We start from the raw sequence: 121,548 nt of genomic DNA on the forward strand, positions 1-121,548 counted from the left end.
AGCAAATGGTTGAGCCACCATGTCCCCAAGCACTCGGAATCCAAGGACCCCGAGCACTGTACACAGGCAGCTGTGAATTCAGAGCCAGCACCACAGCTGGCATTGTGTGCTACTTAGGAATGGTCCTCAAGGCTCAGCTGTCCACCTGTGGGCGGGCTCCCTCCTGCAGGGGAACCAGGCACTAGCATCTTCCCAGCTCATACCTGGACAGGCACCTGCTCAGCAGGCCAGGACCCTAACCTGCGAGAGCTGGAAAAAGCAGCACCCTTGTCCATCCACACGAGAGAAAGTGGGAGGGTATGCTGAGCAACTGGACCCTGCAGAGGGGAAGGGAGGCCCCTGGGCAGCGGACCATCCTGGATGCCCCCTGAGCAGGGACTCTTCCCCCAGCCCTCTGCCCTATAGCAGGTGCACCCAAGCTCCGAGAGGACAGTTTGATGCCTGACAGCCGCTGGGTGGCATGGGAGGCCCAGGGTAGGGGAGGTGCACTGGCTGTGACCTCTCCCCTATGAACCTCCTGGTTTATAGGATGGGTCTTCAGCTCAGGCCCATCTGGAAGGGGTCAGAAGCTTGGAGAGGGGCAGATCTGTGGGCTGAAGCTTGGAGGGGTCAGAAGCTTGGACAGGGTAGCAAGGGCTCTCCCTGGCTGGGCCCCATCTCCCCGTGTCCCTTCTGCCCTCAAGGCACCCACCTGAGCCATCCTCCCCACCCGTCTGTTCCCCAGTGACCCTCTCCTCTGAGAAGGCAGAGGGCCGAGAGGGCCCAGGGCAGCCCCTCGGCGTGGACGATGGCAGAAGGCCAGCAAACTGCGAGGGCCCACGGGAACCGGGCAAGAAGTGCCTCAATATTGACGTAGGTCTTTCCCTCACCTGGTGTGGGTGGCCAAAGGGCGGTGACCCTGAGCTTGTGGCCTGGAGGTTTCTGGTAGTTTTGCTGGTCGAGGCCTGAAAGCAAAGCTTTCCGTGCTGCTCAACAGGGTGCCTCTGTGAGCTGGTGCGGCACAGAACGGTCTGAGACGCCCAAGACGGCGTGCCGGCCCACTGCCGGGACAGGTGACCTCACCACAGATGGCCCGCCGGCCCCATACACAGAGCCGCTTGCCACAGCAGGGTCCAGCTTCCTGCCTGCAGGCCTGGGAGGAGCTGGTGGTCCTGGGTTTCAAGTCGAGATTCTGGGCGCTGGCAATGCCTGGTGCCCTGGCCTGTTCACTATGGGTGCTGTGAGCCCTTGCATGAGCAGGGACACAGTGCAGTGGGGAAAGTGAGGCCAGGCCGGGGCAGGTCCATGCCAGGAGGGGAGGAGAGGGTCAAGGACAGTCCGAAGGTTCCAGGCTGCTGCTTGGGCTCCCCTTTCCTGGCCGCAGGCTGGCAGCCAGGAAGACCCCTAGCTGTGTGCAGAGGAGCGCTCAGAAAGGTCCCTTGGGGTCACGGGCCCCCTGGTGTGACGTGGCTGTTAAAGGCCTGGCGGTCCCAGTCCCAGTGCTGAGCGCATCCTGTCCCCACCCTGTGCCCGCAGGCCCTCCAGTGTGACGTCTCGGTGGAGGACGATAACCGCCAAGAGTGGACGTTCACACTCTATGACTTTGACAACAGTGGGAAGGTCACCAGGGAGGTAAGTGCCTGTCCACCCATCCCCAGGAAGAGGCTCGGGCGTGGCCTCCACATCTGGAGGCCGACTGCTCCAGGACACTGATGGGCAGACAGGCACTGCCCTGGTGGCCCCGGTGGCAGCTTCTGAGGCGGGAGGAGAGGCTGGGGCTCCTGGGCCTGGAGGAGCGAGGGAGAGGAGCGCACCACAAGGCCGTCACCGGCTGGAGTCAGCGTCTCTCCCGTTTCGTGTCTGACCTGGTGTGGCCTGTTTCTGCCACTGCAGTGTCACCTTGGCCAAGCCCAGGCCAAGAGCCCCTCGCAGGGCAGCCGGGTACCCGCAGTTTCCCTGGCCTGGCCTGACTTTTGAGTCCAGGGTGGCAAAGGGGCCCCAGGAAGGAGCTGCTGCTCAGGACATGGGACGTTAGCTCGCTGGAGTAAGTGTGTTCAGGTGAAAAGTGAACCTGGTCCTTTACCTGACCACAGGCCTTTGGAATTCAGCTCCAAAATGTAAAAAGTCAGAGATGCCTTACACAATGGTACATACCTGTAATCCCAGGACTTGGGATCCTGAGACAGGAGGATTGCAGATTTGAGGCCAGCCTCAGTAACTTAGCAAGGCCCTCAGCAACTTAGCGAAACCCTGTTTCAAAATAATAAAAAAAATTGGGCTGAGGGTGTAACTCAGAAGTTGATTGCTCCTCTCTTCAATCCTCAGTACCACGGGCAGGGAGGGTGGACAGGAGGACAGAGAGGTAAAGGACAAAAGGGCCTTCAGGCCTCTCCCAAGCCTCAGGCTAACCTGGGGAGCAGAAAGACTGCTGCGTGAGACAGCCACACTCCAGCCTGGGCTTGGGGTGAATGAGGGGGAGTGCCATGCAGCCAGGTGGGGTGTGCAAGGTGGTCAGCATCTCCTGAGGCCTGCCGTGTCCACCCAGGACATGTCCAGCCTGATGCACACCATCTACGAGGTTGTCGACGCCTCCATCAACCACTCTTCAGGCAGTAGCAAGACCCTGCGTGTGAAGCTGACTGTCAGCCCTGAGCCCTCCAGCAGGAGGAAGGAGTGTCCTCCCTCCAGCCAGGGTGAGAGGCCTAGCCCCTGAGCTTCCCTGCTCAGATGGTGCTGTCGCCACGAGCACTGCCTTGGAGATCTGTTGGCAAGGGCAGCCCCCACCTGCTGCATCCCACCCTGCAGGCTTACAGGGGCAGCCCCCTCCCCAGTTCCCACCCGCTGCATCCCACTCTGTGCATCGAGCCCCTGGCCCTCACCGTACGCCTACCCACCTCATGCTTGCAGGGGCACTCACCCCAGCCCCACCCCGCTGCCCACCTTGCTTATGTTCCCTGGGCTCCCTTCTCTTCACCCTGCCCAGGGTGGGCTCAGCTGTGTTCACTCTTCACATGCCCTTTCCTGCCCCCAGGGCCAATTCCCTGCCTCTTGTTTCCTCAATGTCCCAAGCAGGGCTGGGCATCGTCAGGGCGCAACCATTTTGTTCAGTGAGTGGGTGGGTGGATGGGTGGGTGGGTGGGTGAGATGGATGGATGAGTGGATGGATGGATGGATGGATGAGTGGGTGGGTGGATGGATGAATGGGTGGATGGATGAGTGGATGGATGGATAGATGAGTGGGTGGGTGAGATGGATGGATGAGTGGATGGATGGATGAGTGGGTGGGTAGATGGATGAGTGGGTGGATGGATGGATGAGTGGGTGGGTGGGTGGGTGGTTGGATGAGTGGGTGGATGGATGGATGAGTGGGTGGGTGGATGGATGAGTGTATGGATGGATGGATGAGTGGGTGGATGGATGGGTGGGTGGGTGGTTAGATGGATGGATGGATGAGTGGATTGATGGATGGATGAGTGAGTGGGTGGATGAGTGGATGAGTGGATGGATGGATGGATGGATGGATGAGTGGGTGGGTGGTTAGATGGATGGGTGGGTGGTTAGATGGATGGATGGATGGATGAGTGGGTGGATGGATGGATGAGTGGGTGGGTGGATGGGTGAGATGGATGGATGGATGGATGGATGAGTGGGTTGATGGGTGGATGGATGAGTGGATGGATGGATGGATGGGTGGATGAGTGGTGGGTGGATGGGTGAGATGGATGGATGGATCAGTGGGTGTGTGGATGGATGAGTGGGTGGATGAATGGATGGATGGGTGAGTGGTGGGTGGATGGATGGATGAGTGGGTGGATGGGTGGATGGATGAGTGGATGGATGGGTGGATGGATGGATGGATGGATGGGTGAGTGGTGAGTGGATGGGTGAGATGGATGGATGGATCAGTGGGTGTGTGGATGGATGAGTGGGTGGATGGGTGGGTGGATGGGTGGGTGCATTAACAGACACGCAAGTAGTGACTGTGTGAATGAATACAGAAGTGAATGAATGTCTGGGCGAAGAATGAATGAATGAATGATGAGTGGGAGTCTGATGAAGCGTGAGGGCATGCCACTGTATTTCAGACCGGGAGCCCATGCGCGGCAAGGTGGAGAGCGAGCTGGCGGAGGACCCCCGGGGGGCTGACCGGAGGCTGTCCACTCACGCCAGGTGAGGGGTAGGCGCCAGGCAGGCTTCCTACAGGCCACAGGAAGGCCCTGGACATGGGAGGCTGAGCGCAGGGCAAGGCACCCAAGCCAGGCCAAGTTCTCAGGTCTGTCAGAGGTGGGATGGCTTGGCAGGGCAGCGTGGGGTCGGCCTGACACCCTCATCCTGGGCCACCATGGTGCCTGGGGTTCCATCGCCAGCTTCCAAGACAGGAACAGTGACCTCTGTGGCCCCAGAAGGTGCCCAGAGAGCATCTTGGGGTGCCCTCCTGGCCTTGGAGGTCATGGAAGGTGATGCAGCCTGGTCCTGGCTTGATCCTGGGACCTTGATCTGCCATGGACCTCTGTGACTGCATCCTTCCTGCTGCCCCTGGGCAGTGCCCCAGGACCCTCGCCACCTCTCCAGGCATCCCCGTCATTCGAGGAGCATGGGTCTGGCGTGGGCAGTGCTCAGGCCCCTCCTCTGCTTCTCCCAGGAGGCCCAATACCGAGCCCCAGCCCTGTGCCATGCGGGGGCCCTACTGTGTGGACGAGAACACTGAGCGTAGAAACCACTACCTAGATCTTGCCGGAATTGAGAACTACACGTCTAAATTTGGTCCTGGTAGGTTGGGAGCGGGATGGTTGCCCTGCCCTTGTCCCCTCACCCCAGTCCCCAGTGCCCTTCCTGGGTGTGGTGCCTCCCTGAAGGCTTGGCTTGGAGGGCTCTGGAGTCCCCACAGTGTGGAGTCCACGGGTGCCCCAGCCCGGGCACCCTGTCCTTCCTCTCACACACACAGCACGTGGGCATCTGACTGCTGACCTGCTGTCTGGCCACCTCTTCTGGGAACCTTTCTGTGCCCTTGGTCATGGGTCCCATGGAGAGGAGATGCCACCTGACCCAGGCTTCAGACTGAGCCCATGCTCCGCCCCCATGCACAGGGCCACTGGAGCAGGGGAGGCAGGAGCAGCAGGGCAGGGCCGCGCACCTTCAGAGCCGGTCCCACTCCCAGGAGCCAGACATTCACGCCGTGCACCACCGCCGGTCCCAGGTGCTGGCCGACCAGGTCGTGCCGGCTGCCGACCCTGTGGCCCGGGCCCTGGACACGCAGCCCCGGCTGAAGGGGCAGGAGAAGCAGTTCCTCCGGTCTCCCAAGGGCCCCGGGAAGCCGCCTGGGATGCCCTGCAGCAGCAAGTCCGGGAAAGTCCTGGGCTACTACCTGCCGGCCACCCCGCTGCCCCAGGCTGCGCCCGACAGCCACCACCTCCCGCAGCCCCCGCCCCAGCCCTACGGCTACAAGCGGTACCGGCAGAAGGGCAGGGAGGGCCACTCACCACTCAAGGCCCCGCATGGCCAGCCAGCCCTGGTGGAGCACGAGGTGGTGCGGGACCTGCCGCCTGTGCTGGGGGCCGAGGGCTTCGCGGTCCCCGTGATCCAGCGGCACGAACACCACCACCACCACGAGCACCACCACCACCACCACCACCACCACTTCCACCCGTCCTAGCACCCGCACTGGGGTTGCACACCAGGACCACGTGCACATACTGTGCACACGCCAATGCACCCAGGACACCCTGGCACACCCATGGCACGCACAGCAGCACACCAAAGACTTCACACGCCCATGTTACGTACACAGGCACACAACCACACGCCCATGCTGTATACAAGCCCGGGACACCCTTGCCACATGCGCCCCGCACACCAAGGCCACAGGTGAGCAGCAGGTGGGGCGTCCAGTTTGGCCCAGCACCCAGCCTCAGATGTGGGGGGCACTTGGGGACTGAAGCCCTCCTCCATGTCCCCTTCTCAGTGTGCATGGACTGAGCATGCTCGGCACCGCTGGGGCCGTTATGAGCTACTCTGTGTGACCCATAAAACCATCCGCAAGCATGGAAAGTGTGCTGTATTTGCTTTCGTGGTGCGGGGCATCTGCCTGGCAGCTCTTGGCATGTTCTCCTCGTGGCACTTTGACCTGGGGTGTTGGGTGGCTCCTGGCCCAGGGCGGATGGAGGGGTCAGCGCCTCTCATGCAGTGTGCCTGTTGTCAAGGGGGTGGGCTGGGGGAGTGGCCTTCCTCAGCTCAGGCAGCACCAGGCACAGATCAGTGGCAGAGGGAGGTGGGAAGGGCGGGCAGCTTCCCAGAGCCAGGAGCCTTGGCCTGCAGGGGGTGCTGTGGTTCCACCGAGGCAGGACACCATGGCAAGTGGCCCTTCCTAAAGTTTGTGAGTTCCTGCGAGGATTCTGCATTTCTTTTGCATTGCTTTTTAAGATAAAGCAAATTGACAGCCAACTGGCCACTCACATTCTCTTCCAGGCATGATAAAAATATGTGCACTTTGTAATATGGTGTACCTGGTATTAAAAGAAACTTCCTAAAGAGCTGCGGCCAGTCCAACTACACCGAGTGGCCACAGGTGTGGACAGCAGGCAGCCATCCTGCGGGTGCCTTTAGGAAGAACAGGTCAGTCTCAGTTCACACGGAGAGGACGTTACACACGTGGGTGCTTACAACTCCACACTGGTGGCTTAGTGCCTTCCCCACGATAAAGCTCTAAGAAAACCCCAAACCAAAACTCCAAACCCAAAGCTGGGCTCACGGTAAGGGAACACTAGGCATGCAGTCTTGGCAGTGTGGGCCTTGGCTTTCAGAAAAGTTGGGCTCCTTGTGAGTGTGATACACCAGAAGCCAACACAGCCGTTGCTGCCACGGCCTCTGCCAGACATCCCACTGTGGTGGGAATCCCTCTGGGCTCGTGACGGGGTCTCCCATGATCCTGTGCACAGGTTTCCGGGCACTCCACGCGGTGGGGCCGGTCATGTCTGCGCCTCTCCCTGAGCACAGCAGGTCTGTGCCGCTGCAGTCTTCCTGCCTTTGATGGCCACACTTCCGCCACTTGGAGCCTGGGTCACGCACAGCTGCTAGGAATGCCAGTGAGCAGGTGTGTGCCTGCTCCCTCTGGGCACGCTCCCGGAGTGCGGCTGCTGGGACACAGGGACCTGGCCGTCTTGGGACTCACAGAAGTGCCACACCCACCTGCCCACCCTTTCTGGGTGACAGTCCCACTGGGATGGTGGCAGGGCATGGTGGCTGTCCAACACCAGCTCCCACCCTTCCAGGTTGGGACAGAGTACAGACACCTAGCTGAGAGACAGGATGGCTGTCCTGGCCCAGGCATATGCCCAGACCACTAAGTTGGGTCCAGCTGATCCGCCCTGCAACAGGCTCCAGGAGGGAAAAATGAGCACGTTTCTCCAGCTGTCAGCTTTATGCTAAATGAGACGCACGGGACCCTTCAAATACTCAGCTACTGTAGGTCTTTATTCTTCTACTAACAAAATCATACAAAGACAAGGAACCTATAAAAGGAAAACACGGAATCGATTTCAAGTGGCCACAGGTAAGGGACACAGAGCTCACAGTGGACAGGCAGGCGAGGCCAGGCACCCACCTTGCTCGCTAGGCACTGCTGTGGAGGAGCCGCAGGGGAGAGGCGCCCTGACCCAAGGCCAGTCTCCCCGCCACTGGCCAGCCCTTGCTGCTCTGCTTTGGGGCAGGCCATCGGCACCAGTGGGTTTGGCTGCTTGATTCAGTGTTGAGCTCAATGTGGCAGGGTCACAGAGAGCCCAGGCCCTGCCGTGCTACCTGGGACACCCTGGGCAGCAGTCACCACGGTGAGGTAACCCTCCATGCACCCTGCAGAGCTCGGGAAGTACAGGTGACGCTCACCTCTGCTCCGACCACAACGGTGGGCAGGGCAGCTCTCGGGAGCCCTGGAAGCCAGCCAGCCGCAGCCCCAGGTGTGGGGTCTATCAAAGCAAGCGCTTTATGGGCAACGTAATGATCACAAACTCCCCCAGAGTGTTTAAATAAATAAATAAGCCATATAGACAGTGAGGCCTACAGCTTGCGACCGTGACCTATAAAGCAGAAAGCTCGAAGGTAAAGTGCAAATCATTGTTGGGTCCTCGAGGGTGCTGAGGGTTGGCAAGGCTCGTGCCCCACACGTGGCAGAGGACACGGGCGCCCAGCCAGGCAGAGCTGATGCCGCGGACGAGGCTGCAGTCTCCTTCCCAGAGGGCGAGGGGTGGAGACAGCACCTGGAGCTGTGTGGCTCGCGGTCCTGGAAGGCTCTCTGTCCCCGGCACGGGGACAGTACGGGGAGCTCTCAGCTTTTATGCTCTCTGCCTGCATCACCTGGGCATCAGGACATTCACCTGCATGAGGTTCCCCAAACCCCAGCTACCCTTGCTGGGACTCCATCAGTGCTTACAAGGCGGGGCTGGACTGGCCACAAACAGCCTTGGCTAGCAGAACTAGGGTTTCTTCCAGGAGCTCCTTGGGCACAAACCCAGACTGAAAGAGCTGGCCAGCACCCACACGCCCCACCGGGGACCCACCGGTGCTCCTGAAACACCAGGTCCCTTGCCCCGGTGGCCTGGGCAGCTCTATGCTCCTGCCTGGGAAGTGTGGACGGAGTGGGTGCACTGAGCTGGCGGTGTGGGTGAACAGTCCTCAGTGCTCTGCCCAACACAAGAGAACAGGAGACTGAGTCCCAGCTGGTGGTTCTAGAAACTTCTGTAGGAAGCCAGGTGCGACAGCTTGGGCTGGCCTGTCTAAGTTGTCTGGGCTGTCCCGGTCTGGCCTCAGTCTCCTGTGTCGGGTTAGGAGTAGATGGTGATGACCTCGCGGCCACCTCCCCTGACCAGGAGGACCCTGTTCAGCCCCTCGGTCAGGACTTCGAGAAACTCCATGTCTGCAGGGCAGAGTTAAGGCCAAGGCGGACCTCACCTGGGTTGCTGTAGGGACAAAGGCTACACTTACCATACAGATCCCGTCTAAGAGGGCTCACAGCCAGCCCGAAGGGCTGATGGGGTAGGGACGTGGCTGGGGACCTGGGGGCCTACGCAAAGGAAAGAAGAAGCTGTCTCTGGCCAGGGAGCCAGCAGTGCCAGTGCCTTCAGCAGCCAGCCCCACCAACTTGAGTCAAGCCTCGGCCCAGCGCTCCGAGCCCAGGGGTCCTCACGCATACTGGCAGCCTGGCCAGGACACCTAGAGCTGTCCCCACAAGGCTCTGGGCACAGACCCCACAGGAAGGTCAGGCCCTCTGCAGGCCTCCGGAGCCCCAGGCCAACTCCTGAGCCTGAGGCTGGCTCTGGCCTCCTGCCCCCGACCAGGGGCTGAGCTGAACCCCTGAGGACAGATGCACCTGGGGATCCGCCCCATCCTGCCTGGGGACCCTCCCTGCTGGGCAGGCTGACTGAGGGACAGGGGCTCCCCACCCCATATGGGCAGAGCTGGGGTGGACGCCATCTCTGCCGCGTGTCAGGCAGTCTGCTCCTGTTCACCCTACTCGTACCTTGGGGAGGCCCCACGTGGATGGGCCGCTGGCCATTCTCAGGTGTCCACCCTGCCTCCTGAAGCCCCCAGCACTGACTCCCAAAGCAAATCAAGAGCACGCTGCTGGAAGTGGCTCCAGCCCCCAGCGACTCAGCTGCAGTACCCTTCCTCCCAATGCTAGGGGGAGCCACCCAGCCACCCCAGCCTGCTCTCGGGCCAGGCCCCTCTGCAGCTGTCCCTGCCTTCCCAGGGCCCAGGGCAGCCAGGGGCAGTGCAGACAATGTGGTCAGCACAGTGGCCCCAGGGGCCATTCCCGGTTCAGCCTCCAAGTGAACAAGGAGTAAGGGGCCAGCTACAGCACCTGCTGTCCTGACTAGGGAAACTGCGCATCAGCACCCTGCTCACACCGCCTGCAGCCAGCGTGGCAGGAAAGGATACAGTTCTCATCACCCTGCCGGTTCCTGGGGGGCCCTGGCATATTGAGCAGGACCAGCTGGGCATCCTGGGACTTGCTGAGGACGACACCATTGAGCTTGACGGCCGTGTGCATTCTCCGGACGTTGGACTGGTCGCTGTGGGAGAGGGCAGCGGGCGGTGAGGCCTCCAGCCCGCGCTGATCCGCTCCCCAACCCCCAGCTGCGCGTGCTAGGAAGGGCAGAGGCCTGTGGATTCTGGACCCTGAAGAGTCCAGAGGAGGCAGTTCCAACAAGAATTTTCCAGTGACGGACCACGGGGTGACTTGTTAGCAACGAAAAGCATCTTTTCCCATTCTAGGACCAAGCACCACTAAAGCTGCCAAGCTTCTAAGGACTGCAAAGTCAGGCTGGGTAGACTAGGAAACAGCTGGTAAACTACATTTGCAAAGCAGCCATTTGCACAAGCAGCTCGTGGGTCTATGGCCCCGACGCCTCAGGGCTCGAGGCGTCCCTGCTGGGATCCCTGGTAGCACTCCCAACACTGTGTCAGGCACAGCTGGGCAGCAAATCGCCAGGCTGAGTGCACTTGGCATGGGCCTGGGTCCAGGAAGGATGAGCCCGGAGCACCCTCCACCCGCCTGCACCGTCACCCCTGGCCTGGCACCCTCAGGTCCTGTGGCGTGGACAGGACACAGTGGAGAGTCCACGGCCTCCAGTCTGGGTCCCCCAGCTCCACCCTTGGCCCCTGGACATGATGCTACACCAAGGGCCAAGAGGCCCCAGCGCGTGGCCACGTGGGCCTCGCCTCAGTCCACAGAGCTGACCGGGCTCTGTGCTGCGCTCTGATGCTGCCAGGCTCGGCTGCATTTCTCAGGTCCCTGGAGGCCCAGGCCTAGGAGTAGCCGTGGAAGGGTCCTGGCCATGTTAACTTGGTTGCTCACCGGCACACAGGCCTGGCCACTGTTTACCTCACATGCCCTGCCCAGAGTCACGGTCCCTCTGCAGGGAGCCTGGCCACCACATGCAGAGCCGGTGCTGTAGGAAGCCACTCCGGGAAACGCTGCCCCAGCCACAGGGACAGGCAGACAGAGGTGCCTCGTATGGTTGGGGAGGGCCCCAGGGTGTCCTGGCTCACAGCCTTGGATCAACTCAAGCCCTAACCAAGTAAGTTGGCTTCACAGCACCGACTACCAGAAGAAAAACAGAGTACAGCACCTTTATCTTCTCTCTTCAATTTAGTTGGATAAAATTATAGGAGGGTCTGTCTATGGCAATACCATTATGAGATGGTGGCCTCCATTACAAGGAGCCCGAGTTCACTGCCCTGAGAGGCCAGGTATTGTGTCTGGGCAACTGTGGTTCTAGAACTGTGTGTGTGTGCCATTAAAGGGTCTGCACAGGCTGTAAATCAGGGGACCTAGCACAGGCCCAGCTGGGCTGGGTTCCAGGACGACATGCCCAGAGGCCGGAGGGGCCCCGGGACTGGGAAGCCAGCAGAATCTGTCTGCCCCAGCCTGGCTCTGAACCCATCCACAATGAAAATAAGAAAATGCTCCATACAGGCAGCTCAGCCTGGTGACAAGAGCTTGCTAGATGGGTGTCCAGGGCAGAAACCGGAGCAGCTGTGTTCGGCAGCCCCCAGGGAGCAGGGGTGGGTTACAGGTACACGCCCACTACCAGGGGGCATCCCACACCCAGAGACAAGAAAGAACACCCATGCAGACATGCACATAATATGCCTATGGGTTCTCACGGACACACACACACACACACACACACACACACACACACACACACACATACACCCAATACACACAAACATACACGTGAACACATGCACGCGGACGTACACAGACGTGCACATGAGCATGCGGACACCTGAAGTGCGCTCCAGGGGATTCCGTGAGAAGTCTCACGGCTCACTTCTGGGCTGACCGGAAAGGGCGCCTGACCTGACCTTCACCAAGTGAGACAGGCCCAGGACTGAAGGATGCACAGGCCTCGTGTGTGCACGTGTGTGTACATGTGTGTGAAAGGATAGTCAGCTCCCTTACTGCATCTACCTTTGCTTTTTAATTAAACTATCGGGCCACTGTTAGATTTATAGAATGGGGCACTCCGAGGGTTCCCTGGGCATCTGCGAGTCCTAGCTCCCCAGCGGGCCAAGCTTTTCAGGGTTCCCTCACAGCCCAGGAGGTGCTGGGGACAGAGGCAAGATGGACGAAGGCAGTGTTGGGCCTGGCAGCATGGACTCAGAGTGGATTCCTGCCCCCAGCACCTGGCTGACCACACGGGGAACTGGCCCACACCCTGCTTCCCCGGAGAAGGCCGCTTCCCCTGAGAGCCGTCTACACCTGGAGACGCAGGTGCAGTCCTCATCACCCCGGGAAGCGTCGCCTGCCCCCAGTCAGTGGCTCAGGGCCAGCCTGCCCCGCCAACTGTGGCAACACTTAGAGCAGCATCTGGGCGTGTGCCTGAGCCACTGCAGGGAGGAGGGACACTGCGCACACGGCCGTGCACACACAGGCATGCAAGCAACCGGGCTACGAGGCAGCTAGCAAAGCGGGTACACTTACAGGTTTCCCCATTCTCTACGTGGAGGAAAAAACAAAGAACGGTTATTCCAGGAAAACTCGAGGCAGGTTCAAAATGTGCACTGGACGCCCGGCTGCACACTGGCCGGACAGCAGGCTAACCAGCGGCACTCTCGGGCGTCCACACACGCACCCCACCCCTCCCCAGAACCAGGACTTGAGAGCTGACTCCATCATGAGACGCAGCTGGGAAGCGGCTCTGGCCCTCTCGCTGGGATCAGGGGCGCGTCTATGGGACAGGCCAGAGATCAGCCCCACCGCACCCCCACAGCCCTGGGGCTCTTGGCACAAGGCCGGGGGAACCCAGGCAGGGAGGGCGAAACAGGGCAAGAGCCAGCATTCCGAGTGGGTCTGGCTGCCCCGACACACTGGGCTCCACAGCTCAGTACCTGTCGCCGGAGGAAAGGGCAAGCCCTGCCCCAGACCCTTTGCTACCCAGTCACAGGTGCCGGTACAGGCAGCCTTGGGCCGGCTCCACTGACCAGTAGCCTGGCCCCTCCCTCTATGTGGACAGGGAAGCCTGGCCTGGCTGCAGGCGGCAGTATGGCCCATGAGGCCGCGCGCAAACACTCACGGCTTGAGGCTGAAGAGGTCCTTGAAGCCCGCGGCGCTGGTGTCCCTGTTCCTGTGCTTTTCTGCAATCAGCTTCTCCTTCGTCCAGGTCATCTGCACCTTGTCGGGTGTCGGTGGGGCTTGGGCCCTGGTGGCCACCGCGGTGTGTGCTGCGGTGTTCCTGTCATGTATTAGCTGGGCCTGGAGGGCGGCAGGACTTAGCACAGCCAGCTGCCCTCAGGCCATCAGGCGGAAGGGCCCAGGTACCAGCGGGCCACAGACCCAGGCTGCCCCAAGAAGCCCACCCTTGACCCTGGATCTGACGCCACCCGCCGCCGCCCAGGGCCCGGCACTGCCACACCCCTGCAGAGCCCCGTATCCTGGAGCTGCGGACCAACTCTCAGCTCCCTTCCCACCTTTCTGTCCCGACCCTGAGCGTGCAGAGGAAAGAGACTGCAAGTCCACGTCGCGGGAGCAGACATTAGTGCTTCACAGGGCTCCAGACCACGCCCACATCAGCCCAACCAGCACCGCGCCTCGGCCCTCTCCAGTGGCCCTCGCCGCAGGACACAGCCTCACAGGCAGGCCATCTGCCAGCCGTCCACACCCCCTCTCTCGCTCATTCTTAGTCTGTGCTCTAGGCCGTCCACAGCCCTCTCTCCGCTCATTCTTAGTCTGTGCTCTAGGCCGTCCACAGCCCTCTCTCTGCTCATTCTTAGTCTGTGCTCTAGGTCTCCCACATCCCCCTCTCTCCGCTCATTCTTTGTCTGTGCTCTAGGCCGTCCACAGCCCCTCTCTCTGCTCATTCTTAGAGTCTGTGCTCTAGGCCATCCATACCCCCTCTCTCCGCTCATTCTTTGTCTGTGCTCTAGGCTGTCCACACCACCCTCTCTCCGCTCATTCTTAGTCTGTGCTCTAGGCCGTCCACAGCCCTCTCTCCCCTCATTCTTAGAGTCTGTGCTCTAGGCCGTCCACATCCCCCTCTCTCCGCTCATTCTTTGTCTGTGCTCTAGGCCGTCCACACCCCCCCTCTCTGCTCATTCTTAGTCTGTGCTCTAGGTCTCCCACATCCCCCTCTCTCCGCTCATTCTTTGTCTGTGCTCTAGGCTGTCCACACCACCCTCTCTCCGCTCATTCTTAGTCTGTGCTCTAGGCCGTCCACAGCCCTCTCTCCCCTCATTTTTAGAGTCTGTGCTCTAGGCCGTCCACACCCCCTCTCTCCGCTCATTCTTTGTCTGTGCTCTAGGCCGTCCACAGCCCTCTCTCCGCTCATTCTTAGTCTGTGCTCTAGGCCGTCCACACCACCCTCTCTCCGCTCATTCTTAGTCTGTGCTCTAGGCCGTCCACAGCCCTCTCTCCGCTCATTCTTAGTCTGTGCTCTAGGCCGTCCACAGCCCTCTCTCCCCTCATTCTTAGAGTCTGTGCTCTAGGCCGTCCACATCCCTCTCTCTCCGCTCATTCTTTGTCTGTGCTCTAGGCCGTCCACACCCCCTCTCTCTGCTCATTCTTAGTCTGTGCTCTAGGTCTCCCACATCCCTCTCTCTCCGCTCATTCTTTGCCTGTGCTCTAGGCCGCCCACACACCTCTCTCTCCCGCTCGTTCTTGGAGAGCTGCATCTGCTTCAGCATCTGCGATCTCTGCTCCATCATCAGTGTCTTTTCGTAGGTGAAGGCGGAAATGTCATTTTCAACCTAGAAATTCCCAAGGCACAAGAGTGAGTGGTGTTCGTGAGAAGGGGCGGGGTCATCAGTGGACACTGCTGGCCCTGCATACTCCCGCAGGCCTGGGCAGGTGAGCAGCTGCCCACCCTGCGCCCACAGAGTCCTCCTCGGAGCGGCAGGCCTGGCCGAGGGCGCCTGAGAAGGGTGTGCCCAGCCGTCACAGCTAGACACGTTCTGCCACCACCACGGCCACTAATGCACACCGAGAAGACCACGGGTTCGGGGTCCTGGACAGGGCCTCCTGCTGGCGCTGAGGGCCTGGCCTCGCTTTCAAATAAAGGTGTGCTGGCCACCCAGAGGGGGGATTTCTAGAAAACGTGCAGAAGACACCAGGAGCACCCTTCAGTGCTGGTGGCCGGACCCCTGGTCTCACTTTCCGCTCCCAAGCAGCCTGCCCATTACTTTAAATGCTGAAGCTGCATGTCGGCCTCAGCCACAGCTGTCAAAGGACCCACTCCAACTGGCTGACGGCGTCACCGGAGCAGGCCAATGGCCCGGGGAGGTGGGTGGGCACACCCACACAAGTTCACCAGGACAGGCTCGTCTCTGCACAAGGTGGCTTCTGGAGTTTATGACTAGCAACAGTGTTATCTGTACAACTATTCAGACCCACGTACCCAGGGGCAGGGCCACAGAGCCCTCACCCCGTCAATGCCCCCAGAAGCAAAGTCCAACACCAAGGCCTCGTCCAAACGTGGAGGTGCAAGCCAGACAGCAAGCCCGGTGTAAAAGATGCTCGGTGTGCCCTCTGAACCCGGGAAGCTTAGAGATCAGGATGAAGACGTGACCCTGTAGGACTGAGTGGGCCTGACAAAGTGAAGCACAGGAGCCAGAGTCCAAGAGATGACCAGCCTCATCTGTGAGCGGCAAAGCGCAGGCACATGAGGCTGGGGACTGCCGGCCACAGGGGGACTTCCGAGTCCCCCGCTGGGGCCTGCCAGTCACGGCCAGGGACAGTGTCCACTCCACGTCCCACCCGTCAGCAGCTCTACTGAACAGGCCAGTCAACAGCTCACCCAGAGCCAGGCAGGGCCGTGCCCAGTGGGCACCATTCGTGACCCTGAAAACAGGCGATATTTATGCAGATGGCAAGACGCGGCAAGGGGCAGAACCAGAGGCAGCTAACCAGGGAGGGCGCCCACAGCACTGCCGTGCGTGGTCCTGCTCAGAGTGGGGACTCGGGCCCAGGGCTGCAGCCGGGATGGGCAGCCCGGCAGCAGCCTCGCGCTTGGACACGGGGATGCAACAGATTCTGTAGTCAGTCTCTGCTCGGCGGCCCAGTCTGACCTGGCTGACCCAGCGTGGCCCTACACACCCTTAGGTATGGTGGTCATTTGCGGCTGAGGGGCTGAGTCCATCTGGGCATGAACACTGGAAGTTTCTAGTGCCCAGAATCCCCCCCTCGCCCAGCTCCTTCTGGATCAGATGTGTGCTAACGCAGGGGAAGATGTCCACACGAACTGGCACCCAAGCAGCCTGGTGGCAAGGGACAGCGGGGTGCTCAGTGGTGAAGGCAAACCGAGGCCAAGCCGTTAGCCAGAAGGGCCTCCACTCTGTCCCTGCACAGTCCCCATAGTCCCAGACCTGCAAAGCTACGCCCAGACCCACCACACCTCCGCACACGCACCATCTCCACCACCTCCACCTCGGCGCTGATCCTGAGGTGGTACAGGAACAGCTGCAGGTCCTTCTTCATCTGGATGCTGTTGTCGTCCACCTGCGCCACCGTGAAGATGCGCATCCGGCACTTCCGCCACACCTGCGTGGAGCGGGCGTCACCCGTGAGCCCGCGAGCCTCAGCAAGCCCCACCTGCCCCAGTGGGTGCTGGCCATCCACGTGGCCGCCCATCCGCCTCCCAGACGGAGGCATCCCAGCCCGTGCTGGCCACACACAGCCGCCCCACACGTGGCCCCAGCCCAGGCAGCCACCTTGTGCTGGCGCAGCAGGAAAGGCAGAAGCATGAGCATGCCCCCGTCGTGCACGATCCACCACACGTCGATGTGGCCCTCGCTGAAGCGCTCCTGGTTTTGCGGGAACAAGTCCACGTTTTTGGCCACCAGCAGGGCCTGATGCGCCGCCGTGGTGTCACGGACGGTGTCTGTGGAGAGCAGGCCGTGGTGTCACCCAAGGGTGACTGAACCATGCCACCCTGTGGGGGGCTGGCAAGCGAGACAGCCACAGGTGAGGAGGCAGGCTCCCAGAAGCCCCCACCCCAGGCAGGCATCCTCCTATTAGCAGGCTCCACACCCGCCCACCAGGGCCTGTGTGTCGCGACCCAGGGACCCAAGCCTGGGGCAGGGCCAGGGCTTGGAGGCTTTCAGGTGGCTGTGTGCTTCTCTACAACAGTGTGGGCTACACTTCCGATGGTCTTCCAGGCATACGGTGCCCTCAGCACCACAACAGGGTATGATAGTACATAGGCTTGGGACTTGCCAGAGCCCAGGGCCCACAGCCACCACGCCTGCCCACCAGAGACTCCAGCCACCATGCCCACCCACCAGGGCCTACAGCTACCACGCCCGCCCACCAGGGGCCCCAGCCACCATGCCCGACTACCAGGGGCCCAGAGCCAACTGCACGCCCCCCGGGGCCCACAGCCACCTGCCTGCCCACCAGGCCCCAGGGTCCTGACCACCACACTCACCCACAAAGTTCTTCCAGGAGAAGGGATTGTCCGCCTGCTTCCAGGACTCGGGCCAGGCCATGAGCACTGTGTTGTGCTTCATGCCCCCGAGGCCGGCTGACTGGATCAGGTGTGACGTGCCGTCACGCAGGTTGGAGGACACCACCAGCTGGCAGAAGCCTTTGGTCTTCTCTGCACCCATCAGAGCCCGGATGTTCTGCGGGAGACAGGAGTCGGCACATCGTGAGAGCCACACAGAGACACCGCAGGGCATGAGGCCACCGGCTAGGAGGAGGAGCCATGTGTGTGCAGGAGAGGAGGGCCAGGCACCCGATGCCGCGAGCCGGAGCTGCGCAGGTGTCGAGGAGGCCCATCAGGCTCACAACAGCGGGGATCCTCTAAAGGACCTGCATCATCACCAAACGCCACCAGGTACTCAGGCACCGGGACCACGTGCGATGTGCTGGGCGTGCTGGACACTGAGCCAGAATGGGTCAGCCTCGTGACTCTCCTGAGAAGGGCTGCGTTTCGTGGAGTCCAGAAGCAGACTCCAGGTGAGTCACAAGTAACAGCGGCCATGCGGCCTGTGTGTCTTTAAAGTCCCAGTGTCTGCCAGGGCAACGCCTCCCCTGGCAGCCGGACTTCAAGGGGAGGCCAGACAGGCGCAAGCCAGGCCGTGCCATTGCTAAAGCAATTCCCTGAGGATGCTGGGCCCCAGGCTGCCGCAGGTGAGGTTCCACTAGGTAATGCTCTTGGCTCAGGTGCCTGGAGGAGCTGCCCCCCGGGATGCCACACTTCCGTGGGACGGGTGCCCCTCGTGCTGATTTTCCTGATCTCTCCCTTTTGGAATGGGAATGGCCGCTGGGCACACGGATGCCTGTTTCATGTCACATGGAGGCCCTGCCCAGATTCTCGCGGTCGCCTGACCTGGATGATGCAGTGCAGGGACAGATGGGCACTGGGGCTGAGTGTGGAGGCTGCAGCAGCCGAGACGTTTAGAGACGCTACGGTGGGATGGACGTAGTTTGCTTGTGAGGCCAATGTGAATTTGGGGCCCAGAATGTGGGCTGCAGTGAGTTAAATGGTGGCCCCCAAAGCGATGCCCAGTCCTACCCCCAGGATGAGGGGACGTGATCTCATCCAGAAAGTGTCCTTGCAGATGCAGTTGGACTCTGGAGGTGACACAGCCGGTCACCCAGGTGGGCGCTAAGTCCAGGGACACATGTCCCTGTGACAGAGAGAGGGACTTGAGGCAGAGAGGAGTGGGCAGCCACCGCACGCAGAGGCAGCGGGGGATGTGGCCACCAGCCCAGGGAGCTGAACAGACAGCAAGAGGAAGTCTCGGGGGCAGTCCTGCCCACACCCCGGCCCCAGATGCCTCGCTCCAGAATCAGACACATGTCTCCAGTTGCAGGCCACCTGGCTGGGGGCTGCTCTAGTAGCCACAAGACACTCCCATGGAGACTACGGCCATTTCCCTCCCTCCCTAGCACGATTTCAGCTGCCTCCTGCTCAGCCCCGTGGTAATGTCCCTGCATTGCTGCCTTCCCCGGGCCTGCGGCCCCTCCCACACTCCATGGGGCAGGCAAAGCCCGCCTCCCCTGGCCTCCTGCCCATACTCCCTGGTGCCTCTTCCACCCGCCAAACCCCGGCACAGGGTGTGGAGACTTCTGACAGTCTGCTTTCAGAAGTACATCCAAATAAGAAACTGCCTGAGCCAGGTGTGGGGGCATGCTTGTCATCCCAGCACTTGGGAGGCTGGGACCGGAGGATCATGGTTCTCAGACTGCCTCAGCTGCTTAGTAGAGGCCCTCTGCAACTCAGTCAGACCCTGTTTTCAAAATAAAGAATAAAAGGTAGGGCAGAGAATATAGCTCAAATGCCTCTGGGTTCCATCTCCAGACCCGCAAAAAAAAAAAAAAAAAAAAGGAAAGAAGAAAGAAAGAAAGAAAGAGAAAGAAAGAAAGAGAAAGAAAGGAAGGAAGAAAGAAACTGCATGACCCAAAGAGGAGTGGCTGGGGAGGCCAAGAAACACTGGCCAAGGAGACCAGCTGCTCTGGATGGAAAGGGGGACAGCGCCCCTACTGGAGGCTCGGTGAAGGCGCGGCAGGAAGCACCTGGGCTCAGGGGATGAGGCTGCGTCTCCACCTTACACCATCCCCATGGGCTCTCTGTCCCACTCTTCTTTCTAGCGGGGTCAACGCACTAGGGCTCTGGAGGGCTGAGCTGGCGGGGACACCACACCCAGGGGCCCCACACTGCTCCCGCATCCTGGCAAAGCACTGCCCTCCTTGGCTCTCTTCTCAAGGAGCCAGGCTGGGTTGCCATGCTGGGCCTCTCTGAATGGCCAGCAGGCCCAGGCCCCAGCCCGGCGGGGATTCCTGAGGGCAGCCGCAGCCGGAAGTCCTAGCACAAGCAGTCACCTGGTGCAGAGGTCAAAGTGGACCTCTGGAGGGAGGCAAACGACCTACAGGCCATGACAGGTGACTCGGGCGTGGGAGGGCCCTCTACACCCTGGAGCAGCTGGCTAATGCCTGATGGCTAAACAGCCCACAGTTGACACCTCTTATATAACTCTATGATCTAAAGACTTCCCCGAGTCTCTCTCACAGCACTAACTCACAGTCTGATAGGAACACGATTCCAAAAGGAAGTGTGCTTGGTTCCAGACCTGGCCTGGAGGATGGCTGTCCTGCTTCTGCTGATCAATAAAGCAACCACTTCACGGAGGCCATGGCCTTTGACTCAGCACGCAGGGCAGCAAGTGCTCGGCTTCCACTTCAACTGAACATGTGCCTCCCTTCAAAGATGTCTTGGCCGAAAACACTTCGAGATTCAAATGATCCGACAAGGCTGACAATGCAGCCCAAGGGTTAAGTGGTTGCCTAGCATGCACGATACCCTATGTTCAATCCCTAGCACCGCAAAAAATTGATAACCCATTGCTCAGTTAGACTGACGGTGAACACATTAAGGATACTACTCCCCTGGCTTCTGTGGATGAACGGCGGAGCAGGGTCGGTATGCCTCCCGTCAGCCACTCTGCGCAGCACCAACAAAGACGCTCCCATACATGTTAGTGAGACCAGATCATGGTACTCTGCACAAACCCTAGAATCTGCACGTGAGGCAGCCCCAGGTCCTGGGTTTTCCCGAAGATTACCCTGCTCATGTAATCCCAGTAGTGAGGCCCTCAGCAACTTACTGAGACCCTGTTTCAAAATAAAAAGAATAAAAAATAGGGCTGGGATGTAGCTCAGAGGTAGAATGTCCCTGGGATTAATTTCCAGTACTAAAAAAAAAAAAAAAAAAAAAAAAAAAAGACCCTGCTCAGGATGAGACACACAGGAAGAAACACATGTACACCGAGTGGGAACTCTAACCACCCTGACACCCAGGAAGAGGAGCATTGCAGAGAAAGCAGTGCGGCCAGGCCCGGTGGCGCCCGCCCACCACCCCGGCAACCGGGAAAGGCTGAGGCAGAGCGTAGCGCTGAGGCCAGCCTCAGCAACTTGAGACCCAACCTGAAGTTAAAATGGCCTCAAAATGAAACTAGAAAGGGCTGGGGATGGGGCTCAGTGGTAGAGCACTTGCCTAGCATGCATGAGGCCCTGGCTCCAGCCCCAGCACCAAGAGAGAGCAAAGGGGGCTCAGCCAAGACGTGGAGTGAGGCCTGCCCCTGTAACAGGGCCATGCGCCAGGCCAGACACAGGGAGCCATCCGGGATGCCTCTGAGCCCACTGAAGCCCAGGCAGCCCGAGGGTCTGGCCAACCCTAACCCTGAGATCTGAGACTCTCCACCACAGGTTTAAGGGGGACCTCAGAAAGCACCTGGGAACACAATGTCACAGAGCCACTGGTGTGATCAGAGCCACACCAAAGACAGCAGCCGCCCAACGCAGGGACAGCTCACCCCTCCACGGAGCCTGGTACGGGCAGGCGGCACCCAGCCCGGACACCTGCACACTGCTCAGCGCCCGTGACCCTAGACAGCTCTGGACACGCAGAGCTGAGAGGATAGGCTCCAGGAACAGTGCCAGGTCGGCACAGCGCACATCCGGGCCCTCTCCAGGCTCAGCTCCTGCTTGTTTCCGACTCGCAGGCTGCCTTGTTGAACAAATGTCAATGCGACACGCAAAACCCGTGTTTCATAAGGCGTGCTGGCGGCCTCGGGCCCACCAGCTGCCCACCTCCTCGGCCTGCTGCGCCTCCGAGTGCTTGTCCAGGTAGGTGCCCTCCAGCACCGAGCCCACGATGGTGAGGCCCTTGCCGGCCTTCAGCTGCGAGGCGAAGGAGAGCAGGCGGGGGTGCTTCACATGCTGCTCCGGGTCCAGGTTCAGCATGACCAGCACCTGCGGCCTGGGGCGAGACGGTGTGGGGACAACGGTCACCATGATAGTGCACGGCCAGGCGGACAGGCCAGGCTGTGCCCGAGGGGGCCTCCTGTTGTCAGGGCAGCCTCGACGCTGGCCACATACGGGCCAGGCCTTCGTGTTTCAGTGCACCTGCGGGGTGGTAACCTGACCGCCAGCGGCCCAGCGTGAGCAGAGGGCAGGCCACGCCATGCACTGGGTTACGCCCTCCCCAGCCCCAGCACTCCCTGCCCAGGCGGGGCCCCCACCAGGACTGCCCTCCAAGGTGCGGGGCGAGCGCCTCGGGCTGCAGCCGGGTGCTATGGGGAACACTCACCTCCAGTTCTTGGTGTGGGGGGGCCCGTGCTCCACACGCAGCAGGGCATAGCGGGCAGCGTTCAGCGACAGGCCTCTGATGCCATCACCCCACTCCTTCTCAGCCCTGGGAAGGTGGGGGCACTGTCTTAGCACACCTATAGCACTTACCTAGCACGTGGGGTTTTTGCAAACCTCTGGAGGGGCTCCCCAAGGCAGTTAGGGATGTGGGGAGGGATCCTGGGTGGCACGGGAGGTGGAAGCAGTAAGGACCCCCCCACCCCACAAAGCCTGGCCACCAGGGTCACCAGGGACAGAAGAGGGATTGGGGTGAAGGAGGTGGTGTTCTGCGAGACCCAGCCCTCCTGTAGAGTAACCAGGCGGGCTTGGAGGGGCTCCTGTCCTGGGACCCACCTCCCGCTGCAAGGGAGTCAAGCAGGCCAGTTCCCCTGGGAAAGCCCACAGGCCAGGGAATCCATGCCAGAGAAGCTGGACCCAGACCCACTTCAAGGTCAGGGTCCAGAAGAAGGGGGGCACCATGGGCAGGGGTACTGAAGAGGTGCTGCTGGCCGCCTTGGGTGGCCCATGTTGGGCCAGGCTACTCTCAGGACCCTGGACTGGAAGACAGAATGGCCAGTGGGGGCAGGCAGCTATGGGGAGACACAGTGGCCAGTGGGAGATGGGGTGGCCATTGGGACAAGAAATGGCAGTGAATAGGAAGGTCGTGGGGGCATGGGCCTCCCCCAGCACTGAGAAGCTGCAGGTACTCTCCCCTTGGTGACACAGGGACCAGTGGGGACGGGCAGCAGTGGGGGACGGGGCCATCAACTAGGGGCACAGCAACCAGCGGTAGACAGGGCACCCAGGGGTGGCCATAGAGGCAGGGTGGCAGAGGGGCCAGGGCAGCAGTGTGGGACAGAGCTTGGACAGGCAGCTGCTGGGATACACCATCACTGCCTGCTGCTTCTGGGGGCACAGCGCTCTTCAGAAATTCATCACACGTCAGCGCTGCCGCTAATGGAGCAGAGTTCCAGAACACTCACTGACAGTCTCGCGACAAGCTGACTGACAGCCCACAATGCGCTGGGAATAACGTGGAGCCATAGGGCACCCGTAGTGACGGCACCGAGCTCCCGCCTGACACCGAGTCCACGGGGCACCAGCCTGGCCTCACAACTCGAGGGCAGCGGCGGGCCAGGCCGGGAGTGGCTCTGCTGCAGCGTGGACGCAGAGGCGGGCAAAGCCTGCTGTTCTGCCTGCCTGCTGGGGTGTGTGGGGCTCCCGGCTGTGGCCGCCGCTCACTCACCCGCGGTACTCAATGTACTTGTAGATGCAGCCGGCGATGAGCATGGCGAAGAGGGCGTAGTACCAGGAGCAGATGAACATCAGGGCGAGACACAGGCTCATGCCGAGGAAGGACAGGGTCCTGGAGGGACACGGCCGGCCAGCACTGAGCAGCTCTGTGGTCCCTGGGCTTTCCCCAGACACAACCCGGAGCCTGCCGGGGGCCCGCACCCACTTCTCTACAGTCTGAGCAGCTTCTACCACCCATTGGAGCAGAGGCTCTGGGTGGCACTGGGCATCTGCGCCCTCCCAAGGGGAACAGGGAACATAGCCACGCACCACCCACCCACCGAGCACACGCACATGTGCACACCAGAGGGGCCTCAGAAGACCACCCCCCCCCACAGCATGCCCTTGCGCTGGAGCTGGGGAGGCCCAGGCTGACTGCAACGTGGGCCCTGAGGTTCCCAGGAGGGACAGCAGGAAGAGGCTGCCCTAGTGCTCAGAGCAGGGTGGTGGCTCACTCCACAAACAGTGCTGGGGACCAGCCTGGGGTGTGGACCAGGTGGCAGCCAGCGGGCACACACCACGCACCGCGGCCCCGCAGGCTCCCACGGAGGCCTCACCAGTGGTAGAACTTGAAGCGAGGGCGCCAGTTGGGCGTGCGCAGCAGGGTCTGCACAGCACAGGCCAGGTTCACGAACATGTAGCACATGAGGAAGAACCTGTGCAGGGCCACGGGTGCTCAGAGGTGCAGAGGCCGGCCCGCTGCCGCACCTGCGCACATGCCCGCCCCACCCAGGCCAGCCTCCTCAGAACCCTGCTCACCCCCTGCCCTCCCTTCTCAGCCTCTCCTCTCCACGGGGCCTCGGCCACGCCATTCTTCACAGCCCCTCCTCTGTCTCCACGCCGCGGCTGAGGCCTCCTGACACAAGCCAGACCCTAGTGTCCGAGGCTGTCCTGCGTGGACACAGCCAGTCTCCACCACAGCGGCCATCTCCCCACAGCCTTTCTGGCCCTGGTCACTGCTGTGCGCACGGGAGCGCGTGACCATGTCTCCACACCCCCACGGCCCGCGGGCCACTCACATGGACAAGATGGGGGCCACGCTGTCCAGCGAGGCAATGAGAATGCCCGTCTCGCAGATGAGGGCCGTGAGCAGAAGGGCCCACGTGGGCTCCCCGTTGGCCTTCCCATGGCCGAACACCTGCAGGGACGGGCCAGGTGAGTCCCTCCCTCCTGCGTGAGAGCAGGGTACTCCCAGCCAGCCCCACCGGAGTCCTCAGGCTGCAGACAAGAGAGCCTGACTGCCCCAACACACCACCAGCTGCACCCAGGTGGGACTGAACAATGCCTCGAGGGACCAGCCCAGGACACCGACCACCGGCTTCAGCTTCCGAGATTTAGGGGAAATAAATGTGTGCGCATACCTGTGTGTGTGTGTATAACCGAGGAGCTGGGACGGAGCCCAGGTCCCTGCACAAGCCAGGCAAGCGCCTCACTGCAGAGCAGCCCCAGCCCTTTTCTACTCTATTCTGCCAAGTTGCCCAGGGAGAAGCAAACTTCTGCAGCTTGAGCCTGCTTACCGTCAGGGCGGCCCAGCAAGCCTGCCTGGGTGGGGAGGTCAACAACCTCCAGGATGGCTCTGGTAACTTCCTTCCCAGGGAAGGAGGCTGGGTCACGGGAGGCCCACTTCCCACTGACACATCACTGGGCCCGTCCAGAGCGTGGCTTCAGGGGCCTGTGGACAGCGCCCACCAGCCTAGGAGGGGCCTCGGGCCTGGAGGGCGAGGGCTGCTGGGCTCTGCTCACCCATGTGAAGGGCCCCATGGGGTCAGGAGTGGGACCCATCCCGCCAGTGCCCTGGGGCCACGGGGACCTCACCATGCCCAGGACTTCCAGGCCCTTCTCCCCACAGCGGTCAGCACACACACCTGCAGGAAGGGGATGATGCCGTCGCGGGCGATGGCCTGCAGCAGGCGGGGCGCCCCAGTCAGGCTCTGCAGGCCAGCCCCACAGGTGGAAAAGAAGGAGCCGATGACGATGACCCACGGGGACGGCCAGGCCAGCATGCCGATGACCAGGTTCCCCTGCAGGGCCTCCCCGAACCTGCGGGCAGGTAGGCGGCACTCAGCTGGGCTTCCCAACTGAGCTGAGCACACAGAAGGGCCCCGGCCCCCTGGAGGGGTGCCCACGGTGGGTGGGCAGCTCCTCGGAAGAGAGAAAGGGCAGGGCCAGGGACCTCCCTGACTGGACGCCACCAGGCCTGCGCGGCTGGCCGTGCACGCTAAAGGTCCTTGGTTTCGAGGGCACTGCACCCCAGGTGGCTCTTGGTCCACACTGGTACTGGCTGGTCATTTCTGTGCACACAGCACTAGGCCTGGTGACACCACACAGCCTCCCACAGAGCCCTGAGGCTGTGAGGAAGGGACGTGCACACACCAGGCTCCACCAGCCTTGCCAGGGCTGGGGTTAGGGTCCCAGCTCACCTGGCCCCACCCCACACTCAGCACATCTGGGAGCTCTGAGAGGTTCCCCGGGCTCCAGGCCCAAGTGGGTGACGTGCCAACGCCTCAGTCAGACACAGGGCAGCCAACAAGGGCTTTTAACTCCAGGGCTGCGAGGCCCTGGGCGGTGTTAATGTCAAAGCTGAAGTCGTCCTCAGGAAGGACAATACCGACCCCACGAGTCCCTGGCCCCAGTGACCCACAAAACCCACGTACTTATCACGTAGGACCACGCCTTCGATGCAGGCCCCAAAGAGCACTATGCAGGAGAGGTCTGCGGCAGGGTCAAGGAATAGCTGGGCCTGGGTAGAGGGCCACCAGGGTGGACGTGGCGAGCCAGCCCTCCGGCCTGGCCCTCCTGGACCACCCCATAACCCTACCAGGTGTCTCCAGTGGCTAGAATCCCGCCTAACCCCACGGCCCCGTCCCAGCCCTGTGGTCCTCGGGCTCCCTCCTCACAGCTTTGCCTGGCTGCACAGGGCCTCCAGGGGTCTGGCCAAGAGGACACAAACCCAGCGGAGAGGACAGGGCCCCAGCAGCTTCAGCGTTGACCGCACGCCCTCACCCTGGAGCTGTGCACCACCAAAGCGTGTCCTGGGTACTGTGCGGTCGTCACTAAGTTTAACGCTCCACGTCACATCCCACACGAGCCACAGGGAGCCGGTTCCAGGCGCCTTGTGTGTTTCAGGTGTGCTGCCCCATGGGCAGCCCAGCTTCAGGGAAGCCACGAGGCTGTGGGCAGGCCCTGCCTGGCCCTGGGGGGCTGCCATGGGCTGCTGCCACAGCAAGACCGAGCACGGTGGCAGAGGCAGGCCCCGACTCCTGCGTGAGCCCTTCAAGGATACAGATGAAAGATGTGGTCACGATGGCCAAGATGGTCCCGGTCGGGATTGACTTCTGGGCATCCTTGAGGTCTCCCGAGCGATTGGAGCCTGCCATGATACCTGCAGAAACAGGAGGAGCTCAGGCCAGAGAGGCAGGCTTAAGAAGGCCACCTGAGGCCGGCACCTGCCAGAAGCCACGCGTAAGGCCGGCCATGACCGCTGTCGGATGAAGGGTGGCCCCAGGCCACTGTCCCAGAGGACAGAGAGCACGGCCAGACCCGTCACCCCCTCCACAGGCAACAGGCTCCCACTGAAGTTGTCAACACGAAACCAGGCCCACCACACCCCAGGACAACTTGACCTAGGTTTACCCTCCCAGCCACAGGCCAGAAACCCCAGGAGATGGAGCTAGGCGCAGCCACCCAAAGGGCTGCAGGGAAGCGTCCCCAAGACAGCTCCAGGCCTGCCACGGCAGCCCAAGGGCAGCGCTCTTCCTCCAACCCACGGGCCCACTACTCCCGCCCACTGTGAAGGGGCCACAGGACACGGGTGACCCCAGCAGGCTCGACCTGAGGCCGCCACCTGTGTGGACACCGAGCCCCTGCTGCACCGGCCCAGGTTCCCACGGACGGGCTCAGCACAGGTAGAGGCGGAGATGCATCCAGGCGGGCGGGGAGCCTCACCCGTCACGGAGGGGAAGTAGATGCCAACGAGCAGGGTGAAGTAGGTCATGATGTCCGTGCGGACATACGGGAGCCCGCTGGCCCGGCTCTCCTCAGTCACAGGCACCGAAGGCACGCCCTCCTTCTCCACAAACACCCCCTTGTCCAAGTACGTGCTCCACAGGTTGTCTGCAGGAAGACCAGGCAAGGCTTCCTAACGGGATTCTGGAAGCTCTGTTGGCACCCCTGCCGGCCACCCCTGCCCCAGCATGGAGGTTTGCGACCACAGGTGGAGGGCAGGGATTCGCTCTGCCGGGGCTCCAGCTCCAAAGGATGACACCCAGACGTGTCTTGGGAACACCTGAAAGGCCTCCACTGTGAGTCCAGCCGGCAGGAGCTCAGGACCCACAGTGCTCAGCACCCCAGGAGCCTGGGCAGCACCAACACCAGGCCCAGGATCGGGGAGCCCCGGGCCACCCCATGTGGGGGCCTCCTGGGCAGGCCCAGCTGGCCCGAAACCACCACAGGCCCCCACCGCGGCAGGAAGGCTTCTCTGTCACCCCCCAACATCCCTCTCAGTCCCCACAAGGCTCGCCCTCCCCGTGGCCTCCTGGGGTCTCCCCGGCAGGGCCTCGGTAGGACCCCAAGTGCAAGGCCCTTGGGACACCCCCCCCCAACACAGGTGCACATCTAGGAGTCAGCACTAGCTGCTACCCCCCAGAACACCAGGCTCCACTTCTGGGGCACGACAGGAAGCTGGCTTTCTTCATTACAGGAACAGGGCAGAGGGGAAGCTAGTCGCCACCCACGGTTACCTCCCTTACTAACAGTCCCCCCACACACACACTATGACACCATAAGTACACGTCAGACCTTCTGCCAGCCTAACGCCAGGTTCGGCTGCCACAGCTGCAGGAGGGCGCGGGACAGCAGGTGGGAGGGTGGCCGGCCGTGGGCACTCGGCCAGGCAGGAGGGGCCGTGACCCAGGATGGCACCAGAGCCCTCTCCCACTGAGGCCCCACAGGACTCACTCAGGAAGACACCACTGGCCACGCCAGGGATGCCCTGGATCTCAGTGACATTGTTCTGCACAAAGTACTCGTCGCACGTGGCGCTGGGGCTGGAGCCGTTGCAGAAGAGGCCCCGGAGCGCGGTGATCAGCGTGGTGTTGTCAGCCACAAACGTATTGGTGTCGAAGCCGCGTGTGGACAGCGTGCGGTTCCCTAGCAGGTAGACCCTGGCGGAGGAGCCAGCTTCTGTCAGCGCTCTTCTCAGCTGGCTCTAAGGGGGCTCGAGTCTACCGAGGGGCTCGGACATACTGCACTGACCATGAGGCCAGAGGCCCCTGGACGAACTCCATATCGCTCCCAATTGAGGGCCGCCCTGCCCCTCCACACAGGCCCCCCGGGGAGGAAGGGAGCCGCCCTCTTACCCTGGGTCCCCCTCACACAGCCACAAGTCCGGGAGGGAGCGCGCCTCCTGAAGAGGTCCTGGGGGACGACAGCCAGGCAGGACACCAGGCCGGCCCCACTCCAGCCACAGGAAGGGCCAGGGCAGCCGGACTCACCGGATGTCGGGGGGGTCGAAGGCGGTCCTGATAACGCCCGCGTAGATGGCCAGGATGGACAGCACCACACAGGCCAGGAAGACCAGCGCCAGCTTGTTGACGTACTTGACGCCCACGAAGACCACCACGGCCATGAGTGCCAGTGTGCAGCTGCCGTATACGCGCATGTTGTGCAGCATCGCCGTGGCCTCGCCGCCCACCCCGTCCGCCTGGAAGATGGCTGCGTTCGGGGAGATGTAGGTCTGCGGGAGCGAGGCGGGGTGAGGAGGCCGCCAGCAGGCGCCCAGCCTCGCCAGCTCTGTGGGCTGGGGCAGCGGGTCCCACCCCGCTCCACACATCCTCGCCGGGCTCCTTCCGACACCTCAGGCGCCAAGGTCTCTGGACAGGACCCCACCACAGGCAAACCGGACACAATGCTGCCCCACCGGCCGCGCCGTGCCTGGAGCCCACCGTGACCCACAGCAGGGCTCCTCTGCAATGGAGCAGGGCAAGCTGCCCTCCCTGCCCTGGCCGCCATGCCTTCGGTGCTCCCAGCAGAGGGGCCAGTGGCCGGGTCTCCTGGGGACAGCATGGGGGTGCCCAGGCAACTGCTCTGTCCTCCATGACGGCAGCAGGCTGGCTGCAGCTTGACAACCACCAGCTGACCGTGTGGTCCTGAGCAGCCCACTAAGCACCTCCTCACCGACCCACAGACACGCAGTGGGGGAGGCAGCAGACCTCAACACCCCGCATGGGGCCCAGGACCCACAGGGGCACGGAGAACCTGCTAGAAACATGGGATCTCAGCTCTGGTCGACCCGCGCCTGAGGTGTCCTCCTGCACGGGGAGGGAGGAAATCCTTTCATGCCTCCCTCCAGGGAGCGCTGAGTGGCCAGACAGCAGGCTGTGTAGAGCAGGGCTCCACACAGCAGTCTCTCCCTCAGCCTCCCCGAGCCAGGTAGGGCCCAGCCTCAGCACGCACGCCAGCCTGGGGCCTGCACTGCTAGAAGCACCTGCTTTGGGGCTTAGGAGCAGGAAGGAGAGGTCTTTGGGACTTGGAAAGTCTCCAAGGCCAACGGTACAGCCTGAGGGACTAGCATGGGGTGCCAACACTGCAATCCCCACATTTTGGGGAAAACCCTCCCCATCGGATTCTGATAAGGTGCAGTTGCTGAGCAGAAACGTGTTTCCCAAGATGCGCATCAGTAAGAGAAGCATGGAAAGCACCAGAACCCTGGCCAGGAGGGTGGTTAGGTCAGGCTCTGGGCCTCCCTGAGTGGAGACTGCAATGCCACTTGCCCATCCTAGGCTGCCCTGTGGCCCAGGTGCTGTCCACTGAGCAAGGCAGACGGGCCCTCTTAGCACCACGCAAATGGCACTCACCAAAAAGATCTCAATGGTCCCGAGGATGTACATGGCCCCTGCAAATGTCGTGCCCAGATAGAAGCAGAGGCCAACAGCCCCTCCAAACTCAGGCCCCAGCGCCCGGGATATCATGTAGTATGAGCCTCCAGCTGCAAACAACAGAAAGGGCCAGAGAGTAACACGGATCACAGGCAGACCACTGCAGAGGTGGCGCCGAAGCACTTCGCGTTCCTGGAGCTCAGGGGAGCGGGCCGCAACAAGACGCCGGCCCTTGGTCCGCCTTGAAACACCCGGCAGGGACGCAGAACCTCAACCCCCTCAAATCACCAGGCAGATGCCAGCCTCGGTCCCCCTCGACACACCAGGCAGAAACGCAAGAAAGGCCTTGCCTCGTGGGCCCCAGGGTCAGCCCTTCTGGTGGGAAGTGCCAGCGCGGGTAGCCATCCAGAGCCATCACACACAGGAGGGACGGGCTAATGAGGCTTCGCTCAAAAGGTCTGCGTAACTTCAGGGCTGGCCACGAATCCCAGCATTTAGCTTTCGTTTTCAAAGAAAAGAGGAGGAGAACCGAAAACCTCGAGGAACCGCTTGCCATGCCCTGCATCACGCCTGTGCTAGGGAGCCCAGGCCTGCCATCCCCTGCCGACTGGTGTCCTCTGGTGAGCGGCTTCGGTCCAGATCAGACCTCACAGGACACTGGGGAAAGCCTGGAGCTCTGCCTGGGACACGCCATCCCTTCCCAAAAGCCAGCGTCCAGAGCCCGTCCTGCTGCTGAGTGGTCTCCCCGGACGCAGGGTCCTCCCTGAGCGGGCAGCAGGCACTGCCTCCCTGCCGGCTCAGTGTGAGGAAGGGGAGCAGAGGCACCTGGGAGGCCCTCACGCTCACTCCTCCTGCACTGGGGCCAGGGGGCATTTGGGCACTGGGCTCGGCCACGTGGTCCTGGGGAGGAGGGCGTCAGCACAGAACAAGCTCAACCCTATTTCTGCAGCAGGAGGCAGGCACTGCTTGGCAAAGTGGAGCAAACAAGCAGCCAAAGACGTGACAGGGAGCGGGGCGCGAGGCCCAGGGCCGGCGCCACGGCTGCGCCTGCCATCCCACCCCGCACACCTCCCGCTCCAGCGTCCCAGCTCAGTCTTTTAAATGCCTTCAAATGGAACAACGGCTTGTGGGAAACAAACTCCGAGTCAGAAAGGGGGGTCCCTGGCTCGTCCTGAGGACAAAGAAAGAGTAGAGCCCCCACTCCAAAGAGAATCCCAGCCAACAGCAATCGCCAGGCTCAGCTACAGGAAAGCGCCACCATGCCTCAGATGGTCATGGGAAGAGGCCTCAAGACCCGGCCTGGCCTGCCTGACCCTGTGTGCAATGAACGCAGCGGTGGCACTGCCCACACACAGTGGCCGGAAGCGCCAGGTCCTGCTGAGGGGCATGTCCAGCTCCCAGGCATGGACTCTGTCCTCAGGCATAGAGGCCAGGCAGGCAGGTGAAGTGTGTCTGCACCAGGGGCTAGCGAGTGGGGGGAGACTACTTCCTGCCTCCCCTGGGCAACACGACACCCCAGTGCCACCCTCAGAGGGGCTGACCTCCAGGTCACTGTCACCGTGAAGGTGCATGGGAATCAGCATCGTGTGCATGATTTTGGTACCATGTAAACCAAAGGCGCTTAATCTGGGACCACCCCATTGAACAAAGACCCATGTAAGCCAAGGGCACCCCTGACCTGGGACCACCCACTGAAACAAAGACCCATGTAAGCCGAGGGCGCCCTTACCTGGGACCACCCCGTTGGTTGCGATGGCGCTCATGGAGATAGCAGTCAGCATTGTCTGAAAAGAGACAAGTGGCCTCTTAGGGGAAGGGGCTTGAGAGGCTCCGACAGGTGCCAGCCTCTCCCGGGGGACCCCAACTACATGTCCACTTGCTGTGGGGCACACTTCATCTAGGTGTGTACCCCATGGGATTCGGGGAACCACCTAGTGCCTGCTGCCCCTTGGGGCACTGGTGAACATCCAGGTGGGCCCTGCCACTGGCTACCCACTCTGGGCCCAGGAAAGCCTGTCTAGGGGCAACAGAAGGTCCCAGGGGCCACCTGGGGAGTGACCAGCCAGGGAAGGCAGCATGGAGCCTGGAATGGGGTCAAAGAAGACTCCTGACCAGCTGCACTGCTGGGATTCTTCCCAAAAACCAATCGCTAGGTGATGGCTGGGTAACTAAACCAGCCAGATCACACTCTTCCTGACGGAGCAAGGGAAGAAGGCGGTGAGGCTGGTGAAGGGTCCTGGGCATAGACAGGGCCAAGGGCGGGCACACTGGACAGCTGGACGTCAGCCCCACACCCAAGTGCATCCCTACGACCAGGACCCTGGCTATGCCCAGGACACCTCAACACTGGAAGGGGGCCTTGCCAGAGTGCAGGCCCTGCTGCATGGCACAGCTCTGGTGAGCTGTCGACACCTCTCGGTGGCCACGCCCCAAAAAGCTACATCACCAGGCAGCAACCCTGAGCTCTTTCCCACGGCTATATGCCTGTCTCTGGAGGAGGCAGCTCCCAGGGACAGGACCTACAGACAGCCCTGGGCTTCCAGAGCAGAGGGCTCAGTGTCCCACAGGCAGCGACGCCACACCCAGACCTCTGGGGACTGCGGGATGGCGGCGGGCACTCACACAGGTGCAACACATGGACACGATGAGGAGGGACTCCAGGACGCCAGCCGCCCCCACGATCCACGTCAGGCGCAGGAAGAGAATCACGCCCAGGATGTTTTGCAGGCAGGGCAGGTAGACGCCGATGAAAGTGCCCATGCGCGGGGCCTGGAAGAGAGCGAGCGCCGCCTATCAGCACAGCCCAGCCCGGAGCCCGCCCTGGACGTGACCAGAGGCCACAGGAATGCCGTAGGCACCTGACGGCCAGGAGCTAAAGCCGCAGAGCCTGGCATGGAGGCTGAGGGGTGCAGATCGGAGGCACGGGGTGCCACGAGACCCTGCCATCCGGGCGCAGCTCAGGGAGAGCAGCGAAGACACACCAGGACACGAGGGCCCAGGAGATCTCGGGCTCTGCCTCGCTCTCCACCAGGGACAGGTGAAGGGACCCAGGACGAGCAAGGGGGGTTCAGGCCTACCCAGTACAGTGTGGCTCAGGGGCCTCGGCCTGGTGCTGAGGCCAGAACTTGAGGGGAAGAAAGGGGCCAGCGAGGGACCACAGCCCGCACACTCCAACAGTGGCCGCTCAGCATGGCCCTGGCAGGGAACTAAGACAGCCTTGCCTGGAAGACCTCCCGAGGAGCCCTCCTTTGCCAAAGCACAGGGATTGGGGTGACTGGTGGGAGGGGACGTCTGCTGTAATTGCGAAAGTCCTCCATGACCGAGCAAAGCAGCCCAAGTGAAGGTCAGCAGGCCGCAGGGAGCGTGCCAGGCCAGCCCTGGGGCTGGCCAAGGCTCTGGGCACGGTGCCGGGTCTCCGACCAGCCCCACTGTGTGCCGAGGGCGCTCGCTGCAGACCTGGACTGCTAGGGTGGTGGCCGCCGTGGCGACGAGCTCGAGATGTCCAGGACACAGGGCTGAGAAGACAGGCCCCAGGTGTAGTCAACACAAAAGAAGCTGGGAAGGTCTGCCTGGACACCTTTCCTGACTGGAAACCCAGGGCGAGGAGGTCATGAGGCCCAGCGCCAGGGCACAGGACACAGGAGGCCATGCGGCCCAGTGCGACGGTGAAGCACAGGACGGCTCCTCGAGGTCACGGTCAAGACGCCTCCCACCGGAGTCCTGGGCTATGCGGGGCTGAGAGCTCCTGACGAGACCTGCGGTCCCTTAGGAGGGCAGGGCAGTGTGGGAAGCCCTGGCCCTGAAAATCTGGGAACCTCAGTCCCCAGCCTGAGACAGCCGGCAGCCATATCTGTGCTGGGTCGGGGCGGCTGCACTCGAGCGGGGACCCAGGGCAGGGCCGGATGCCCATCCCTGGACGCCTGCTTCAGTGAAAGCAACAGCAGTGTTAGAGGTCTGAGCCATGAGCCAGTGAGCAGAGAAGGTCCGTGTGACTTTTTTTTGTTTTTGTTTTTTGGTTTTTTTTTTGGTGGTAGTGGGGTTCCTGGAAGCCCTTCTACCTTCAGGCTACACTCCCAGACCTATTTTTACATTTTTTATTTGGAAACAGGGTCTCCTAAGCCAGCATGTGCGGCTGGCTTCGAATCTGCATGATCCTCCTGTCTCAGCCTCCCAAGCGCGGGGATTACAAGCGTGCGCCACCACGCCCGGCTACTCCGTGTGATGTTTGATAAAAGTGAATGTGCCTGTGCCTGGCTGCAGGCTGCAGGTGGCCAGCTTTGAGGTTTTACTTAAGGTGTGAGATGGTTGAGAGGTGACCATGGCCACCTGCTCACAGGTGCAGTCAGGACCCCAGCAGCCCGAGGCACACGGGTCCAGGAGCTGGCTGGGAACCCACATCCTTCCGATGGTGGCCAGCCCTGGCATCTCATTTCAGTTCTGAAGGGCGTCCTGCGGGGACGGACTGATCTGATTACGCTCAGAGGACATCCCAACAGGAAGGCGTTGGCTGGAACCCAAAGCCCATCTCTGGGGACAAGCTCTACTTCTTCAGAGGGGACAGTGGGTGTGGCGCCTGCCCCTCCCAGCCCTGGGGACCCAGCCAGTCCATAAGTGGGACAGCAATTCATGTTCAACTGAAACCGGCCCACCTCGTGACACCGTGGCTCTGCCGGGGATCAGGGGCCTGGCCACTGAATGAAACCCAGCCAGGGCGCCAGCGCCACTGCCTAAGACACACAGCGGCCAAAAAACTGACATGCCGGGGTGGGGAGATGGAACATTCTAGAGCCTGACCCAGGCAACTGCGCTCAAGTCCGTCAATACGGACACTTGGAGTAGGGTAGAAAGTTGGGCGTTTCCATGGCACCTCATGGAGGCACGTGCAGGCCGGGCCCATCAGGTGCTCTCGGAACTGCCAGGTGGGGACCTGAGAAGGAGTGTGCAGGTCTGGGGCTCAGTATAGGTTGGCCCCTCGGACTTGGGGGCAGGCCTGGGGCTCAGCATTGGGCAGTCCCAGGGACTTGGGGCAGGCCTGGGGCTCAGCACTGCTGGATAGGGCTGGGCCAGCCTCAAGCTAAGCTGACTGAAGCAGAGAGGCTTCACGGAGCCTTTGAAGCAGGTCCCCACCTTCCCTGGCACAGGCCAAAGTCTCCGACACAAACTCCAGCAGACAGGACGGACAGATGGACACACGGGAAGGCCTGGGGCTCCTGAGGTCTGGGGCCAGCAAGGGCCACGAGGCCATGCTCAACAGGGGAAGCCCCAGAAATGCACCAGCACATCAAGTCTACCACCATGACCACAACATCCCCGTGCAGCTGAGCTCTCCAACCCAGAGGGGCGGCCAGGCAGGCAAAGGGCCCGCAGGGGACCCCAGAACAGGTGTGCTCCAGGGACTGCGAGAGGCCTCTGCCCCTCTGTGCTGGACTAAGTACCCACGTCAGCCCCTGCCGTCCCTGGAGCCCACGAGGCCATGCCCTCCCGCACCGCCTCCCGTCCCTTCAGCCCGATGCATGCATGTTGCAAAGAATTTAAGTAGCATCAGGACACAGAAGCAGCGGCCACAGCCTCACCCCTTGGTCCGTTCCACAGTCTGCGGTCCTCCCTACACAGGAACGCCCTGCCGCTCCTGACTTCCTGGACCCCCTGTGGTACCTTCTGAGTGTTCTCATGGTCAACTGAACAGACCCTCCTGAAGCCCTCACTACAGCTCCACTTATTCTTAGGAGGGATTCCTAGACGGAAATCCCTGAGCAACGGGATTGCTAGGAGAATCCTCAGGCTGTGGGTGCTGTGACTTCAAAGTAAAAGCTAAGGCAGGGCAGAGGGTGGAGGGCAGAGGGTAGGTGGGAAGCAATGCAGAGGGCAGAGGAGGGCAGAGGGAAGGGCCACCCTGGGGAGCCCTGGACTGAAGGGAGGCAGCCCACTTCCCACCACCCCAGGCCTGCGCCCTTCCCTGGAGCCACAGCATGTCCCTGGAGTGGACTCATGCTCAGCAGAGACTCCTCACAGGACAAATGGCGCCACGGTCCCTCTCAGCGGTGCCTGCCAGCAGCCAGGGGAACAGTACCTTGGCCTCTCGCCGCCTGCTGTCCTCATCCTCCTCGTGCTCCACCACGCCCTGGCTCAGGTTGGTGTAGTTGGCCAGCTTGTTGAGCAGCGAGGACACCATGGGGTTGCTGTCCATCTCCTCCTGTCAGAAGGGAACATGGAACACAGGCAGGTGTGGACCAGGTCCTCCAACACCAGGCCCAGCCCCCTCCCCAGGGCAAGGACACGGGGCACAGGCAGGTGTGGACCAGGTCCTCCGACACCAGGCCCAGCCCCCTCCCCACAGCGAGGACACGGGACACAGGCAGGTGTGGACCAGGTCCTCTGACACCAGGCCCAGCCCCCTCCCCAGGGCAAGGACACGGGACACAGGCAGATGTGGACCAGGTCCTCCTACACCAGGCCCAGCCCCCTCCCCACAGCGAGGACACGGGGACACAGGCAGGTGTGGACCAGGTCCTCCTACACCAGGCCCAGCCCCCTCCCCACAGCGAGGACACGGGGACACAGGCAGGTGTGAACCAGGTCCTCTGACACCAGGCCCAGCCCCCTCCCCAGGGCAAGGACACGGGACACAGGCAGGTGTGGACCAGGTCCTCCGACACCAGGCCCAGCCCCCTCCCCACAGCGAGGACACGGGACACAGGCAGGTGTGGACCAGGTCCTCTGACACCAGGCCCAGCCCCCTTCCCACAGCGAGGACACGGGGACACAGGCAGGTGTGGACCAGTTCCTCTGACACCAGGCCCAGCCCCCTCCCCAGGGCAAGGACACGGGACACAGGCAGGTGTGGACCAGGTCCTCCGACACCAGGCCCAGCCCGCTCCCCACAGCGAGGACACGGGGACACAGGCAGGTGTGGACCAGGTTCTCTGACACCAGGCCCAGCCCCCTCCCCACAGCGAGGACACAGGACACAGGCAGGTGTGGACCAGGTCCTCCAACACAAGGCCCAGCCCCCACAGCGAGGACACAGGGACACAGGCAGGTGTGGACCAGGTCCTCCTACACCAGGCCCAGCCCTCTCCCCACAGCGAGGACACGGGGACACAGGCAGGTGTGGACCAGGTCCTCCTACACCAGGCCCAGCCCCCTCCTCACATCTGCCAATGGCTCGGGCACCCGTGCTGCTGGAGCCTGCAGGTCTGCACGGAGTCCGCCAGCCCTGAGATTAGAGATCAGGCTCTGGGCCAGGTGCAGAGGACCACTGTGGGTGGGCGGGGGCTCGGAGGGCAAAACATTCCTAGACCTGGCACTGGCCAAGGGCTGAGCCCTGGCACAGCAGTGCAAGATGACCTGGGTGTCCCTGGGGCGGGGACATCCCCGCTCCTGCCAAACAGTGTGCAGCTGGCCAGCAGCCCTCACTGGGACCCCAGCGTGTGGTCAAAGCATGAACCCTGCAGTCCCCTACCATCCTGGGGACCTTCTCATACAAATCAAACAAAGTACCTCAAAAAGCGCCATATTCTTCCCTTCATAGTAGCTCTCTCTCTCCACCTCCACGCTGGTGATGAATGGGCTGTTTTCTCTGGGCATCCCATCTCCTGCAGGGAAAGACTGGTCAGTATTCAGGGACATGAAGGCTGAATGGAGCACAGGCCAGAGCTCGGGGCGTCTGGGGATGGGGCTGGTCCTGGCCCCTGGTCCCTGCGGGCAGCCCAGCCCTGCCTGTGGCCATGGACGGCTCTGAGTCCACCTGTCAACGCCTCAAGTCCCTAGGGGCCTCCCGCATGTGACTGGCTTCAGGGTCAGGCTCAGGCCCTCACTGCCATGCCACGGCAAGGCTCTCACCTTCAAACACCAGCGCTGCCCCTGCCCCGGCCCTCCCTGTACACCCCACCATCTTTATTTTATTTATTTATTTATTTATTTATTTATTTATTCATTCATTCATTCATTCATTCATTTGGTGGTACTGGGGTTCCTGGAAGCTCTTCTACCTCCGGGCCACACTCCCAGACCTATTTTATATTTTTTGAAACAGGGTCTCTTAAACCAGCACGGCTGGCTACGAACCTGCGCGATCCTCCTGTCTCCGCCTCCCAAGCACGGGGATTACAAGCGTGCACCACCATGCCCGGCCACCCCACCATCTTTAAAGACACTGAAAGATCCCTCTTCCTTCCCTGCTGCCCAGCATCTCCAGAGATGAGCAGCTCCGCAGGTCCCACGGCTCCCGCTCCACCTGTCCCAAAGGCTCAGAGGTCACAGAAAGAGGTGCCGGGGCCCCACATGGGGGCAGCTGGACAAGGCTCCTGGCTACAAGGGTGTAGCATCTGAGGCTCAGAGGCTGGCATGGCCAGGGGTGTCCTCTAACCACACAGGACAAGTGGGCCTTCCTGTGTCCTCAGGCAGGATGCGGCCAACAGGCTGCCCATCTGCCCCTCACCTCTGACCACACAAGACTGCATCACTGACCCTCATCCACCCTCAGGCCACCTGAATAGCCCACACATGACTCCTATGGCCCCAACTGCAGCCACCATCCTGGGACCACGTGGATCGAGCCCAAGACGACCTGGCGCCTAGTGGACAAGTGCGGACCCCAGGTACCAAACCCCTTCTCAGGGGATCCCACTCCACAGACACAGGACGGGCCTGTGTGCCATACTGTCAGCCCCGCCCCACTGTCGCAGTGTCCCCACCTGAGAAGTGGGACTCAGACGTGTATAATGGCCTCAGTGCTACCTCTGGGGTTCACAGCAGGACTGACCTATGCTGAGCACCCAACACGTAGTCACTAGGAAAATTTTGGCTAGGAGCTAGGTGTGGTGGCCTATAATCTCAGTACTTGGGAGGCTGAGACACAAGGACCACAGGTTCAAAGCCAGCCTTGGCAACTGAGTGAGGCTCACATCAACCTAGCAAGACCATTTCCAAATAAATAAAATAGGGCTGCAGGTATGGCTCAGAGGTAGAATGCTCCTGGGTTCAATCTCTAGCACCACAAAACAGGAAGGAGGAAGGAAGGAGGAAGGAAGGGAGGGAAGGAGGAAGGAAGGGAGGGAGGGAAGGAGGAAGGGAGGGAGGGAGGGAAGGAGGAAGGAAGGAGGGAGGGAGGCAGGCAGGCAGAAAGACAACAGAAGGAAGGAAAGAGGGAGGAAAGAAAGATGGATGGATGGATGGACGGACGGACGGACGGACGGAAACCAGCCTTGGGCAGGCAGGGCCACGCAGGAAGATCCTTAGGAGCCCTCGCCCTGTGCCCTGACCTCAGCATTCGCCAGACTACAGGGAGGCAGGAGGACACTGCACCTGGGCGCCTGGCAGGAACCACAGATAGCAGGGAGGTGCCCTGGGCAGCCCTGAGGGTCCAGGACACTCTAAGAGCAGGGGAGGGGGACAGAAGAGACCAGGAACAAAGTTGGCAGAAAGAGAGGTCTCAGAGGGCCATGCCATGTTGGGAACCCCCAGCGTGTCCTACACCAGCACCCGCAGGGGAAGCTGTGAGCTCGGGCAGCCTGACCCTGGTACGCCCCTCCGGCTCCCCCCTCTGGTAGGCTGGACCCCTCTGGGCTCTGCGGAGGCCTGGGGAGGCTCAGACTCCACATCAGGCCCCTCCAGGGGAGGTCAGGAGCACCGAGTCATCCGGCCTGCCTCGGGGGACTCAGCCTATATATAGTGGGTCCTGGAGAGAGGGGCCATCCCTGGGGGCCCTGTTCCAGCGCTGCAGTGTTCTGCAGTGTTCTGGTCACTGGCCAGATGTCTATGAGGGGCAGTGGCATCAGGCTGGACACACAGGCATGAGGAGTGTCTGCTCAAGACCAGCACTGGAGCCCTGAGGCCCTGAGGGCTCTCCACCAGACAGGTGGCTAGGACCTCCCTTGAACGGAGTCGGTCCCTTGGACAGCAGGGACACCAGGCAGAGGGGACCGAGAGGAGAGATGACGGCACGCAGCCAGAGCTCAGCGCTCGTGCCGGGCCAGACCCTTGTCCCTGCACACACAGGCCATCCCGGCTCTGCAGACAGGGACGGACGAGGCAGTCCGTGCACAGCCTTGACTCGCTGGAGTCATACACTGGGAGAGGAATCAGGTGAAAAGACTCCAAGCGTGGCCTTCTGTTCAGGACCCTCAAGTCGTAACATCGCCTCCTGGGTCCCACAGACTCCAGGTGCCTTCCTCTCACTCCTGGAGCAAGATTCTAAACATCTGTGATTCCACCTGCAGGGGCCGTGACTAAGTGTCTAACGCTCAGGCCTTGTCGGTTGGTTCTGTTTGTTTTGACAGCAGCTGTGGGCTTCAGACTCCCCATATCCTGACGGATTATGCTGGCTTACGGGTAATTCCTTGTTGGTTCAGAGCACGGCCAGCCACCAGATCCCAGGAGCTGCTGCAGGCCCCATACATCCTGGCCCGCCTCGGCCCTTCCAGCCAGGAGAGGCCTGATCCAGGCCCCAGGTCACAGATCTGACCGATCAAGGCCATGGGGGCCAGGCCACCACAGAGAACACAAAACACCCAGCCCTGAATTTGACACCAAGCCACTCCCAGGCCCAGAAACTGTGGCGCCTGATGCTTTGCACAGAATCAGAGGGAACAACCTGCCATGGCCGGTGGTGTGCAGGGCACCACGCTGGTGAGTGCTCCTTACCGAGGACCCGCCACACACCCCTGCACAGTGCCTCCCTCTGGCCTCACAGCCTGACTCTCCTCAGCCACCCCACTCCCAGGAGCTGCAGGACAGTACACAGAGCAGAAAGGGGACAGGACCTCTGCCAAGGGGCTGAGAGGGAAGGTGTGGCCCCACGACTCCGTGTACATGAAGGGTGAGGCAAGACACCCCCTACACTGTGCTCAGCCCAGAGGGCAGACAGAGACACACCCCCCCGCACACGCCTTGTGCACGCCCGCACACGCCTCGTGCACACCCACACATGCCAGCCACCAGAGGCCTACCCCGCTGCACATCACACCTGCGCCTGCTCCACACCTGGAGGCCCATGCACGATGCACATGCCCACACCTGGAGGCCCACCCAGCACCTCATGCCCAGACACATGTGGGGCCTCCTCACTCGCCCAGCCCCAGGCCCTACAGAGCAGGTATGAGGGCAGAGGACAGCTCTGTGCCCCAGCAGGACCCAGGCAAGGCAGGGCCTCCCATGCTGTAGGAGCCCCAGCTGGGTGGGAGCAGACACGGCCACTTCAGGTCTCCGGAGGGAGTATGGAGGTCCCATCCCCAGCTCTGCACTCCACACTGTATCCTTCTCTGCAGGGCGCCACAGGAGGGGCACAAAGCCAAGCCCCACCTACAAAGAAGGGATATGGGCCTGCCTCATCTACACAGAAGGGAGACAGGGCCAACATCTAAACAGGAACACAAAGCTGACCTTATCTACACAAAAGGGGCACAGGGCACCCTCAGCTATAATAAAGGGCACAGGCCCAGCTTCACCTACACAGAAGGGGTGCTGGGATGTCCTCATCTACACAGAAGGGACATGGGAATTTCCTTGTCTACACAGAAGGGGCATAGGATGTCCTCATCCACAAAGAAGGGACATGGGATGTCCTTCTCTACACAGAACGGGCGCTGGGATGTCCTCATCTACACAGAAGGGATATGGGGATTTCCTTGTCTACACAGAAGGGGTGTGGGATGTCCTTCTCTACACAGAAGGGGCATGGAGATGTCCCCGTCTACACAGAAGGGACATGGGATGTCCTCATCTACACAGAAGGAACATGGGATGTCCTCGTCTACACAGAAGGGATGTGGGATGGGGCACAGGACCTTACCTATACAGAAGGGGCGCAGGGATGTCCTCGTCCACACAGAAGGGACATGAGATGTCCTCGTCCACACAGAAGGGGCACGGAGATGTCCCCATCTACACAGAAGGGACATGGGATGTCTTTGTCTACACAGAAGGGGCATGGAATGGCCTCATCTACACAGAAGGGGCATGGGGATGTCCTCATCCACACAGAAGAAACATGGGATGTCCTCGTCCACACAGAAGGGACATGAGATGTCCTCATCTACACAGAAGGGGCACGGAAATGTCCTCGTCTACATGGAAGGAGCACGGAGATGTCCCCGTCTACACAGAAGGGACATGGGATGTCCTCATCTACATAGAAGGGGCATGGGATGGCCTTGTCCACACAGAAGGGGCATGGGGATGTCCTCGTCCACACAGATGGGACATGGGATGTCCTCGTCTACACAGATGGGACATGAGATATCCTCGTCTACACAGATGGGACATAAGATGTCCTCGTCTACACAGATGGGACGTGGAATGGCCTCATCTACACAGAAGACATGGGATGGCCTCGTCCACACAGAAGGGGCACGGGGACAGCCTCATCTATGCAGAAAGAGCACAGATCCAGGCCTCACCTACATTGCCATGTGCCCCAGGAACAGGGAGCAGAGTGGGCTTGAGGCCCCAGAGCCTCAGGCACCTGGGGCACCATTCACTGGGACTGAAGTCATGAACTGAACATGGGACTTGTGGCCCCAGGTCCCAACCGCCATCTTGGGGCGCCTGACTGGCGTGCATCTGTGCACCTTGACCAGTTGTGCAGGGATCTGCACTTACAAGGATTTCTGGAGCAAAGGCTCTCAGCTCTCAAAAACAAGCTCCATCCTGAAGACATTGCAGTCACCCTGGCCCATCAATGGGCATGACAGCGTCACAGGCACCAGGACACAGGAGGCCCAGGGCTTGGCCCCCCAGCACGGGTGGTCGCAGGGTTTCAGATTCTCCCTTTGCTAGAATCAAACCCATGCTCCTGACCCTGGGCAGAGTCGCTGGCTGCTGAGTTCCTCTCTGCTGGGGAGAGGCAGCCGACCTGGAAGGGCCTGACCCCCCGACCTGCGGCCGGCCACCCTGGAAGTGCTGCCTAGCAGGCTGGACTCCTAGCTTGCCATGACTGAGCCGCCCCGCTGCTCAGGTGGGAGGTGCGTACACAGCAGCTACCTGGCTCCAAGGGAAGGAGTGTCCTTCTTGCGACAGGGCCCTACCTCTGTGGTCCTCACAGAAGACTCCAGAGCAACAAAACACAAACAGCCCCACCAGCCATGTGTGAGATGGAGATGAGGAACCTGAGACAGTTACCTGACTACTGGATCACCTGTTTACTCAAGACCAGATGGCCAAGAAACCTGGAAAATATATAACAAGGTGAGCACCATATAAGCACAGCCCAAGATCCACACAGCCCAAGATCACAGAAGCACAACACCTTCAACCACACACAGGTGAGCACACATCACCAAAAGGCCGCACGCCACAGAAAAGACCAGGCGCCACAGAGAGCCCACGTGCCATAGGGACTACAGGTCCCGCGGAGCCACAAGATGGGGATGGGAGTCGTCTGACTCTGGGTGCCTCTGGCTTTCCATTTTGCTGGTTATTAAATAACAAACACATGAGTACACTTGAGTGCAGAAAATGGGAAAACAAAAAATAGCAAAACACATCCTTAGATCTTTGGTAAATTCTTTCAACTGCAATAAAAACACCAAGTTTGCAACCAATAATCAGCATTTTTCCCTTGTCAGCAAAGAGTCTTAAACTATGATTATCAGCACTAATTTGCAAAGAATGCTTTTCAGCCGGGGTGGTAGCCCAAGCCTGTTATCTCAGCTACCTGAGGCTGAGGCAGGAGGGTGCTAATGTCAAGGCCAGCTGAGACAATGTGGCAGCACAGGTCTGTAATCCCAGCACCTGGGAGCCTGAGCAGGAGGACCACAGGTTCACAGCCAGTCTCAGCAACTCACTCCTCTGCAACTTAGTAGGACTATACTTCAAAATAAAAATTAAAATAAGGCTAAGGGTATAGATCGATGTAGGAAACCCCTGGGTTCTACTCACAGTACTAAAAAGAAAAAAATGGGGGGTAGGGATAAAGCTTCGTGGTAAGGTACCCTCTGGGCTTCATTCCCAGCCTGCAAAAATAAAATATAAAATATAAAATAAATAAATAAGCATTCCCCTCCACTGGTTGAGAGGAGAATCCATTCAGTCACTGAGCGTTCAAGTACCAGGCAGAAAGGAACCACCACTGGGAGACAAGAGTGTTTCCACATGGTCAAAATGGAGCCAGAATCATTCCTGAACCAGCAGACAGGGCCAGGGCCCTGACAGGGGTCGAGGCACAGCCTGGCACCTGAGAGGGCGCCCAGGGCCAGCCCCACGCCACCCTGCTGGAGTTGGGAGACGCTGAAACAAAATTCAAACGGCCAGCACTTCCAGCACCCAAGCAGCTGAGGCGGGAAGGTCACCTGAGGTCCGTTTGAGACCTGCCTGGGCAACACAGCAAAAACCCACCTCCAAAAAACCACAGCAAAACAAATTAGGGGAAAACAGCAAATGCTTCTACCTGGTGATTCGCCTGCTTTTCCCCCAAAGAACGTGCAGGACCTGTCTTCTTCATTATCCAGGTCTCCTTTACTTAAGGTCTTCCCTAGTCACTTTCAGATCTAAGAGAACACAAGCAAGTTTTAGCTTCTGTCTGAGAGAGGATGGGCCCCACTAAAGCCTGCATAGAGGAAACCTGGACTTGAACACACACTCGGTGCTGGGACCAAGGGCTGCTCCCCAGGGCAGTGCTCCCAGCCCTGGCCCGGATTCCCAGCACAGGACAGGACGACAATCGGAAGGCAGGACCATGCTCCCGAGGAGACCCTGCTCACCTGTGGCATGGCCCTCCCTTCTGGGCGCCCTGCCCAAGAGGGATGAAGAATCTGAGAATGCTCCCTCCCAGGCAGGGCGCCCAGGCGTGGCCACGGGGAAGCAGAAGTGAGGGCCCTGCGGGATCCTGGGGGAGGCGCTTGCCCCTGCCGGCAGGCAGCCCCCAGGTGCTGGGCACTGTGCCAGGGCACCTCCAGCAGCTGAAACAAGTGGAGAGATGTGAACAGGGACAGCGAGCGGGTCACCGGCCAGCGTCCTCCCCAAGCACTTGACATAGCCGTCGGCATGGGCCAGGCCAGGAAAACAGGCCCAGACATCTGCTGCCTACAGACAGAGCAGGCCCAGGCAACCCTCCCCACCAAGGGCAGGCGCAATAAAGGACATCCCTGGAGGGGCAGATTTTATCACTGCAGCCAGAAGTCACAGGACAGACCCAAAGCGCTCCCAGTGACCCCTCCCCAGATAAGCCCATTTCTGACACGCCCCACATTTAAGGGCCGGAAATGCTCAGCTTTTCACCTAGAGAATTTAGATTCTAGCAGGGCGGGTGGTGGATGCTTATACTCCCAACATTGAGAGGTTGAGACAGCAGAAGCGCAGGTTCTTGGCCGGCCTCAGCTACTTAGTGAGGCCTCCACTGTTTCAAAATAAAGAAGAAAAATTAGGTAGGGCTGGGGGTGAGTGTGGCTCAGAGGTAGAATGCCCCTGGATTCAATCCCCAGTAACAAAAAGAAAAAAAGTTATGTTCTAAAATGTGTCTGACATCACAGAGGCATGGCTTGCCACTCACACAGGGAAACAGCTCAGAAGAGCTGGCTTGGGCTGAGCCAGGCTCAACCTGGACCCCACACCTGAGAGCCTCCAGATTCAGAACGTCACAAAGCCACGCACGCCCACTAAATGCAGAAAGGAGCGATGGGACGGCACTATTTCAGAGGACCTGGGTCCCACAGCGCCAGGGCACCAGGATGGAGGCAGAATCCTCTCAAGCCCTGCCCTACCTGCCTGGCACGGTGACTGGACTTGGATTCTCGTCCCCTGGCACGGGGTGGGCCCCTCAGAGCAGGCAGAGCCCCGATGGCACGCCACTCAGAGGACAGAGGGCTAGCTATGGAGACATCTCCCACAGGCATGCACGCCCGTCAGGCTGCCCACCGGGCTGTGCCAGGACACGTGCCACCTGCCAGTCCTGTCCGAGGCTCCGGAGGTGAGAACAGAGCTTATTTTGCAGGAACAGCCTGGAGGATGCCAAACGCCAAGAGGACCCGCTGCAGGAAGGAGCTGACGGGTGGCCCCAGTGCCGGGTGGGCCACGGGTCACCGCGCCCGTGCCGTGGGCATCTTCCCCACCACGTGGCAGCCAAGACCGCAGCCTCTTCACAGCCTTTAGAACAGAACCAACGTGCAGCAAGCGCCCCCACACGAAGCGGAGGAGCACTCTGCAGCCGGAGCTGCCCCCACCCCATGACACCCACCTCTCACCCAGCACCCCACAGCAAAGGACCATCCCAGGCGGCAGCAAACCAGAGTGGAAACGGGTCACGCCGCTGGATAAAGGCAGAGGTAAGCCTCGGTGCCACTAGTTAGAGAAAACAAAACACAGTGTTGGGTGGGGCTGGCATGACTATGCAAAGGCGGCCCTCGAGGTGGGGATGCCACGGGCCGTGCCCACACAAGGCGCTCTGGACCTCTTGCTCTGGGCCCTGCTCCCCAAAACACAAGCCCAGCAGAGACATCAGTGGTCCCCGGCGGCAGCCCTTCCCCATGACATGTGAACAGGCCCCTCGCTGCCAAGGTCATCAAAAACCAGGCAAGACTGAACACCATCGCTGTCAGGAGCCACCACAACTAGATACCCTGAAGAGGATCTGAGGGTCCTGGGCTGAACACCCACATCACAGGACACAGGGATTCCAGAGCCCAGCAGGGGTGGCCAGCCAAGGGCCATCACGGCCCTTGGCGTGACACAGCCCAGAGGCCACCTCTCCACCTGCAGCCGGGTGCTGGGCCAGCTTAAAGCCACTCCAACGGCCTGCCAGCCTGGGAACGCTGGCCACTGCCCACCTCACAGCAAATGGCAATGTCCAGCCAAGCTCGCCACCCTGGGAAGCAGCACTGTCCTCCTTGACAGAGGGCCTGGACCCCACCACTCCTACCGCACGGCCCGCAGTTCTGGGAAAACCGCAGACAGGCCTGTCCCTCCACCGGGCCAGCCACGCCAGGGATGACCAGAGCGGCCACTCGGCAGCCAGCCCAGAGCCACAGCCACAGAGGCCGTGGGCTTCCAGAGATGGACCCACTCCGGAAGGCCTGCAGCAGCCGGAACACAAGACAGCCGTCCCCTTCTGCCTGGAGAGCCCGAGGGGCCTCTCCTGCTTCCAACACTACGTTTTATCACACAAAAATCCCGTTATCAAAGTGGAGAGTGGGCTTTTTCTGAATTGTCTGGGGGTCCGCTGCAGCCCGAGCAGTTGGTCTTGCCGAGATGTTTCAAACCATCACTAAAAAGTCTGGGTCCCCATGAAGCCCTACTGCACCCAGGTTTACCAGGAGGTTTGGAGGGGAATGGGGCTGACGAGCTTCCTCATTTATAAAATCAGGAGTGCTGGTAAAAGGAGGACTGCGAGGTCCTGCTCCTGCTCGTGGTCATCGTTACCAGCTGAGTGCGCATCAGAGGAAACTTCCGTCGGCCAGTAAACGTAAAGATGCCGCGTTAGATGGGAACACCGAGCGCCACACTTACTGTGTGCATGAATAAATGTTTCTGAGATGCAGAAAAAAAAAAAAAAGCGGAGAGTGGTCTGTGCCTCCCCTCCCCGGCCCCGCACACGCTAGCACACCCCGGGGCCCTGGGCGGCGTGTCCCTGGTAAGTCTCTGTTTCAACTCCCTTTGCTGTGATTCACTGACAGACATGCCCGTCTGCAGCCTCTCGACAAGGCCTGCCCCGCCAAGACTGCACTCAGAACATGCTCTCCACCCAGACGCTTCCCTTGAAGACCCCAGCAACCTCAGGCCAGGCTCCTGCCTGTGGCCACATACAACACCCCACCTCTAAGGACACAGGCTGAGAGCACCACGCCTTCCGGCAGGCACAGCCCCTGCCAGGGGCCAGGGAAGGCGGCCTCGGGCGCTCTGTGTCCTGAGACACGCAGCGCCGGCTGGGGGTGGCAGGACCCTCTGGCAGGGGAGGTAGGGAGGAGATGGCAGCAGCCATGGTGGAACTCAGCCAAGCTTCACAGACCTACACCTTGCCATCCTGCCAGACCCAGAGCCAGGGCCTCAGGGCTCTGCTTGGGGACAACTGGTCAGACCCCACTAGGTGTGGGAACTGTGGCCTCCCGGGCAGCATCTGCCTCACAGGAAGAGCCGGCACGCCCACACCCTCTCAGGCTCCCCATACTAAGCTTCCTCAACACCGTTCACCCACAGGGGCCATGGGGGAGGGGGGCCTGCGCTCCGGAGCCAGAGCATTCCCTGAGGTCAGAGTGGCTGGCCGGTCACACTGCCACAGCGCCAGCAGCCTCCGCCCCTTCCTGCCGACAGGCACAGGCAGGAAGTCCAGCGAGCTCAGAGCACCGCGGAGGAGGCCCGACACGGGACACGTGGGGCCTGCCTTCCTGGAGGCTGACCTGCTGAGCCACGAGGCCCGATACTGGGCACCCGCAGCATGACAGAGTCCCTGCTGACCTCGAGGTGCCACCCTTAGCTCCAGGGACAGTCTACCAGCCAGCCAGACCCAGAAGCGCCCAAAGCCACTTCCTGCCGGCGGTTCCATGACAGGGTTAAGCGCAAGCGCACTGTCTGCAAGTTCCAGGACCCTGAAGGTCAACTGATGACCCCTGACCCTTGCCCTCTGTCCTCTGTACCTTGTGGCTTAAATCCAGCCCCTGGACATCTGGCCAGTGGAAGACTAAGGGCAGGGCTAGGCCAGGAAACATTGAGAGGCTCCAAGCACATCTGGGCTTTGAACAAGTTTTTGTGAAACAGTAACACATTCTGAGGCATAAACAGAGGAAATATTGAGAAACAGGAACCACCCACAGTCCACAGCCCCCAGCCCTGCGGCCTCTGCTGCACCCCACCAACATTCTTGTCTCAAGCAAGTGCACTTACTGGCCTACTAGCCCTGCCCATCTTGCATTCTGGGACACTGAAGGGCTCTCGTAAGGACACACCCTTGCAGTGCCCGCCCTCTCCCACCTGGCCCACTGCGTCCCTAGCAGCCGTCACCCGGCTCACAGAGGAGCTGCTCTGGTCCCTGCTACTGTGTGACTCAAGTTGGCAAATCAGATCTCGGTCCCTCTGTACTTACCCCTCAGCCCAGCCCTGGTTTCCCTCCGTCACAAACAACCCTTCCTTCAAGGCTGACGCTGCAACAGGCCAGGCCGCGTCCCTCTCAGGCCAGTCAACAGGACCCCAGTGCAGCGATGGAGGCTTGCAGCCCACGCGGCAGGAGCCCAGCCTTCCAGGGCCTCTCCCATGCAGCAGCAGGAAGATCCCAAGGGCAGGCAGGAGGGCAGGCCTCCATGCTGCTCAGTGCCCACAGGCCCAGGGGCCCCTACCCGCTCACCCAACTACACAGCAGTACCTCCCCCTAGGGATCAGAGGTGCAAAGACTCCTGGGAAACACAGTAAAGCTGTGAGGGCTGGGGCAAGGCAGGCGTAGCCTTCTCTGCTGGACCCCAAGATGTCCGCGGTGCCACCGGCCATTGCTGCCCCAACCTGATGGGCCCAGGGATGACAGTAAGGGCAGGCACCTCCTCTGGAAGGGTTTTAAAGCTAACGGTCACAGCAGCCCCGAAATGCAGGGAAGCTGGGCTCAGCTCAGCTCACTGCAAGACAGGGAGCCTGCTCTGCAGGCGTGTGGAGAACACCGACATGGCCAAAAGCCCCAAAAAGCTAGTCACGCACGAACACACAGGTGCGCACCTCCTGTGCCAAGCACATAGTACAATCCCAGCACACATGCTCCTGCTTGCACACCCTCATTAACACTCATGCATGTGCCTATGCACACACACACCTTTGCACATCGACACACATGCTCACTCGCCCATGCAGCGACACACACACACATACTCATGCATACACATACTAGCATATCCAGGCTCACGCACATACCCATCGCTGGTCTGCACCAGTGGCACACAGCTACTGAAAGCCCCAGACCGTCTAGGCAATGGGACAGGCCCCAGGACACTGGTGTCCACAGTACTAAAGTGTGCCCTGCACAGCGGCTGTGGTTCTGGGACTTTCCATCCACGGGGCATGACCGCTCGTGGGAAGGCAGCCTACGCTGACCTCACTTCCCTACACCCCCTCGTCACGTGGCTGGTGCTGGTCCAGCCTCTCCTCCCCAGAGACAGCAGCATCAGAGCCACAGAGGGACAGAAGAAAGGGGCTGCCTGCCGGTGCCGCAGGGCAGAGGGTGGGCCGCACCTGGGCCAGCCCGGCCCTCCCAAGGGCCGGCTCTCCTTACAGGCCTGTCTGGGCTGCGGTCAGGTCCCTCCATTAAATGGAAGGAAACCTAAGCAGCCTGGCGCTGTCCCTGCTCTGATCTCCACCACTCACCCCCCCACAGTGACGGAGAGAGGCTCCCCAGCCGCCCAGAGAGCCGCCGACATGCTGGCGCCAGAGCCGCGCAGATGGGGCCAAGAGCAGAGAGGTCACGGCGACCTCTGTGACAGGCCAGCTTGCTGGGGAAACCAAGGCACAGGGAGACACTCAAGGTCCCTCTGATGTTTTCAGGGACTCGGCAACCTGAGGTGCCCCAGAGTTCAGGTGGTCGTGAACCAGGGACGGCCCCAGGACACGGGAGCGCTGGCCAAGCACACAAGAGAACATGCGTGTGACCCCACAACCCAGCCTCGAGCAGCACTGATGCCCAGGTAAGCTCTCACAGCAGGAGCTGGAAGTGCTTTAAGTCCATGTTGAACACGGCCGTGGCGGCTCCAGACCCCCTCAGACCGTCCCTAAGGCTGTGTGTGGAGTCACCGCCATGCTCGAGGGGCCTACCGACACCACCAGAGGCAGGAAATTCCTCTGCCTGCTGGTGTCTAACCCACAGCCCAGGCCCACTCTGCCCTCCCACGGCTTCCTCTACCAGAACCACCAAGCAGAGGAAAGAGAACCAGTCGGGCCAAGCACCCCATGGTGCCAAGCCTTGCTCCAAGGCCCAACATCCGGCCCCCAGGCTCCAGCACCTGTGGAGCCCTCTGACACAGGGACCCCGGCCAGGCCACCTGACAGCCCTAGACATGGGGACGCCGGGCTGCTCAGCACCCCTGACACAGGACCCAAGCGGGAGGCTCACCTACACTGCTGGCAGGAGGCTCGGGCACAGGGGACCGCCACTGGTCAGCCTCAGAGCAGCTCTGCTGCGCTGTGGGACCCGTCTACACAGCCAGTTCCTACTAAGAGACCCCTCCTTTGCATTAAGGAAGACATTGACCCTGGGTGTCTATACCTAGAGCCAGTCCAGCTCACCCACTACCCAGAGACCATCTGTCTATCCTGAGGGACACCTACTGCCAGACGCCCCTGGCCCTTGGCTACGCAGGATCCCTCACCCCTTACATGAAGGCTTCCCGGTTAGGCCCCAGGGGGCCTCGCACACCCTGGCCACCCAAGGACTCCTGACCCAGCACCGTCACTGAGATGACTAAAGCCCCACCCAGCCACCACAAGCATGCCTGCCAACAGAACATGGTTAATGCTTAATCCTGAACATCAAACTTTGCTCCCAGGGCTTGGACACACAGAGGCTGAGCACGGTACCGTATTCTAGGAGGAAGAAAGGTGGGCTCACAGCCCTGCCCACCACAGCCCAAGGAGGCAGTGACAACAGGTGGGCCCGCACACCCTTCGCTGCTGGGAGGGAACCTGGCCGCCTACACCCCGCCCCCACGCTGCGCCCAGGTGCATGGCAGACAGGGGCAAGCTGTCCATCTACAGCTCCTGAGGACAGCATATCCCCTGCCTGGTCCAGCAGGCTACTCAGGAAGGCGGCCCCATGTCCAAGGCAGAGGCCCTGGCAAGAGCAACTTTGGAAGGAAGGGAGGATGCTCCTGCTTGTCCTCAGGGTGGACACGGCTGAGACCCCTGCCAGAAGTCTGGGACTCCCAAGCCAGCTGCTACCCAGAGCTACTGGCCTCCGCCCTGACTGGCTCCACACCCAGACAAAGTTCCTCGCCCCTCTCTGGGTGCCCCTCTCCCAAACACACTACGGACCACAGGAGAGGTGTAAGGTGCTGAGGAGCCACAGAACCACATGCAGGGGACACCTGAGGTCAGGGACCTGCACCACAACGGCTGGGACCACAGGACTCCTAACTCCCTCCTGAGTCTGGGGCAAAAGTCCCCCCAGCTTGGAGGGCACATGTGTGCCTGCACCCAAGTGTGCACGTTGCCCCAGCCTGGTCTGATGACCACACAGTCCCGGCACTCCACGTGCAATCCCCTGGAGACAGCAGGCAGCTACACAGACCCACACCCAGCACTGAGAAGTGGCCAGGGCTCAGCACGGCCCCCACCCGGCGGCCGACACCCACATCTGGCCCCTTCGTTCTCCTTGAGCCTCCTCGGGCCAGCGGGCCTTGCTCCACTGGAGGCCACCTGGGAGCCCTCAGGCATGCACAAACATGGGGCTCCCACAGGACACTGCTCGGCGAGGGGGGGCTCATTCCAAGGCCAGGGCACCGTGCTCCCTAGGGGACCGGGAGGTTGACTAATAGCCCATCACCACCAGAGTGTGCCACCCCACACCCCCCGGGGCGTGCCCCACCCAGCTCCCCTGTGGCGCTGGCTCTGCCTTCCCCAGCATCCTGCCCAGCGTCCTCAATGGCCACCCTGACCCCAGGCTCTCCTCCAACCCACGGGGTCCTTGCTGTGTCCCAGGATGGAAGGGACACCACCTGCTGACAGCTGCACCCAGGCCCATGGCTGTGGAGAAGATCTTCCCAAATCAAGGACGCTTATGGTGACCAGCGCCCAGCCAGCCCAAGCCTGCCTGACACCAAGGGGCAGTGCCTCTATACAGGGCCCTCCGAAGCCCCTTTCCCTCTCAGTGGCCAGTCCAGGATCCTCCTGTGGACAGAGGCCACCCTGCTGCTCAGACCTCGGATGCCTGCCCTAAGACACCTCGGGAACACAAGGCCTGGGGAACATTCCAGAAGCAGAGAGCATGATCCCAGGCCCAAAGGCCCCTCACACTAAAGAAAGAACCAGGGCTGGAAGGTTGAGGCACCACAGAGGTGCCATGCCGAAGGCGGCCCCAGCAGCACCCCAGACAGCTGACCAGAGGAAAAGGGGTATCTAGGGCCTGGGCCCCACGGCATGCCTGTGAGTGCGCAAGACGACGGGCCTGTCAGCTGGAGTCGGCATGAGGCCGCCAAGCACCAGGGAGGAGCTCCCAGAAGCCACCTGCTTCCGGCTGGTTTCCTCGGTTTTGTTTGGGTTTCGTTTGCACTGCGAGAGAAGGAACCAGGGCCTTCTGCATGTTAGACGAGTACTCTACCACGGAGCCATACCCTAGGCCCTCTGCAGTTTTAAAAACAAAATTTGGCGGCACACATTTTTAATCCTAGTACTTGGGAGGCTGAGACGGGAGGATTGTGGGTTCCAGGACCACCTCAGCTATTTAGTGAGGCTTTCAGCAAGCGAGTGAGACCCTGTTTCCAAATAAGATCTAAAGTGGTTCTGAGAATGTAGCTTGGAGGCTGAATGCCTAACAAGGAATCTGGTACAAAGACACAGTGCCCTGCCCTGGCCCGCAGCGCTCTCCCTGACTCACTCTCCCTGACTCGTGACCTCCGCCGCTCCCCTCAGGACTTCTGAGGAGAGGGTGAGTGGAGGCGGCCCTGCCTGTCCAGCCTCACAGGCCTCGGGGGTCAGTGTGACACAGCCCTTCCTGAGACCGTGGATGGAGCTGCCACTTCCTGCCCTTGCTCAGGACAGAGCTGGGAGTCTGACGCTCATCCACACTCTGGCCGTGAGGGAGGAGGGGCAGGGGATGGGTCCCCTCACCCTTCCCCATCCAGTCACTGACCGACACCAGCCGGGCAGGGCATCACCTCTCCCTCAGATGGCAGCGGCCTCGATGGCAGCACAGAGCACTGCCTGCCTGCATCCAACAGTCCCACAGGACAGAGGTGACCCAGCATGCCACCTGGGCCACCATGTCAGAGCACAGAGTCACCGTACAGAGAGAGGCAGAGACTCCAGGTGACCAACACTCGCTCAACAACAGAGCGTGAATCACAAGAGTCCAGAAAGAGGACCCGTCACCACACCAAGAGGAAGCCTGGAAGACAGCCAGCGTTGACGGAGGGGCAGGGAATGGGCCACCCAAGCAGCGGCCCCCAGCGAGCCCTTGCCACACACAGGGAAAGGCCTGCAGGACTCCTCGCTGGGACCCCGGAGCTCCCAGACAGGCCTCCTGCGCATCTCTACCACGGGCTCTCACAGGGCCCCGAGCCTCTGCATATCCAGAGAGGGGTGGTCTATGCAGACTTCCATCTGGGGAGAGGTGGCCCCCCAGCCCCTACTCTGAAGTCAGAAAGAGCTCACCCTCAAGCGGTGTCTTCTCCACCTCCTACTCTGAGAACACTCCCACCGAGAAACCAAGAACTAATGTGTCCATCTCACTTGCAAGAGGAATCTCACATCAAAGCAGAACTCAGAACACTCTGTCCACAGAAGTATGGACGGGCATGGCGCCATCCTGGGGCAGAGACCCCATCATCCATAGCACTGGGCCAGCATAGGGAGGCCTCGAAGGAGCCAAAAGGGGGGGGGGGGGGATAAGTAAGCGGGGCATGGTGGCACAGCCTGCAATCTCAGTACTCGGGAGGCTGAGGAAGGAGGACCCCAGGTCCAAGGGCAGCCTCAGCAAGTAGAAAGACTCTCATCAACCTAGACAGACTGTTTCCTAACAAGAAAGATCTGGCTGGGCTGATAGAACACCTCTGGGATGGAACTCCAATACCACACAAAATTAAAAATAAAAGAGGCCCAGGGTGTGACCACAGGTAGAGGGCCCACACTGGTGGGTGCTCCACCCCACGCCCCTGCCGGCCCCTCCACTCTGCCCCACCCCCTCCACTCATCCTGCAGGAGCAGCTCCTCTGCAAACACACAGCTCAGGCAGGTGAAAGGACCACCATTCTCTTTTTTTTTTTTTTTTTTTTTTTTGGTTCTGGGGACTGAACTTGAGGGCATTCCAAGCTACAAGCTACCTCCAAGCTACACTCCCGGCTCTTTTGATTTTTATTTTGAAACATTAAGCTGCTAAGAGTCTCAGTTGCTGACCTTGAACCCGTGATCCTCCTGTCCTAGCCTCCCAAGTACTGGAATCAGAGGCAAGCACCACCATGCCCGGCCATCAATTTCTCGGTCCTGAAGTTCCTAAGTCCCTGTCTTCACAGGCCCAGCTCAGGTTAAAGCAGCAGAAAGCCGAGAAGGGCTTAGAGCCCTGGACAGAGGCACAGGTGTGAAATCCCAGTACTTGGGAGGCTGAGGCAGGAGGATTGCAAGTTCAAGGCCAGCCTAGCCAATTCAGTGAGACACTCTCAAAATAAAAAAGGTCGAGGACAAAGTTCAGTGGTCGAGCACCCTGGGGTTCAATCCCCAGTACCACAAAAATGGAGGAGTAGGGCTCAGCCTGCAGTGGGCTCTCTGGGCCAGGGGGACAGCGGCTACGGAGGCCCTGGAGGCTGTACTAGCTCCATCCAGCCATGGCAGCCCAGGCTGGGCAGACCTGGTCTTGCTAGGCTCTGGGCCCAAGCTGGACCCACGTCCCACTGCTCTGCAGGTTGAGGTGGCCCAGGAAGCTCCAATCCCATCAGCCTGGGGCTTCCTGGGTGCTATGTCCCTAGCACCATCCCCAGGAGGCCTGCCCGGAAACAGCAGACAGCTCGGGGACTGGGAAGGAGCACCAAAAATGGCAGCCACACTGGGCTTCCCATCGCCGGGCTTGGCCTTGTCCTGTGAACACACGCCAGGGCAGCAGGCTGCCGGGGCTCCCAGCCGCTCTTCCCGGCTTCTGCTGGGCCTTCCCACCTGAAAGCAAAGCGCACGGCCCTCCCCCACTCTGCGAGGCACGCTAGCCATGGGGTCCCTCAGTGTCACTGTGTGGTCTGGCAGCCCCCCTCAAGAAATCAGGACCCAACAAGGCAGATCCCAGACACCGGCACAGCCACCCCTAACGGCACAGCCAGCGGATTCCCAGGAACCTCTGTGGAGATATGAGGCTGGAGAGAGGCACCGGCAAAGCCCAGGAGTAAGCCCTACAGGCGCTCAGCCACACCCCTGGTCCTGCAGGAGCTCCGCCACACCACAGGCCACACCACAGGTCAGCGCAGTCCACAGCTCAGCCACACCACAGGTCAGGTCAGCGCAGCCCTACAGCTCAGCCACTCCACCGGAGCTCAGCTCAGCCCTACTGGGGCTCAGCTCCATCCCACAAGTTCAGCCCAGTTCTACTGGAACTCAGGGACTCAAGTTAAATACATTCAACTTGGCCTACTGGAACTCACCAAACCGCAGTTCAGCGCATCCTACAGATCACCTAAGGAATATCACCTAAGTTCAGCTCAATCCTCCGGAGTCATGCTCTGTGAACTGCACAGGACTGAGCTGCACTTGTGCAATGGAGTCGAGAGCTTGTATGGAGTTCACAGAGCTCAACTACGGCATACATGTTCCACTCAGAGCTCACAGAGCTCGACTACGGCACACATGTTCCACTCAGAGCTCACAGAGCTCGACTACGGCACACAAGTGCGGCTCAGAGCTATGGAGTGTACAGACCTCAGCTTCACCACACATTCAGCTCAGTTCCACGGGGTTGTCAGCTCAGCTACCTCACACATGTTCAGCTCAGTGTTGTGGGGCTCAACTACACCAGCCCTCCCACCCACCAGGGACTCCTGAGTGGCCCTGAGCCTGAGCTGAGCCGGGCAGGCAGCAGGCGGGCTTCGGCTGGGCTGGGAGACATTGCCTTCCTGCAAGCCACATCCTACACTGACTCTGGACAAGGCTTGAGATCACCTGGAGCAGGAGGAAGAGGAAAATGAGCACACAGAAAATCACCTGGGCAACACGAAGCACACGGAGGTGGGAGAGAAGTGAGCAGTGGCCTGGGCCCCGCAGGCCAGGAAGGACCCTGAGACTCCTGTAGGGGAAGAGGTTCGGCCCACCTCAACAGAGCACCCCCAAGCCTGCGACCTGGCAGGAGGAGGCCGGATTGTGGGTTCTGCCTGACTCTTGCCTGGTTCCATTCTAGCAGGAAAAACACACCTAGAGCTGGTCTGTGCAGAGGGAACCCGGACAGTCTTGCACCCCACAGAAGAGCCAACAGGGAGGTGGCAGGACCCCAACACTGCGAGCTAAGCCACTCAGGGCCGGTGTGCATCCCCAAAAGTGTACCCCAGGAAGCTCGACCTTTCTGCCCAGGCCCAGAAGCCAGCCAACCTCAGGACCATCCTGCAACTGGCCAGAGCCCCTCCTGCAGCGGGAGCCTGTGTCTGCAGCTCCAAGAGCCCCGGGGCTTCAGAGTCCTCGGCCACTTAGCAACCCCAGGGGAAGGGGCTGTTAGCAGCAACCTCCAGAGGAGAGCTGAGACCCGAGGGGAAGCCCGAGCTCAAGGTGACCCTCCATCCGCAGCAGAGGGGCTGCGATCTGGAGCTGGGATGGAGGGAACCAGGGAGCTGGGAGCTCTCGCGGCCAGCCCCCTCGCCCCACAGAAAGTGAAAGTACCAAAGCCTCCAGAACAAAGGGCGGCGGCGGCACAGAGGTCCGCGCTGGCGCGGCCCCCTCCCCAGCCCGCCAGGCCTGCCGCCCTTCCCCACATGACCCCGGGGAGATCTGGCTAGTCCAAGGCCGGGCAGAGGCGGAACTGGGATCGCAGCCCAAGTTTGTCTGTGGCTCTGGGCCGGCCAGGAGCGAGAGAACGCAAGACTCCAGGAAACGTCCCCGAGCTGGCCGCCAGGCCCCCCACCCCACCGCCCGGAGGGGGCTGGCCCGGAGAGCTCCCAGCCGCCCGGGGCCCGCGCCACCCGCGCGCTCCCGGAGCTGCCCCGGCGGCCCGGCACCTCCTCCCCGTCCCGCCGGAGTTAGCAGCGTGGCTTCCGGTGCGCGGCCGGGCGCGGGTCCGCGGGGCGGGCTGGGGGGCCTGCGCGCCGGGAGGAGGGGGCGAGGCCGGGGCGGCCCGCGCCCGGTTCCCGCGCCCCGGCCCCGCCGCCCCGGGCGCAGCGGCCGGCCGGCCTTTGTCCGCGCAGGTGCGGCCGCGCTCACCCGGGCTGGGGCCGTCGGGCTCGGCGCCCCCGGGGCACGACGACGCCTCGGGGCGCCCCGCGGCCTCGCCGTCGGCGCCGTCGGCGCGCCCCTCCACGGGCACCACGGTGAAGCTGGTGGGCATGGCGCCGCTGCCCCGCGCTGCCCGCTCGCCGCCCGCCCGCCGCCCGGCCGCCGCCGCAGGGCGGGGTCCCCGCGCCCCGCCCACCACGTGACCGCACCTGCCCGCCCCGCGGCCGGCCGAGAAGTTTGCAGGCAGCGGGGTGGGCGGGTCCTGCCGCTGGAAGTGCCGCCCGCGCCGAGACCCCGCGTCCCGGAGGCCCGCCGCCCCAGGACCCCAGCCCGGGAGGGCCGCCCCCAGGGCCCGCCTACCTCTCCGAACACCCTCCCACCCTCACCCACCCAAGGCTCCTCCTCGGACTCCTCGCCCTCCCCACCCGCTTCACGCATTCCCCACTCTAAGGACCCTCCCTCCCCGGTCCGACCCACCCAGCCCGGCAGTAAAAGGGATCCTCCCGTAGCCTTGGGGGGGGGGGGGGCTCGGTGCGCCCCCGGGCTAAGTAGAGAAGTCCCCTCTGCTGGGGGAGCGCCCTGACACTGCACCCCAGCGCCCTTCCCCTCCACGCCTTAGGAGGGGCTTACTCCAGCCCCCGGGGCCCTAGCCTGGGGGGGCTTTACAGAAGGAAGCGAAGCCCCCTGGGCTGTCAGGAAGGCCACACAAAGTGGCGGTCCAATCCCCGGCTGCCGTGCCATCTCCCGCGGCTGCGAATGACTCTGAAAACTGGGGCCACCAAATACCCACGAGGAGAGAACAGCTCTAGAAGTCGCTGGCACTAGGCTCCGGGAACCCTCCCCAAGACTCCACGCAGGGGTGGTGTGAGCAGTGCTCCTCGTGCCTGGCCCGGGTTTTTAAAGGAGCCATAGCGTCCTGGTGCCGGTTTCCACATCGTGTTCCTGTTGTCCAAACAATAGACTGAACTCAGAAAAGCGTTTGGGTGAAAGAGGAGAGTGCCCAGTTGACCCAGGCTCTGGGCTGCCCTTCTGCTCCTGGCTGCTTCCCGGCCACGTCCAGCCCTCTGCAAAAGGCACCAGCCTGGCCAGGGCCCACCCCACCTTCCGCATAGGGGCCCTTTGAGGCACGCAGGGGTGGGGCTGTCACGCCTTCCCAGGCCAGCTGGACAGAAGGGAACAGTTATTTCTCCAAAACATAGAGAACCCTTTCCGGGGCCAGCTTTGTGCCTCAAGGTGCAAAGTGAGGGGCCTGGAACAGACGCACCTATCGGGGTCTGTCACCAGATCTGACCTCAGGACAGAGCCAGGCCTCTTCCCATCATCCAGCAGGGTCCAGTCAGTACTGACCCCCCAAGTGACCACCCCCATAAGGAGACTCACTACCAACAGAAGAGTGAGCGCCAAGGAGGGCCAGAGCCCTGGGGACAGGTGGGCTGCAGTCCTGGTGAGGGTCCCCGCACTGCCGAGCTGGCAGGGACACCACGGCCAGGAGCGCCACCACCTGCTGACCAGTTCTCCAGGGCCAGGAGCACAGCAGAGCTCCATATCCTCCCTCCCGAGGCGGCTTGCACGCACAGGCAGAGGTCAACCGGCATTAGGCAGGTCTTGGGTTGGGCCCTCCTTGGTGGGGCTGGGGCTGGGTCTGCTTGTGGATCTGAGTTGAGTCCAGGCAAGGTTGACGCCCAAGACAGAGCTCCAACTGCCAGTCTCAGCTGCACGCCCAGCAGTATCCCTCTCCTGAAGGTGCAGTCGCCTCCTTCCCCTCTGCAGGGCTCACACTCAGCGTACCCTCAGACGATGGCCTGTTTTGTTTTGTTGTTCTGCGGTCCTGGGGGTTGAACCCAGGAGCATTCTACCTCTGAGCTACATGTTCAGCCCATTTTTTAGATTGTGATTTGAAACAGGGTCTTGCAAGGTTGCTGAGAGTCCCGCTAAGTGGCCGAGGCTGGTCTCGAGCCTTTGGTCCTCCTGTCCCAGCTTCCCCAGTACTGGGATTACAGACACGCTCCACCACGCCCGGCTCATATCCTGCTTTAAACCTGCGCACGGGTCAGCCCCATCTGCTGCAGGCTGCTGTCCATCCACGTCCCTTTTCATTCCGTACACCCTGCCCATGCAGAGCCGTGCCCCTGGGATCCGAGCTCTAGCTGCTGCCTGCGCACTGCAGTGCGGGCCCTCTGGGTCTTGGCCTCCGCCTTCCCTGGGGTGGGCGCCTGGGGTCTGGCTGGCGGGAGATGGGGATCTTCTGGGAGTTTGCCTTTTCCTCAGCAGGCGTTGGCGCCCACTCTGGACAGACGGATCAATGGTGCCTGCAGAGTAGCACCATCCTAAGCATCGCCTGTCATGAACTCACTGGAATGACTTTCTTAGGAAGGGCTTCCCCATCCCCCGGTCAGGCGCACATTCCTGCAGGACAGGAAGGAATGCCAGCTTCTCCCCATCTCAGGTCTGCCTGGTGATGCAGTGGGTCCCTGCTTTCGCAATGGGCGTGCGGTGGGTCCTTGCTGTCCCCCATGGATGTCTACAGGGATCTGAGGTGCATCACTGCCGCAGCCTGTGCCAGGCAACCGCCTCAGCTTGGCCTGGCACCAGCCTCTTCGCGTTCAGTGCTGCCCTCAAGCCTGGTTGCTCCTGCTGGCCTGTTGACCATGTGGTGGCCACAGGAGGACTCCTGGGTTCCTGGTGAGGGCCGGTCAGTGGCAGCTGGAGCTGTGTGAGACTCCCAGCAGCTGGGCCTGCAACCTGAGCTGGCATTCCCAGGTGACAGTGTGGGGGGGGTCTGTCCACCTGCCTTCCAGGTCAGAGGCCACAGTCAGCATGAGAGACCCTCCTGGAATGGCCCTGAGGGCTCTCGGCTCCCTCCAAGGCCCAGGCGCTGGGGGATGTGCTCCAGACAGAGCCGGTCTGCCTGTGTGTCCTTTCCTTTCCGTTTTATTTGCCCCAGGCTGGGTGCCTCTGATGGGATGTCTGCATCTTTAGGGAAGAGAGCCCCTGCTGTGTGGAGAACTTAGGGGTGGGATACCAGGCTGAGGGGTGCTTCTGTGAGGGGCTCTGAGTCCATGGGAGGCTACATGGAGAGGCTGGACCTGAGGCTGGGAGCTCCCATTCCTCACAGGAAGCTGCTGCCTTCACCCTGGCACAACGGAGCACCAGCTGGGTGATGCTCTCGTGACCTGGAACCTGTCCTGGGGAGCTGGCCTGGTCACCAACCCTAAACATGCAAGGGCCCAAGACCCCAGGCTCTAGGGTCTTCAGCTACAACCACCTCTAGAGGCCAAGCTAAGCCCACCTACAAGCCCTTGGGGTGGGGTGGGGTCAGAGGAGAGAGAAGGAGAGAAGGAAGAGGAAGGGGAGGGAGGTCCCAGTTACCCAAGCTACTTTTTATCTTTAAAGCATAAAAGCAGCCACGCATGCTGGCATACCCCTGTAATCCCAGTATGTGGGAGGCTGAGACCAGAGGTCACAGGTTTGAAGACAGCCTCAGCAGCACAGTGAGACTTTCAGTTACCTAGCGAGACCTTTTCAAAACCAAAAGTCAAAAGAGATAGAGGTATAGCTTGGAAGTAGAATGGCCCTGGGTTCAATCCCCAGTACCAGAAAGAAAAAATGTACAGCAACTTATTATATATTTTATGAAGAACTAGAAGAGGAGAGGAGCATTAATGTTCTTAACACAGAGATTTGACAGATGCTTCAGAAGGAGATGCTGGTACCCTGACTTGATCATTCCACATCATATACACGTATGGCACTATCACTTAGCACCCCATAAAGACGCACAAATATTTTATGTCAATTAAAAATAAATAATGAATAAGCAGAAGCAAACAGGACACTTCTTCTGGCAGCTTCTAGGGGAGGGTCTCGCTGAGCTGGGCTGGCTTATCGTTAAGGCAGAGCCCGGGGCCAGGGGTCAGCTTTGCAGAGGGCTGCCCGGGGCAGTCTCATCTGGTGACAGCCTGGGGGAGGCCGAAGGGAGAGGGTAGAGTTGGCTTCATAGTTGCTGCAAACAGAAGGAACAGCTTCGCTCTTCTGCTGTTGTTTGTAGCTGGGGATGAACTGCAGGGCCTCACACATGCTGGGCAAACGCTCTGCCAGGGAGTCCCATTCCTTCTCAGCCCTTTTTATTTTATCTGGGGATGGCGTCTTACTAAGTTGCCCAGGCTAGCCTCGGACTTGCGATCCTCCTGCCTAGTCCTCCTGAGTAGCTGGGATCCCGGCATGTGCTGCTGCCCAGGCAACCCTGCCTCATGTCGGGGAAGCCAAGTGTGACAGGTGCTCCATCAAGAGGCCACGTGGAGGGGGCCAGACTTGTGGGGCCGGTCGCATATCTGATGAGCATTACAGTTTAAACTTCGCCAGAGGCGATGGGAAGCAACTGAGGGGTAGAAACCAGCAGCAGGTGCAGCCCTCCTAGCTGCCCTCTCCCAACCCCTCTCGGGGTGCAGCTCCCCTCGCTCACTGGGGCTGGAGGTCCAGGCTGCTCCTGCTGCGGTCGGCTCGGGCAGCTGGGACTCTGCAGTCCCCCGGCCGGTACCACCACACCACACTAGCCAACATCATGGTTTGGGTGGTCCTGGAGTTCTGGACCCCTCTTGGAAGCGTAGGAGGCTGCCCAGGCCACGGTGTGACCTGACCACACTCTCCCATCCACATGTGACCACCAAGCCGCACATCCACTACCGGAGGGCCTGGGCCATGCAGGGTCTGGCCGGCAGCCAGGCTTCCCAGCCACCCTCCACTCATACCTCTGCATCCATCAAACCTCCCTGCCCCCAACCCACACCCCATGCATGAGACAAGGCCCAGGCCTTGCCCTTCTTTTGGAAGGTGGTGTTTCAGGGTGTGGGCCAGGAATACGCCCCATTCCCTCCAGGACTTCCCTGTGGAGAGTTCCAGGAATGGGCGAGGTGGGGCCTGCCTGTACCGCCTGCAAGGGATGGGCTGGGGCAGGAGTGTCCAGCCTTGAGCTCTGAGGTCGCTGACCTCCTTTTATCCCATGTGCTCCCTGCTCCTGCTCTGTCTCCCTCAAGCTCCATTCTGTCCCGGTTGAAGGAGCACACAGGTTATCACCCAACAGGCTTCGGGCTCTCAGAGCTGGTCTCTGGTGTCGGCTAGGGGCCTTTCTGCCCTGCTGGCACAGCCTGCAGGGCCTGTTTGCTGCTCAGAGTGCAAAGCATGTCCAGCCCACCTGTGAGTTCTGAGGGCTCCTGTGGACCCCCACACACAGACTCAGACTTGGGTTGGGGCCACAGGATCCCTTCCTGGACAAGCTGGCAACTGGTCACATGAGAAGGCAGGCGTCCATTCCTCAGCTACTGTCGAGGGCGGGAAGGCCACGTGCAAGGACAGCCACCACTTGTGGCCCACCTGCAGGCCCAAGATGGACACCCACAGAGGAGGCACACAGCCTGCCCCGGGCACTTTGTGCAGGTGACCACGGCAGCCTCTGCTGTGGGAACCCACCCCAGAGAGTGTGGGGGTGCAGGTCAGTGGGCGCCCCATGCCCTCAGGGCCTGGACAGTGCATGGTCACCTTGGAGCTTGGAATCCCACTCCACAGACACGATGGACAGAGTCCCAGACCAGCACTGACCAGGTTCCCACCAGTGGTCTAGGATGGCCTAAGCAGACAGCACTTTCCAGGAGGCAGAATCCCACAGGGAGGGAAAGGAGAGGCAGGGCCTGTGACCCAGGCCAGGCAGAAAGGGGAGGCCCAGAGAGGCCTATGGCCCAGGCCAGATGAGCCCCCTGGTGGGCTGAGATGGGCTGCTGCTGAGTCTTGGACACCTTCTTAGCCCTCCGAGGGGGAGAGGAAGCCCTGTGGCTAAGAGCGGGGAGACCCGCTCCCCCGGGCAGCAGCTCCCAGGTGCTGAGGCAGGGGGAGAGAGAGGTCTGTGCTTGGATCTGGGCGGGGGTGGCACAGGCCATGAGCAGGCGCTTGGAGGTGCAGACCTTGGGTGTGCACCACACTGGGGGGCTGCCCTCAGCCAGAGGGAAGAGGTTGGTATGAGCTGGGAGAGGAGGCACTGAGCCGCTGACCTCGGGCCTCGCCTTGTGTTTCAGAGAGAGCTGGCATCACCCTCTGCCAGGGGTGCTGCCCTGGTCACCTGCGCAGGCCCCGAGCCCGCCTTCCCCCGACAGCAGAGACCTGCTCAGCTCTCCACTCCTGAGCACTGGTTCTGTGCTGGACCCCTGTGTCCGTGGGACACACAAGTGTGGTCCCAGGTCCAGGGCTGCATCTGACTCCAGGATCTGTGTGGGAGGCCAGGCCTCCCCACTCCTGAGCCTCGTCCGCAGGCAGCATCTGTGAGGTCCTGTTCTCACCTCTATCTCTGCATCTTCCAGACTCCTGTGTTGGGTCAAGTCTGCATGGGCCCACTGTCCTCTCTGTCCACCTGCGAGCTGCGCCTCCGAGGAACCAGGAGCCTTCCCACAGGGCTGTGTGAGGGCTGAGCCAGGTGTGCGGGTAAGCTTTCCAAACCCACTGGGTGGCAGCATCTGGCATCATGACAGAAAAGCCCCTGCAGGCCATGGAGGCCGCTGCCCCTGGGAGAGCCCGCTGCAGGCCCGTGTCCCCTGGGGCTGCTGGGCCTCCTGGGCCTCTGCTTACAGCAAAATCTGTGTGCATGTATGTTCTTAGCATATTCAACCGCACTAGGATGTCTAATTGCAATGGACTAGTAAAATAATGTTTAAAAAATCAACTTATTTTGACTGTTTTCTCCTTAATAAAGTTCCGTGAGCTGTGTTGATGATACGCACTTGTAATCCCAGTACTTGAGCGGCTAAGACAGGAAAATTGCTGGTTTCAAGCCAGATTCAGCAACTTAGCGAGGCCCTGTTTCAAAATAAAAAGGGCTAGGGGTGTAAGTTTGGAGTAGAATGTTCCTGGGTTTGATCCCTAATACTAAGAGAGAGAGAGAGAGAGAGGGCTGAGTTTAACTGCAGTAAATATTAATGACATAAAATTTCCCTCGTTGACCCTCCTCAGTGTGCAGTTTCGGGGCCTGAGCACATTCCTGTGGTTGTACGCATCACCACCCTCCATCTCCTGAACTTTCCGCCTTCCCAAACCAGAAGTCTGTGCCTGGCTCAGGACCCTGAGCTGATATCCTCGGAGTATCCCTGCAGCAGGGTGCCAGGGCCCTTTCAAGTCCAGTCCTGTCCCCCCATGTGATGGTCCACACCGGTAGACACGTGAGTTGTTCCACAGCTTGGCTGTGTGAGCAATTATTTTCCTAAATGATGTACCCACCCAACTGACAAGGAAGACTTCCCAGAGTACGCATCCGAGCGAGTGGCAGAGCCTGAAGTGCGCCACTGTTTGTGTAGAGGCTGCCACCGGTCTGTCTGTGGGGCCGAAGGACGTCCTCCTGCACCCTTCACGGTCTGTAGCCTGCTCCAGCACTGTCCAGGCAAAATACTTCACAATCGTTTCAATTAGCCGGCTGCAGCTGCCAGAGATAAGCAGGCACGCGCTGGCGCCCCTGGCATGACTCTGTCCCATTATGACCACAGCACAGATACCGCGACACAGGGCCTGTGCCAGAGGTCACTCCGCAGGCTGCAGGCAGGGGACACCGGCTTTCAGAGCCCTCTGAAAGGGGGAGGGGATTCTGGGGCCCACACAGAGGGGAACCTCGGTGTGCAGAGCGGAGATGGCGCAGGGCCTCCAGCCAGAGGAGGCCACACAGGTCCTGGCCTCTGCATGTAATAACCCAGCCCTTGAAGCCAAGGGGAGCCAGCATGTGGGACCCTGGGAAAAGGGCCCCAGAGAAGCGAACAGAACCGCCAGGCAGGCCTACGCCCCGGGGGTCAGCCGCTTGGCTAGGGGCCAGCCTGATAGGACTGAGGCTCCAGGAGTGGATGAGCCCCTGGGCTGGGCTGGCGGCCACCCCGGCTCCCAGAGTCCCCACGTGTGCCTGGGGATGTGCATGTCCTGGGCCAGGGAGCCGCAACTCAGGCGCTCTACCCACCGTGTCCCACACCGGCTTCCCAGCTCAGCTTCCAGACTCAAAATGTTGCTCACAAAACAACTGAAATCTACTTATCTACTTTTTTTTTTTTTTTGGTACTGAGGATTAAACCCAAGTTATACTCCCAGCCCAGTTTTATTTCTTATTTGGAAATGATGTCACTAAGTTGAGGAGGGCCTCGCTAAGTGCCAAGGCTGGCTCCAAACCTGCGACCTTCCTGCCTTGGCCTCTCAAGTACTGGGATTCCAATACGAGCACCACACCCGGCTCTAAAATCTACTGCTTTTCCCGTTGTCTCCTAGTCCATGAAGAGAAGAGGCAAGGAGGAGTGTGTTTTCCAGGCCATTGCTGAGTTACAGAACGTGGTTTAACCAGCGTCTTCAAGCCTTAGATTATTGACTTGGATCCCAGGACAGCAGCTCCCACAGCTAAAACCCACGGCTATCGATGGAGAGCCGCTGTGTGCAAGTCATTATTTTCCATTTCCTCAGGGCAATGAGTTAGAATACATTTTAAAGCAAGCCTCGATTACTATTGAAGTATACTACCACCACACGGCGTGCTCAGCTCAAACCCGCAGCCCACACCAGAGCCCCCCAAGGGAGAAACTTCACGGTCCAGGACACTTACTACCAAGAGGCCCGGGGGACACAGAAGGAAGAGCCTCTACCACAGAGTCAGAGCCGGGGGTTCGGCCCTCACTTGCCTCGGAGGAATGAGGCCTGGGTTCCCTCCCTAGCATTGCAAAGAAGAGAAAAGGAAAAAAGCAAGACCAAGGACGCTGCTTGACTGCTACTTCTGTCTTTGAGGGGAAAGGGTGAGCTCATTGAAATAAAGCACAGGATCCAGGCACATTGGTGCCTACCTGTAAACCCAGCACTCCAGGGACTGCAGCTTTATAGGGCTGCTGATAGAGCTCAGAGGTAGAACACCCCCGGGTTCAATCCCCAGAGCCACAAGAAATAAATGAGTGAGTAACAGGTCATGGGAAGCATGCCTATAATCCTAGTACTTAGGAGGCTGACAGAAGGATCGAAGGTTCAAGGCCAACCTCAGTAACTTAGTGAGAACCTGTCTCAAAATAAAAAATACAATAGGGCTGGGGTGGAGCTCAGAGGTAGAATGTCTCTTACCCCATATCACCAAAAAAAAAAAAAAAAAAAAAGTAAAATAAGCAGCGTGGGAAGGGCTGTGCTCGGTGGGCGCCACGTTACAGGCAGGCAGAGCTCCAAGCTCAGTGCTGTGAATCATGTCATGGGGAGGGTGCGTAAATAACCATAATGCACTGTGTGTTTCAAAAAGCTAGAAAAAAGGAGTGTGAATGTTCTCCACACAAAGACATGATAGACGTTTGTACATTTCCTGGTTTAAACATCATATGGCACCCTGCTAATCCATACAATTTTTCTGTTTCCATGTATCAGTTAAATGAATCCAACCAAAAACAAACAAAACCAAACAGATTTGCGACTGCGGCCCTGGCCACGCCAAGGTCCTGCCTGAAGTGGTCAGAGAAAGGGTGAGTCCGGTGGACAATGGAAAGATGTTTGCCAAGCACACAAAGAAAACAACAGCCAACCTAGATTTCAGCCCCAGCACATTCACGCCTTAGAAGCGCAGGCAAGATCAAGGCATCTCCAAACGCACGAAACCCAAGAAGGCGCGTTCTGAGCACATGGGCCAGGCGGACGGAGGCCCAGAAAGGCCACGGGAGGCAGACACCGGCCACGGGGACGCTGGCTGGACGCGCCAAGCAGCAGGAGTTGAAATACACGGACACACATGTGTGGGCAGGACTGAGTTCACAGCCCCAGAAGGACGAGGAGACTCAAAGTCCGTACCTACACTGGTAGGTGGCAGAAGGCCTGATCTCAGCCGACTGGAGCCAGCCGGGGCCCCTGGTCACACACACACTAGGGCCACGACTCCGAGAACGGGACCCACAGTAACAAAGATGCACACTTAACCCCAGAGCAGATGCCAAAATGGTAACTGGAAGAACAGTCATGGTGGGTCAGCGGGCCCAAGTCACGTGCCAAAAAGCATTCCCAATACAGTAAACCCCAGAGGAATAAGAGGGAAACGCACAGTTCCCTGGGAGCAGTCACGGCTCAGGACATAGCTCGGAGACCCTAAGACAGCCACGCTCAGCAGCGGCGGGAGCTCTGGACTGCAGGTGAGCTCCTGATCTCACCACCACCACGCCAGCTCAAAGCGCACCCCCGCTAGTTCCCAAGGAGAGCACTGTAGAGGATGTGACCTCTGAGTGCAGAGGAATAAAGCAGGAAGCCACCCAGAAAGGTAGCCGGAAGAGCTCCAGGCCTTGGAAATCAGCACGCTCCAAGAACCCAAGCTATAGGCGCCACCTTGAGCCAAGTTAGAATGAAGACATGGGAAATGGAAATGGGGGCCGAGAGAACAAGATAAACGGAGACCAACCAGAAGACTGTAAAATCGGAATCCAAACACTCCTTGATGGCACCTAAGTCCTGCAGCAATCTGGGCTCTGCCCACCTCCTGCCGGGCACAGCGATGTCTCAGATCCCTGGGGCTGCGCTCACCCTGGGTCGTACCAGCCTGCGCAGGGAGCAGCCACCACGCCTCTGTCCTCCGAGAGCTGCTCGCCGGCATCCTGGCGCTGCTGTTGCAGAAGCCACATGCACCAGGGTGCTCAGTCAGAGGGACAAGGCTGACAATGCCCAAAGAAACCAAGCTCACCCACCCCACAACCACATACACCATCTTCTCGCCGTCTGCAAAGCTTCCTATGAAAGAAAGACCCATGCCCTGTCTAGGGCTGTCTCTCTCTGCCAATCTCTGCTGCGCTCTCTCTCTTTTCTCTCATGAGATGGCTCACATTCATTCTTTGAATGTGCCTCTCTGTCTTCCCCTAAATAAACCTGTCTATAGCCCAATTCTTATCTTGGAAGTTCCTGAGTGAGTGTGTGGTGCTGGGCATTGGATCCAGAGGCACTGTACCTCTGAGCGGCACTCCCAGTCCTATTTATTTTTTTTAATTTTGAAACAGTAAATTGTGGAGGGCCTCCTTAAGTTGCTGAGGCTGGCCATGAATCTGTAATTCTCCTGTCTCAGCCTCCCAAGTACTGGGATTACGGGAGCGCACCGCCACACCTGGCCCTTGGAGTTCCTTTTCAGCCTGAATCCATGGCTTGCCAGAATATACACGTGTTTAGGAACAGTCAGTGTAGATGACTGCTCACGGCAGGAGCTTCAGGGGCAGGCAGCCCATGCCAGAGGCACAGGACTTCCATCTCCTGACTCCTTTGGGTAACCATGCTTGGAGATAGGGACCTTGCAGATGAATCGATTAAGATGAGGTCACACTGGCAGGGCAGCCTCTAAATACTCCTGCAAAGGCAGACAAGGGAGGGACCAGCAGGGCCTCTGCAGGGGGAAGAGGCAGGAAGGCCTTGCGGAGCCTCCCAAGGGGGCACGCCCCGTCGCCCTATCTGGCTCTGCCTCAAGGCCGTGAGACAGTAAGCTGCTGTTGTTTTAGGAAGTTTGTCAGAGCAGCCCTAGGAAACTGACACCGATAGCAGAAGAGATTATGAACAACTTTCTGATAGTGATTTTTTAAACATAGATAAAATAGACAAACTCTTTGGGAAACATAAGCTACCCAAATCCAAGAAAAGCTCTCACGAGTCTGTCAGGGCGTAACTCACGCCTGACAGCTCTGGGCCGGCCCGCTGAAGGAAGGGACCACAGCCACTCACTCGACAGGTGGTGGCAAGCCGTGTCCGGCCTGGTCTAGATGAGCCCGCTCCCCAAACCGCCCCTGCCCGCATTCTGCCTTCCACTTTTCACTCTTTCTTTCTCTTTCTTTCTTTCTTTCTTTCTTTCTTTCTTTCTTTCTTTCTTTCTTTCTTTTTTTTGTGGTACTAGGGATGGAACCCAGGGGCATTGTACCTCCGAGCTACACCTCAGCCCTGATTTTTTTAGTCTTTTTAGTTTTGAATCAGGGTCTCACTGAGTTGCAAAGAGCCTCACTAAGCAGCTGAGGCTGTTCACAAACTGCAATTGTCCGATCTCAGCTTCCCAAGCGCTGGGATGAAAAACGTGCGCCACGGCACCCAGCTAACACTTTTCCTAGTGTTATAAATGCTATAAGAAAATCGCCCTGGAGTGACACCTGCCGCCATCAGAGGCGGGGACTGTCCTGGGCCACAGGCTCCAGCACTGAGCCAGGCCTGGGCCTGCAAGCCTTCGGGCTGGGGCTGGGCTGCAGGGGGTGTTGGTACTGGCAGCAGTAGCGGCTGCTTGCATGTTTTCACAGGGAAAGGAGAACGTGGGCACCCAGGCAGCCTCCGCTCGGTGCGGTACATGCAGTCTTATTTCTGCATGTGGTTCAGAAATTCCAGTGGACTCCACCAAAGTTGAACTCATTTGTTTAACACCAGAATCCATTTGTGGGTGACTTCAGTCTCACCAAAGGAGCAGCCTCAGATCCCTCCAGAAATGTCCAGAACCCACGGCACTCGCTTCTGCCTGTGACTTGCAGGGCTCCAGCCAGGAGGCCGGCATGCTCATGGCAAGCCCTCCCTGTCTCAGCCGTGTCCACACTGTGGTATGAGGGCTGAGGCAGGAGCCCGGCTGGACCAGAGGGCCCAGGTGCTGAAGTCCTGAGACGCGCCGGCCACCTGTGCTGGGCAGGGAGCCCACGGTGTGGCTCAAGGGCCGCCCTTTGCCCCTCTCCTCCGGGGCCGGGCTGGTGGCCAGAGGCAGGGGCTCCAGCTTTCCTTGACTACGCTGGAATGCACCTGTGCAAGCTGGACACACTGGGCAGGTGGGAGGGGACTTGGGGTGTCTCTTCCGACCTGCACTGAGCCTGGATCCCACCCAGGGTTTTCAAATGCACCAGGATCCCGGGCATTGGCACACCAACTGGACAGGAGCCGCCAGGCAAAGGCTTGCATCATTCTTTGGGAAACACCAGAGTGACTCCAACACCCCTTCCAGGGAAGTTCTGGGTGCAGAGAACAATTGGGCCGTTGGCGGGGCCACGTGGTCCCCGATGGCACTGGGTGTCACCCTGCAGGCCTGTGGGGGCAGGAGGCTCAGGCAGGTCACTAGGCAAGTGGTCTTCTGCTTTATGTGGGAGTCTCAGGGGACGGATGTTTGCAGCACCCAAAGGGGACGAGAGACCAAGGTGTAGGCAGTGTGTGGGATTCCGGACCACAGCTCAGTTCCTGTCCTGTGGCTGAATTCCCCATGAGTCACCCCGGATAACCAGTGAGCAAACACCCGGGGCCTGCAGGTGGCACAGGACGTGGGCAGCTCTCAGCTCCAGTTCCAACCAGAGTGGCCTCCGGTCCCAACCTCGGAGCACACGCGGGCAGGGAGTGTGCCGATGGCACCCCAAGCCTGTTCGGCTTCGGCTCTCTGGATGCACAGACAGAAGGGTCCTGGCACATTCAGACACCCCCACCTTGGGCTCTGGAACCTGCCCAGCCCCCGCTTAGTGGGAAAGCATTAGCCCAGCATGTGCAAGGCCCTGGGTTCCATCCCCAGCACTGCAAAATTAATTAATTAATATAAATAAATTAATAAGCAGGGTGTGGTGGTACATGCTTTTAATTCAGTACTTGGGAGACTGAGACAGGAGGATCCCAGGTTCAAGGACAGCTTCAGCAAGTAATGAGACTCATCTACCTAGTGAGACCCTGTTTCAAAATAAAAAAAACCCAGAGCTGGTGGTATAACACAGAGGTAGAATGACCCAGGGGTTCAACCCTCAGTATCACAAAAATTTAATTTTTTTTTTTTTTTTGCATTACTGGGAATGGAACTCAGGGGCATTCTACCTCCGAGCTACACCCCCAGCCCTATTTTTTTTTTTTTTTTTTTTTTTGCGGGTCTTGGGATGGAATCCAGGGTCATTGGACCTCCAAGATACCCCCCCCCACCTGCCCTATTTTTTATTCTTTATTTTGAAACAGGGCCTCACTAAGTAGCTGAGGCTGGCTCTGATCCTCCTGTCTCAGCCTCCCAAGTACTGGGATTACAAGCGTATTCCACCACGCCCAGCTAAAACAAATTAAAAATTAATTAATTAATTAGTTAATTAAAGCTCGAGAGCCAATTATAATGTGCTGAAAGAATTAGTTAGTGGAAGCTGGGTGTGGTGGCATACACCTGTAATCCCAGCTACTGAGGAAGCCAAGACAGACTGCAAGGTTGAGGCCAGCCTGGGCAACTAAGCAAAACCCTGTCTCAAAATAAACATACAAAAGGGCTGTGGGTGTCGCTCTGTGTTAGAGCACTTGCTGAGCATATTTGAGGCTGTGTTCAATCCTCAGCACTGGGGGAAAAAAAAAGAAATAGGTCTTAGAGTTCCCTTCCAGCTCTACTCTGAGCCTGTGGAATGCCTTTGTGTTTTTAGTAAGATTAAAACGCACACACACACACACACACACACACACACACACACACACACACACTTGAGCTGGGCGTGTAGCTCAGTGGCAGAGCCCTTGCCTAGCATGTATAAAGACCTAGTTCAATCCCTAGTACTGCCAAAAGAAACCAAACCCTTCTTTTGAACACTTATAAAGGCAGCTATCATCAAAAAGGAGACAATAGTAAGTGCTGGGGAGGGTGTGGGGAGACCGGCCCTGCACAGCGTTGGCCTGCTGGCTTCCACAGGCTCAACACGGCCCAGCAGTTCCACCAGAGAAGATCCACAAGCAGGGACGGAACAGGAGTGTGCACCCCCGTGTCCACACAACCTTATTCACAGTAGCAAGAGGTGGCTGGTCCGCCAGTGGACTGGAGCGTGAACACCTGAATTCCCAGTACTCGAGAGACCAAGACAGGAAGACCACAGCTTCGAGGCTAACTGCAGCAAACAGCAAGACTCAGTTTCAAAATAAAAAATGAAAAGGGGTAGAGGGTTCAAAGGTGGAACGCCACTGGGCTCAGTCCCCAGTACCAAGCATAAAAAGCTTTTTAATGTAGTGCAGCGGGACATGCACTTGTATTATTATGATACGGTGGACTACTGCTTGGCCTTAGAAAAGGAAGGTCCCTGACACCCGCTATGGCATGTCTGGGCCTCGATGATGTGGCGCTTGGTGAGGTAAACCTGACACGACAGGCGGATGCCGTGGGACCCACGCATTTAAGGCCCCTACGGTCGCTCTTGGGGGTGCGGGGTGCAGGAAGATGAGGGGTCCCGGAAGTGGGTGAGGTGACGGCTGCATGACACTGAATGTGCTGGGGCCACGGAACTGGACGGGGTTTGGTGCCTCCACCCGGGCTCAGGCGGCCCTCTACTCCAGGAGCCGGGAAGCCCGGCGTGCACACGCACAGCTGGAAGCGGTAGACTTTATTTCATGCACATTTTATCCCAATAGAAAGGGAGCTGGAGCACAACGTTTCCCAGAGGCGGTGGGCTGCGACGCCTGCGTGGAGGAGAGCGCGCACGCCCCCTGGCCCCGTCTGTGCTGCTTTGGAAGGCCTGTCAGCGGGTGCCATCAGCTCAGACTCCAGGCCCCACCAGAGATGCTGCCCAGGCCCCTCCCTCGGCCATCGCCACCTCAGGGACAGGGAAGGCAGCTCAGGTCTCTCCTGGGATGGAGTCGCTCGGTGTGAGGCCAGCTTTGCGACTCTGTCAGCCTTTCCACAAATAAGTCATGAATGAAGAGCGGCTGTGTCACTGGACAGCACAGCCCCTGCGTTGCGTCCTGGCCAATGCCATCACCTGCCCCGTGCAGGACTGTGGCCGTGGCACCACATCTGGCCCCAGGGCAACAGGTGCACCTTCACCTGCTGGGGCCAGAGGACGTGACCCTCCGCCCACACCCGGAATCCTCGCTCCTGCAACGGCTGCTGATGAGACCCTCCGAGAGTCAGAGGAGCCAGAAGGCCATGGGGAGAGGGGCCCTTGGTGTTTCTGCTTCCAGTGCGCTGACTGCTGCCTCCTCCAAGGGACCGTGGGCCATGCAAGAGTGCCAGGTATCCATCCCTCCAACCCAGCTCTGACGGAAGCATGGGGCCTGCAGGTAGCGCAGGGTCAGGCAGAAGTGCACGAGGAGGCCCAGGACCAAACCCACAGGGCCCCGACCTGCAGGGGTGGGAAACAGCCGTGCACGGTGCCAGGGCCTCTGGTTCATCTCACACCCCAGGCGACAGTTCCTGGGCAAGCCTGTGGTGGAGAGGCCACAGGCCCTCAGGCACCGGGAGGAAGCAAAAGTGCAGGGCAGCAGGCCTGGGGACCCTCCAGGCAGACTGCGCAGGAGCCGCATCCAGAAAGGCCAGAATGAACCAGGTGCACAGACGCCACGGCCATCCAGCCTGGCCCGCTGCTGCTATGGCTCCCTGCCCGTGGCCAGGCCCACTGTACCCCCAGGCCCACTGGCTCTAAAGCTGGAGCGGCCACAGGGAGCCCGGTGGGTTCTGATCAGCCTGCCCTGGCTAGCCCGGCAGGATGTGCCACCGTGGCTGGCCCCGCCCACCGACGGCTGTGGTACCTGGGAGCCCAGGCTCCCCCTTAAGCCCCCAGTTCTCCTCTAATGTCCCCACTCCCTTCCCCAGCCAAGTCCTCACCTCTGCTTCCCGCCCGTCCTCGGGGCCCCAGGACACACAGGGCCTAACGTGGACAGGTGCAGACACACAAAATATACATGGACACACACAACACACGTACAGACACACAACACACGCAAGGCAAGAATGCAGTCCTGGTAGTTTTGTTTTGTTTGCAGTGCTGGTATTGAACCGAGGTCTGTGTTCTGGGCACGTGCTCTGCCACCGAGCGACATACCCAATCCTACCACACAGGCCTGAATGTGGCAGGGCTCGGCCAGCCTCAGCCCTGGCCTGACTTCAAGGCCCTGCTGTCCACCCCGGCTCTCCTGCCACCCGCCCCTGGCCACCTTTCTCAGGCCGCCTGCTGCCCATCACTGAGCCTGTCCTTGGTGGCCTCTGCAGCCCCCAGCACCCTCCCTGCGCCCAGGCCAGCGAGGCACCCTAGCAGGCGCAGCACCAGGAAACGGCGGCTCCATGTCCCTCCCAGGACCGGCGCTGTGCACGGAAGCGGCCGCAGTGCTGACCAGTGACCTGCTCCAGCTCAGGAAGTGCTGCCTGGGTGCCAGGCTTGACCCCGGGGTCCCCAGCGAGGGGTTGCCACAGCCACTCCGCCCAAGTGGAGGGGACGTGCGGAGCGCAGGTCCATCAGCATGCAGCCACGAAGAAACCTGAACACGGCCCATCAGGTACAGTGCAAGAGAAGAGCAAAGTCCTCTTGCCCTTCAGTCCCTGGGCCTTACAAACCACGGAGACTCATGTACACACAAGGACAGCGCCGCAGCCCTGCAAGCCCAAGGCCCAGGGGCCCGCCTGTCCCCCCATGGCGGGAGGCGCCCACGGCTTTCTCAGGGGTGCTGGCCTGCTGACCCTGGGGCCCTGCCTCTGGCACCACTGCACAGGACGTGGATGTGGCCCCTGCGCAGTCTGCCTGGAGGGTCCCCAGGCCTGCTGCCCTGCACTTTTGCTTCCTCCCGGTGCGCAGCTCCCAGGGCACGGCTCACTGTCCCGCACACCACATGCTGGCCCATAGCCTCATGCTGGCCTGCACACCACATGCTGGCCGCAGCCTCACGTGGACCACACACTGCACCCTGAGCCACGCGGCCACTGCTTGTGCCCCGGGGTATCTGGGGTCCACGATGCTGCCGCAGGCCCGGTCATGCTTATGTCATGCTTCTCCTGGGTGCATCTGCAGCGATCTGGGCTGTGTTCAAAGTCACTCCCGGGCTTCTAAGTCCTACTGCTACCAAACACAAACAAAGTTCACCATTGCCACGGCCCCTGACCACGGCAGGGCGGTCAGCCCAGGACGAGGGCATTGGACTGTGCAGGGTCCACCAGGAGTCACCTCCTGCGCCCCCTCCTGGGGAGGGATGATCAGGGCCTGGCTCCTGAGGAATCCTGAAGGGGCCTCGGGGAGTGACTTGGCCCCAGCCAGCCCTCGGCGCCCGTGTCCAGCTCTGCCTCCTAGTCCTGGCTGAGGTCCCTCGGTGCTCCTGAGTCACCGGCCCCCATCCCACACTTGGAGTTCACTCGCTCAAGGGCATGGTGGTGGTTTCCTGGTGGTCTCTTCCTTCCCGCCCTTCCTCTCTCCCCCTCCCAGCATGCCTCACAGAGCCCAGGAGAATAAAGATATGAGCCCTATACCAACCTACCTGGCCAGGTCTCCATGGCCAGCAAGATGCCCCCCTCCCCAAGCCGGACACACAGAGCAGCTACACACACAGCGCACCATGGACAGCAGCCATGACCACGGCAGCAGGGACAGCAAGGCCCGTCCAGCCAGGTGGGGCAGCGGTCAGTCCATCCCCAGCTCCCGACTCAGAAGACCCCACCCAGCTGACCATAAAGACCTGGTGTCCCACAGGTCCACATGATCCACCCTCTGACAGTCCGGCACAGGGAGGGGCCTGGGCGCAGCACGTCCTCTCTGGGGACCTCGGGACCCCATGAGCGGGCTCTGTGTCACCTCTGGACACCCCTGGCCTCAGATGGAGTCTGATGGGCTCCCTGAGGAGGGTGCTGCTGACCACAAGGGCCCATAAGTACACCAGGCCCCGCAGGATGGCAGCTCTGGGAGGGCGGGGACTCTCCAGAGAGCAGCACAGCCCAGCTGTGTCCCCGGAGGGTCTGAGGCTCCACCCAAGATGGCAGAGCTGCCAAGATTCCAGACTCAGAGCCGGGGTTCCTCACCACCTGGGAGACTGGGTTCCCTCTGAGCAGAGCCGAGGGGGCGGCGACGGCACCGCTGTGGGTCACTTGCCACTGGGCCGGCCATGGTCCTGCAGGAGGGAAGGCTCAGGGACCTAGAGCTCCACTCTCCTGCCCGCAGGTGCCTGTGGAAGCCACATTCCCCTTCTATTCTCTCCTTGTGTCCTCCAAGCACAGGCCCAGGGGCTCTGGAAGGACAAAGCACCTCAGCTGGCTCCTAGGACTCCACCTCCTGCCCTGATCCCACCGACCCAGACTGCCCGCTGTCCTGGAGACTCGGGCAGAGGAGCAGACTGCCCAGCAGGTCCTCCCTCTTTCTTCCTCCAGCTCTCCCTCTCTCTTCTCATTCAGGTGCCAGGGGAGGACCCCAGGCCCCGCCTCAGGCTGGGCGAGCTGACACCGAGCCCACCCCGGCTCCAGAGTGGGTTTTGAACATCTCTAACCCTACGCCTGGCATGGGCCTGGGGCTGCTGGTCCCAAGACTTTCTTTTGTGTGTGTGGTACTGGGGATGGAACCCAGGGGTATTCTACCTCCGGGCTACACTCCCAGACCTATTTTATGTTTTATTTGGAAACAACAGGGTCTGAGAGCCTCACTAAGTTAAGTAGCTGAGGCTGGCTTTGAATCTGCGTGGTCCTCCTGTCTCAGCCTTCTAAATACTGGGATTACGAGCGTGCGCCACCGCGCCTGGCTTGGTTCCAAGACTTTTGAGGTCACAGGTGCCAGAACACATCAGAACAAGCCAGAACAGGCCTGCCCAGGCCTCTGCCTCCAGAACAGCTCGGGTCCTGGCTCACTGGGGCTCCAGTGGCAAAGCCCCGCCGAGGCCTGCTGTGTCTGAGTGCCTGGGCTTGTGGAGCAGGGATCCAGCCTACTCTGCCCACAGCCTTCCGGAAGGAGCCATCCTGTGCCAGGAAGGGCACAGAGACGCCGCTCCTGGGAAGTGAGGGCTGCCTGTGGGTCAGTGTACTTGCAGGGCGGGACCTGCAGAGGGCGGCAGGTGGGAGCAGTGCCTGCGCCCGGCCAAGGCGCCCGCCTGCAGGCCGGTGTGGCGGGGCCTCATTTAGGAAGCTGGAGGCCTCCCCTTGTGGGGCTGGGGAGACCGGGCGCAGGGACCCTGAGGAAGGCACCCCTCCAGCACACTCGCCCCGGCGATGGTCACTGCGCCCCCCAGGCCAGGACAGTCTGACTCTCGATGCACACCTCCAAGGCATGGCTTGAGCGCGCCTTGCTCCCATGACCCGGGCCTGGCGGACACAGGCCTGGGGATTGCCTGTTCATGGACACATTCTTCCTAGAGCTTGATTCTGTAAGCAGGGACAGGGGCCAGCAACCTCACTGGTGTGCCCAGTGCACCCACTTGCCCAGGAACGTGGCGCTGCCCTGCCGTGCGCCGGCTAGTCCAGGGGGACGAGAAAGCTCTGGTCGCCAAGCAACCATCGGAGGCATCAGTGGCCCAGGGCCCCAGGGAGGGCTCAGGTGGCCGGCGGATGGGGCACAAGGAAGGGAGGCTGAGCCCAGGCAGGCAGCTGAAAAGCACCAGGCCTGAGAGGAAGCGTCAGGGCGCTGGCCCTGAAGGCTTGTTGACCTCACAGAGGACCACGATACAGAGGCCATTCAGGGAGTCCGTGGGGGGCTCCAGGCAGGGAACCACGCACGGCCTGACCTGCCCGGGGGCCCACTGCCCACACAGGCCTGGCCCTGAAGCACACAGCCTGCACAGCCCCTCTGCAACCATCCCAAGGTTGCCCCAGGACACTGAGGTGCCCTGCCCAGCTGCCAGGCTCAGGGTATGGGTAGCTGGTGACCGCCTGCCTCAACGCGTGGGAGCGGACACATTATTCACAGAAACGATGCTGAAGGGAACCGTAGTGGCATCGTTGGTGGAAGGAACCCAGGAGCCCGGAGAAGCCCGGCCTCGGGGCGTAGGAGGATGGTTACCTGGCGCTCATCGGAGGCTAGTTGCGCGTTTTTCTTAAGCTGTGTTTTGTGGGTTTCAGAACGATTTGCTTTTAAAGTCCAAAGAATAAGAAGAAAGGGATTCTTTCTTCTGTATAGAAAGAAATGCGCTCGGTGATAAGCGGTTAGAAAACACCTGCAACCCAGAAAGGCTGCCTTGCATGCCCGCCCCCAGGAGGACGCGTGAGTGCGGCCTCTGCAGCACGCTGACGTACATGCTGGGCTCCAGGTGGACCGGCCAAACGCAGCAACGGAATTCTCAAGTATGAAGCTGGAGCTGGAAACCCTGCAGGGCTCAGGAGGTGGAAAGGAAAAGCCCCAGACAGAACTCAGCGTTCGAGGACGGAGCGTCGGGGGTTCTCAGCGTCTTATAAGGTGGTGCAGCCCTGCCGGGCCCAGCTGGGAGGGAGCCCTCATCTGGGAGGAAACCCAGGGCCTGTGTTTCCTGACATGCTTAGATGACGGCACTGTAGAGGAGTTTCCTTTTTCAAAGTCCACCTTGCCGATTCACCTGTGAGGACCCTTAGACCAAGAAAACCTGGAGGCCTGGGAAGCCAGGCGGGGGCCGTGTCTGTGGTGCTGAGAGCCACGTAGAGACCAGCGCAATGGCGGCCACACCCAGAGGACCGCTGAGGTGCAGCGCTGGCCCTCTGTCCTTGAACTCCTCCATAATTCCCTTTACCCTCTGGTGCACTTCGTTAAGATAACGAGATGTATCTTTAAACCGCAGGACTCTTCTGATAGGAAAAGGGGCTGCGTAGCACCTGACGGGTGTGTGTTATCCAGGGATGCTCTGCCTCTGCGCTGCAGGACGCACTCGGGCCCGCGGGAGGCTGGGAAATTGGGGTGCACTTTAACTGACTGATCCTTGCTTCAGGTAGTCTCATGGGATGGCGGGTCTGGAAGCCCTGTCATTCCCCTCTGCCAGAGAATGCCCCGGAAGCACATCAGATCTGCAAGCCACCGGCGCAATGGGAGTGAGAGACTTTTGTACCCGGAGCCTCCCTCTGTGGCGTCTGCTACGCCAGTGGCAGATAGTTTTAACCTCAGGATTTGAACAAAGTGAACACTAAAAAAGAAAGCGTACACAGGCCTTTTCTGTGGGGGGTGTGCATGAAGGTGTGCATTGAGTACATACATAAGTGTATGTTCACTTGTGACCACATGAGTGCATGTGTAGGTGTGAAGACATGGGCATGCATGTGGGTATGTGGGTATGTGTGTGTGGGTACACAGTTGTATAGACATGTGTGTGGGTGTGTGCACTTGTACACATGTGTACACACATGTATATGTGAGTTTGTGCTCATACATATGTGTATACAGGTGTGGGGGCATGTGTGGTGTGTGCACACGGCATGCATGTGTATATGTGCACACTGTGTGATTTGTGCATGTGGTGTGTGCAGGTGGGCGTATGCATGCAGAGGCAGGCTTTCACAGATGGACTTCTGTGCACTCTCCTTGTGCGGGCGGAGCTCTTTCATGGGTCAGTGACTGGCCCAGGTGCCTGGCCAAACATTACCATGGACAACTCGGGGGGATCTGGGCGATACTGGCCTTCACAGCGTGCGCCGCGAGTACAGCCATGGCCTCCTCAGTGCGGGCCCTCACACCACAGAACACAGAGGACTTCCCAGGGGAAGGAGCTGTTCGCAGCAGGCCACGGCCGGGCTGCACACGCTCTCCCAGCACACACCGGGCGGGACCCAGGAGGCTGGGGAAGATGTAACTGGAGTGCAGGCGGGCCCCTTCTTTCCAGGCGCAGGGAGTGGGGTGCAGGGAGAGAGGCCTGTGAGCGACCTCAGGGGCAGGCGGGCTGCGGGCCGGCCATGCTGGGCCACTGCGTCAGGACCCATGTCCTGCACGCCGTCTGTGCTAAACGTAGCCAGTCGAGAGACCCCTGCCGCGCTGTCTCCAGGAGGAGGCAGTGTGGTGGGCTCTGGAGGCCCTGATGGATGCCCTCCTCTCTCCTGGCTGGGGGCCTCTGCTGGAGTCCAAGGGTCCAGCAGGGTGGCTGAGGCCAAGTGGTCTCCCCTGGTCCTGCGAGAGACTGGCACGGGGAGGGCAGTGCTGAGCAGCCCCTCCCTGTCTCGTGCCCTTCCGGGACAAGGGCCGTGAAAAATGTTATTTGACACAGGAAGGCCCTGGACAAAAATATCTCTTCCAGGACGCTCGCAAGTGCACCTTGCAGAGAGCAATTTAGATTAAAAAGGGCCCTTCCTGGCACAGCGGCCTCAGTGTGAATTGATTTAATCAAATTGGCATCTCTGTCCTCAGGAAATGAGCCGGGAGCTCCTCCGCCTCCAGGAAGGAAGGGCCTGGGGTGGGACTTGGTTTGCCTCCAGGTTCCTACCTCCTGTGCACTTCCTTTTGGGATTGTTTTGTGTGTACTGTGGTAAACTACACAGAACATGCAGTCTGTCATTTTAAAGTGGGCGATCATGCTAGCGCTGTCCTCTCTCTTCTCAGGACTGGGCTTCCCTATGTCGCCCAGGCTTCCAACAGCCCTCCTGCCTCTGCCTCCCGAGCAGCTAGGACTGCCGAGCTGCTCTTTAAAGCCATTTTAAGTGTAAGTTCTGTGGCACTGAGCACATTCAGGTAGCATGCACCGTGTCCACCACCCGCCTCCTGATCCCCGTGCGCCTCATAAAACGGAAGCTCTGTGCCCATTCAACAGCCCCAGCCCTGGAAGCCTCCATGCCTGCTGTCCCAGGACTGAGGTCTCTGGGGCCTTACCTACACAGTCACCCAGTATTGACCTCTGTGTCCCTGAGCAGCCGCGTCCTCAAGGTCTGTCCATGTGGCAGCAGGTGTCAGGACTTCCTTTCTCTTGAAGGTGTAATACTATTCCCTTGTATGCATGGTCAAAAGACCAAATTCAACAGATTGGCTATAGGTCTACCCGGCTTTAACTCAACATTCACGAACCAGGCGGTCTCCACCATGCAAAGGAGAGCAGGAGCCGCAGGCAGGGCATGCCGGCGGCTTTCACAGGTCGCCACAAGGAAACAGAACAATAGAGAAGTCTGGCGGTGGCAGGGTACCGCAGTTACTCCTGTTGAGGGCTAGGGGAGGGGCTGCCCGGTCAGCTGGCATCGTGGGCCAGGCCCCTGTTTTCAGGGACAATGGCCAGGGACCACCTGCTTCCTCAGAGCTTCCAGTTACTGTGGTGTTTAGCACAAGTGGCTCTATTTGGGTCTGGAATGGTGTGTGTGTCAGGGACTAGTGCATTTGGGTCTGGAATGGTGTGTCAGGGACTAGTGCAGGAGCTCCATCCCTGACACCGTCCTTCTGTGGTCCAAAACGGCAGCCTCCTGAATACTCACACCACCACCACCACCACCACCACCACCACCACCACCACCACCACCCCGTGTGCCAGGCCACCTGCCACACCCACCCACACCCCCGGCGACCGGCACCGACTTGCTCCGCCTTGCGCGGCTGTGACCGGCCTTGCTGTGGATGTGGGTATAAAAGTCCTGCACAGTCCCTGCTTTCAACCCTGCAGGGCATGTTCCTACCTGTGCGACTATATTTAATTTCCGAGGAAGCTCCACGCTGCTCTCCGTGACGGTCTATATTCTCCATTTCTACTCACAAAGTGCAAGGGCCCCACTTCCACCGCGTCTTTGCCAGTGTTTGCTATTCTTTTTTTTTTTTTTTTTTTCAGTATTAGCCGTGACGCGGGTGTGAAGTGGCGTCTCACCATGGCTCGTCTGCACCTCCCTGAGAGTGGTGGCACGGAGCACCTTCCTGTGCTCGTCCACCGCCTGCCCATCTCTCTGGAGACACGACTATGCGTGTCCTCTGTCCACTTTTGAAGGGTTTGTGTGGGCTTTCGAGTGCGCTGACAGGCGTCCTGTGCAGCCTGGCTGCGCCCTCATCTGGTGTTCGAGTCATGCACATCCCATCCACTCTGCGGAGCTTTCCCACTCTCCTGGCTTCTCGCCTGAGCTCAGAGTCGCCGTGGCACCTCTGTCCACGCAGCAGCTGACACGAGGCGCCACCTGGAGCCCCAGCTCCCTGCACACGTCTGCAGGGCAGAGCCCTCGCCAGACACCTGCTCTGGGGGCCCAGAGCGCCTCGCAGCAGACGCAAGCAGCTGGCTCAGCTACCCCAATGGGGGCTTTTCCTCTGTGTCCCATGTGAACAGATCATAGGACAGAGCCGGGGTCTCCCAAGCAAGGCCCCCAACCCAGCCTGGGCCCAGGCCCCCTGAGGCCGGACACGCTCTGGCTGAAGATCAGAGTTTCTCTCTTTTGGACATTAAAACCCTTAAAGAAAACTCCAATGTATAGATGTTAAAAAGCTTTAAAGAAAACTCCGACTAAAGAAAATCGGTGCCTCAAAACCCACACCCTGCTCCAGAGGAAAAGAAGCAGAATCCAACACTGTGTGGCACAGGAGAGCATGCAGGAGGCCAAGCCGCCTCTCCTTCAGCCAAGACAACAAGCAGCGAGCCCCGAGCCCTTGAGAGCCAGTGACAGTAAACCAGCTTGCTCTGCTCCGGAGAGTAGCAGGCAGCTCACTGGTTACAAGGAGGCCCGAGCGCCATGAAATATTTAAGCAAAGAGAAAACAGAGTCTGCTCAGCGTGCGGAAGGTTTTCAGACACCAGAGCTGGTGTCCTGGGCCTGGGATCAGAGGTGGCTGAGCCCGGTTCCTAAAGAGGGACGGACAGAACACGGACCTTCCCGAGACCCCAGGAAGGACAGGGATGGTGTGTAAACGCACGCAAAGTGGGTGCACCCAGGCTGCAGGCTCCTGGGGACCAGGTCAGGAGCGGGCAGGGCCTTGTACTCATGTCTCATGATGGGGAAGGGAGAGGATGGCTGCAGCCCCTCCAGGCACACACTCTAGGCCCTGGATCCTGCTCATGGAGCCCACACTCCTTCACGGGCCTCAGACACAGATTGTTCTCCAGGGGAGCTACAGCTCAGACAACTAACCAGAACACTAAACCCCAGACACACTCCACAGCGACGCACAGACGGCACAGAGACACAGGGAGACGGCTACACCAGACAACAGAGAGAGAGACACAGGCAACGTGGAGGCCTGCAGACACAGACGCACAGAGACGGCACACACAAACACCAGGAGGCCTCAGTGTGCTCTGGTGGGGAGGCGCTGGGACCTGGGTCTCTGCCGGGGATGGTGTTGTCTGGCCTCCCCAGGGCACTGCCCCTCCAGGTGTAATTACCACAGTCTGCAGCACTGTGCCCCACCAGCCATAACAATGCCGGGAATCGGACGGCCAACCGCCCATCAGGGACTCCGCCCTGGTCTTCGGTGCCCAGGATGAAGCCACAGGGGCAGGCGGCCCTACTGCTAGGTCGTGAGCTGCAGGTCCACAGAGCACAGCCCCGGGGCAGCTGGAGGCGGAAGCGGCAGGCATGCCCCTTGCTGCCCCAACCTCCCAGCCCTGTTCCCTGGGACCCTCAACTTCTCTGGTCCCTTCGGACTTGGGGGCACTCCAGGGGACTGTCCATTTCATATCTCTGTAGCTGTATCTAGGACTCTGTTGGCTCCGAGCCACCAAAGAAACTGCCCTGAGGACCATCTCCAGCACCCCTCTCTCTGGGGAGGAACCCCCAGGCCATGTGTGGTATTCTTGGCCCGATCCCTCAGTCACCACTCTGTCCTGCTAGACCTGACACGCCGACCATCAGGGGTTGTGGTGGTCTTCCCTCGCCTGTCACCGTCACCACCGCTGGGCTCACAGAAGACGCAGCAATTCAGGGAACAGGCCATCACACCTGGTGGCAGGTGTGTGGCAATCTCAAAGCCGAGCCCTCAACAGAGAACAGGCCTCAGCATGAAGCCACAGTGCCAAGGCCCTGGTGCACACGGTGGGCTTCCTGGCTGCTGAGTGAGGCCCAGAGAGCACCAGCTCACAGCCCTCCACAGAGCAAAGGAGAGCCTGCTGCCATGGGCCTCCACGCCAAACACAGCCCCACCACACAAGACATGACCAGAACTCTCTCAAGAGGCACAGCCTCGGGGAAACCGCAGAGGGCACGGTTCCCGCCTGTGTGGCAAGGCCGGCGGGGCACCCAGCACCGTCCAGCCAGGAGGCTCGGAGTTCACCTCAGTCACTTGCCATACATCTGCAATCGAAAGGTCAGCTCCGGACAGGCACCCCAGCCGGCGCCCAGCCTCCGGGCACAGCACCTAGGGTGGACCAATAAATCTTGTTTGCTTTGCTAAACTTAGTTTACATTGTCTTAATGGCCACATCAAATAATAGGTCTTCTGTTCCCACGGCATGGGCACGACACAAAATCACCCGATGGACTGTTGGCTGGAGCTGCCACCCCAAACCCCTGCACACCTGGCACCTTGCTGCCTCCTGACAGCTGTTCTCGCCAGCCAGGTGCAGCACAGGGACCCATGGGAAAGTCTGTCCCAGGGCTGGCCCACCACTGGAGAGGCAGGAGGGGCAGGGATGGAGAGTTGGGGTCTCCTGCCCCCAAATAGTCCCTTTCCTCCCTGGCACATGCAGGCCTCCAGGGTGATGCCCACTCTCCACCCACCTCAGCAGGAGGAGGGCAATATCGAGGGCCCCATTCAGGAGGAGGGACGAGACACAGCCTCACCCACCCAGGGGCCTCTGGCAGGGTGCACAGCCTGCATGGGAACTGTTAAGCAGGAGAGGAGCCCAGAGAAGGGGACTGGCGGGGTCAGCCTGGCCCCTGCCCCGGCCCTGCCCAGGATTTAGTTGGTGGGCAGCGCCCCACTACCTCCTATCCAGAAGGCAAGGCTGAGCCCTGGGAGGGGGGCATAGTAGCGACGCCCCCCTCAGTGCAGTTCAGCTGGGGAGGGGGCTATAGCATCTCAGGAGGACCCCACCCCTGCAGGCTGCCCAGTGTTTTCTTGCCCACACCCTCTGGGAGGCCCTGCTGACCTCCTGTGTCTGCGCCATGTCCCCCTTGCACTTGCAAAACGCCCAAAGTCCCAGGTCCCAGCAGTTCTTCTAAACCACAATAATTGGAGACTTGGCCACTCCCGACTTTCTAGGATCCAACAGAGAAAAGCAAAAAAAAAAAAAAAAAAAAATGTGCCCCTCGGCAAGCAGGCAGATAGCGACCCACCTCCTGCTGCCACGTCCAGACTAGGGAGAAATCCCACCACCTCTGGAGAGTGCCAGCCGCCCCACCCCACAGGAGGGCAGAGAGTCCTGGGGAAGACCTCAGCCTTGACAGCACCCCAGGACACTGGCTCCAGAGCCCAAGGAATGGCTCTAGTTGAGGGTTGGGAAGCAGGGCCCGAGAGCCAGCCACCACCCAGGAAAGCATCCCTCCCATCACCCTCTCCTGACCTAGGGCTTGGGGTGGCTGAGACAGTGACCCACACACAACCACTAGCACCCAAGTGGGCACTTCTGCAGCATGGGAGTCTACAACACACCCATAGGCCCAGACACACATGCACACAGACACACCACCCCCAGAGCGGAGCCTCAGGTACCCATGTTCACGAGGGAGGCAGCTGCCCAGACTTCATGGCAATGGGCTCCCCGTAGGGGCATCAGCACCGCTGGTGAAATGGGACCTGTGCCTGGGCCACTCTCGGGCCGCGCCCTCCCCAAGACCTCCATGGGCGCGTACGGCTCACAGGCTGACCCCCACGCACACGCGGCTCCTGTGGGGAGCCGACTCCCCAGCCCACTTGGCCGGGCGGCTGTACTTCAGCACCTGCTGCTTGTCCAGACCATCAGCGCAGCTGTGGAGACTGTGAGATGGGCAGACAGACCCTCGGGATGCAGACGACCTGGGGGAGTGACTGCCTGGTGCCGTCCATCCTTGTCCTCAGGTAGACAACCACGGGCCAGGGCTCTGCTCCCCACAGCCCAAAGCAGGACCCCATGGGATGGGAGAGTGCAGAGGACACTGCTTCCACCTGGCCCCAGGTGTGGGGGGTGCAAAGGAGCGCAGCTGGCCTGTGTCTGGAGCCAGGCCGGGTGCCAGCACTCCCAACTCAGAGCCCTAAGGCTATGGGAGCCAGCCAAGTCTTGTGAGGAGAGCAGCCTAGGATCCAGAGGGCTATGACTCCCCTCCACCACCGCACTGACCCTGGGGTGGCAGCACCAAGGCCCCCACCCCACCAGGGCAGGAGGAGCTGACACCTTCCCTTTGGGGCCTGGAGGGCAGAGGGTGTGAGGTCCAGGAGCAGAGGGACAGAGGCCCCCGCAGGAGCTTCACCCACCACCACCCAGGACAATGGCCCACTGGCTCTTGGGGAGGGGACACCACCTGTGGACAGGTCCCCGGAGCCACCGCAGGCAGGGGACGAGGACAGGGCCACCCATGCGGTGCAGCCCAGAGGGCACCCAGCGTCCAGAGGCCAGCTCCCCAGGCCCCCTCCCACAGCCCGCCCTGACCCTCGGGAGGGCCGCCCTGGTGGCTCCTACCATAGCGGCTGGGCTCACGGCAGTAGCGCAGAATGGGTAGCGCGTCTTCTCCGAGCGGCTCCGGCACCACCGCGGGGCCGGGGTCGGGGTCTGGGCCAGGGCCAGGGTGCTGGCTGCTTCCCTCGACCGTGAGCCCCGTGTCCCCTGCCCCGCCCGCCGCGGGGGTCACCACGAAGCGCTGGGACATGCTGGCGTCCGAGTGCCCGGCGCCTCGGTGGCTGCGGGATGCTGAGCCGGACTGGGCGGGCGGGGCGGGTAGAGGCGGGGCGGGGCGGGGCGACGAGGGGCGGGGAGGCGGCCAGGTTCCGAGGAGGCTTGCTGTGGGCCAGGGCCAGGGCTGGCTTCCCTCCAGCGGGCTCCAGCTTGGGGTCTGGCCGCGTGGTTTGCGGCCGCCCCCGCTGCCCATCTGGCGGGAAGGGCAAGATGCAGATGGGCAGGGGCCACAGGTCTCTCTGAGCCTGGCCAGGGACTTGGCTCACACCAGTGATGGTGCCCACTGGGGCCAGCACTAGAGTTTCTGGGCGGGAGCAGAGTGAAGGGCTTGCTGAAGACTGAGCGGGAGGTTGGGGCCCTCCAGTGTGCTGTCCCTTCCATACTCAGGCCTCTGCGGGACCTGGGCTCAGCCCTGGTGCAGTTGTCCCCACCTGGACTTGCACCCAGAGAGATAGAAGAGCCCTGAGCACCGGGGGCAGAGCCGAGAGCCCGCTGGGGCTGTAGGAAGATGGACACTGGAATCGGGTGCCAGCCCTGTTACGTGCTCAGGGCCAGCATCGCTGCGACCGCCACGCGCCTTTGTGGGGCACTTTTAGTGTGCGGCGTGGTCTGCAGATTCGGCCAGACACTTACTAATGCCTCACTTACGCCAGCCCTCGGTGACTCGGTGACTCCTGAGGCAGAAACCCCACCTCTGAGCTGCGGGAGTCGGGGAAGGGGGAGAGCTCTGGTCAGGAGGCCAACAAGGGGGAGGGGTGGCGACTTAAATAGTTGGGGTCGCCTCCAGTGGCGCCGGACAGAGACAGGAGTAAGTCTGCGTGGTGGCCCCCACACATACGTCAAGTCCCGGAGTAGCTGCTTCTTCTCCGGCATCGCACAGAGGCGGGAGGGAGGCAGCTGGCTGTCTCCTCCAGAGCACTGCTCGTGTGCACGCACAGCCTTCACTGGCGCGCCTGGGTGACGTGCTGGACGATGTTTGGGGCTGGAAGGATAAGGAATAGCTTGAGGCCAGGTCGTGGGGGACACCGAAGGGCTTCGCAGGATAAGGATCCCTTTCTTTGGAACATCTCTCCCTCAACCTCCACCTCCATTCACCTGACAGCCAGAGGAGAAAAGCAGGACACACGTTCTCACACTGCAGGACGCTTGCACGGGGTGTCCACCCCTGCCCACACCTGCCCACACCGGCCCATCCATACCTGTCTGTACCTGTCCACACCTCTCTACACCTGCTCACACATGTCCATCGCTGCCCATCCCTACCCACGCATGTCTACACCTGCCTACACCTGCCCATGCCTGTCTACACATTTACACCTGCCCACATCTCTCCACACATGCCCATGCCTGTCCACACCTGCCCACACCTGTCCACACCTGCCTACACCTGCCCAGGTCTGTCTACTCATGTTTATGACTTCAACATATCCCCACACTTGCTGACACCTGCCCATGCCTGCCCGCACCTGCCTGCGCCTGCCCACGCCTGCCCGCACCTGCCCAAGCCTGCACACACCTGCACACCCACCCACATTTGGCCACATCCTCTTGGACTCCTCCTGGGCTGCTCAGGAGTCTCCCTGGCAGGCGGGTGCTCTCCATGGAGCCCCCCAAGTCTTCTCCAGCATTTTCTAGCCCATTCTTACCCATTTTCTCCCCAAAATGAACTTTTGAACTATTTTTGAAAGTTCCTCCTAAAATGTCTTTCTGTGTGGCTGGAAAGGCTTCAAAGATTGTAAAAATGTGAGGACTCGCCTTCACGGCACCAGGTCCTTTGCCAGCCCTGCTCGGTTCCCTATTAAGTTTATTCGTGTTTACTCGCGTTTTTAGTACAACTATGATGGGCCTTGAAGCTCTGCTGATAGGTAAAAGCAGACAGCACATTTTTGGCCTCTGTGTTTCCTTTGTAACTTGCCACCTCTCAGATTCCAAAGTCCCTCCTTGCGATGTTTTCTGAGCGCGCTCTTGGCCGGGGCTGCGGGGCGAGCTCGCGGCCTTCTGGCTGTTTTCCCGTTTGACCCTGTGTTCCTCGAGGAAGCTCCGTGGCCTCCAGAGGACGGCTCGGCCCTGGCCCTTGCTTTGCCTCTTGTCTTCTCACCTTTTTTCCTTATCTTGGAATTGTCTAGAAATTCCAGGGCATGTCAGTACTGGAGCTGGTGCTCAGCACTGGAGCTGCTGCCTGCTCTAGGCTGAGGGGAGGTGGGCCCTGTGTCTGCCGTGGGCGGCACTGGCCAAGACTTGGGGTGGCCAGTGCTCCGCTCCACCCACCAGGGCCGGATGCACCTTTAGACCTGGTGGGGGCTGCTCTGGCCGGGCGGGGGCCCACAGTCCTGCTCTCCTTACACCTCAGCTTCCCTCCTCTGTCCAGGGTCCATCGGGCGAGTCCCTCTGGCCGTCAGCTCAAGGACAGCCTGCATGTCCAGCTTTTATACCAAAGGGCCCAAACACCATGCCCACTGCTGCCCTGCCCTGGGAATGGGAGGCTTTGTAGCCACTTCGGAACCACCAGCAGAAGGCCAGCTCCCCACGCTCAGTCCCCCCCGCCCCCGGGCTGTTTCCCAACTCGGGCGTCCCTGCAAATGCCCTCCCCGCCTAGGCTCTTTCCAGCTTGGGGGGGGGGGCTCAAGGCCTGAGAAGCCTGGCTGGACCTGGTCATTGTTATCTGACCCTACGGGAGAAAAGACACAAAATGTCCAGTTACTCCTTTTATGTATTTATTTTTTACTTTTTCAGTACTGGAGACTGAACCCAGGGGCATTCTCCTTCTGAACTATATCCCCAGCCCTATTTTTATTATTTTAAAGCAGGATCTCTCTAAGTTGTGAAAGGCCTCACTAAGTGGCTGAGACTGTCCATGAACCTGCAATCCTCCTGTCTCAGCCTCCCAAGTACTGGGATTGCAAGGGTATGCCACCATGCCCAGCTCTTTTATTATTTATTTATTTACTTACTTATTTTGGTACTGGGGTTGAACCCAGGGACATTCTACCTCTGAGCCGCACCCAATCCTTTTATTTTTATATTGAAACAGGATCTTAGGAAGTTGCTTCAGGCCTCGCTAAATGGCTAAGGCTAGCCTGGCACCTGTGACCCTCCCAGTTCAGCCTCCCGGTGCTGGGATTACAGGCACGCACTGCTATGCCTAGTTGCATTTTTAAAAGATCAAACACAGGAAGCCACAGCCTGGTAAACTACGTCCAGGGTTTAAGCAGCAATGGAGACCTGGGGAAGCGGGGTGTCAGGGAGAGGGGAGGTGGCTCAGGAGGCAGGGGACGCCGCAGAGGCTCATGGGCAGGCGGCAGGACGGAGCGCAGGGACAGCGAGATGCAGGGCTGCACCTGCCCTGCTCTGCCCTGACTCAGGGCTGGCTGCTGTGTGCTCAGCGCTCCTTCAGGCTTGTTCTCTACGCCATCTTGAACTGGACGCTCACTAATGTTTTTCTCCATGTGTCTTAGGAAACAAAGGAAGCACTGAGGACCACAAATTTCCCCCAGACAGCTTTGGCTGCTGGATGTCCTCCTTTCCCACACTCTACCCTGTCTCCATCTCTTTGACTAAGGAACGCTTATTTATTGCTAATTGAGGGCTAACTTACACTGTGCCCTGGGTTTCCCAGGACGCCCCTCCCGCCCTGCTCCCCCATGCCCCTCACAAGGGTCAGCTGACCTCCCTGTGCTCCCGGAGGGACAGACACGCCCACTCAGAACGCGGGAGCTGGTGGGCAGGCTTCAGGGCAGGCGGGAGGGGCGTGTGGCCCCAGGCCGGGCCCACACTTCGGGGATGTTCTTATACAGCCCTGTCCTCACGCCAAGGCAGAGGTCTGCAGTCAGCAGCCTAGGCAGTCTCCTCCTGGGTCACCAGAACCGGGGCTCTCGTGACCACACTCAGCTAGTCCATCCAATTCCCAGTGGACCTCATTACAGCTCTGGGGCTGCCCTCCCTGGGGAGCTTGTAGGGGCCAGCAGGTGTAGGGGAGAGGGAGAGACAGAGCAGAGAGATACAGAGAGAGAGGGAGCCAGAGACACAAAGGGACAGAGATGGAAAGGAAGAGGGGGGAGCGTGGGAAGGGAGCATCCCTTCAAGGCAGAGTGGCCATGTCCTGCCTTTCCAGGGTCAGACTTTCTTGGCCCACAGTAAACTCGCCATCTCTCATGGCCCGACGCGCTGCCTATGGCGGCTCACTTGTAGCCACGAGCAGGATAGCAGGGTCTTTGATTCCATTCCAGTCTCAGTCACCGATGTCTCTAGCACTCCAATCACTCCACGCGGCTCCACACAGGCTCCAGGAAGGCCAGGCAGGGCCGAGGAGGCTGTGCCAGGAGCAGACAGCAGACCCAGTGCCAGAGCCACCGCGGGGCAGCTCAGAGGTGGCACCAGCCCAGGGCTCCATGGGCAGAACTCCCTCTCAGCCAGGGCCCACATAGGGAGAGGGTGCCAAGCTGGCGTCCAGAGGCGCCGGAGCTTGTCGCTGGGTTGGCGGAGTGAGATGCAGGCAGTGTGCCAAACTCACTCAGGTGCGGCTTCAGGTGTGTATGGGGGATTCATCTGGTGAGACTGACAAGCGCCCAGTCTTCTGGTAGGGGTTGATACACCCGTGCAGACACGTGCATCCGCGGTGACTGGTTAACTTCACAGGTGGTCGGACACTTTATTAGCACAGTTAATCTGCCTGTCCACTTGTGCCCAGTGGGTGTACTGCGCAGATAGTTTGTTGACATGGACAGTTCAGATGCAGTTCAGATGCGGTCATTCTGTCCTGACACCTGGACACAAAACGAAGGAACTCATGGCAGACGATTGCTCTACAAAGTGGAGCAACTCAGAGCCAGGCACAGCTGGCCACTGCGGCTCCCCCATCCTGGGGCGGCTCAGAGCGGGGTACAGAGACAGGACCGGAAGGGGAACATGCCGGCACAGGCCCTCCCGCTCCACCTCCCCCAGCTGCACAGCCCTCCAGGCTACACGGTGCCAGGTCTGTGTCTTCCTGAGGAGACACTGGGGATGGGAAGAGGAGGGAGTGTGTCTGGTCACGCGGGCAGGGATGCTGCCAGCTGTGTGATGCAGCCACCAGACACCAGCTGTCCATGGAGGCCAGCACCATGGTGTGCGTGGTGGTCCCTGTGCTGGGGTGCTCACTCCGGTAGGGTGACCACCTTCAAGGGTAGGCAGCAGTGCCCTTGGGGGCATTGGGAGCCCATCTGCAAATCCTGTCACCGCACCAGGGTGAGCCTTTGCGTCATACCCTGTGTGTGTCCTGATGCACACCGCTCGAACTCGGCGGGGCTGCAGCCTGGTCCAGGGCCACTCGCTGCCTTCGACTGGGTGAGACGAGGCGGCTGGGGCATCTGCTAACCACGCTCAGCCCCTGGCCGCTCTTATCTTCAAGATCGGCCAGAGGAGACGCCCATCTGGGTCTCCAGAGGAAGAAGGTGGAGCCTGTCCCAGAGTGGCCACGCTGCACCAGGGGCCACTGCAGTCACACCAGGGCTTGGTGTAGCCGTGGGTCCGGACCTAGGGCCAAGCACCGGTCAGAAAGCTTGCTCTCATGGGGAGGTGGGGAGGAGATGCGACCAGTGAGCCTGGTACGCTCTGGGCCCAGCAGGCTGGGCTCTAGCTCGGGAAGCCAGAAGCTTTGCTTCCCAGTTGCTACGCCTGCGCGGGCCTGCGCGGATCAGACACCACAGCTGACGCCCGCTGTGGCAGCCCCAAACCAACACCCAACCGTAGTGATGCAAGCAAAATCCCAATTGCCTGTGCGGGAGGCGCCTGGGCAGACCCGACCAGGGAGAAGAGTGTCCAGTGCTGCTAGCAAAGTGGCAGTGGCCCATTCTCAGACCTGTGCCCAGGCAGCAGCCCCCTCCCCACCTCTGGAGCTAGGAGTCACCCGACCCCCCACGGGGGTGGTTCACTGCTGAAGGGTGTGCTTAGCAAACACGCATCCACCGTGGCTGGCACCACGGCAACAGTGGGGCACACCCATCAAGCATCAAGCTGTTAGGGCCAGGGGAGGGCCAGAGGCGCCCGGGGCTATCTGTACTGTCCACTGAATCTCTAAAACTGCTCCAAAAATAAAGTCTGTAATTAAAAAAAAAAAAATGGAGTGTCTTATATTCCACAAAACACTGAAATGAGCGGGTGGGTGTGCACCCTGGTTCCCTGTCTGTCCATAAGGTGTGCCGCTTCGCCTTTAGCGGGAGCAGACAGGACACAGGAAACACCTCGTGTGTGGGAAGGCCCCTGCCACGTGCCAGGGCAGGCCCCTCAGTGGAGAGCACGGTCCCACCCCCTGGGATGGCCAGCGGGCAGCGTGGGGTGAGGCCCTGCCTCCTGCCTGGGGGCGCTCACTCTGAGGCCCCTGCCAGGGCTCTGGGCTCCCAGCCCTGGTAGCCCAGCCCTGGACACTACAGAGGGACAGGTGGCCCCCAGGCTCCTGCAGCAGGCCCGCCTCCCTGCTCCTGGACACTGGACATTCCTCTTGCTCTGGAGGCCTCGGGAAGATGCCCTTCCTGGGGTGTAGGAGCTGACACTGAGAAGCCTCGGTGGCACTGGAGCAGACCACGGGGTCAAGGACAGCGCAGGCCAAGGCCACTGCCGCCCTGTGCTTGGAGAGAGGGAACTCTGCAGCGTGGGTGGGCACTGTTCTCCCGTGCTCAGAGGCCTGTTCAGTGCACCGCTGTGAGCAGCCAGCTCAGGCCCCGGCCGCCTGCTGGTGGGCCTGACCAGGGCCCTCCCTCCCGCCGGCGCCGGCTGCCCTCCCGCCCACGCCCATGCGTTCTGTGCTTTATTTGCCGCCGCTTCACCTGGCTGCAGGCCTGTCCAGCAGGTGCCCTGCCCACGTCAGCTCCGCGACACTCAGGACACCGCCCCACTGAGCAGAGCGCCCGCTGGCCACGTCTGCCTCCCCGCCCAGAGCCAGGCAAGGCAGGAGACCGGTGAGCCCCGGCGGTCCCTGCCCTTCCGCACCTCCCTGTCTCTGGTGACTCGAGCCAAGTTGATGTGGCTGGCCATCAGGAGGGGCACCAAAACGGGGGGAAGAGGCTGGGGCCGGCAGATACATGCGATGCCCAGCCTCGGAAGGCACCAGACATGAGCTCAGCTGCTGGACAGGGCCAGGGCGTGGCTTACAGTGAAGATGGGGAGGGGGCTCCTCCATTCCTCACTGCTCCGGAAGGGCTTCTCAGTGAGGGGGGTCCTCACAGGCTCCAAGCCTCCCTGGGAGCAGAGCCCGCCCCGCGCCCGAGGACCACAGTGGGTGTCTCCTGGGGCGTGCAGAATGGCAGGTGGGCAGCTGTCTTTGAGTAGCGCTCCTCTGCTTTTAGAATCTCCCCTCTAGCGCTGGGCCCGAGCCCACCTTGCAGAGCCCTGCCGCGGCTCACTGCTCTCCAGCCCCGTGCCGTGAGCCCTCGCCATAGGGATCAGCCAATGGTCTCCTCCAGGCTCTTTGGTTGGGGGTGTGAGTGTGTCCTCACTCGAAATCTGAGAAGTGCCTGGCTGAGGTGGGGCCCCCCAGCTTCTGCCAGGTGATGGTGACCTGCACAGGTGGCCAGCAGAGACCATCAGGGTGCAGAATTCAGAGTGCTCACCCAGAGCCGAGGAGAAGCCCACTTTGCCAGGTGACTCCAGAAGCATCTGGACCATGCAGGGACAAGGCTTTGGGCCATGGCGTCCCCTGCACAGGTGCCATTCCAGGCACAGTGACCAAAGGCTCCTAGCCCATCCCAGTGAGGTCGTGGGCACGGAAAACTGTCTTTGCTGAGGAAAGGGGCCTGGCTTCATGTTGGACAGGCTAGGTCCCCTTTCTCCCTGACCCTCCCTGGCCAGCACCTGCTCATTTTCCTCCTACGCTCTCCAGCGAGTGTCTAGTGAGCCAACATGGTAGGGTCTGCCTGCAGGGAAGGGCAGGGCTTCTATCGTGAGAATAAATTTACTTCTCATATACCTAGGAGAAATTGTGACTGTCCCCATTTTATAGAGCAGGGAACTGAGGCCCACAGAAGCTGGTGGACTTCCTAGGAAGGGAGAAGGTTGCGCGACAGGAGTGCGGCAGGGGGTGGACACGTCCTGTCCACAGCCCAGTTGTGCCAGGGCAGTGGGGACGTTGCAGACAGGCCAGAGATGGCGACAGAGATGGCGCAGGAGACAGTTTACTGGGGAAGCCTACAGGAGACCAGTGACTCCCCGAGAAGAGTCCCGTGACCACAGGCTGACAGCACCTCTGTCTCCACGATGCTTTACCAAGCAGCGCCTCTCCCTCACAGTGTTTTGTCTAGGGGCAGCCGCTGGACAAGCAATGGGCACCCTCCCAGAGGGCGTTCTAGGCCGCGGAAACAGCGGCATATCGGCACCAGCTTGCTCAGTTGGCCTGCGTGCCCAGCATCCAGGGAGCGGCTGTCCTGGCGCACATGCAAGAAGCGGCTGTCTACAGACAATGCTAGCTCGCCCTAGCTCCCAGGATGTAGGGGGCGGGAGCGCCTTCAAGACAACATGAATCCAGACGTCTCGGCCAGGCCTGCTCTCCTTGGTCCCTGGTCTTGGCTAGCGTTTTGGGAAAAGAAAGGGGCCTTCAGGGACACCCCACCTCATGTATGGATACCTCCACGATCTTATGGCTCCCATCTTCCATAACGTTCCTGGGGCAGCACATCAGGGCCTACATTGTAAGCAAATCCCACAACAGCAACCTCAGAATGAACAGACACACCTCCAGGCGGCGGGATGAGATTGTGACCAAGCAGTACCATCGGTACCGAGTTCACACGGAGCAATGATATGGACTCGCAACTTATGTGGAGCCAAAGACCCAGCACGGTAGTCATCAGGGACGTACACACCACACCCCATTAATGAGGGCGCAGGTGCCCCTGAGCTGAGGCACCGTGTCCAGCACCATCCCACTATGATGACTCGCCCCCTTCCACTTTGGGGAAGTTTGAGCATTCAGCAAAGTTCTGGCTCTGAGGGCTTTCTGTTTTGTTTTTGTTTTTGTTTTGTGGTACTGAGGATTGAACCCAGAGGCATTCTACCTCAGGCTATGGCCCCCAGCCCTATCAGTTGCAAAGTGCTAAATAGCAGTCTGGCTGCAAACCGTGATCCTCCTGTCTCAGCCTCCCAAATGCTGGGATTACAAGCATGTGCCACACGCTTGGCTCCCAGCCCTATTTTTCATTCTTTATTTTGAAATAGGGTCTGATTAAGTTGTAGAGGGCCCCACCAAGTAGCTGAGGCTGGCTGCAAATCTGTGATCCTCCTACCTCATCCTCTGAAGTACTGGGATTGCAAATGCGAGCCACCACGCCCGGCTTCTGTGATTATTATTTAAGGCAGCAGCAGTGTTTTTAGCTAAAATCTCAACCCTGAATTCAATGCTGATGTTTGCTGCTTAAGGAGAAAAGACCTGGAGGTGTCTTTTGCACTAGCTCTACCACCACTGGGTATTTTTCCAAATGGACTGAAATCAGGAAATTATGGAGATATGTACACATTCATGCTTTTAACAGCACTATCCACAGTAGCCAAATTATGGAACCAACCCAGGGGTCCCTCGACAGATGAATTACAAAACTGTGGGGCACACATACGATGGAATTCTACTCAACAATAGAGAAGAGCAGAATCGTGTCATCCCAGGGGGATGGAGGGACCCGGAGAACATCATGTTAAGTAAGATCAGCCAGTCACAGAAAGCGAAGGGGCACCTGCTTACTCTCGTGTGGAAGCCAGGGGTAATCATGAGGGACCTCAGGTCATGGAGGAGAAGCCCCAGGGGAGCCAGGAGGTGGTCCAGGGGAAGGGGAGGGGAGAGAGGGTCAGTGAAGGACTCACTTCCATGGACATCGTGTGCGTATGTGAGAACACCAACACGCGTCTGCGCTTTGTGTGGGGAAGGGGCGACGGGGAGGGAGCGGGGAAGCCCACGCGCGGCATGCGTATGTCACGATCTGTGAACTACACTATGATGTGAGACGACAAGGCAAACTCTCCCAGCTCCAGTCAAAGCAGCCCCAAGTCAGGGCCCCCGTGGGCACACGCTCCCGTAACACCCAGGGGTGGGAAGCACTCCCCACGCTCATCGCCAGACCGCACCGTCCTCAGGAGTCAGTGTGCTCAAGTACAGAAATCAGACTGGTTGCTCAACAGAGGGCCGTCTCATCTACAAAGTCACAGAGGAGTTTCCACTGACATATCTTTTTTCTACATGGAAAGAATCTTCCCCTTGGTTTTCACCTGAGGGGCACAGAGCCACCCCACCCCTCGGATGCAGAGCACCCAGCAATGCTGCGCCACGCCTGTCTGTTCCAACACAAGCAGAAGGTACGGTGTTTGGTGTCCTTGAAAGAGAATTAGTTTGCTAGGCATGGTGGCGGACACTTGTAATCCCTGCGCTTGGGAGGCGGAGACAGGAGGATCACGCAGGTTCGAAGCCAGCCTTGCTGGCTTAAGAGACCCTGTTTCCAAATAAAAATATAAAAAGATAGGTCTGGGAGTGTAGCCTGGAGGTAGAAGGGTTTCCAGGAACCCCAGTACCACCAAAAAAGAAGAGAGTAAATTTACATAGAGTCCACAGTGGGTTGTACAGTGTCCATGAGCCGTGTGCCATTCTGTTACACCACAGGGACTGGCAGAAGGTGCCACGGGACGCAGGTGCAGGAGGGCAGAGGCAGCTCACTGCACACCCAGCAATGCAGCCCACTCGACTCTGCACCCCACAGCCACACACGTGTGCTCTGCAATACATAAGGAGAGGCGTAAGGCGCGTGTGACAGCTGTTGATGCAGGCAACCTTGATTACTCAGCAGAGCACGAGCAGCCCATCTCTGAGCGAGAGCACAGCATCCTGGGGCCTGTCTCCAGGTTTACACCATCATTTCTTGTTCCAGCAGTCCCTGAGGTTTGGGCACAGAAAAGCATTGCAATGGCGGTTGTTACAGACCATGAGGAAACGACGCGTTCGCCTTTAGAGATCAAAATCCTGGGCTGAGGCATTCTATTGCTGCGTCTGGTTCTGGTCGCTTTGCCGGTGGACTTGGGAACCCGCACAATCTGGGCCCTATTTGCCTTTCCTACAGTCCGTAGACCATATGGGTCCCATGCAGGCCCGGGGCAGCGGGCACCTGCAGAGGGCCTGTGTTCCCAGTCATGGAATGTGGGCGTCCCTCCTGAGCATTGTGGCTTGGGTGTGGCTGGTGTCAGCAGGTTCTTCGGTGGACGTCAGGTAGGTTCCAGAGTGTGTGCGGGGTCGTGTTCAAGGATGGCCCCATTGCCATCATGGTCTACACTGCCAACGGTCTCTTTTCCATGCTTAGTTGCTATTTTAGTGGGACATTTATTGGTGCAAGGAATCTTGCTGCAGGACCATGTCTGGCTGCTTCTGTAAGGCCCTTCTGCAAGGACAAGCTCCTGGTGGTCCAGTGTGCATGTCTGCAGCCTGGTACTATCTCACAGGGACAAGAGTCCAATGAGTTCAACCTGTCCCTGCTGTGCGCAACGCCTCCCTTGGGCTCTCCACCCATCACGTGAGGCCTTGGCCCCGGCTGCTTCACAGAACAGGCAGAGAGAGTCACACACAGAGGGGGAGGGATCCAGAGGGCAGCACATCAGGTTATTTGTATGTCTTTTTCTATTACACTAAATCCCAATATGATGGGTAGTTACAGTACACCAATAGACATGTACTAGAGAGTTGCACTGCCGTGGGAGGTGTGGTGTCTTGGCAGGGCCTCTGTTCTTTTGCTGCGGACCAGGGAGCTCTCCTCCCTGGCCTGCCTACCTATGTACCCAAGAGCCTTGTCGTTAGGAGTGCGTCCTCCGGCCACCGCACACTGGCCAGATCTCCTGCTTTGCCACCACCTGGCCAGGAGCACAGCTGTGCACCACACCATACACAGTTCCAAACGTGGCAGTTGTTTTCAAATGTCTTTTTATATCTGTGTCCCCTGTGAACAAGGTCCTAAGGGAACTTATTTATCGCCCTGCTGTTGCAACAGGACTGCCTAAACCCAAGCCGGCTAGTAGCATACAATCGTCGAGCTGTTCTCTGACTAATACGCCCAAGGCTTGTAATTTGGAGGAGTAATGGGGCAGTCTTCCCTCTTGGCAATGTGCCCCCACTGTTTGAGCTGCCTCCTCTAGGTGGGAAAAGGGAAAAGACTCAGGAGGTAATATCATATCAGTATAAATGTACCAGTATTAGGAAATGGCCTAAAATTATTCAAAAAAGAAGTCTTGGTATTAATATACATACATACATACATAAATACATACATACATACATAAATACACACACACACACACACATACATATCTGGTTTGTAGAAAGTGGAGTTCATCTGTAAAAAGAAAAGCAGTTAGGCCTGGTTACTGCCAGGCACTCAAGTAGCTGTCATAGTGCAAAGTACCCTCACTAAAAGTAATTAGCAAGTGGATAGAGGAATTGGGACCTAGGACTTTCACATCCTAAAAATAGCTTTGCATAATAAATGACATCTACCAAGAAGCTAAGAACTCCCCAAGAGTGTGGGAGGAGGGCACTGACCTTTGTGAAAGGGGAGCAGATACCACGGGGCCCCTGACCTTGTGGATCATTCTGGTCCTAACAAAGAAACCTAGGCTTACACCTGGGCCAGAAATCCCCATAATTACCACTAAAGGGGCCTGCACAGAGCTAAGGGCAGACTTACACCTAGGTCAAAGGGTTACTGGTAGAGCAAGATGGGGGACTATGTATCTATAAAAGCTCCGGTGACCTCTTTTCAAGCCACCTGGGATAGTATAGGGGGATGCCTTGATAGTATCACAGGTAGGGGTAGTATAGGGCCGTATACTATATCCTATATCTCCATCTTTGTAATAATACACTCATTTAAGCTTTCAGCAAGAGTTCAGATTAGTGTTATATCTACTCCTAGTTCGGAACAATAACCCGTGGCTAGGGGAACAGTTTCTGGGAGCCTAAAAGGGTCCCCAGAACAGTTCCCCAACTGTAACACCCAAGGCTTGTACTTGGAGGAGTTGGGCCTCCTCTCTTTGACACGTACCCACCATTTGAGCTGCCTCCTCCAGGTGGGAAAAGGACTCAGAAGCTAACATCATATCGCCAGTATAATGCAATATGGATACTGGTGGTTTCGCCACCAGGCCAGAGCTGCCCTCACACCCATAGGCCAGGGCACTGTAAATATCCGTGGGAGCCCGTGGAGCCCTTCCCACAGGAAGGCCACATGCTCCTAGCTGCCTATGTGCCCGCATGTGCCCCGCGCCCTTCCCTTTCCTGCCTCTGACCCGGCCCTGCCCCTCTTGCTTTCTCGTTCTAGCATGCTGCGCTGCAGACCCCAGCAGGCCACTGTGGCTCGGCTCGGGAGGCCACCGTGGCCCTCTGTAGACTTCGTTATCAGCGCCAGCATGGCTTCTGCACAGCCGCCACATCATCGCAGCTTCCCAAGGAAGGCCTGCGTTTCCCCGTGGACTGCCACAGAGGGCACCCTGGGTACTGCCTGCATGTCAAGACAAGTGTTTTACAGGCAGCTATCAGCCCGGACAATAAGGAGATGGCTGGTCCTCACTGAGGGCAGAGCACAAACATGGCCGCACCAGAGTTCCAAGGATGTGGCAGCTGTTCTGCTATCCCCGCTTCCCGCCGAAACGCCCTCCCCAGCTGACACTTGAGCTGTAGTGGACTCCGGCCCGGAGAGGCGCACGTCCATGCTCCCCTGGCCCATCGTCTCTGCCTGGCCCCAGCACCTCAGCCAGCTCGGCTCTGTTCTTGTCCTCTTCCTTGAAGGTGCTCGGGTCACGGGTCCCACTCACGGGGTCGCAGTCCTTCTGAGTCCCCACCACCCCTGCTCCAGCTGTTGGTCAAGGTCACCTTTCAGTTTAGCAGAGCTGCAGGCTAGAGTCCCAAACATTCATCAGCACGAGCAAGTCTTTGCTCGGCAGTGCCCTCCTGAGTTAGGCCGCGCCCCAGGGTGACCCCGGCAGTGCTCAGCGGGGCTGGGACCCGTGCGCCCAAGCAGGGGCCACCCACAGCGCTGCCGTCCACACGGCTCTCTCCTTTCTGCTTTGGTACTGGGGATTGAGCCCAGGGATGCTCTGCCAAGGAGCTCCACCTTGGCTCTCTTTTACACTAGGCTGTGGGGCTGGCCTTGGACCTGCAATTCCCCTGTCTCAGCCTCCCAAATACGGGTGTACGGTGTGCGCCACTGCGGCTGGCGTCTTTCCTTCTTTAGAGCCTACTGCTTGCAGTGATCTTGCCTCTAGTCCACGGGTGTTTGGGGGCATCGCCATCTTCACCCAGACATCCCGAAGCCACCACGCCTCCCACACAGAGGGGCGGCCATGCGGGAGCCCCTCCCCACACAGGCCCCCTTCTTATTGGCCGCGGTCCCTGTGCTGACGGGTCTCTTTTGGCCTCCTGCCTGGCTGGCCAGTTGTCTGTCCACACCAGTTGTGCCAGGCAGTGGGGGAGGTTGCAGACAGGCCAAAGACGAGGCGGGGACAGCCCTGGAGACAGTGGTTAGGGGAGAGCTCAGGAGCTCACAGTCAGGCGTCTTCAAGAGCTCAGTGGCCACAGGCTGACAGTAGCCCTCTCCCTCGTGCTGGTGGTCCAGTGGTGGCCCCTGGGCCAGGGGCACGGTCCTCTTGAGAGTGCCCTCGGCTCCACCCATCCCCACTCAGAGGGGCTCTACGCGTGAGACCCCCCAAGGAGCACTTTCCTGGTGTACGTGGGGACAGCCGCTGTCCTGGATGCAGTGGCCTAGCTCCTGCGTGCATAGGAGATGGCCAGCGACCTTTAAGGTGACACGTAGCTGGGCATTTCGTCCCAGGCTTGCTCTCCCCATTCCTTTATCTTTGCTGGGCTTTGGGAGCACAGAGGGGCATTCAGGGACATGGTGTTTTATGCCCTCTTTAGTGGTGGTACAGAGAACTGGGAATGTTTTCTGCAGGGATGGGCAGCAGGTCTGGTCAGGTTGGCGGTCTCCGCCTTGGCCGAGGTGGGGGTGTGAGGCCTTGAAGCTGAGTTATGGGGTCTGTCTGCAGGGACACCTTGGGCCAGATGTGGAAGGTGGCCCTGGCCTTTACCTGTGTTCAGTGAGTGGCCAATCCCAGCGCGATGCCCTCAGCGTGATGTGCTCGGCAGGCTTGTATCAGAGGGTCTGCCTGAGAAGTTAATCTCAGGAAATCCCAGGGTTGGGACGCTCAGGAACCCTCGAGAGAACCCTGGCTCCCTCCCCGGTCACCTGGCCAGACCTGCCAGCCATGGCCTGTCCTTGCAGCGAGCCCGGCCCATTTTGAATGTGTAAACACGGAAACTTGGGCCACTCGACCTGCCTCGAGTCAGAGGCTGATCCCCTGCACTCCCCGGGCCTTCCTACCTCTGCAGGGTCGGGTTTCCTAGCTGTCTCAGCCAGAGGGCCTGGGCTGACCCTGGCCGCCCGGCCTCCCGGGCCCTGCTGCCGTGATGTGGCAGAGTGACTCCTTCACTGGTGGCCGGGCACTGCACACATGCCACTCCAGGGCCAGCGTCCGTTATGTCTGTGTCTCTGTGTGTCTCTGTGCATCTGTTCCTGGTACGTCTGTCTCCCTGTCTGTCTCTCTGTGTCTGGGCATGTCCCTGTGGATGAGTCTGTGATAGACTGTGGTGATGGCCTGAAGGACAGGCTGAAGCTTGCCAAGGATGAGGGTCCCCAAGCCTTGGGGACATAAGCTCAGGGCGAGATAGAGTGTGCATCCACAGGTGGCATCTGCAGGGCCGGGGAGGAGGTGAGGTGGAGCCTGCAGAGACAGACAGGACAGCAGTGCCCCCTGTGGGCCAGGTACTAGAGCTGGCCAGTGTCCTGCCTCACACCGCACATCACAGCATGGAACACACAGGTGGACATCCCTATAGACGTACACGCAGAGGACGCAGACACACAACACTCTCCTCCATGCTCACACATGTGTGCCGCACACACACAGGTGCACACACAGCTCCTCCAGCGCCCGGGTGAGGCTGGCACGTCCTCCAGGGCCCTCCATGATGGACCGCACGCTCCTCACATGCAGTGTTCAGGCTGCACAGAGCAGGGACAGGGAGTCCATCCCAGGAGGCCCGGCAGGATTCCTTCCTGTCAGCAGGAGACCATCTGCATCTTCCTGGCAGGGGCACTAAGGGAGTCTGCTTGACCAGATGGCATGGTTTCCCAAATCCAGGGCCTGCAAGGCCCAGCAGTGGGACAGGGCTCTCGGGGAGGCCCCAGGAGGACACTAGGACCTCTGGAGGTGAGGTGGAGCCTGTAGGACATACAGGATAGCAGGTGTGTCCTGTGTGTGTATAAAGACAGAAGTCCCTGTCCATGTGCCAGGGCTGTTAAGGCCACTCTGAAAGTTTAAGCCCTGAGACAGAAATGGGAGATTCATGCGGCTGGTCTGCAAGCCCCCACCTCACACATGGTCAAGAAGGCCCTGTCTGTATTTGGAAAATCACGGGGAGGGGGGAGCGGTGCAGCTGGGCTGTTGAGAGGAGGTATCCTGAGTTCTCTGGGGTGCTGTGACTGGGAAGGGGGGCCCACAGGTAGAGTGGGGCTGTGACCTGCTGAGATTGAAGGCTAGGGACCTGCAGGTAAGGAGGCAGGTCCCTGTGCTCAGCCTGTTCTGTCAGGGCCTGAGAATTGACCCTGGACCTGGGGACCTGCCAGTCAGGCTCCATGTCCCGTGTCCCAGCATAACAGCAGGTCTGTCGCTGAGGGTCCCCTCAGAGTATCAGAGTGGACGACAGCGTAAAAGTGGGTGGGGGGGGTAAAGAGGTGGGCACCGGGCCCCCAGAAGCCAGTTGCCCCACTGACCAGAAAGAAGTAGCCTCCAAGGTAGCTGTCACCCCTGAGCCCCATCACATGGTCCTGGGCACACCGCAGGCCCGCTGAGACAGGCCCTGCCCCTCAACCTGTGGGGTGGCCCTGTGCCTCCTGACCCCCCTTCCTCCTGCCACCACGGTCTCCTGCGTGCCACTCACCGAGGTCCCCAGCTGGCCCTGGAAGCTGCCGACACTGTCCCTCCACTCACAGCTGTCACCAGGCCCCCAAGTGCCCACACCTCTGAATTCAGGGCTGGTGTCCCATGTCAGGCCTTGGCTGGCAGAGTGGCCAGTGAAGCTGACTGTCCCCTCTGGCCTATCCCACTTCCAGGAGGACAGGAGGCCAGGCATGCAGTAGGGGCCAGTTGGAATGCTGCTGGCCACCGGGACCCACGCCCATCGGCCCCAGCCAGGGTGCTGGGGAGGCCCCTCACCCCAGGGAGCTGCTAATTCTCCAGGTGAGCCACCACGGTCCAGTCCTGTGAGCCAGGTGCACAGGACCGTGAGAAGCTGCAATGACCTGACCTAGGTGTGGCCCGATGGGCCTGGACAAAGGCAGCTCCCTGCTGGGGACTATGCCTTCCCACCCAGCCCACCAAGGGCGGCTCCCGCAGGCCCAGGCAGGGAAGGGAGCAGGTCTGGGAGGAACTCCCTCTGAGGCTCCCCAGGGGAGGGCAGGTTGCTTCCTGCAACCCCAACCAGTGGGAGCACCCCACGGCGGGGGGAGTGCCAGGAAGGAGCCCCAAATCTGCGCCGACCCTGTCGGCAGGGCCAAGGTGTGGGGTCCACATGCTCCACGCGGGGGCTCAGTCTGCAGCAAAGCAGGGGGTGGGGGGATCAGGAGACAGCCTTCAGGTCCCACCCCCAGTGGCCACATTATCCCGGGGGAGGGTCTTCTCTTTGGGGGACACATGTTGCCTGAGCCCAGCTGCCCCATCTCTACCTCCTCTGCAGCCTGCATCCTCTCTCCCTTAATCCCTGCCCCGTCCATCCTGAGCTGCCCACAGCATCCTAGAGGCCCCCTTACAGCTTGCCCCCAGGGAAGCCCATACCCCACGTCCAAATATTCAAAGTTGCAGACCTGCAGACCTCCAGGGTAGGCTTGGACCAAATCAAACCTATCCTCAACCCTACAGCTCCACCCTTTGCGTGACCCAAGAGCCCAGGCCCTGGGTGGACCCTCAGCTCAGAGCTGGGCTCAGAGATCTGGGGACAGGGACAGCCCAGGCCAAGTCTCCAGCTCACCCTACACAGTCCCTGGGAGAACCCTTCGGCCTGGAGTGGGGTCACAGGCATGCGCGGGCACCCCGCCTGCAGCCCCGAGGAGGGCGAGGACCAGCAGCTGCCCACAAGCTGCCATGCCACTGGGCCTTGCCTTCCTCTCCTCCCCTCCAGAGCCCGCAAAGGTCAGGGTCAAACCTGAAGTGCTTTCCAAGGTCACCCTGGAGGCCTAGGGCAGGTTGGGACCCCCCACACGGCCTCAAGGCTCCTGGTGTCTGCAGCGTCCTGGGGCCGAGGGCAGCTCCTCGGCTGTTCTCTTGCCCCGGCCTGAGGAAGGGAAGCAGGCTGCATGGTCCACCATAGTGTGATTTTTTATTTTATTATTTATTTATTTGTGGTAATTGAACCCAGGGGCATTCGTCCTCCAAGCTACATCCCTAGCCTTTTTAATTTTTTAGTTTGCTGAGAGTCTGGCCACATTGCTAAGGCTGTCCTTGAACCTGCTATCATCCTGTCTTAGCCTCCCGGGTCTGGGATCACAGGCATGTGCCCCCACTACCTGTTTTGGTCGAGCTCCTCCTAGACAGTGTGTCTTCCTCTGCACGGGTGCCCTCTGCTGACCAGACCCCAGTATTGCTGCCAGCCATTTCCCCAGTGATCCTCCATGTAAATCAGGGGTGACCGGACTCCTGCCCCCCCACCAGTGCCTTGAGCGAGACCCCAGAAGATTTCTCTCACGCAGGAGGCTCCAGAGCTGGTGAGGACTCCAACAGCAGCAGCCTGGCTTTGTCCTCGTAGCCCCGAGGGCTGCTCAGGTCCCAGGCATCACACATGCCTTCCAGCCAGCAGGAAACTGGCAAGGGGATGCGTAGGGCCTGTCTCTCCCTTTAATAACTCCCCTGGAGGCGGTACACCCACACTGGCTCACTGATAGCAGCCTGAACTTTTGTTTCCTCTGAGTTCTGGACGCTGAGCTGCCAACTCTGCAGTGGAGGTTGGAGGCTCTGGAGAGTCTCCTCTTCCTGAGCTCGGGGCCCTCCAGGGACTCCTGCACTTTCCTCTCTGGCCTTGGTGTCCTGCTGCATGCGGGCAGGGCTGCAGGCCCCGGGCTCTGCCTGGGTGGGAGGTCTCTGCTAGCTGCCACTGGTCAGGTCTTCCTGGGGGCTCCCTGTGCGGCCTGCCTGACCGTTTAGTACACGCGGCCCACAGCCCCCGGCACAGTGCTGCGCCCACTGCAGCCCCGAGGCTCCTGCCCTGGCCTGCGCAGGCGGGGTGCTGTCCAGTGGCCGATTCCTGGTTCCTGCGCCACTCTCCCCAGTGCAAGCACTCTTGGTTCCAATAGGCTCAGTTCCACTCTCCAGGGGATGGAGACGGAGGGTCCTCAGCCTCCAGGAGCCACCTGCCCTTGAAGGACATGAGCTGCACGTCCTCCCCAGCTGCACGTCTCCCCTTGGGACAGTGGTCAGCCCACTGGGCCTCTGACCGTTCATCCACAGAGTTGGGGGCTAGCTGCTTCTGCTTCAGATGGCTGGGGGAGGCTGGGCTGGGGGAGGCTGGGCTGGGGGAGGCTGAGCTGGGGGTTGTGGGTTGGCAGTTTGGGGTTGAGGAGTTGTGGGCTGGGAGTTGTGGGCCAGATAGTCTAGGCTGGGGGCTCCCGGCTGAGGGCTTCTGGGTGGGGAGGCCGAGCTCCTGGGACTCTGGCTTCACTGGCCTTCGGGTCCCAGGACTCCATCCAAGCCAGGGAGGCCTCCTCTCCTCCAGTCCTGGTCTCCACTGTGGGGGCCTTTGGGTTTCCCTGGCCCTGCTCCTGGGCTACATCCACGCTGTGCTCTGGTTAGCAGAAAGTCAAGCCGGCCCGCACAGAGGCTGCACAGCCTTCCATGTCCTACAGCTCCCCAAGTCCTGAGCGGTTATCTAGGGCCCTCTCCATGGAAGATCGACTAGGCTCTCGCTAAGAGAAACAAGGGTGAAGGACGCAGGGCCTGGCAGGCAGAGGCTGCCCAGTACCTGGCCATGGCTCTGGGGTACCACAGTCCCCCGCAGGTGGCCATGCCAGTGCCTGCCCCTCCCTTCGCTGAAGACCCTATGGACCCGCCCTGCACCCCACGGTCGGCGCTGGCACCTGCCTCTGTATTGTGGTCCCACAGCTAGAGACACAATTATCTCAATGCAGGCAAAGCACTTGGCTTCCTGGACCTGCCTGGAGTAGGGTACCCCGAGGGTCCCCCCAAACCAGAGGCCACTGCCCACTCTTCCTCCCACCTTTCCACCAGACAGCTGGGCACCCGTCATTCATCCCAAGGAACTGCCCAGCCGCCTGGAGTCAGTCCCCATCTTTTATCAGGGCTCCTTTTTTTTTTTTTTTTTTTTTTTTTTTTGTGGTACTGGGGGTGGAACCCAGAGGCTTTCTACCTCCAGGCTATACTCCCAGACCTATTTTATATTTTACTTGGAAACAGGGTCTCACTAAGTTGCTGAGAGCCTCACTAAGTAGCTGAGGCTGGCTTGGAACCTGTGCAATCCTCTTGTCTCAGCCTCCCAAGCCCGGGGATGACAAGCGTGGGCCACCACGCCCCAGTTTATCAGGACTCCTGAGGCCCCGCCCCCACAGTGCGCTCACGCCACCGGACCCAGGACGGCCCCCTGCACGTGTCTGGTTCCCTGGCTTTCCTCCCCACAGCCTCGCCTCCCTGCTGAGGTCTGCAAGTTTGACCTCCAGCTCCTGAGCTGAGTCCTCATTCCCTCAGGGGGCGGAGGTGGAGGTGGGGCTCCTGGAGGTGGGGCCTCAGGGACTTAGGGCCCCTCCAAGAGGCCCCAGACCCTGGGAGGTGATCTCAGCAAGGAGGCCAGGTGCACCTGGCAGGTGTGGGCCTCTATCCACTACTGCCAGGCTCCAGGCCCTGAAGAACTAGATTCCTACTGTGGAAGCCCTCAGCATGGGGCTTCACGGTGGCTGGGCCTCTAAGACACTGTCCGCACAGCCTCCTGGCATACAGTCCCTCCCATGTGGCCTCTGCCCACCTGCCCAGCAGCCTGACGCTGGCCTGGCTCCCTAGGGGCAGGGACTGCTGCTCCTCAAGGACACTCCAAGGTCGGCAAGTCACTTCTAACATAACCTCCTGGCGGAACAAGTCACAGGCCAGGCCAGACAGTGTGCGGAGGCTGGGGTGGACAAGTCCGCACCTGGTGCAGCAGGTGCAATGGGCAGAGCAGAGAATGCCACCCCCCAGGCTCCTGGTCCAGTCAGCCAGGGCCTCGGTGAAAGCACTGGACTGCTGGCGTGGACTTCACCAGCCCCAGAACCTCAGCCGAATGCAGGTCCCCAGCGCCTGCTTCCTGGATCCACCCCCTCCTGCTGGGTCAGCAGGGTCTAGGGGAGCAGAAACCGCCTGGTGTCGAGCAGAAGAGGTGCAGATGGGGGAGGGAGGTTTCAACAGCTAGCAAGGCCAAGGCCAGGACCCAGCAGGGCACTGAATCTGTGCAGAACAGAGGCAGCCTCTGACCGCAGCCCCAGGCCGGGAGGGCCTGGCTCTGGGATGGCCCCTGAAGCCACCATAACTCTGAGTTTCTCCTGCCTGCCGCGCTCTAAGACATTCCGTAGAGCCCTGGCCCCGCAGCCTCTCCTGCACACAGATCCTTGGGATCTGTGCAAGCCGATCCTCGGGAGGACGATCCTTCCCCTCACCCGGTAGGATCGGCACCCTCCCGGCAGAGGTGGCCAGGGGTCCTCGGGTCCCTCCCGGCGCACGCACATGTGTGTCCTGTGTCCTCCTCCTTGCTCACCCTCCTCCATTGCCACCCACAGGGAGCGCAGGGTGGGAAGGGAGGCAGACCAGTCCATATCCAACACCAGCCCGTCTGGGGAAGGCACTTCATGGGACCTGGGGGCTGGGGCCTCCTCGCTTTAGGGCCAGAGTCCTGTCTTCCTTCCCAGAAACATGCACTCGAGTTTGAAGACAGGAAAGGACTGAAAGGTGCTCACCAGCCCACCCAGAGCCTCCTGTGACAGCGTCCGCGAAAGCCGCAGGATGGCGCATTCCACGGTTCAGGCTGCGGTGCAAGGCTGGGCCTGGCCACCTCTGGGCTCTGTGGTGCCTCCCCAAGCCCGGCCAAGACTTGACTCCTGAGGAGCGTGGGCATCCACCACACATGTCCAGCCAGGACCCAGCCCGATCTCAGACACTGAAGGTGTGAAGCCTGAAGTCAAAGTGCTCAGTGCATGGGGTTATTCCTTCTGTCTTCAAAATAGCTAAGCATTCTACATGTCCCCTCTCCAAACTCCACACTGAAGTATATTGTTTCATATCAGTAAATGAAGATCTCTTTAAAGAGGGCAAGTTCTCCATTTGTAGGAACAGAGCTAAGTCAGTGGGAGGATACTGCCCCACAGCAGCCCCAAAGATGGTTCCCAAGCCCCAGCTTGGTTGTGCCAAGTCCTGCCTCCCGTGCCCACTGAACTCCATCAAAGGGTATCATCAGCCCTGCGGCTTCCTCACCAATCCTTCCTTCCACCTATCCAACTACCTACATATTCATCCTTCTGCTCATCTAGCCACTGACATCCACTATCTACACACCCACCTATGGATAGCCACCCATTCATTTATTCCCTATCCACCCACCTACCCACCCATCCATCCACCCACCCACTTACATACCTACCCATCCCCATCCCTTATCCACTCATCCACCTTCTCATCCATCAACCCCTCCACCTACCTACATGTCCACCTTTACCCAAACTACACGTTCACCTATCCACACCTCCACCCACCTACATGTCCACCCATCCACTCATCTACCAACCGTCTACCCATTCCCCTACCCACCCATCCATCTACCAATCTATCTACTACCCACCAACCTATCTATCCATCTACCCACCAACCCACCTGCCCATCCACCCATCCATCATCCATCCATCCATCCATCCACTCACTCATTCACCCACCCACCCATCCACCCATCCATCTACCCAAGCATCCAGTTATCTATTTGTTAATACTGGGCAGGCCTGCAGTACACACAGGGGATGGTGCCCCTGGAGTTGGCAGCCCCACAGCCTGGCCCCTGAGGCACAGCAAGCCCCCTCTCCTCTCAAGAGTTCTGGGGAGCACAGGTCGCCCAGAGCAGGGGGTCCTGAAGCAACTTTTCCCCGTGGAGTCGGGCCTCCACACACTCCTGGCAGCCCAACACACACACAGGTGTCCACCTCTCCTTCCCCCCGTGCACTCCTCCCGCTCTCTGGGACCCCTCTTTTTGTGGGAACTGAAGCCAAGGGCGTTCTACCTCTGAGCCACACCCCCAGTCCCTGTTATTCTTTATTATTATTATTTTTTTTGTGGTACTGGAGATGGAACCCATGGGCATTCTACCTCCAAGCTACACCCTTAGCCCTATTTTTTATCCTTTATTTTGAAACAGGGTCTCACTGAGTTGCAAGGGCCTCACTAAGTAGCTGAGGCTGTCTGTGAACCGAGATCCTCCTGTCTCAGCCTCCCGAATGCTGGATTACAAGCTGCGCCACCACGTCTGGCCTGTTATTTTTTATTTTGAAGCAGCATCTTTTTGCGTTTCCTCATGCTGCCCTTGAACCTGCGATCCTCCTGCCTCAGCCTCCAGAGCACTGGGGTTACAGGCGTGCACCACACACCCATGTGACACGCAGGCTCTCTGGGGCCCCTTTTGAAGGGGGGAATCTTGTCTTCTCAGCACTTCAGGGGAGGCGGCTCTGCACCCTGACCTCCTGGGGGTGGGGGCTGGGGGAGCCTGGCCACCTGGGGTCAGGACTGGCAGCTGCCCAGGCTGAGTGTAGCTGGTACTTGCCTGACCTGGCCCGGGGGGGGGGGGCAGGGGCAGGCAGGATAGGCTCTAGGTCCACAGGAGGCTCTGGTGAGCTAGAAGAGACCCCATGCAGGGTCTCAGAACAGCAGGTGACACAGACACTGCCCCTCATGGGGAGGGGGCTGAGGAAGATGGGAGGAGATGAGGGGGAGAGGGAGGGGAGAGAGGGAAAGAAAAGGGGAAGAGAAGAAAGGTGGGCAGGGGCGGGAGTAAGAGAGAAGGGGTGGAGGAAAGCAGGCGAGGGGGTGGGAGGAGCGGGGTGTCACATATGTCTTCCCCCCCACCCCTAACTGTAGGGCCAGCTTCACTGAGAAGCTGGGGTGGCCCGCCAGGCCGTGGGGTTGGGGAGGCGTGGCCGTCCTGCCTTGCTCCAGACTCAGCACCGCACACCCCCACCCTGCTGAGCTGGGAGTTCAGAGGTGACTTACGCTGCCCGCCTCTCCTGTGACCTTGTCCTCTGGACCCTGGCTACATCCCCCCCAGGCCAACTCCGCAGCCCCAAAGCTGAACCCTGGAAGCCAGGTGTGCTCAGACCCCACCCTCTCCATGAGCCTTCCCTTCGAGGCGCCCGCCCTCTGCGGTACCTGCTTCCTCTCCAGGCTCCTGCGTTCTACCTGGCTCTCCTGCCGGCCGAGGCCCGGGCTCCGTGCCCTCCTACCCGCTCCTGTCACTGCTGCCTGTCCACAGCACCAGGACTCCACCGCGTCTGTCTATACCTGGGCCTCACCTGAGCTCCTCTCGGGCCACACAGCCAGCTCCTGGAGGCGGGCAGCGCTGGCAGCGGGCTCCTGTCCAGAGCAGGCCCTGGGCGCCGCCGCCGGCCGCTGGGCTGTGGGGGCTTTGTTCCTTTCTCTCACGGCACCACTTCCTGTGAGGGCCCTGCTTCTCTTGCAGCACTTCCTGGAAGTTAGAGCTCCTCTTCCCACGGAAGCCCTCCCCTAGAACTTATCTTTCCCCTGCGATAAACCCGGCTCCAGCCTCCCACAGATGATGTGAAAACCTCAAGCTGCAGGGTGCCCCTGCGAGGAAGGGTGTTGGGGGCCCTGGGCCCCCCAGCCCGTGCCCCAGCTTCACAGCCAGAGGCACCTGCGTCAGATCAGCAAGGAGCACTGGAGCATGGGGGGCTGACTAAGGAACACAGGACAGGACACTGGCCTGCGAGCTCTCTGAGAGCGCGCGGGGGCACACCTACAAGCCTAGCACTGGGGGCGGAGCCAGGGGACCACAGGTTTGGCCGCCAGCCTCGGCGACTTAGCAAAACCTACATCCAAATAAAAAGGGCAGCCGGGCCTGGTGGTGCACACCTGTAATCCCAGTACTTGGAGGCTGAGACAGGAGGACGGCAGATTCGCTCTCAGCCTTAGCTACTTAGTGAGACCCTGTTTCAAAATAAAGAATAAAATATAAGGCTGGAGGTATAGCTCAGAGGTAGATGCCCTGGGTTCCATCCTCAGTATTGTAAAAATAAAATAAATAAATAAATAAATAAATAAATAAATAAATAAAATTAAAAATGGCAAGCTAGCCAGGCATGGTGGTGCACACTTGTAATCCCTGCGTTTGGGAGGAGGAGATAGGAGGATTGCACAGGTTTGAAGCCAGCCACGCTGGCTTAAGAGACCCTGTTTCCAAATAAAAATATAAAAATTAGGTGTCTGGGAGTGTAGCCCAGAGGTAGAAGGGTTTCCAGGAACCCCAGTACCACCAAAAAAAAAAAAAAAAAAAAAGGGCAAGCCGGATATGGTGGTGTACACCTGTAATTCCAGTATTTGGGAGGCTGAGACAGGAGAATAGCAGGTTTGAGGCCAGCCTCAGCAATTTAGTGTTTCCAAATAAAAAATAAAATAGGGGTGGGGTGTAGCTCAGAGGTAGAATGCCCCATGATTCAATCCCTACAAAAATAAATAAATAGATGGTGAAAGAAAGAAAGAGAGAGTGAGAGAAAGAAAGAAAAAGGAAAGCTGGGTGTGGTGGTGCACACCCATAATTCTGGTACTTAGGAGGCTAAGACAGGAGGGTCACAGGTTCCAGGCCAGCCACAGTACATTAGTGAGACCCTGTAGGGAAAATTAAAAAAAAAAAAAAAAAAAGCTGGGCATTCTGGTACTTGGGAGACTGAGACAGGAAGATGGCAGGTTTGTGGCCAGCCTCAGCTACATTGGCCTTCTACAACTTAGTAAGACCTTGTTTTAAAATAAAGAATAAAGGTAAGGCTAGTAGTGTAGTAAACCCCCCTCCCCATTTAAAAATTAAAATAACATAGGACCAGAGACATAGCTTGGAGCTCGGATGCTTCGGAGCTCCCCGGTTCAGGGCGGGTGGGGCCGGAGGAGGAGGAGCGAGGGCCTCCCGCTCACGAGCCAGGGCTGGGAAGGGGCCCTTCCTGAGTTGGGTCCTGTGGCTCAGGACAGATTTCCCAAGGGACCTGAGGAGGGCCCACTGATCGCAGGCGTAGGCGCCTTGTGAACATTCCCGAAACCTCCTCCTGATGAACGGGGTTCTGTCCTTGTGCGAAAGATGTTTCCCCCAACTGTTTCTTTCCAAGGTTTCCCATTCCAAACAGCTCTTCCCAGTCTCGCTTTGCTGGGAAAGGCCAGAGAGCTGGCAGGAGGGGCCAGCCTAGGGTCTTTTCTCCCCCAGTACTGGTTCAAACCCAGAGCCTCGCAGGCCAGGCGCTGCAGCCCAGCCCCGCCAGTGTCTTTTTAATGTGTAGCTGCAGGGCTTGGTTCTTGAGAGTCCAGGCCCCCTGGTACCTTGTAATTACTCCAGACAGCTCTGTAATTACCCCGAGGCCAACTGCAGGGTCAGGGTGAGACCCAGTGCCAGGCAGGAGGGCAAAGTCCTGGGGAGCTCCCGAGGGGGCAGGGCTAGGGCAAACGATACAGTCAGCACCCCAGGACCCTGTGGCTATGGAGTGCTGCCCAGGGAGCCCGAGCCTGGAGAACACCAGGGCTGGCAACCGGAAGAGTGGGCCAGGCCCTGGGCCGGCTGGAGGCAGGGCCGGCGGCTTGGGGAGCAGCGAGGTTCCCATTCCCATGAACTCTGAAGCATGTAACCAGCGGCCGCCAGGAGCTGCTGCGAGGGGTGAGGGAGGGGAGGGTGACTGTTCCATGGGGCGCCTTCCCCACCCCCAGGTGCAAACCCAGGTCCCCAGAGAGGATCTGGGCCGGCTGAAGAGTGGGCCGGCCGGCAGCGCTGGGGCCACTGAGGGCTGGGTGCGCTCTGGGGCCAGAGGGCGAGCCTGAGTTTGGAGGGTAGGAAAGTGCAAGGGTACAGGCACCAGGCCTGTTAGTACGCGACCCTGGGGGTGAGGGGCGACTTATCAAACCAGCAAAGATCACAATGGTATCTGTTGCTTCTGGGGATAAGAGAAACCCTGCAAGGCCGCCTTCCCTGAAGGCAGGTTTCATCTGTTCAGCCAATTCGCTACTTCTAGAGATAGCTGTTCCCGGATGCAAAGACTGAAGATTCCGGAACATTGCGGAGACTTTTATGACAGCTAGGACTCAGGCGGGGCGTGGTGGCTCAGGCCTGCGATCCCAGCACTTGGGAGGCTGAGACAGGAGAATCTCAGTTTGAAGTCAGCCTCAGCGACTTAGATTCTCAGCAACCTAGGGAGACTGTTTCAAAACAACAACAAAAATTTTTTAAAGGCTGGGGTGAAGCCAGATGTGGTGGTGCACACCTGTAATCCCAGTACTTGGGAGTCTGAGACAGAAGAATGGCAGGTTTGAGGACAGCCTCAGCAAGTAGTGAGATCCTTATCAACCTAGCAACACCCTGTTTCAAAACAAAACTTGCAGCCCTCCTACCTCAGCATGCCACCCTGACCACCTTAGTTTACTTTTATTTTATTTTATTTTATTTGGTGGTACTGAGGTTTCTGGAAACTCTGCACTCCCAGACCTATTTTTTTAATTTTTTTTTTTTTTGAAACTGGCTTCGAACCTGCGCGATATTCCTGTCTCCGCCTCCCAAGCGCGGGGATTACAAGGGTGCACCACCATGCCCGGCCTTAGTTTACATTTTGAGAAAGAGTCTGGCTGTATTGTCCAGCTGGTTTCAAACTCCTGGGCTCAAGCAATCCCCCGCCTCAGCCTCGGAGTGGCTGGGCCATAGGTGTGTCCTGCCGCCTGGCTCACTATTGCCTGAAAAAAAGAAAAGCTGCCTACACCCCTTTACTAAGGGGAAGGAAGGGATTGTCCCTGTTCTCGTTCCAACCAACTGTAAAATAAGTAAATGACGTTGCTGTACTGACGCCCTGGGCCCCACCCAGTCTCCCTGCCCCCCAGGGACCTGGCTGGGGCCCGAGGGCCCTGCTGGGTTGACTCCGCAGAAGTGGGGGCCCAATCCCAGTGCTCACCCCTTTCTACCAGCTTGGCTCCCAGACTCTGCCGCTGCCAAATTCAGAGGCAAAGCCACGCTTATTTCCCCAGGCTGTTTCCCCAAAGACCCACTGTTGGCATCGATGTCTTTCCAGTGAGCAGGAGCACGGAACTCCAATGGCCAGGCCAGGAGGAGAACTCGGAGCCACGCTGGAAGGTGGCCGCAGGGCCCACAGCAGAGGCCTGGGGAGGTCCTGTCCCAGAGCCCAGGAAGGTGGCCGCAGGGCCCATAGCAGAGGCTCAGGGCGGTCCTGTCCCAGAGCCCAGGAAGGTGGCCGCAGGGCCCACAGCAGAGGCCTGGTGTGGTCCTGTCCCAGAGCCCAGAAAGGTGGCCCTGCAGGGCCCACAGCAGAAGCCTGTGGAGGTCCTGTCCCAGAGCCCAGAAAGGTGGCCCTGCAGGGCCCACAGCAGAGGCCTGAGGTAGTCCTGTTCCAGAGCCCAGGAAGGTGGCCGCAGGGCCCGCAGTGGAGGCCTGGGTGGTCCTGTCCCTGGCTGGCCCGGGGCGTGTGGGAGCACACCACCCAGAGGCTGCTGTCCACTTTGTTCCAGGTCCCCTGCTCCCCTCCCGGCCCTCTTTCCTGTCTGTCTCTCCCACTGTCTCTCTCCCTCGGGGCCAGGGCAGGGAAGGCAAAGGCAGAGGCACACAAACAAATGTCCAAGAGGGGATCAGGAAGGAGACTAATCCCCGGGCTAACTCCAGCCCAGAGTCAACACTGCAGGCCTTGGGGGGCAGGGGCATCCGGTGTCTCGTGACTCCCGAGGCTGGGCTGCTCAGCAACCTGCCTTCCAAACGAGCTCCTCCATGAAAACAAACCACCCCCTTGGAGATAAAGTTAATGATTGCTGGTCATGAGATGCCAGCCTGCCGGCCTTCCTCTGAGCCTGGGAATGAGGGCTGTGGAGAGTCACCTTAATCGATTCTCTCTGTAGCAACCAAGCAGCCCCTGACATCAGGGTCTAACCACAGAGCGGGTGGATGACACAGGACTCCATCACTCTGACACCCCGAGGTCTGGCTGGGCAGCCCCTTCCTCTGCCAGGAGGCTCCAGGGTAGCGGCCAGGAGCGGGCAGCCATCCCACAGATGGGAGCAGGCCGGAGGGCTATGGCCAGACGCGTGGGAGGTGGAGGCCCCATCACGTCCCAGCTGTCCACCCCAGCAACCCTGGGTGCCTATATCTCCGATTCCCACTCCCACCGCAGCCTTCTCACCCCTCGAAGGGACAGGTGGCTGTCTGCTTGCTTTGGCCAGTGGAATGTGGGCAGAAAGCACACATGCCTGCTCCCCACAGTCTGGGAGCAGTCAGCGGTGTTTGTTACTACAGCATAACCTAGCTTATGCTGACCACAGTATCATGTTTTACAATCATCGGAAAGGTAGGGAATTTCATAACATTGAGTAATATACCTGTGTTTGTCAGCTTTCCACGACTGTGATAGAACAAGAGCTTAATTGCTTAAAATTAAACAGATTAAATTGAATTTAAGTTCAATTAAACAATTTTAAAAAGCCAGGCGTGGTGGCACTTGCTTGTAATCCCAGCATTTGGGAGTCTGAGACAGGAGGATTGCAGTTCACGGACAGCCTCAGCTACTTAGTGAGGCCCCTTGCAACTCAGTGAGACCCTGTTTCAAAATAATGAATAGAAAATAGGGCTGGGGGTGTAGCTTGGAAGATGAATGTCCCTGGGTTCTATGCCCAGTACAGAAAAAAAAAAAAAATAGGGCTGGGGTGTAGCTTGCAGATAGAATGCTCTTGGGTTCAACCCCCAGTGCCACACAGACACAAAAGAGTGGATAGCAGCTCTTTTAGGGAAAGGCACGGGAGTGGATGGCACACACTGTGAACAACAGCACAGAGACCCTCTCCTCCCTCTGGACCGGTGCTGGTTTGCGATAGAAGTTGTTTACTGAACCCACGCAAGGGGGCTGCACCGGAGGGGCTCAGGCCAGAGACTTCCCTTGGCTCACAGCTGCGAGTTCCAGGGCTCAATCGCCTGGCCTTCTTTGCTCTGGGCCTGTGGTAGTGCGTCCTGGTAGGGAGTTGGTGGGGGCGGGGGAGAAAAACTGACCACCTCCTGGCCGGACACAAGAATAAAAAGAGGGGACCAGGGCTGCCCCCAGTGACCTGCAACCTCCCGCTGGACCCCCAGCTACAGGCTCCAACACTGACCAAAAGTGCTACCAGGATCACACCTTCCCCGCGGGCCTTTCAGATGGCAGGACCCACACCACAGCAGTGTAGACTCACAGTCATGTTTTACAGTATGGTTGGCAGGGGAGGAAAGGTCGAAACGGCCAGGTGTGCTGTCCAGGGAAGCCTCTGCAGGAACCTACACTGTGCCCAACGCACACCACAGCGCACAGGGGAGCCCTCAGCAGGCACTGTGCCCGCGTGCCATCCTCACAAAGCTAAGGTCCGCCCAGATCGCCTCTGCTGCTAGGGGCACCACAGCCCCCGGGTGGGGCCTAAGCAGGTGGACCCGTTTCAGGGCCTGCAGGAATGGAGGAGGCGCAGGGTGGGATAACAAGGTTCTGCAGGTTCAGTCTCTGATTTTCAAACACAATTCTGGTCAAAGGGAAAGGCTCACGATCAGTTCATCGGCTCACCTGCGTTACCCCAGATGCTGGACAGGAATGTGACCATCAAAGGCCACGGAGGTCAGAGGCCCCTGTCCCTACTTAGCACGGGAGGGAGGGGCAGAAGTGCCTGGGATGAATGTGTGAACTCATCTGCCGGAGGAAGACCCACAGATATCCCGGGCACAGCAGGCCTCGGGCAGGGCGGCCAGGGCTCCTAGGACAGGCTCCCTGCTGGTGCCCCTCCCCCACCCGGGGAGAGGAGAGACCTTAACACTCTGCCCCCAGCCCAGGTAAAGCAACTGGGTAACAGCCGGAAGGAGGTATGCCGCAAAGAGGCTGAGCAGAGGGAGGGGCACGGGCAGGGGCGGGCAGTGCCAGAGGCACGCCTGAGGCCGGCTCCCCGCAGAGGGAGCAGGCAGGACCCCAGCGGCAGCTAGCCGAGGGGCAGAAGTCACAGCAGGGCAGTGCTTCCCACCTGGAGGACGGCGGCTGCTCCCATGGGGACGCTGGGACAGGAGGGACCACCACAGCGCCTGGGGCTGAGTCCTGTCCACCTCCAGGTCCAGGACAGAGAGAGGCTGACCTCAGAAAGCTGCCTCAGGCTGGCTGGGAGCTGGCGGACTGTTGTGAGATGCCCAGCAGCATTCCAGAGTCCAGGGCCGGCCCGGAGCTCGTTTCAACCGAAACCCCAGACTGAGAGGGGCCCCCATGGGAGCCCAGCCAGCCGCCCCCTGCCTCCGTCTTTCCGGGGCTGCCAGTGGCACTGCCCAGGCCCTGACATCTTGCCCAGACACTCCCCTCAGCATGGTGGGCAGGGCCCCCCAGGGCCTAGGAAGGGGGGAAAGCCCCCTCCAGGCAGCAGCGGGTCCTGAGAGGTTGGCCAGGCCCCTGCCCGCCGAGCAGCAGGCCCTCATGCCAGAGCCACCTGGAGCACTGCCAGGAGATGGCCGCAGCGGGCAAGTTCGCGGCTCGCATGCACAGGACCTGGGGCTATCCACGCTCACAGCCGCTGGCCCGCAGCCCCTCGGACACCCATCTCCGTCTGCCCACCACTCCCCGGCTTCCTTGGCAGGGCTGGGCTGAGGAGGAAGGCCGGGGCCCCATGCCTGGGCTGTAACGTGAGCCTTTGGGGGCAGAGCGCCCACCCCAACCCTGCCTTTGCCGTGGCCTCACGCTGCCTGTCCAGGGGCCACAGCCCGGCGCGCTCGCTGCTGGTCCCGGGCCGCCCGCCCGGCGCCCCTGCTCTGTCCCGCTATCTCTTTTTTCTTCCTGGCTCCGTCTCCCTCTCTGTTTCCCTCTTTGCCTCCGTCCCTCTACCTCTGTCTCTGAACCTCTGGCTTTGCCTCTATCTCCTGATCTCTGTGTCTCTGTGTCTCTCTGACTGTCTCTGTGTCCTCTGTCTCTGTCTGTACATCTCGGCATCTCTCTCTCCATCTGGGTCTCGGTGTGATTCTGTCTCTGTGTCTCGCTGTCTGACTTTGTCTATCTCTACTCTGCATCTCTCTGGATCTGTCTCTCTCTCTCTCCACCTCTGCATCTCTGTCTCTGTTTCTGCCTGTCTCTCTCTCTCTCTCTCTCTCTCTCTCTCTCTCTCTCTCTCTCTCTCTCTCTTTTGGTGGTACTGGGGGTGGAACCCAGAGGCCTTCTACCTCTGGGCTATATTCCTAGACCTATTTTCTATTTTATTTGGAAGCAGGGTCTCACTAGGTTGCTGAGAGCCTCACTAAGTAGCCGAGGCTGGCTTCGAGCCTGCGCGATCCTCCTGTCTCAGCCTCCCAAGCGCGGGGATGACAAGCGTGCCCACCACGCCTGGCATGCCTGTCTCTCCTTGTCTGTCTCTGTCTCTCTCCATCTCTGTCTCCCTGTCTCTTGCTGCCTCTTTGTCTCTGTGTCTGTGTCTCTGTCTGTCTTTATCTCTGCCTCTGTCTCTCCCTGTCTCTGTGTCTGTCTCCTCTGTCTCTCTCTGTCTCTGCCTCTGTCCCTCCTCCATGGGCACGCCCTCCCCTCTGTCTCAGAGGCCAGAAGCTCCTAGTACAAAGCTGGCCTCTTCCTGTGTCCTCCCCCCCCCCTGGCGGGCCCTGGGCTCGCTGGTGCCCTGTATGCCCACCCTCCCTCCATGAGGAATGTGGCCAGTGCGTGTGGCCGTGGGGGACAGACAGAGCCTAGCCCCGGGCATTTGCCTCCAGCAGTGCCCACCGCTGAAGACATACATAAGTGAGACGTGGTACAGAAGTCCATATCACCAAAAAGACAGGCTCCGAGCAGGCCACGAGGTGACAGGGATGGGGTGTGGGGTCAGTGGTATGCAGGTGGCCAGGCCCTCCCGGAGACTGGCCAGGGGTAGGCAGGAAGGGCGCTGTCACCCTTAGGAAGGCCGGGCGGTGGGTCTCTGGCATGGGGGACACTGGAGAGGCTTGAAGGGCCAGATGGCCAGAGCCCACCCCAGCCCAGCCCAGCCCTGAAAACAGCCGGTGACATGCAAGCCAGCTGGGTGCTTCTTGGCTTAGATGCGGCCCCTCAGGGCGGAATCTTCTTTCCCCCCCAAAGGCCAGGCTGGGCCACTGTCCCTCAGCCTCTCCTGTGCACCTGAGATCATGTCACCCTGGCTGCGGGGCTGGCTTCCCCATGTCTCCTCTGTGGGTGTGGGGACGCCGTCTCCCACCCCATCCTGCAATGGCTAGGGACCCCCATGCTGCTTCAGGGAGGAGAGCAGAGGCCCCAGGACCTTTGAACATGTTGAGGCCAGAGCTCAGCTGGAAGAGACCCAGGACTCACCTTGCTCCCGTGAACAGGCAGCAGACTGCTCCCAGGACCGGTGTGTGTGGGGAGGCTATGCCCCAGCCTGCAGCCTGCCCTGGAAGGAGCCCCCCCCCCCAGCTTCCTGCAGCAGGAGGTCTGGGGAGTGCCAGGCTCTGGGGGAACCAGCATCCTGCCTGGCCAGGCGGGGCCGCAGGCGTCCCGTTTGCCTGGGCCCTTCCCTGGGGAGTGGGCCTGGTGCTGCTGGCCTCCTGGGGCCAGGGTTGCTTTGCTCAAGGGGAGGGGCGCCAGCTCTGCAGTGGGCCTAGGTCTGCAGCTGCAGGGGGTGG

General features: G+C 60.0%; 1 protein-coding gene across 4 annotated transcripts; it reads right to left on the reverse strand.

Annotated features, from left to right (window-relative positions):
• Window positions 1–8,792: 8,792 nt before the first annotated feature.
• SLC12A7 (solute carrier family 12 member 7) lies at window positions 8,793–87,576 on the reverse strand (the record flags this gene model as incomplete). Of its 4 annotated transcripts, none has more annotated exons than XM_080711227.1 (25): window positions 8,793–8,884; window positions 9,907–10,040; window positions 12,461–12,475; window positions 13,053–13,231; window positions 14,614–14,721; window positions 16,379–16,510; window positions 16,681–16,850; window positions 17,397–17,592; window positions 21,566–21,734; window positions 22,065–22,169; window positions 23,349–23,468; window positions 23,953–24,051; window positions 24,415–24,533; window positions 25,261–25,435; window positions 26,050–26,107; window positions 26,679–26,777; window positions 27,341–27,508; window positions 28,352–28,557; window positions 28,888–29,129; window positions 30,250–30,380; window positions 32,000–32,054; window positions 32,893–33,039; window positions 36,341–36,463; window positions 37,771–37,865; window positions 87,390–87,576. In XM_080711227.1, the coding sequence occupies 25 exons, from the start codon at window positions 87,574–87,576 to the stop codon at window positions 8,793–8,795; spliced, it is 3,324 nt and encodes a 1,107-aa protein (XP_080567353.1). The 4 variants fall into 4 exon arrangements, with proteins under 4 accessions (XP_080567353.1, XP_080567355.1, XP_080567354.1 ...); XM_080711229.1 differs by lacking the exon at window positions 87,390–87,576 and adding an exon at window positions 58,261–58,384; XM_080711228.1 differs by lacking the exon at window positions 12,461–12,475.
• Window positions 87,577–121,548: the final 33,972 nt, after the last annotated feature.

The sequence above is a fragment of the Muscardinus avellanarius genome (genome assembly GCF_963383645.1).
Source record: "Muscardinus avellanarius genome assembly, chromosome: 1".
NCBI classification, from domain to species: domain Eukaryota; kingdom Metazoa; phylum Chordata; class Mammalia; order Rodentia; family Gliridae; genus Muscardinus; species Muscardinus avellanarius.